At 40.9% G+C, this 144179-nt stretch overlaps 2 protein-coding genes across 3 annotated transcripts; one reads left to right on the plus strand and one right to left on the minus strand.

Annotated features, from left to right (window-relative positions):
• Positions 1-37699: 37699 nt before the first annotated feature.
• UXS1 (UDP-glucuronate decarboxylase 1) lies at positions 37700-93996 on the plus strand. 2 transcript variants are annotated; one of them, XM_082775248.1, is made up of 15 exons: positions 37700-37869; positions 49235-49262; positions 51863-51911; positions 53896-53939; positions 57409-57469; positions 62125-62305; positions 68584-68688; positions 70106-70165; positions 71932-72053; positions 81418-81537; positions 86229-86272; positions 87467-87527; positions 88953-89010; positions 91042-91145; positions 93161-93996. In XM_082775248.1, the coding sequence occupies exons 1-15, from the start codon at positions 37773-37775 to the stop codon at positions 93290-93292; spliced, it is 1266 nt and encodes a 421-aa protein (XP_082631374.1). In that variant the 5' UTR covers positions 37700-37772; the 3' UTR covers positions 93293-93996. The 2 variants fall into 2 exon arrangements, with proteins under 2 accessions (XP_082631374.1, XP_082631375.1); XM_082775249.1 differs by lacking the exons at positions 37700-37869; positions 49235-49262; positions 51863-51911; positions 53896-53939 and having other exon boundaries at positions 62066-62305.
• A 4741-nt stretch (positions 93997-98737) lies between these two features.
• On the minus strand, positions 98738-102804 carry ECRG4 (ECRG4 augurin precursor). Its single transcript, XM_082756993.1, has 4 exons — positions 102685-102804; positions 102195-102242; positions 101061-101218; positions 98738-99133 (listed from the first exon to the last, which is right to left on the minus strand). The coding sequence occupies exons 1-4, from the start codon at positions 102773-102775 to the stop codon at positions 98972-98974; spliced, it is 459 nt and encodes a 152-aa protein (XP_082613119.1). The 5' UTR covers positions 102776-102804; the 3' UTR covers positions 98738-98971.
• Positions 102805-144179: the final 41375 nt, after the last annotated feature.

The raw sequence follows: 144179 nt of genomic DNA on the forward strand, positions 1-144179 counted from the left end.
TACCAGCTACTAAATACAAATAGTCATTGGAGTCAAACAGGAAATCCCATATTCTGGTTGGTAGAAATCCAGGCATGTAGAGTTTACATACATATAATTTCTGTAAGATAGAATTTAACATATTCTCACTGCTCAACCTTGTATACATCAAACAGATAAGGTCTAAGATACCACCATCTCTGAGGAATGTACCCATCAGTCACCTTGTCCAGCAGGGCATTGTGCTGCTCCTCCATCCCCACCTCAGGTACAGTCATTTATTCCATAATGTATGTTGGTTTCCATGAGTTACAGTTACCCTTCTAAAAGTCTTAATGAGCAGATCAGTGTCTTACAACATATTTAGAAACAGTGGCAAGACTAGTCAATGGTCATCAGAAAGCTGTGCAGTCCTTCTGTGCTTGCCTTGATTTTTTTTGTTGTTTGCTTGCTTGTTTTCTTGTTTTACTTTCTACAGTACTTTTCCAATGTCTCAGCCCACCATATTTTGGTAGGCTGATTACCTTCAAAAGGCACCCTGAAAATTGGCTCTCAGCAGCAACTGCCCCCAGTCCTGGCAGTTATTTCACAGAATCACAGAATCACAGAACTGTAGGGGTTGGAAGGGACCTCGAAAGATCATCGGTTCAAACCCCCCTGCCAAAGAAGGTTCCTTAGAGCAGGCTGCCCAGGTAGGCATCCAGACAGGCCTTGAATATCTCCAGAGAAGGAAACTCCACAACCTCCCTGGGCAGCCTGTTCCAGTGCTCCGTCACCCTCACCGTGAAGAAGTTCTTTCTCATGTTAGTGCAGAACTTCCTGTGTTCTAACTTGCAGCCATTGCCCCTTGTCCTATCCCCACAAACCACTGAGAAGAGGTTGGCTACATCCTTCTGTCCCCCACTCCTCAGATATTTATATACACTGAGGAGATCCCCTCTCAGTCTTCTCTTTTCCAGGCTGAACAGACCCAGGTCTCTCAGCCTTTCCTCATAAGGAAGATGTTCCAGGCCCCGTACCACCTTTGTGGCCCTCCTCTGGACTCTTTCCAGGAGATCCCTGTCTTTCTTGTACCAGGGAGCCCAGAACTGGACATAGTACTCCAGGTGAGGCCTGACCAGGGCAGAGTAGAGGGGGAGGGGAGAGGATTTCAAGCCATCAGTCTTCAAAACTACACAAGAAAAAGTATCAGTCTTTTGTTGAGGGTGTGATGTGTATTCTTTGTATCTGCCTTTGGATGTGTACAGGATAGCATCCATACCTAAACAGGTTGTGTTTTTTTTTCTTGCAATCGCAAGAAAAAAGGGCTGTGGGAGTATGAGCTGTTTTAAGCAATTACTTGAGAATAAATTAAATTTGTTCCAAAAATGCCAACTTTTTATTTATTTAATTAATTATTTTATTTTAATGGGATGCTAGGAAGCAAGCTCAGAGTAGAAATCTAGCTGGTACATTTTGTCAGAGGAATTTCCTATTGCTTTCCTGTCTTCAATTTCTTTGTATTTCCTTTTCCTTTTTATTTTCTCTCTCTTCCCTGGGCACTTCTCTCTCCTCTCCTTTCCACAGCAAACTATGCATGTTCAAACCAAAGGTGACATATTTCTCTCTTCTTTCAATATCTTTATCTCCTGCCTTCACCACATTCATTTTCTGCATCATACATCATCTGTCCACCAGAACCTCCTCCCTATGCAGCAGAGGCTACCTTCCACAGGGCTCTCTCCCTTCAGTGTTACATTTCGTTACTGCTGCAAAAAAAAGAAATGACAAGAAAGGAAGAAATAAATGATACTATGAATAAGGTTGTTGTTTTGTTTTGTTTTGTTTTCTGTCCTCAGGAGTCCAGATTTTTCTCAGGAGCTTGGGAAACAGATCCTTACTGGCACAGGAATAGCATACTCAGTGTGCAAGGTCAATATGGTCAGGTATTTCAGTAAAATATTGTCTTCTAAGACAATGAAGAGGCACAATGGTTCTCTTCAGTTCGTTGAGTGAAATCCTGAATGACTTACAGCATTCAGGAGGTCAAGCCTCACTTTGCACATTAGATACCAGTTTGTAAAGACAAAATGAAAGCACAGGGGAAAAAATTAAGAGACCAGTTTCAGACATGGCACCAATAAGCACAAGACTACATTATGCAGAAGGAGCCAAGTCTGTTTCCAGAAAGGCAGAACCAATAGCTTTTCTTCCCTGAGGCAAGCAGGGAAAGTGAAGCCAAACAGAAAACTGACTAGGGTGTGACAGGAGTATCCTATACACAGAACTGAGATTACAAACAGTAGAGAAAAGTTGATTGTCTAAACTTCCTAAGCCATTAAGCAATTCTGTAAATGTACAATATCTTATGATAACAAAGATGTAGGGCTTGGGCATTTTCTTAGGAATAGTAATGGAGATGGATGTGATGAAATCTGATGGCAGGAAATTGGAAACTCACTTTATATTGCTTCACCTCAGTGAGAGGGTGTTGGTAGGAAAATTCAGGCCTCAGTCATATTCAAAGTATTATTCATTCACTGATAGACTAGTACACAGTTGTATCAGGGAAAGAGCAATCTGTGTGGAAACAGAAAGCACGTATGCAGGCACACATATATGGAGACAATGCCCAGAGACAATTCGTATTTACAAGGTTTAAAGCAAATTTCTATTAATTTTTGTATGCATCCACTGGGTTAACACCCATACCACTAAGTAATGCAGCACAATAGGAACTGATGAGCACATGGCAGGAATTTTGTCTGTCTCTCTGTGTGAGCCATAACCAGGGACACAATAGTGTCCTTGCACTCTCTGGGCAAACCCAACTGACAAATTATCATGTCCCTCTGAAGGTTTGTTTTTTTGTTGTTGTTGTTTGGTTGGTTGCTTCATTATTTTATATATATATATATATATTTTTTATTATTATTATTATTTATTATTTTTTTTCCCAGATAGTACATTTTCTATTACATGGTAAACCAGAGTATGGCAAAATGTGAAACTGTAAGGGATGTTCTTGTTTCTCCACTTATAAATGTACAACTCAGTACACAAGGCTGGAATGAGCCTGCCGTATTTCGTACACCTTGGCCTTGTTTCTTCGGGATTTGCTTACCACACAGCTCTTCATGTAATGTTATGTAGTCTTTTCTATATCACTCACTAGTAGGCTGTCAGGACAGTATATTATTGGATATGTTACCTCCAGAGAATGTAAGCAGGAGAAGGAAAGATCTCAGCAGGATCTCATTATTCAAAAAATGTAAGTCAAAGAAAGTCAGCAGAAATAAAAATAGACATAGCAGAAGGAATGCCCTACAAAATAAGGTTTTCCACTAGAAGTCCAGCATAACCTATACATGTAAGACTGAGGTTAGTGCAATGCTAGCTAAAGATGAGGCTTGTTATTGAGTGCTCCTAGGTAGCTTATGGAGAAAGAGATTGAAATAAATGTTTCCAAGGGAAAATGTGCATGTTTTCAGATGCATGTGTCCAGTTTTGGACTGCCAAGTATAAGAATAACATGGAAGTCCTGAAGCAAGTCCAGTGGAGGCAACCAGCTGCTCAAGGGATGGAGCACTGGACATATGAGGGGAGGCTGAGACAGCTGAGTCTTCCCAGAACACAGAAAAGATGGCTCAGGGGAGACCTTATTGATGTCTGCGACCACCTGATCAGAAGATAGAGAGAAGATGGAGTCAAGGTCATCCAGAAGTTCACAGCTATAGGATGAAAGGCAACAGACACAAGTTGGAACATGGGAAATTCTGATTTGATTAGATATTAAGAATTAAAAATGGAATTAAAAAAAAAAATCCATGAAGGTGGTCAAATACTGGAACAGGGGCTGTAAATGTTGGAACAGAGCTGTGGTTGCTCCATCTTTGGAGGTGTTCAAGACTATTCAGTCATGCCTGAAAAGGGTTGTAGAAGGAATGCAAGCATACTGTGTTCTGAATAGAAGAGAAATACAAGGCTTGTAATATTTCAGAGCTAATCTGAATAGAAATAAATGAAGAGCTGCTTTTAAGCTAAGAAAATATACAATATTGGTCAAGATTTTCTTCAGCTTCTGTTCTAGTACTGGGAAAACCAATATTTTGCATATTTTTAAAATAAAATTAAATACAATCATAGAGAATAATACATTGTGTATTCTACGAATATGAAACTATGAATACAAATGTTAATATACAAAGTGGAACAGAAACAAGATTCTAAGTGATTGAAAAGTGAAATAGAAGCCTAAGATAATAAAAATAAAAGAAAGGATGTTCAAAATCATAAATGAAAAAAAAAAAAACTTATAAAAAATGGTTGAAGATGTACACTTTTGAGATATAATTATTTAATCTATCTATCTACCTATCTATCGATCTATCTTTATATATATATATATAAATTAATTGAATTTATACACTGGAATTAATGACATAAGAGTTTTGTATAACTGTAAAGTTGAGTTCTGCAACTGTCATCTAGCAGAATGATTTTGGAAAAGCAAAAGCTGTAAAAAATGAGTTTAATAACATCTAAGTGTCACTTCCTTAAAAAGATGACATTTTAGTAAATAAAAAGGTAGACATACCAGTACTTATGAAGTGGTAGCAGCACAGATTTGACAGCCCTTTATTACTTTGTTGCTGGCAAAATCTATTTTGTCATATTGTTTTAAAATATATTGAATGAAGACATACTGTTTCCTTTCAGATTAATGATGAAATAATTTTGTTTTACATCTTTTTGTACCCTACAATGAAACAGGTCATAATTCTCCTGCACACCTCCGAAAAAGGATAAATATGTAATTTTATATGGGTAACATTTAAAAGTATGATATCTAATAAGGAAAGAGGCTCAGATGTGCTTTTGGGAAGAGCTGTGCTTTACTGCTTTCTAAGTCATGTGGAGAGTTTCCCACAATTGTTGCAGAAGCTTGCTGACCAGCTTCCACAATATTTCAGAGTATTCTGCATGTAAATCCCCTAGGAACTCTTGAAAATCTCAGCCTAGTTTTTAGAAGTTCTGCGTCTTTCTTGGAAAACTGACCCAGAGGCAGAGTTTGGGGTATCTGTCATAAAAGTGATGCAACTCCCAGTGAGCCTTCCTTGACTGCACAGCACACTATTCAGAGATGCTAGGAATAAAGAAAAAAAAAAAAAAGTAATTTCAAAGGAAAATTGTTCCAAATAATAGAAAGCATTCAAAGATTTTTAAATAGCAAGATTTAAAAAAAAAAAAAAAAAAAAAAAGTGTTTGTAATTTGAACTTTTTTTTTAATTAAAATTTGATTGTTTATTGATTATTATTTATTATTATTATTGATTATTGATTATCTATTGCTAGTTGTTCCTATATTTATGTCCAGCCATCACTGAAGTTAATCAACGCTGGCATATATAATATTTTTATATTTTACAGCCATGGCAGACTTGCATGTTCCAGGTGAAAAGAAGCTTGAAAAAATAACATTTACTTGGAGAACTAGTCTCCAGAAATAAACAATTTACTTGCAGATTGGCTTAACCTTCTTGTGTTGATCTCCGTGAGTGACAATAGTCATGCGTAGCCAGCAGTTTTTGTCAGTAGGATACTGTTTTCATACCTTAAGCCAGTCTAGAATCAGACATTTTCCCATCACCTTCCTGTCACATAACCATGAATTATCTTTTTGTCATGAGTAATGGTTTCTGAGGTACCCTGTTTTCTGTCAGATGTGAGAAATTTCTCTTTTCCTTTCTGAAGCTGGGAATGTAGTCACTAATCTTCATCAGGAGATGATCCAGCAATCTTCATCAGAAGATGAAGAGTGGTATCACATCGGAGAGAAGGCTGTTATGCAGCATAAATCTTCAAAAACTGCCCTTTTTGTGATAGCGTGAATAACACAATGGCTAATGCACGTAAGGATCTTGCAGACCTTTGCTGCTCATTCCTTGTGGTTTTCAAGAACAAGTGTGAGGATAACACTGACGGTAACACCAGGCATTTGTAGACATAGATAGGTTTAGGGGAATCTGAAGATGAGTTCACTGCTGGAAGAAGGTAGTGGAGGACTGAAACAAGGTGAAGCAGCTGAAGTAACTGAATATGAGATGACATAAGAAGCTGTTAGTGGATTATCACCTAACCTCCTTGTCTAAAAAATAGGTGTCCAGTCTGAACTAGCAGTCTAAACACTTTCTCTAGTCCAGAGAGAGAAACCAGCACCTTCAAAGGACAGCTCCTAGTTATTTTAGATATTTGGCATAAGATGATTAGAACTGTTGTTATAAACAAAATTAGCTGTCTAAGTCCAGCTGAGACGAATCCCCCCTTTTCTCATATGCTGAAACTTGGAAGGCAGCTTTGTGGTCACACCATGCCTTACCAGACAGCCTCTGTGTGAAGCTTGGAGCTGCCTGCTTGTTTAGCAAGATAACAGTTTGGTGCAGGCCTTGCAGTTTAAGGAAAGGAAATGACAGACAGCTTTCCCCCAATGTGTACTGTATTCTAAAAAATAAAAAAATAAAAAAATCACTGACAATTAACAGATAATAACCTGTTAAAAGGAAAACATCTTGACAAGGGGTGTTTTATGGTGGTGTTTCAACAAACTGCAAGAAGGGATGTAAGTGAATATGCAAAGCAAATTTTGGTCAGGCTGCCTGTCAACAATTCAGATGGGCCTAGCAAGGAGAAGAGAAAGACTGCCTTAGAGAGGAGAAAGATATTTAGGAAATGCTGCACAGAGAATGTGGAGCACCAGTCAGACAGTCAGCCCACAAAAAGAGTTAGTTAAAACTGTGATCTTTTTTTACTTTGGTTTTACGTTCAGCAGAGAGAGACAAACCCTGGCACAGTAGGGTAGACAACAGATTATATCCAGTAATACAGAAAACATGATGTCCAGCCAACCTAGCTGATGATAGACAGAACCCACCTATAGCACCCCCACCTGCTCCTGCCTGGGCACAATTCAGCAAATACTGAATTATGTCACTTCCAATATATTTGAATCTTGCTCTTCTTCTGAATAAGACTTGTTAAAGGTAAATAAAGTAATTAGCCATACACAGGCCTCCCTCACTATCTGGAAATACCTTTGGACAGTGACCCTTCAGTGAGCATATAATTAATTTTAAGCACATATAGTCCTAGCAACATATATACTTCAAGGTTTTATCCAGATTGTATCCAGTTTTTAAGTCGCAAAAGTCTCTATGCCTAGAGCTCCCAAAACAATGTTCTCTTTTTTGTGTGTCCAAAGTACACCTAGTGATGGAACTGAAAATGAAGATAGAAAATTAATATATATTTATTATATATATGTGGCTGCCCAGAGCTGTACCATTGCAGTTTACATCAACAAAATAAATGTTTCCGTTCAATCTCTGAATAAATGGTAATTAAGTTGTTGTCTTTTGAGGCAGTTCTGACGCATTAAACAGATTTGGTTGGAAGTGTTTTGTTAGTGCAATTACATTGCAAGTTTTTCAGGAGGTTCTGTAGAGATGCTAATATATAGAAATTTATAGAAAATTATCATTTTTACTGACATTTTGGTGTAGAAAAGAGTCATCATGAAAAGCATTTCCTCTTGGCACCTACAGAAGGAACATTCAGGGATGTGAAAAATGAACTAAGTTGCAGCTGATTGTAAATATGACTCCAGCAAGATGGTACTCTAACACTAAGGGTGAAGACAACAATGGAAACAAATGAAATTCGTCTGATATAGAACAAACGCTTTTATTAACTCTAGATTATTACAAATGCTTCTATGAACTCCAGATTAACTCTAGGTGTTGAGAGAACTGTAAAAGAACAGGCACAGCAATTAAAAAAAAAAAAAAAAAAAAGACTCAAACAGTACTGGATTCAGTTGCTGAAATGATGGGCATGCTTTTCTAAATAATAATAATAATAATAATAATTACTACTTCATTGATATTTATGAGGAGTACTAATAGCATGGTCCATATGCTGACCTGATATCAATGGAGTAAAGCTCCACTGACTGACCGAAACTACTTACACTTCAAGATATGAACTACTTGCTTTTTGTTATTTTCAAAATTTTCAAGTATTGGAACTCTTAATACAGTAAGTCTTTTTGTAACTACTATATATGCCAGCTGAACAACATTAAAATTAAGCTAGTCTGTGCTAGCTTAATTATGCAAAATACAGTGCTGGGTATTATGAGCTGAAAGTGAGGATCATGATCATGTAGGTCTTTATACAGGATGATGATGTTATGCACTGTGAGACAAGCTTTTCATAAATCTTGCTCCTCTCAGAGCGTTTTGCTTTGACTGTGAAAGCTTAACTGTTCACATTAACCATTTGTGTTAGTTCATTACTTAATGTTATTACCCTAACAGCCATTCAAGGCACTAATGGCACAGGTGCTTTATTCTGTATTATAATAACCTTACCATTCCAGATGTCTAAATCAATCATTCATTTGTACTCGGGCTGATTGCAACTGATTGACTAAGATGGGGATTTTGAAAATGCGCTCAAGATCTCAGGCAAAAATAGATTTTGATGACACGTTGCTGAATTATAAGTACTGTTCACAGCTTTCAGGATGCTGTGCAAGTACCTTAAAATAATACATGTTCAAATCAACCATAATAACTCAAGAGATATTTAAGTTTTACCCTTTAGATATGAAGCAGATTAATTTGAAAAAGAAAATAAATTTAAAAATATCATTAGGAGAAAACCAAAATCATTAGCCAGTGTTTAGTCTGGCATTGCTAATGAAGCAGAATTTTATAAGACTGATTTAAATAACTTCAGTGCAGTGTGAATTACTTTATGTAGCAGACATTTTGGTGACTGATGCTGAAGGCTGAACAATATTGTGGGAGAAGCTAGCACAGAGCTTCCATTCCCCATTCTCATTGGCACATGCTCCCTTAAAAGCATCCACTCTGCACTTTACTTTTCTATACATAATGCATATTCTGGTCCTAGTCTGACATAAAATTTCTACCTTCTCTTCAGCCAGTCTGATTCTTTCAGTGGGCAAAAAGGACTGGATAGGAAATGGACTGTACCATGATAATCCTCAGGCTTCCCTGAAAGATGAGTTTTGGGATTAAGTTTTGGAATGAAATAATACACACTTCCTCCCACAGTTCTCAAAACAATATTAGGATAATAGCATAAGCAGTGAAATTGCAAGAAGTAAGGAGTACAAAAGTGTCATATAATTAATGATTTTGTGAATTACAGCAAAATACCAGAGCATTAGCACTCCAGATTGTAAGTGAGGTGGAAGAAAAAATGTCATAAAGCATAACCACATTCTGACTAGAAAAAGAGAAACATTGCTCCCAATTTTAAAAAGGGTAGAAAAGAGGACCCAGGGAACTACAGACTGGTGAGCCTCACCTCTATGCCTGGAAAGATCATGGAACAGATCCTCCTGGAAATAGTGCTAAGGCACATGTAAGACCAGGAGGTGATCCAAGAGTTGATCTGGCTTCATCAAGGGCAAATTGTGCCTGACTGGTCTGGTGTCCTTCTGTGATGGTGTGACCACATCAGTTGACAAAGGAAGACCAAGTGATGCCATCTACCTGGACATCTATCCAACTTGATCTCTAAATTGGAGAGATTGATTTGAAGAGTGGACCATTCAGTGGATAAGGAATTGGCTTGAAGGCCAGACAGAGAGACTTGTGGACAATGGCTTTATGTCTAGATGGAGGCTGGCAATGAGTGGTGTCTCTCAGTGGTCTGTTCTGGGACTGGTGCTGTTCAATACCTTTATCAATGACATAGATAATGGGATCAAGTGCACTCAGCAAGTTTGTAGATGACACCAAGCTGAGCAGTGCAGTTGATACACTAGAAGGAAGGGATGCCATCCAAAGGGACCTGGACAAGCTTGAGAAGTGGGCCCATGTGAACTTAATGATGTTCAGCAAGTCCAATTCCTCTTTGGGAACTGAATGACTAAGGCTGCCTTTGGACCACATCCACATGCTTCTCCTCCTGAAGCTTTCTACACCTCCAAATCATCCTTAAGTAGCTATGTTCTACAAGCTGAGGTAAAGGAGTCACTACAGTGAAAGTCAAGCAAGACTAATCTTTGAAAGATGATCTCTGACACCTTAGGAAAACCATTTGTAATGTGCAATTTGGAGTCAAGTGGCTGTCTGTCCCCACAATCTGCCTGGAATGGTTTATGTCCTATAAAAGCTTAGGCTTCCTGTAAGGGAATTATTCAAATATCATGTTACATTTGTGTAGTCATCTTTTTGCGCAGCTTGTTTATTCAATACAGTTGGGTAGAGGCTGCTTTGATCTGTCCCCTCACATGCCACCATTCACCAGCCATGCTCCCTGCCTCCTGACTGACTCAGCAGTGTCCCCTGTTGGAGGAGAAGTCTGGAGACCTCCAAACAGACATTTGTAGACCATGAAGGTCTATGTAACTAGTATCCTAAAGTGAAGGACAAAGATTTTTTTTTTAAGATTACTCTAAAGTCATTCACATTGCTCTGCTTTACAAGCATTCTGCCTCCACTAAAACAAAATAAAAAATAAATAAATAAATAAATAAATAACAGCGTTACTGATGAAACAAACTCTTTGTAACACACTTAGAAATGCAGCTGCCTTCCTGTCAATGCCAGAAAAACTTGCCAGCGTCCAGGTGCACCACAGTTCTTAATATTTGCAAACCCCAAAGAACCCCCACTCATAAACATGGAAAATACCCAGTCCCTTTTCAGAGTACCATCCCCATGAAGTAATTCCCTGTCTGAAAGTACCAAGTACAGGAGGCACAGAAAGACAAAAGGGACAGTATCAATATGGGAAAAGTCATACCATCTATAAAGGAGCGACAAATAAGTCTCTCATCTTTATGGCAACTTTAACACAGTTCCTTTCCATTGCAGTGAAAGGAAACATCCTTTCACCACATTACCACTTAGGCCCATTTTCTGCCTTTTTCATTTGGGTGCCATTAGTTTTAGTAGATTTTCAGGGTGCCATTAGTTTTAGTAGATTTTCAGAGTCCCAGAAGGCACCCAAATCAATCTATTTCCACCTCCAAAGCGCTGTCTGGGCCTACACTGTTTCTCTGCTCCTCCCTAAGTTTAGTTGTTCCAACGTGAGTAGCACCAGGATGAAAAAGTCCACCTGCTGCCCTTTGTGCACCTCTCTGAGCAAAAATTTGTCTTCTTGTGAGGCAGGGGAAGGAAATCTTCCATGATCCATCTCTTGAGTGAATGGACCCCTACCCACCAGGAGATGCTGCAAGAGGCAGCAGCAGCCAGCTCAGCACCATGCCGCCTTCCCTCACTTTTCCTGGTGCCAAACCCCAGTGCTTCAGCCTGGCAGTCCTCTGACATAATTTTCCTGGGGTGTCACAAATGCATTTCTTCCTGCTGCCTCCACCCAGCCCAGTCTCACCACCCTTGGCTGGGACAAAGCTGCTGGGGCTCCCAACCACTGGCACTGACCAATGTCTCAGGGTGAGTAAAACTCACTGCAGTATGATGAATGTACAGCTTTCTTATTGACCGATTCTGCCAGTCTGAGAGACAGAAGCAATTAATTTTAAGTCACTGCTCCATTAATTCCTTGTTATCCTAGCTCTGTTAAATGAAATGTGGATGCTAATATTTGCAATTGAATGCACATTCAAAAATTACCCTCAACAGGATTTAGCAAGTCCCACAGCCACTGTTAAATTATAGTTATCAGATAACTACAGCATTTATTTGTTCATGATGTAGAATAAGGGGGAGGTGTATGTATGAGTATGTTGAAGTTTTTACATGCATATAAGCAAATAAAATATGCAAATAAATTATATTGTTTAATTTAGTCATTGAATTGAATTTATCTTTCTTAAAAAATAAAAAGAGAGTTGATAAGATTAGAGCACAAGAAACAATTAACAATTGTAACAGTTTCAAATAATAGCTAAGCTTTCTGCATATCTTGAAAACACTGATGCCAAAATGAGCATTTCATTGCTTTCAATCAGAACAGCTTCAACCCACCAGTCACTTACACTCCAAGGTGATTAGCATGCAGACGTATTTGAAAAAAAAAATCCTTTAAAAACAAGAAAAAAAAAAGGAAAGAAAAAAAGTTATGACTTAGATTAATCCAAAGAGCAAAGGTGCAAATCCAAGAAACAAATAGGAAAATTCAGAGGTGACATCGCAAAAATTAAATGCCAAATGTGGCAACGTTCTGCTTTTCAAAAAATGATACAAAAATGTTGTGCTAGCCAACTAATTACCATCTCATTTTTTTCCTGAATTGTTTTCCCACTCAGATTGTCCATTTGTTCTGTTTAAGCTACTATTTCAATTCAATTATATGATTGCATGTGTAACATATACAGTAATGCAGTTGGCATTAAAGGGAAAATAATGTTCAGAACAAAAGTTTTAATTTGATCTAAATATAGACTGATAGTGCACACTAGCTATTTGAAAGGGCTTTTGAATTATCAAAGGTTAACTGTCAACATATCACTGACATGATTAAAGGGAACACATATGCCACATTGTACTTGGCTCAACAATAACTCACTAAGTAAACCATAAATTGTTGCACTCACTCTCTATCAGTCTGGTTATTGAAAGCAGGTTCTTAAAACACTACCTATAATGAAATTATCTGCTTCTGTCACAGAGATTATGGCAATCTTATTCAAGATAACTGGAACACTAAATATCTCAACAAGGTGGCAAAGCAGGTGGTGCGCTGATTCAGCAAACAGCTTACTAGGTTAGGAAATCTTATGGGGTTTAAGTTCTTTCTGAAGCATTTTGCTCACACCACATGAGGATGAGTTACTCAATCTGTTGCAGCGTTGATCCTCAAAACTTTTGGCAGTATTTAATTTGGATGTGAATGTTGCATTACTAATCCCAACTATTTTTTCAAAGAAATCCTGGAATTGTCCATGATGTTGCTGAGATGACAGAAAATGCTGTTTCCCAATACTCACATTAGTAGCTGGTTCTCTTCCCACAAAGTCAGGGCCTGCCAGTGAAGGGATCTGACTGGGTCTATGCCTCTTGAACTGGCACCATGCTAGCTGCTGTGTCTAAATTGAGCACCTTAAATGAGGGAACGTGACAGCAGGTACACAGCTGCCATCCCAGTAACAAAAGGGTTCTGCTAGAGACTTCCATGCTAAAGTTCACATATTATTATCCCTCCATCTTTATGAGGGTGAGCATTTTTCCCATTAGTGGGAATTCCTTAAGCATCAAAGGTAGTCCTTCTGGTTCCCCTTACTGCAAACAGAGGGAAGGAGGCATTTGCAGAGGTTTGTGTGAGTGTGCAATACAACAGGAGGTCACTGTCTCATTCCTTGGACTACAGGGGGAACTTAAAAAAAAAAAAAATAAAGACATTTCAAAGTACCACATTGTGGGTCTAACTTCCACTGTGCAGTAATTTCTTTTCATGCAGAGCATAGGCCCTGAGCAACAGACCATCTGTATTGACCACTCGTGTGAATAGAGGCTCTACCAAATCAGTGTCCAAAGTTGGCACCTGTACTAGAGGATCTGAACAGAGCCCCGTTCCTCCACATTGCCATCATAATGTCATTCTTCTAACTCATATTATGGGAAGACTGCTGTCAGGTCAGTGTACTTGGCAGAGGCAGTGCAGTGCTCTCAGGGAGCTCCTGTTCCTTGTTGGTGTTCAGTGAGACAGCAGGCACTTAGTAAAACAACTGTTTACTGCTGCTGTCTCAGCATCTGCACTCGGGACTTGAGGGTTCCTATTTTCCCATAAGAAAAACCCCAAGGACCAAACAATAGAAAGACCATAAGCTCTCCATCAAAAGTTCTGCACATATGCACATATATATATGCACATATGATTTATGGATTTTTAGCCAGCATTTTTAGCTTGGATCTGCACTAAAAATAGTGCAGTGGGGCTTGTATATTGTTTGTTTAGTTGTTTGGCTAGTTTTGTTTGATCATTTGTTTACTGTGCATTCCAACACAACAGCGAGGAAGAAAGAGTTTTTTCTCTTTTCAGCACATTTCTAAAATCCTAGAACAGGGAGGTCCCAGCATACCTGGAAATACAAATATTGATATTGCTGCAAGATCAATCTAAGACCTGCAGAGCAAGTTTAACTATCAGGGACAACCTGTCTGACACGGGGCTGTTTCAGTGCCTGAATGTGCTGTGGCTGGTTATCACTATACAAACACTACATACAAAACTGGAACTTTTGCATATTTACAATATATGAAAGCTCCAGAGCATCTGATGGGAAAACGGTCACAAGAACTTAAAAATTAGCCACACAGCATATGTATAAATATATATATGTATATTTAAAGGGATTCGCTGCTAAATGAAGTCAACCTCATCCTATCCAAGGAACATCTCTTTCCTACAAGGATTTTATTTATCTGCTTCTGAAGATGTGGGGGGGGAAGGGTAGAAGGGCATCCTTAAAGATACTCTGAAAAAAAGGAAATGGAGTGAAAAAGTTGTTTGTGAGGAAGTGCAAACTTAGAGGGATGGAGCTTCAGCTGAGAGCTACTGGCAGAGCCCAGAACTGTCATGGGACCTCGGACATCCACAGGACAGCGAAGTTGGCTGAAATGGTCCTGGCTGATGAGAAACAGATGCCAGAGAGTGCATAAGAGCAGGCTGAGCAGGTGTTAATATCTCTCCCAGTTATCACACCCCATCCCATATTTTGCATTTGTCATCTGGTAATAAATCCAGCCCTCCCCTGAGCCCAAGTAAAAATCTAACACTTAATGACACTGATAATCTTAAAGGAATACTGTGGGAAAGAAACTAGAGCAGAAGTACAATAGGCATGAGAACAAACATCTTACCCAGACCATAACCATGCCAGAGTGACATATAAACAAAAACCAGCCAGGGGCACAGATGAAGGCTAGCTGCAGCTTCACTTCAAGCATATTAACATTGAATAACATTTACTGAATTATGTCTTTGTTATGCTTTTGCTTTACTGGAATATGCAATGTGTTAAGCTCCATGAGTAATCCACTGAGAGTCCTTGTAATAATGTTCCCAGAGAACTTCTGAACACTAGCTATTGAAAAATGTGTTGGAAATGTAAGTCAAGGGAAAAAAGCTAATTTATAAGCAAGCAGCTTCCCCATCTTCATGCCACCTCACTTAACAGGAGGATGGGCATTTCAAAGGCACAAAAGTATTAAGGAAAACCTTCCAGGAAGGATAAATAGAGAAAAAGGAAATTGATAAATTATGTTTAGACAGCACAAATAAAATTGAAACTGTAGGACTTGTTCAGACTACTGGTTTGTTTCCAAGAACAAAAATGAAAAAATATGTGTTATTATGGCAAGGGACTGGTTTATATAAGAAGAAAAGGGTAATAAAGTGGTGTGTAAGAGATGAAAATGAAAGGAGATTAAAATATGTCATCAAAAGTGGAGAATCATAAGCAATGCCAGCTTTAGCAAGTAGTTGTTGTAAGAGAAGCAGCTCAGCATGAAAGCAATCAATGCTTGTCTTATATAGCTATCTGGTGCAGGGCTCTTACTTCAGATCAGATTTTAGCTGCTCCCCTGGCTGTGGACCAAAGTTGTCCAAACGACCATCATTGGTTCAGGCCCTGAAGTCTTCTACGGGCTGAGGTGCACTTGATTCACAACAGGAGCACAGCTTCTGATTTAATATTCTTCAAAAAGAACCTATTTTGCACACAGCCAACAATTCCAAAGGTCAAACTGGTAAGTATACAGCTGAGTATAGTTGGAGAAATTCCCTACAAAGCCTCAATAATGTATGAAGGCAAAGTCCAATGTAGATGCAGCCGTAGATCCCCATAACACACTTTAGCAAATATCAAGTATTGTCTTGTATGATCTACTTGTCTTTAAATCAGGATAGTTAGTACAGAACCATTGAAAAACATAACTTTTTGTTGTGAATGCACTTTCCATATTTGACAGGAATTTAAAATATTCATATGAGAATGCAAAATTTTTGAGGGGAGGAGGAGACTCAGCTTGCCAGGAAATTTCTTTAAAATCAGAATGAACAGAATCTCTGAGGAACTGCATAATTTCTTTAGTCAGTGTTCTGTTGAAAAGATTTAGCTGTTATTTCCTGTGCATGTTAGTTACATCTGTCACATTAAAAAGTAAATAAATACCTTCTCATCCATAAGAACTTTCTGTCTTCACAAAACTTTCTCAGTTTGGAAACAAAATCCAAACTGTGGTCCACTCTTCCTTTTACTGATTCCACAAAAAAGATTTCTATTTTTCTTCTCCTGGGATACACCTGGAAAGCTGCATGAATGAATAAAATAAAAATTCTCAAATTCTAAGTAGAGCTTGCAGAATTACAATTTCTTTCTTCAAGACAGCAACTCAAAACCCAAATTTGCAAGCTCCCTTTTCTTTTGTATGAATCCAGGATCAGATTGTATTATTAGATCTGTAGAGTCATGTTTCCTTTCATATTCAATATATGACTTTTTTTTTTTTTTAGGTTATATAAAAAATACATTAATTTTGGTCTTAACCAGTCAATAATGCTAGTCTACAATTGAGACTAACACACATATACCTAGTTTCATAATTTCTGCTTTAATTTGGATAATCAGTCCCACATAACTACAGTTTGAAATACATATTCAAACTTGCTTCACCATTATCTGCAAAGCCCCAGGATAAAATTGCTTTGTGAGCAGAAGAAGCTGGGAAACTAGGCAAAATAGTTTCCTGCATCAGCAAGTGGACTTCGTTGTTTTCTGTTTCCTTTCTGATTCAGCATGGCCAAATGTGCTGAGAAACTGATGCCAAATCAAACAAGGCCAAGATGGAAAGTGGAAAGTAATGACTAAGCAGCAAGTCTTTTCTTCTATATTATTTTCTTCTTATCACCTACCTTATAAAAAGCGAGGTGTTATCATTGTGTCAAGCTTATACTTGGTCAATACATTCTCCAACTATCTATGAACATAAGATAAACTTTCAGTTTAACTAACAGACTACATAGAGGAACCCTTCTATGAAGAAATACAAGATAGTTCGCATAGAAGCTGGGAAGAAAATTCTAGGAAACATCAAAAAGTAAGTGCTACTAATCTTCACAGCTGCTTCCTGCTGACTGAAAAGAACTGTATGAAGAAGGGGGAGGAAGAAGTCCTGAAAAGCAAAATACATGTTTTATTTGTTTGTTTGGGTTATCTTTCAAGAAATTAAATATTTTAGCAATCAAGAAAACAGAATGTAAAGCCTCATGGAAAGTCACTGTGTTCTTATTTTTCTTGTGTCAGAATCCCAACCATGACTCTATTTTCCAATATGTATTTCATGTGGGTACACCCAGCATTTATTCAGATGGTTGATCAAGATAAGAGACCATAAAACACAGTTGGGGCTATATTGGAATCAAGGAGACTTAACTGTAGAGGAAAACATGCCATGAGGAAACAAACAACAGTTTCTGTGGGTACCATCTCTTTTATTATTGCAATAATAATAAAAGAATTGCCTTTTGCAATTCCAATACCAAACTCTTTAAAAAATTTTGTACATCACCTCATTCTGAAAAAGACAAGATTTAGTTAAGTGCTACTCAGCCACAAGAACTTCCAGAATCCAGTGTCTGGACAAAATAAATAAATAAGAAGTAATTGCCAAGCTGCAATTATATGTAATAGCTGCCTGTGCTCTGAGTGTCTTGAAGAGAGAGTTCAAGTGAAGGTACAGAGGAGAAAGGAGTCTTAGTGCACTAAAACATTTTTCTGTTGGTCCTGGAGATCTCTGTGTCCACCTTGCTGAGCTCCTCAGCAACTGGCTATTTCTCACCAGTTGGGTATTTCTAATTTGCCCATAAAACAGAGTAAGAGGAGAGGACCTGGCAACAGCTTTCAATTCTTTCTCTGCAACAGAACTCAAATAGGTTTGCAAGAGAACATTGTCTCCTCTCTGAAATTCTTGCCACTAGGGATTTACAGGGTTTGTTGTTTTCACTTCTTTCCCATAGCATAAATTATAAGAAACCACGAATTTAGCCATGCTGCTGCAGTGTGGGTCATTCTGTGCTGATGGAATTGCTCTCACTACTGGAGTTTCTGAATGCTCCCTCCACAGAAAGCAATCCTGGATGGAAAGCAGCTGGTTCAAGGGAAACAACAGTCATCCTGGGATAATCTGGATTAGGAATAACATTTGGAAATAATGCTGTCTTCCCACCTAGGGCTAGCAGAGTCTCCAACCAGTTAAATATGTCTATCTTTAGGAAAAGATCTTTAGGAATTTCTGTCAGAAAATAAATTTACACTGTAAATATGCTTTATGTACAGAGACACATAGCCTATAAAAAATAATAAACCTAAATATTTGTGGTGTACTGACCCCAATCAGCAGAAACAATAAAAAGATGCAAAGGAACTCACTCACCACTTCCCACCAATAGATCAATGCCCCAAAAGTCTCCAAAAAACAGCTACCTTAGAAAACAACCACCACCCCAAGTTTTATAGCTGAGCATGATGCTCAGTGATGATGATAGTAGGGAACTTCTCTTTGGTCTCTTTTGGTCTTTTCAGGTCAACTGTCCTGTCTGCATCCCCTCCCAACCTCTTGACCACCCCAAGCCAATACCATAGGGGTAGAGGGAGAGACAGACAAGGCTTCAATGGTGTGAAAGCCCTGTTCAGCAGTAGCTAAAACATTGGTGTGTTATCAACTTGGCTTTAGTCACAGATCCAAAACACAGCACCATACAGGCTGCTATGAAGAATTATTCCATCCTAGCCAAACCAAGTACAATAATAAAAAATCCTTCCCTGTAAGACAGAAGTTTCATAGACTCTAAAACATCTTCCAAGTTTGAAATAGAGTCTGTGCACATGGAATATATTTAGATATGCCTATGATGTGGCAATATGAACCCCCTAGATAAAAAAAATGATTTCTGTCTGTCATTTTGGGTCCTCTTTGCATGAAATCATGCAAACTTCATGGGTTAAGGAACAGGAAGGGAAGACAATAAGAACCATATATTTAGAATACAAGACTTATGGGGGGAAAAAAAAAAAAAAAAAAAGACTGAAAAAAAAAATTGTTATCTGCAGCAGAGAAAATTGAAGGCATAATTGTCCACACATAATATGAAAGACTGTTGGGGAAAAAAAATAAAAATAAAATCCTCTTTCCACATCTCTACTGAATGAGGTAATAAGTAATGGGATTAAGTTGTAACCAGAGGAAGATTCATTGAGACAGCAGGAAACAATGTCTCATACTAAGACTAGTAAAGCACTTCAGTAAATTGCCTAATAGCTCAAAGATCCATCAGATCCATCAGAATTTAGGTAAATAATCACCAGGAATGACAGGTAGGAGAACCAGGTAGGCAAATCCTTGAGGCTTCTTCCAACCCCGTTTACTGTGTTAATACAATGTCAATCCAACTCTCTATACTGGCGAGCAGGCTTGAAGGTTTTCGTCACTTTCAGCGAACTGTTCTCTGGTTGACTAGAACTGTCAGTGCCATCATTAACATTACTTCAAATATTGCTGCTAGCCCAGAATTTTCATCTGTCTGCAGAGGTGTCTTTATCAAACCAGCAACATCACGGTTGCAAGAGGAATCAGATTGCTCAGTATTAAAGTCCTGCATTTGTGTTCCTAACTTAATAGCCTTTCAGCATTTCCTGCAACAGTTGTGAGCTGCAGTAAGGTCATCAATGAATGGTAGAGGTAACTGGCAATAGGCAGAGGCTACTCGGAAGGCGTAGCTCCCTGAGCATCATTCAGTACTTAAGACAGACAACATTGCTTTCCTACAGAGTCATCCTGTCCTTTGGTGGGATTGGAACTGGGTTGGTAAACAACAATTCATCAAACTACTTGTAACTCCAAAGTTGAGTTTCATTCAGTGAAGGAAAAAAAAATATAAATAAAAATTTAAAAAATAATAATTAAATGAAAGCTGTCTGCTAATTCTCAGATATTATAACACACTATTTAAAAGTGCTTTTTCAACCAAGTCATTTCCCAGTCTAGTTCACTGCAGCTGCATGAAAGGCAGGATTATTTCTTTCAGCAAATGCTACCCAAGAGCATACAACAAAAGTAAAAGAGCTCAGCTCTCCAAAGCTATAGCCTTTTTTCTCCTTCCTGTTTCAGTCCCCTAGTTGTAAAATTGGAATAAGAGCACCTTCATACTCTGCGGGGGTTACTGTAAATTAGTGGTGTCTGTGAGGCTGTCAGGCCTATTGGCCTGATAAAAGGAAGTACAGAGGACAAACCTGAACAGAGGTTTGGATATTGTTTTAAGAGAAACTCTTTCACACCAGAATTAATACAAAAGCATCCACTAATAATATTCCTGTGCATTCTTGATCTTGGTAGAGATCTGGACATGGTCCTGGGCAGCATACTCTGGGTGGCCCTGCCTGAGCAGGGCATTGGACAGGGTGACCTCTGGCCTCAGCCATCCTGTGGTTCTGTAATTCTGTGATCTTTACAGATAGTAACTGCTTGGGAAATGAATAAATAAATAAATAAATACATAAATAAAAGACAGATTTTGTGCTTGTTTAAAAGCATCTTCAGGCAGGACAAGTCATATTCTGACATATATCTTGAGCTGGAGAAATGGAGAAATGGAAGGCCTATGATATGACGAAAAACAAGAAATAGGTTGAAGTAAAGCAAATGAGATAGTTCCTTGTACTGCTTGAAACACTTCAGTTGTGCAATTTGTTGTTGTTTAATTAGAGTTAGTTTACATTTATTTAATTAAATTATCCCTCAGAAATACAATCCATGTGAATCATTCAACACATCTGCTCTTTCAACTAAATGTTGAATCAATATTTCAGCACGGCTATAAGAGACAAGATTTCAATTCCTGATATTTCAAGCATTAGAAAGTGAAGCAGGAAGAAAATATGGGAAGTGTTTCTCATTCTCCAGGCCTTTTATGGTTCTGCACTTTGTTCTACTGTGATTTATTTATTTATTTTTGTAGGTTAGTTGTTTGTGGTTTTGTTTGTTTGTTTGTTTTCTTTTAATGAGAACTGATAAACATTATTCTCTTTTGTAGAACACCTGTAGTGGACTAGCAGATACATGCTGACTTGCTGGCTCAAAATCAGATGAATCTAGATCAAGAGCAGAGCACTACATTGTTTTCTCTTTATATATATGGCCACATGGCATGGTATTCTGCATGCCAAGACTGGGTACCACAAAACAATGCTATTTTGTTGATTAACCTTTCCAAAGTAATTGTTACACCAATTTCTTCCATCCATTTGATGGAAATGTTTTACTGTGTCCAGGGTTTTAAAAATTACTTAATTCCCTTAATCTTAAGCATATTTCATTTCTGTGACAGGGAATAAGTGTGAATAAAGCAAATAACAGGAGATCATGCTTATAGGTTATTTTTTCCGCACATGTTAATATATGCAAAAGTACCTGTGCCACTGATGACCTCGTTGTTTGCAAACAGGAAGAAACTTATTTTTGCTGTTGTAAAGTGCATGACATGGCTATAAGTCACTTCTACTCACTTCAGAGTAGTTCAGAAGAACAGCTAATTTTAAGAGAATCTCTAATGGGGGAATCATAATTAATAATCTCTCAACGAAAATCAAGCACATTTCTATGTCAGATGTTCCTGGGCAAGGAAGCAAGATCTCTCTTTTCAACATTGTTCTGAAAGAAAGAGAGTTTACTTAGATTCTCCATGTAAATGATATGTAGCAAATTGAGTCAAAATGTACAGAGGCATCTTCCAAAGCCTCCACTTTCTGGTTTTATGCAGCAGCTTCAGCAAGACAGGGGATGGGAGATAAAAGAACTAAGTCAGAACTGTGCCAGTTCAGCCCACACAGAAAAGCTTCTTAGCCCATTCAGATGAGTGTTATAAAACATGTTGGAGAGAACAGGCTTGGAAAAGTTGGACCTTCTTGCTGATTCTAGCAATCCATTTACATTCAATAAACGTGGGGAAACTAAATTCTGGTACTGCTAGTCCTCCAGTTCAAACACATTTATTACCAGGCTTGTAATTATTTGTTGAATTTCTTCTGTACTACGGATTTTTCACATATTTCTGTTCCGTCTCTGTGACTCCCACAGAAAACACATTTCCAGGAACTGACATCAATCTTCTGGTAAGCTGTGGTATGGTACCCGTAAAGCATATCAAGAGGGCAAATATACTTACAATGACATTTTTATGTTTAGCAGCCAAAAAAGAGGCAGGGAAATCAGCTCACTGTACTACAAAGCACTTGCTGGTTGGCAGACTCTGTTCCTTAATGGCATCCTTATTGTATTCTTGCTGCCAAATATTGTTTGCTTTTGCTGTCAGAACTGTCTGCATTAATAATGATAAACTGTGTGGAAGCTACTAACATCAAGCATTGTTTTCTCATCACTGCCATAGACAGCATCCCTGGGCAGATGAGAGAACACCTTGTGAATGTGTTCATTGAACAATCTTTCTTAAAACACTTAGGCTGGGACAACATTTCTATGGGCACAATCCCATCGGGCTGACCTGCAGCATCTCTAGGCCTAATGCACTCTTTATCTGAATTGTCTGATATCATACTTTCATGCTGTCTGCAATTGAGTTAGCTGTGAATACAGGCTATTAGCAGTAGTTATGAGAGCAGTGAGCTGAGATAGTCAGGGGAGAACCCTCCAGACAAACGTGGGCACAACTCACTGAGCTAGCCAATACCCTCATGTGATATGGTCCCAGAGCCTCTTGGAAGACAGGGAAGGCTTGCAACACATAGATGAGGTTTCTGGGTAGCCTTGTAAAATCTTCCAAAAATTACAGTTACCAGAACAAATAAAACAAAGGAAAATGACTCTTTTTTTTTTTTTTTTTTTTTTTCCTTTTTTTTTTTCCACTCACTGCAGTTTCTTTCTGCTTTTGTCTCAAATGTATTGCTGCTTTTATTTCCTCCTGCTCCATATCAGCTCTGTACACAGAACATATAAAGAATACATAATTCAGAGAGAGTGTCAGACAGGGAAATTTCTGCCATGGTACTGATTTTCTTGCAGTTTGTTACAGTGATGATTTGGTCTGTGTGAGTTCTGGCTATTTCTGGAAAGCTGCTATCATCAAAACTCTCTCTATGTGAATGATCTTCTGTGGAAGCATAATCCAGTAACTGTTGACGGATCACTAATGTGCCTTTTCCAGATAAGGTCAGAAACATATTTAGCCCTAGGCAGCTAAATTGGTTTTGAAAATGGCAATCTTGTCCTTTAAGCGTGAACACTGCACAGAAGATATTAAAGTCCTTCTCAGCTGTAACAAGATATTACCGAGATACACGTTTTAAAAAAGTGGAAGAACCATGTAGTGGTAATGAGAATTTAAAAGGGAGAAAAGCTCCATGTGAAACCTACAAACCTCTAAAAGGAGAAAATGTCAGTCCCAACAGGCTGGTCAAGGTCATACAGAATTGTGCAAAAGGGTAGAAAAGAGCCATGCTGGCTGCAGTAAAACCACTAGTCCTGAATTATCCCCATCTGTGTAACCTACTTTTGGGCCCCTCCGGCACATTGTCTTCAGTGTCATTGTACCACCTGCATGTCACGTATTCCTGCAGCATAAAGACAGGCATGGCTGAAAACTGCTTAGAGAAAGACACAGACAAAAAGAGAGATCCTGCATATACCTGCAAACATCTTTATATACTTTATTGGCAAGCTTTCACACTTCTCAGGATATGAATAATACAATAATATAGTTCTGGTAACTAAAATTGCAGCAAAACTACATCAAAATTACAAATTGGAGCCTAGAAAAATAATTTTTTTTTCAATTTTAATCATGGTGGTGAGAGGTTGGATGACTTTTTATTTATTTATTTATTTATTGCTATGTTAATTATAGGTGCCACGCATTTCATACAGCCCAGAACACATCCAGAACACAGCTTTTCAAAATAAGCCCAAGAGTATGCATCACCAGGGAAGATAATAATTACAAGAATAAAAGTTGTCAGCTATATAGTGTGACTGTACCTCATCCCACAAGATGACCCTATTCACCTCTTTTCTTTCTTCAAGCTTTTCAAGCAATTCAACTTCAAGCAATTCAACTGCTTTTCTTTCTTCAAGCAGTCATTGCACAGTGCAATACCAAGGCTACTACTAATGAATCTCCCTGTCAGGGAGAAGCAATGTCCAGCTGATCCATAAGGAAAAGGCAGTGGGGAGCCAAGCATAATGAAACAGTTGGCAGATACAGGACAGCAAGGACTGAGTCCCACAGTAACTGAGTGAGGCAACGAGAGGAAGTCCAGTGATGGCATCAGCTTAGGCTGAGAGTCCATATAACCACATAAGGCCATAGAGATAAAGCAGGACTGGGACCAAATCTTGGAGTCAAGCCAACGAGTCATGATCAAGATTTGGGTCAGCAATGCCCATGGCCAGGGATGGGCAAAACTGCAAGGTAGCTTGAGGGTGAGACAAAGGCAATACCCTCAGCTTAAAAGTAGCTCCGAATAGAAGCAGTGAGAACCCCTAGCCAAGGCATCTTCCAGCTCTTTCCTCAGAAGAGCTCTGCTCAGTGAGCCCACCTTGAATGCTCTTGGCCCTAAGCCCAGGCCAGCAAAATCCTAGCAGGAGAGGGGGGATGCACTGACACACTCTGGACTTCCAACATCAGCATTCAACATGGATTCTCCTTCTAAAGGCTGACAAACTCTTAGAAGAAATGAGAATAGAGCTGTACTTACAAGTGGAATCACACCTCTTCAGGAAGGCTGTATTGTACTTTAAGAGCAATGTTGATTCTGGGTATTTCCTTTGCTCTATAATTTAAAAAAAAAATAAAAAGCTCTAAGGAGTCTTGTAAACCACACAGGATATTCCATCTAAGAAAAACAGGAAAACAAACTGCCATATGGTTGTCTTTAAAAGTGGATAGAGATCGTTACTGTTTAGTTGATACCCATCCTATTTATCAGTGGCAGATGGAAACAATATTCATTCACACCATCTAAAACAGACAAGTCTCTATTTTTGGTGTTGAAACTAAACTGATCCCTTGTCAATTAAAAACTTTGGATTGGGATGTGATGTATAGTTAGCTAGCTAGCTAGCTTTACTTTCTAGAAATGGAGAATAAAAGTTAAGCCACCAAATTAATTCATATACAAAATTAGTGAAAGACCAAGATAATAGCCTTGTTATGAAGTTCATTATAAAATCTCCATGAACGTATAAATTAGTCATTCCTCCTGATTTACAGAAGCCACCTTTTGTATTTCAGTCTTGTAACACTGATTTTGCTAGCCATTGTGCAACCACTTCAACCTGCAACACCAGGGTACTTTAGGTTGCCCCATTGTTTTCTTCTTTTTCATGAAACAAGGGTGAAGATAGTTTTGATCTAGTCGTATAACAATAATTGGTGCCAGAGAGGGAAGGCACAGGTAGAAGTAAGGATGTCCAGGAAGGAACCAATTCCTCTGGGAACCTGATAGGTATTTTGAGCTACAGCTGATAACAGACTTAATCACTTAAAAGCTGAACCCTAGAGAGTCTAATACTTAGATGTCTGACCCTAGCATTGAACCTACAGTCCTGTGCCTTCAGTTCTTTATATAATATATGAGATAATCAGCTAACTCTGAGTAAAATCCATTTGTACAGTAAACTATAAGTTGTCTTCTGTGGTCTTAGAATCGGGTAAGTCATTTTCCCACTATATTCAGGACTTTCTAGAGGTGCCCCTATACCACACTCATTTGATGTAATGCTGTAAAGTGGATGAAGATTCCACTCACATTTTTCAATTTACTAGATTCCAATCAATGCTGCAACACAAATGGTTATAGCTGAAGTTGTGCCACAAAATATAAAACAGTCTCAAGACTTGCTTAGATATGAATTGCAGCTATAGCTGTTAGCAAATGGGATACAACTAGCATTCAGGAACTCCATTTTTCAGTAGAAAGTACAGGGGACTAGGACTTTCTGGAACTAGTGTTTGGGTTTTCTAATGCGTATTTTAAACAACAGGAAGAAGTCTGAACAGAAGTGGTGCAGTTTCCCTCAGGACAGCCAGAAAAGACTCCTCTTCAATATCCATGGACCCTTTGGTCTTAATGTCCAATTCAGAGTACAGTTTGGGACCTACACCAGCTCATCTGATCATTAAAGATGTGGTTTAATGCTGCCTTTTTAACCATCACTCTTAGTGGGTGGATCTTTTGCAATTTACTTTCCTCTTTTTCCTTGCTTTTAACTTGCACCTCAAGGAATTCGCTTCATTTCTTGTACGAGGCTCTTCACTAACTTGGCACTCATCCATACTCATAAAAGGAGTGTTTTGTATGTGCAGATCCCATTAAATTCACAGGGAGTAGCAAGACTGTTAAGAAGTGTATTCTGGAGGAGGGGAAACATTAAATATTGATGTGTCTGACTGAATAGCAGCCCCTTAGCTACTGTCTTCCCTCTCCCTGAGTTACCCTGCTCTTGCAGGATTGGAGGGAGACGGTACTATCATAAATAAAAAATGATTTCTGTATCCAGAGCAGGCAGTGAATAAGCAGATTATAAATAGACCTTTCCTAATTCTATCAGATTGAAATAGAATTATATAAACTATATGATCCCTTCTGCTGATGGAAGAGTTTTTAAATAACATTTCTCCCACTTTTACTTGGAAAACTGGATGGCCAGAAGATAATTACCCTATTTCCATCTCTAAGTTATTACAAGAGGAGGCTCAGCTATTGCAATCTAGTACAGATCAACACCTCATCAAGCTCAAGAGGCAATTAAACTACTGAAGTCTAAAAAGATCTCAGGCAAGAACACTTTTTCAGTGACTTGTATTAATTGTTCTGAAGGTTTTACTCACCTTCTTGAAATTGTCTGATCTGTACACTGGGAAGATCTTTCATGTGGTGGTAATGGGAGCACCATACACATTAAAAGGATGAAAAAAAATTCCCTAACTGCCTCTCTTCTAGTGAATGATTTCAAATAATATACCCGAGACGGTTCAAGGCAAAGTGTTTCAATGGCCAAATCAAAGATCAGAGCTGTAGATTGAGTGTTTGCTCTGGCTTTGCTGGAGGGATGCTTAAATTCTGCTCTGGTTGCTTCACTATATTCAGGGCTCTACCTTTCCCTGCTGTCTAGGGTTATAAAAAGGAAAGGTGTTTGAGGAAGAAAGCATCTGTGCCTTTGGGGGAAAAGTAACTCTTGAAAAACTGAAGAATAAAGTAAAAGCTGATAAAAAATAAAAATCATCTCAAGCAGAAGCAACACTCACAGACAGGCTCAGTGCTGCCAGTAGAAATTTGCAAACAAAGCTATTGAAAACACAAGTTGGACAGTATAATGGTCCCTAGCACACTCTACCTCTCCGCTCTGCCTTCTTTTTTTCCTATTTAACTAATGAATATCTATGGCCTTGTGAGCTTTCAAGCCAAGTGGACAAATAGATGGCAAAGAAGCACTTATAAGAGCAATGAGCCATTTCACACAGGTGTGCAGAAAGCCCGACCAGACCCCCAGCTCTAGCCAGGCATTGCATCCACGTCCCTGTTGCATGTAAGCCTGTAAATGCGAGCTGAAAGGTCATGCATGTTTTTACAGCTCCTTCCTCTGGGTGTTCTCATCATACCCACATACAGTCTGGAATGTTCTGGGCTACGATGCCTATGCTACAAACCCAAACCATATCCCACACCTTTCCAGCACCCTCCTGCCCTCATTTGTGTGCACATGTCAGCTCCTCGTCTTGCTTTTACTTAAAGAGCCCTGCTTTTCTCCCCATATTTGCCCAAAACCTTAACCTAGCTATATGTGGGAAAGAAGAAAATTTCTCTCAGGTGCAAACACAAATCCCTGGACTATTTGCATTCCCTGCTGTTTGACTATGGCATCCCCAGGACTTGCATTTAGCAACCCTGAGCTGGAGCTGTGAGTGCTCGAACCCCTTACCAGTCATCAAGACTGTCAGGGGGATGTACTAATGGCTAGTAAAAGCTGGGAAATACAAAGATTTTTGAGTTGTTGTATTAGTTATTGCACTCTGTCAATGATTTTATGTGTGGTCTGAGACCAAAACAGTGAAAACAGTCAGTAATTTGGTATTAGGGAGTCCTTCAGCTGCCAGTGAAGGACAATGGTCCCATAGATAGCATCTTACCTAATTGCAGGATGCAAGATAGACTGCAACTACTGTTAAAAAAGAGAGATTTCTTTGTCCCTGGTAGTAAACTGTAATTACTTCCCAAAGTGCATGACCATGTTGAAGGGCATCATTTAAAAGTCCTTAATAGCTAGGTTTTTAATATGGTTTTTGTTCAGCCGTAGTTATTTCCATTCAGAGACCACAAAGATTTCCATGGCCCATAACTGTACAAGTACAGCCTTTACTGAAGCTAGATGAATGTGAAGGGTGCCACCTGTAAGAGTATTGCAAGTTTTAGAGTCACACAGGATTAATTTTGATGCTATGAACACTAAGTCTACTTGGCTCTAAAGACTGAAATAAATAATACAGACAATCAGGAATTTCTTGATGGAATCTCTAGAACAACACCCTAATATTTAATCTCTCTACAGAGCTTGCTGATATCACCTTTCAGTTTGGTCATTTTCTTTAAAAAAATATATATATAAAATGGGAAACTATGTATTTCAAATGCATTTTCTTTTGAAATGTCCAATGACGTGACAAAACCACACAGAAGACAAAGAATGGCCTGACAGATGGAGTATAAAACAGGTTTTACTTGTACTTGCTCTCCAGTTGGCTGGATTTAGCGAATGAAGGCTTCATGACATGCATGAGTAATTTGAGCCTACAGCCAAGTTCATTTTGGGTGAGAGTGGGTGGGCCTAGCCAGTGTACACTACCAGAGTGCCATTTGTGTGGATGACACCCTTCCTTCCTTCTCTCCTCATACAAACAACCTCTTCCTTTTGTAAATGCCATGGAGTACCAGGTGTTGGGATAAAAAGGGTTCAGAACTGTACTGTAGATATATTGCCTGATATTGTCCTCAATCTTTTGGGGAGAAACATAGGTAGTTCAAGATATTTGGATAGATAGATTCTTAATTTCAAGAGTGTTTTCTTTTCCCTTTCCCTTCCCACGTTACTCTCCTCCTTCTCCTGTAGATTGCTCTGCTTCTGGGGCCACATTAAATTTTTTTTTTTCCCCAGGAAGCTGATATTGTGGGCTTTACTCTTAAGTTTTGCAACAACTAATAGCTCCAGGAACAGAAGAGCTAGTGAAGTCTAGTTGCCAAAGAATCTGTGTCTTGTGATTGGATTGTTTCATACCTAATAAATGACGAGCTATGATTAAAGCTCTCAGGCACAGTGTTTCTAGGTCTGGCATGGATTCTTTAATAAGACTTGAGCATAACCTATATCTTTTCTATCCAGCTACCACCAATAAATGTGTAGTAACCTTAATATCTTTGAGAAATATGCTATCTCAGATGAAACAAACTAGTGATTAAAAAATTACTGAGGGACCAGAGAGACAAGGGAGCACGGAGAGAGACATCAAGAGACATGGATATGCATGCACACAGGGTAAAAAATTCACAGCCATCACCAGCACAGATTAAGGCAAAATGTCTATTAACAGCTCATCATACTGAGCTATGCCAGCTATCCTGGCAAGAGATGTCTTTTTCCAATATAATCTCTGTGGGCACATTTGTGCTGTCTGGAAGTGAATCCAGTACAGCTTGGCTGAGAAATCCTTCTGTATGTACAGTAGGCAAGCTCCTGAGCCATGCATTTGCTGAAATTATTAATAATTTGAATAGGCATAATGATTTTCATTTTAACAGGTGCTGGAGTTCGAGATTCTGTTCCTACCTGGTCAGCCTATCTCTTTTGTGTAGAAGAAAAGTTTCCAATACTTTTTGATCTAGAGATCCCCAGACGTCAGATACAAGTCTCCTGATAAAAGGCTTACTTTTCTCAGAACCTTTTGCAGAATCCTTCAAAACAGCCCTCAGGATGCTGAAACCTCAGGATCTAGGAGTACTTCCAAGAAGTAGTTCAGGTGTATGTTTTGGCTTTGTCTTCATCACATTCCTTCCTCAACTCACCATTCACCTCACTGTATTGTTTTCACAGGAAAAAAAGATGGTTGCATGAGCCAGTAAGGTCATATGCTATTGTCCAGGACTGGCCTAATCAACTTAGCTTGACTGCCAAGTTGGAAGCCCATGATAAATGTAAACTCACTCATTTATAAAACCTTCCCATGGAAGCACTGGCATAACAGGAAAAGATAAATTTCTGGTAATTATTTTTGATCTAATGAGGCAAACACTGTATGCCTTAGACCTTTTGTCTTTTGTTGGTTGCTTTTAATAAGCACTGTAGCAATAAATCTTCAGTTCCAATGACAGGCACAAGGTAAAAATATGCACACGAGAATTACCACATTTTTTCTATGAATCAGTTTCGTGCCCAAAAGCTCACACTGCTTGTACATGACTTGGAAATCTATGGACATATTGCTTTTACCAGGAATGAATTTATACTGTGTATAGCAAGACAATACAAGGGTTCATTTGTTAGGTTTGTTTGTTTGTATGTTTGTTGGGATGAAACGCAATTTGCAAATTCATTTAACAGGTATTCACGGAAGGAATGTATTACTTATGTAAGACCATAATTTAACTTTGGAAGGCAGCAATGAAAGTTTATTTGGTTAAATCTCATTAGCTACTGGAAAACTTATCTGGAAATTACTAATCCTCCTTACTTCAAAAAAGAAATTTGATACTAAAATTACCTTGACCATAGGCTATATTTCTAAACGTGGAAATTGCAAAAGAGAATAAGGTTACATATAAGGCTGTTCATTAGTGTCTTTACTCACATGAATATTTCTATTGAGATGACTAATGCCAGTTCATACAAAGGTACTTTCACTTGCATGGTTTTGTATCTATTCAGCGGTATCCAGGAGCAGAATAAGAGTAACACAGTGACACAAAACAAAGCAACATATTTGGAACACTGCTTTTGCTTGCTTTGTAAACACAGAATCAAAAAATGGTTAAGGTTGGAAGGGACTTCTGGAGGTCATTTGATCCAACCCTGACTCTAGTAGGGACACCTTCTCTGATCCCGTTTGTGCCCATTGTCCCTTGTCCTGGCACTAGGCACCATTGGCTCTGTCTCCGCTGCACCCTCCCTTCAGGCACCCTCCCCTGAACCTTTTCTTCTCTAGGCTAAGCAGTCCCAGCTCTCTCAGCCTTTCCTCATGTGAGAGACACTCCTGTCCCTTCATCATTTTTCTAGTCTGTTGTTGAGCTCTCTCTAGTATGTCCAGGTCTCTCTTGTACCAGGGATCCCAGAACTGGACACTTAATTTGGGCAAGGGCACATTGCTGTCTCATGTTCAACCTGATGTCCACCAGGACCCCCAAATCCTTTCCTGCCAAGCTGTTTTCCAGCTAGGTGGTCCCCAGCCTGTCCTGGTGCCTGGGGTTGTTCCTCCCCATGTGCAGGAGTCTGCACTTCCCTTCCTGTTTGTGAATCCATTCTGACTACTTCTGATCCCCTTGTTCTTCATGTGCTTGGAAATGGTTTGCAGGATTAGTTGTTCCATTTCTTTCCCACAGACTGAGGTGAACCAAGCCTGATGGAGTTCAAGAAGCTTTTGGACATTGTTCTCAGACATATGGTTTGATTTTGGGGCAATCTTGATCAGATCCAGGAGTCACTCAATGATCCCTCCCTCTCAGGGCATCCTGTGGCTCTATTCTATGAGGCTGACTGGTCTGAATTTCCCTTGGTCTTCTGTCTAGCCCTTTTTGAAAACAAGAGTGGCATTTGCCATCCTCCAATTTTCAGGCACCTCTCTCAGACATCATGATCATTCAAAGATAATTGAAAATGGCCTCACAATGACATCTCATGAAGGCTCATCGACTTATGTATGTCCAGTTTGCTTAGATATTCCCTATTCTGATTCTCTTCCACCAAGGGTAATAATACACAAATGCTTCTAATTAATTTGATATTAGAAGTTAAGCTCTTCTAATCTCTTTCTTTCTTTCTTTCTTTCTTTCTTTCTTTCTTTCTTTCTTTCTTTCTTTCTTTCTTTCTTTCTTTCCTTCCTTCCTTCCTTCCTTCCTTCCTTCCTTCCTTCCTTCCTTCCTTCCTTCCTTCCTTCCTTCCTTCCTTCCTTCCTTCCTTCCTTCCTTTCTTTCCTTCTTTCTTTCTCTCTCTTTCTCTTTCTCTTTCTCTTTCTCTTTCTCTTTCTCTTTCTCTTTCTCTTTCTCTTTCTCTTTCTCTTTCTCTTTCTCTTTCTCTTTCTCTTTCTCTTTCTCTTTCTCTTTCTCTTTCTCTTTCTCTTTCTCTTTCTCTTTCTCTTTCTCTTTCTCTTTCTCTTTCTCTTTCTCTTTCTCTCTTTCTCTCTTAGTTTCCCAGAAAAGCACTCCTCACGAATGATATTACAATTATGTCATTACAGAGAACAAAGCAGTCAAGCTTGCACAATGAGAGACAGACAGACATCTGGCACTTGGGTTAAATCTTATACACACACATATGAAAACACACACATACACATGTATATATACATAGTCATGGCAAATTTAATGTCAGCAATGTGCAGCAATGCCTTATGTGTTTGAACATAAACGATGAACCTAGATGGTGCACTCCAATAGCATGTTTGCTCTGTTTCCCATGCTTAAATCAGCTTGTTCAGACTTAGCCTAGTTTCTTCCCATGGCAATGAATGAGGCTGGTCCTAATGAATCATTTGGTCCCGATGAAATCCCAGTACTGAAGCACACAGGCACATCTGTGCACAGGGCCTGTGCTTCCCCGGCTCACATGGCCCTCTGCTGATGGGACCTTGATGAGCCTGCAACAGGAGGCTCCTTTGTTTGCAGCTGTCAGAGATCTTACTTCGTAAGTCCATGGGCTTTCATAGCTGTGGACTACAGAAACTTAACAATGCTTTTACATTACATTTCCAGAATGGGTGAGTGTGTGTGCTCTCTCTGTCAGTCATCCTACCTGTCTGACACTAGGGCTGGGGAAATTTGTGGAAGAGGAGTAACATCAAAAAGGAGTGTGAATTTGTGCACTCCCAATACATTTCAACTGGGCTGTGACACAGACTCTTCTGACTAGTGCCTTTCCATCAACCTTACAAGTTCTCTAACACCTTTAATGACCTTGTTTACTTCCTGCTTTATTGACAGCTTTAGAGTAGTTGAACACCACTAAGATTTTCTTCCTCAGAGGGAAAAAAAAAAAAAAAAAAAAAAGATACTAGTAGATAAATCTAGCCTGCAAATCAGATGTGCTCTCCAACATCTTTCAGTCTTCCTTCTCCAGTTACTCAATGTCAGCCCCTTACTGGCACTTCAGCTGATAATCCTCACATTCGTGTAACGCAGAATCACTATCACTGAGGTGACCTGTAAATCTTTTGCCTGGGGCTTGTGTGAGGAAAGGAGAAGCAGGCCTTTTATATAGCATGCAGCTAAAATGGTTAAAGTCACATCCAACTAGCATCATTGCAAGTAAAGCAGCAGAAGAAAACCAGCTTTCCTCTCCCTAGTATTGCAGTGGCTAGCACAGCCTCCCAGTATAAATCCCACGGGGGTTACCTTAAGAAAAAGCAGTCCTCAGCGACTACATCAAGTGCATTTCACATGCACATACATCCTCGTCCGACCCCAAAACAGGTTAGGTTTTGTTCACTTTCTGGGCCAGTGATACACTGGGGAATAAAGGCACAGAGTTGTGACTACTCCATACCCTCATGCAAAGATGCCATGGGCCAGGTACTAATTCCAGCACGATCTGAACTGAATCCAGCCTGAAATAAAGCCATTCAAAGTCACTACTTCCCAAATGCTGTAGGGTAGAACTATGCCAATTAAAAATCTCCAAAGGACTTGGGTAAATTATGAAATGTGAAAGAGTGGTGAATTATTAACATACTTGCTGACCTAGCCTAATGAAGTAGCCTCTTTGACGGGTGATAAAAGGCCTTTCAGGAGCAGCAGCTTCAACTGCTCACAAGTTTCTACAATTTAGCCACTCTCTGCTATTTCATTCTTACCCAATTGCCAGAGAACTTTGCACATGACCTTCTGCACTTTCAGAAGAGGTAGCAGTACCTCAAAATCTGTTTCCAACTTTGAAAATGTTCAGGACTGTCTTTGGTTACCTCAGAGGAAAAATGTGTCATAGAGAACAAGTCTATTATGTAAGTAATGCATCCAGTCATGGCTACTTGACTTATTTTTCTGTCTAGTCACCAAACCAATTTCAAAACTGAATCTGGAGGCAACATTTCTGGGTGTCCGTGAGAGTTTGGTTTCTATGTTCTGGATGTGAAAAGGAATCTCAGCTTTTACAGAATGAAATCTTGAGACTAACATGATACATAAGGAAACTGATTAACAAAATAGGTGGATCACTAAGATTTTTGACGTATGATTATTTGCTTTTATTTTATAATTCATTCTTTATAAATAACTGATTAAATCATGAAATGATTCATCTAATTTCAGCAAATCTGTATTTAAATAGTCATTTCCATACTCTGCTTTGACACCTGCTTGCTTGTTTGTTCATATTTGAAGTATGATCAGCCTCCTACTTTGTATGTTTTCAAGGCCTGGGACTGACTCAATTCTGTATTCATGCTAAATACTAAAGGAGTTGTGATCCAGTCATATTTTAATTTGTTTATTGCCATCACTACCCAAATATTAAATAATAACTCACTGAAGGTTTTTTTTGTTTTGTTTTGTTTTGTTTTTTTCTCTATTGAGATGTTAATGTTAAAAGAATTGACACCATTCCCAGAACCATATTCTTTTTTCATTAGTCTTTTTACTATCTGTACATGGATTAATGCCTTTTTTTTCCACATTTATCTAGGAGTTTGTATAACTGGACTGTTGTGCCTGTGCAGTACAATAGTGTCACTCCATAGAATAATGCGTAGATTTCCTGGAGGATAAAAGTACCAGAATAATTCCTTCCAGGTATGCACCACTAGCTGTGGGATGCAGCCAGACTGGGAGGCACGTCATAATGTGCAACTCAGTCTTACTTTCTTGGCTACATTCCGCCTTAATTAGAGTACAAATTTACCAGAGATGATAGCAGTGTAGTCGGAATGGGTCGTTTTTTTTTTATTTTTGCAGTGCTTTACAATTCATTTCCTGCTCTCACACACAGTAGGTCTTTCTGCTTGGATCTCACTGCCCAGGGTTCATTTCTGTTTGCCAGGTCATATTGTCAAATGCTATCTCTTGCAGAATCATGACTGGGACAGAAACACATGATCTTCATTATATTACACATGGCAGAACAGTTTCCCTCATGTAGCATCATGTTGAAATTGTACATATGATGGCAGTCCTTTTTTCCCTGATTGTGAAACAGCAGCTGGGAAATCGAACAGTTCTGGTTGTGTCAGGCATGAAAGTATGTTGCAGGGGTGCTGTTAATTTTAAGTTTTCACCAGTTGTTGACATCGATTTAACTGTTCCTTCACATTTTTAATTATTAAGAAAGACTTTTTTTTTTTTTTCTTTTTAAAGACCATCTTCTTATAGACTGCGGTTTAGTGCAAAATCAAAATGCTCTCATAAAGCATTTTAAGAACTAAAGATGAAAGCTGCAGTGTAGGAGACAGGGTTTATTGCTTGCACACTAGCCAAGAGAGGATTGCCATTAGCTGAGGTCATGCTGTCAGCCTGGCAAAGATAATGACTTAAGGCAGAAGGATGCCTGCTTCATGATGCACAGCACACTCAGCACCTAAAAGAGTATCGTCCCTCAGTTTTTCTCTTGGCACAGTTAGCAGCTGCTATATACCAAGACCTCTGCTATTGGTGCCAGTTTTTGCCACAAGGTTGTGACTGTGACCAGCTGTATCCTGAAATAAGCATCTCTGCTGCTGTCTATTGTGTGGATGGAGAACTTTATAGCTTTAATAATACATGTGCCTATAGTTATAGTTGAGGTAAGAGGGATTTAAGCACACTCTCCTGCAGCCTATGTTAAGTTAGACATGCTCTGTCTCACTTGGGGAATGACAAGGACACAGCTGGCCCTGGTGCATTGCATGACAAAAAGCTTGTCCTTTAGAGAGCACGGTCAGGTTGCCTCCCATGGGGTTCAAGTCTCCTCCATCATGAGCTTCCACAGAGCACATTCTGTTCCCTTACTCTCCTTTTCCCATCTTCACGGACTGCAGCCAGTCTCAACACGCTTCTGCAGCAGAATTAGCCTGAACGCTGCACACGGTGCCAAACAAGGTGCCTTACGCAGGCAGCCTGATAGAGTCATGGATTGTGCAGCTGAGCTTCAGGCAAGGCACTTAAAAACGTCTCGCCTATCCCTAAAGGTACGTGGAATAGGAGCTGTGCATGTGGATGCCATTATTCAAAATTCTGTCTGAAAACAAAGTGAGTCTGAGCTGCCGGGCTCACCTCATAAAATGGATGCAGTCATACTCCTGTAATATTCTCTAGCTTTCATGCAGCACTGTTCAGCTACAGCTTTTTGATGGCCAAATTTACTCCTGGTATAAAGCTGCGTTATTATCTGAGTGATTGCTCTACGGATAAATTCAGCCCTAGATTGTGTTTTAGATGATTTTTATTTTTACACCCTTTTCTCCACATAGATATAAGCAGTGGAATAAGCATGCAAGTAAAGTATTTCAAATAGAAATCAGAGGAGACAAAAGCCAAGAGGAAAGGAGTGGCTTTATACTAACAGCAACCAGGGTTAGGAGTTAGGAAATTTTGATTCTTGAGGCTTCCTGAATAAAGTCACTGCCTCGCTGTGGTACAGGGTGATATTCTTTGTCACCTTGAACAGCATCTTACCGCGCTTATCCTTCAAAGTCTTAAACATCTGCTCAACTTCTCAGACTTTTTACCCTTCGTAACAAGGAGGGGTTAAACTCTAATTCAGTGGCTGGGTGGGTTTTTGCTTGACAGAGGTCATAGTTCCTTTGGTGCAAACAGCTGCATTTCTACATGGACAGTAAATGATTGAAACTAATCACTGAATTCAAGAACGCTCATTCTCGTAGTCTTCTCCTGTGGGTGATGAATGTGAGAAAGAATATCCCTTAGTAACTGCTTGAAGGTCATATCACTGAGTGGGGAGGCTGTTTTTTGTTAGATTTTTTTTTTCAGATTAAGTGTATTTTATTGAGAGAATGTATTTTGACGTGCGAGAAAGGTGCCTGCCATTACAGACAAAGACAACTCAGCACTTTGCAACAGGCTGCAAGGTGGAAGTTGAGGGGGACATGTAGGCTGTTTTAGGGTAGTTTAAATCTCATTATCCTGAACAAACGCAACTCAGTATTAACTGTTTGTTCGGGGAAAGCAAATGCAGAGTGCTCTACATGTACCGCAGACGAGAGATTTGTGGAGATAGGAAAAGAACATGATGAGGAGACATGAAACAGCTTTCAGAATGCACTGCAGGAAACAGAGTGCCACACAGCTGGGCCATGCTTGAGCACATCCAGGCCCGTCAGCGACCACCAGGTCACCCACAGGGCCGCGAAGCCACCCACACGGGGCCACCATGAGGCACCCGGGGGCTCCCCCACCCCTTCCTTCCCCTCAGCTCCGCGGCGCATGCGCCATGACAGCCGTTGGCCGGCAGAGCGGGGGAAGGGGAAGGCGGGCGCGGGGGGCGCCGCTGCGCCTGCGCGGGCGGTTCCCGGGCAGCGGAGCCGAGCCCGGCCGAGCAGGCTGCGCGCCGCCGGGCATGGTGAGCAAGGGGCCGCTGCTGCGCCTGCTGACCGCCATCAACCGCAGGAGGATGAAGCTGCTCACGGGGCTCGCCTTCGTCGCGTACGTCGCCTGTGAGTGAGCGGGAGGGCGAGCGGGCGGCCGGCCGTTGGGGGCGACCGTTGCGGGCGGCCGTTACTGGGGGGAGCCGTTACTGAGGGGAGCCGTTACTGAGGGGAGTGCGGCCGGGGGGGGGGGGGGGTCGCCCTTTGTCCGCCGCGGGGCTGAGGGGAGGCGGCGGGGTCGTGCCTCGCGTCCTGTCCCCCACACACACCCCGAGGGGCTTGGCCGCTGGCTGCCTGGCTGCGGAGACCGAGGGGAGGCGCAGAAAGTGCTGGGGAAGGGGCTGTGGGCAGCGCTGACAGGGCTGTTGGCGGCGGGGGCTGCGAGGCGGGAGTCAGGCTTCGGGCTCTCTCGCCTTCCACCCCGGTTCGTGGCGTTTGGGGCTGGCCCCAAACACGGGTGTTTTCAGGCGGTTGGGGTAGGCAGCGCCTTGTGGGGAGGGAGCTGGGGAGCCTTGGCAGCGTGGCTGGAGCCAAGCAGCCTGCCCGATGCTCTCAAACACGTGCATTGGAACGGGGGTGGGTGCCTGCGGGGTGTTTTTAGGACCCTCTCTGCACGTTTGGGAGCATGGAGAGCTACAACTTACAGCATTTCGGAAAAAAAGGTGCTGTTTCTACCCCACAAACACAAGACAGGAATTCCCTTTGCTGCCATATGTTGCCGTTGTTTGCCAGACCTCGTTATTTACCTACGGCTGTAATTGTTGCAATTATACGCCAGACCTGAGTGTTAGGACAGTTTGTCCGAGTGACTTCAGGTTCCCTGCATGCTAAAGCCGGAACGGCTCAGTGTCTGTTCTTATTTTGAAAAGGTTTGATATCTTGCCAGAAATGAAACTTAATATGAAAACAAAGTCAGTAGGCTGCTCTGAAAATACCGGGGATCAGTGGCAATTGGCATGGCCACTGGGACCTGGCTGTTGATTAGATCTGTGGACAGTAACAACGTTTGCTTTCTGGGGAAAAGCTAGCCTTGAGGAAGGGAAACACTGCCATTTGATTTTTGCTGTACGTCATAGAAGTCTTCTCAGTGCACATTTCTGGTGATTCTTTGGGGTTAAAAATCAGGAGAGGGACTGCAGATCAGTGTGGCAAAGAGTAGCTTAAAAAGGGAGTAGATTGGTGTCTGGCTGGAATCTGCTTTTGCAAATCTACCGTGTAGTTGCTGTGCTTTTCCATCTTTTCACTCGCAGTGTAGTAAAATCATTAGTTATGGCTCTGGTGCCTTCAGCATAGTATGTTATGCTGGCAGAGATGCCACTGATCTAATAGATTGTAGAGAGACTATTTTCTGTTATCTTTTCTGTGGGAATGAGTGGGATCCCAGCCCCCTATCCTGACAGTGTACTCCTGGCAATCTTACTGAATCATCACTGTTCTCTGCATGCTGTCAGATAACGCGAGGCTAAAATAGCATAGAATTTGAGAAAACTGAGCTTGTGGTGTAGGTGTATGTGCTGGCACTTCATACATTCCTTCTTTTCTCAAGTGCTCTCCAAATGACTAAGTGTTTTCAGGCTGTGCACATCCTTCCAATGATTTTCCATTCAGTGTTAGCGCATGGGGAATCAGATTTGGAGCACATTATGTTTCAGGGAATTAAATACTTGGAAGTACCTTAATTTTTTATGAACTAGGAGGTAGTTCTCTGATAGTGCCATTTGGTTAGTTTGTGTGTGAAAACCTGGGAGAGTGTTTGGAGAGTGTATTTTGGAAGAGCGCCTTATTTCATATAAAGCTTCTGCTTTGAATGCAAATTTGTTAAAAATGTGCTTGAAGAACTTCTTCATGGGAGCTAGCAAATTATGGCAAGAGCTTATTACAGGTGGTTGAAAGGCTCTTAGCTCTCTCGCTGTCAAGAGTCGGGTGGCTCTCTTGGTGGGTTCACAGCTCGTGGTGTTGGATGCCTGGGCTGGTTTAGGTGTCCCTGCTCTAGTCTCCTCCACCCTGCTGCCAGTCTCACTTCCCACCAGTCTCCTCCATGTACAAGAGCTTAAAACTCCTGTCCTGTGCATCAAGTAAAGGAACCGGTCTGGGTAAGGTCACCTGGCAGCATTGCCTTTCCTTTTATGTTATAACCAGCTCCCAGTGGACTTTCAGACAGATGTTTTAGCTGAGAGGTGGTGCAGTGGGGAGCTGGGAGCAGTGATAGACAGTGTTGCCATCACACACCTTGCAGGTTCTACAACTAGTGTCTTATCGAAGGAGTCTGGTTGAATTTGGTTAAAGTACTACCTTGATGTGAGGTGCACAGTCAGGCCAATGTTACCTTGGATTCTTACAGACTGCAGTGATTTCCCTAATGCCACTTAAGCAAGAACAGTCTTTGCCTTCCATCTGGGTTTGAATTAGTCATGTTTGATGTCTCATTTTTATAAGTCTAATTTCTTTTAATTTAAAAAAATCATTGTTCATTTGAAACAGCCTGCTGTACACAGTTTTTGTGTATAAATAAAAACAGAACCCAAATGGAGCATTCCTAAGCAGCAGGCATTAAAAACCTGTAGCTTAAGCAAGTGTTCTCTGGCAAAACTGAAGTGAACAGAGTTTAACTAACACTGCTGTTACTTTATCTCATCTGTAGGTCCTTAGTGAAATAAGTGATTTTTGTTCCCTATCACACAAGTGATAAATCTGGAGATCCTATAGTTACTGAGCTGTCTGAATCACTCTGGAATCTGGTAGAATGTTGCTTTATTTATTTATTTATTTCAGAATTAGCTTATTTGAATCACTTGCACTGCTGTCTCCTTCTGTGAACAGTGTTGCTATACTGTGCTAAATATAATGGGAAGCCTTGCCTGAAGGTTGAATTGTCTTTGCCCTTTTAAAGGAACAAAATTTTATTGCTACATCTTTGCTCCTATTTGATCCCCTGTAAGGTACTGGAGGAGTGCTAGTGCCAGCCAGGAGAGAGGAGGGGGGGGAATGTGGGGGTGGCCCCAGAATGAATCCTTTCAGTCACAGGCTGCACTTGCATCATCTTGAAGCCATTGTGAAACCACAGCTTAAGAACAAGAGGTAATTATAAATGCAAGTGAAATGGATTTAATTGATTTTTATTGTCCATAGCAAGAGAAACGTACACATCATAAAACAGCAAGCAATTAAAAAGGTACTGGAAAAATATCCAGTGTAACCACTGAGCAATTTATTTACGTGCAGACTGAATTTAAAAATAAAATAAAAAGGCCCATAAAATAAAAAGGCCCACCTTTTTGTGGGTTGGTATGTCAATGCATAGATACCTTAAATTCATTTCCTTTGAAGTTTTAAATGGTCATTCAGCTTTATACAGGCATGCTGAGGTGCTTCAGTGAGGCTGTCTTCATAGAATCAGACCCTTATTTAACTGGTGGATGTAGACTTTAAAATCTTGTAGCCAGGATTTAAAGACCAGAGTTTGTCAATCTATGTGGTTTGCTTTAATCTTGATGCTACTGTAAATAGTCCACTGATGTCTTGGTATAACAAGGGAGTTGCATGTTCTTGCTGAAAATAAAGGAAGAGCTCTGTTAAAGTAGAGCAGGTTTTCTTTGCATGTTCACAGATCAAATAGTTCTTTGGAAGTATGTCAGTAGCCTTGCTCATTTTTCAAGGGAAAAAAATGAATAGTAGGGTGCTGTCATGAGATCTGAGATTAAGACCTTGCTACTTTTATAAAATAAATCAAAGAACAGCTACTAAAACAACTTAAAATCAAAATGTCAAAATATTGTAAAGTGCATCTTGTGGTGTAGTAGCTTGACTTCTTCCATCATTGTGTTCTTCCACGATTGTTACGCTTTGTTTTATAAGGTTAGCCATTTGTTTTTGTCAGATATCCATCAGTTAGGAAGAGCGTAATGTCCCCTTCTCAGAATATCAAGGGGTGGGGGAGCTTCTAGGTTTAAATCTTACTGGGCTCTTGTGTGCTGTGTGTATAGCATTTGTTCAAAATGAAGTTGAAATGCCACTTAATGTTCTATTCTGATAAGCTGTTACTTTCACTTCTCATGATAGAAGAATAGCTGTGAATTTGGTCCTGTTTTACTGCTTCTGGCTAGCTGTCTGAAAGTTATTTAGCACTGCTTTTGAGAATAGCAGGAGCCATTCTTCTTCCTCCAGCTGTTTTACAAGGCAGCAGGATTGACAGGCCGAGGATGATTCAGGAGTGGTCTGATGTGACATCAGGCTCGCCTGCTTTTTGTGTCAGCATGCCACGGATTCTTCAGCAAATGAAAACAAACCATAAACATTTGCTTTCTGGCTTTATGTCCGGCAGAGCGGCCTTTCATCTATGGGTTTATGCAAATCAGTTTACTGTCTTCAGCAGCTTCCAGTTCCCTGCTCATTAGGCTTCCAGCAAGCTGTAGCTGTGTACCTTACAAAAATGTATTTGTGGTCCAGTAGCAATTGTGAATTTAAGTCAGGAATAGATGGATTTCTATTCTGCTTTGCTAGCCGTGATGGTTTTAGCGTGTTGTGGTTTTTTTTTGTTTGTTTGTTTTTTTTGTTTGTTTGTTTGTTTGTTTTGGTATCTCAGAGAAACTTACCCGTACAGTTCCCCACATATCTCCATTTAGTATTTGTCTTTACATGGCACGTGCAGGAGTGATGCTGTCGTTGTTCTACACCAGGACAAACACTCTTAGGAATTTCATCTTCTTTTCTCTCTGTGTTTTTCAAAGGGAAAGTGTTTCCCTGTCATTTATGTTGCTTATCTCTTTTCTTGAAGGTTGGTTGACCAAAGCAGAATTTGGTTTGTAAGTTAAGGTAAGCTGACACAGTGACCCCCACCTCTTCTTCCATAGGGGAGACCAGAAGTTGAAAACCACCAATTTAAGCTAAACTATGCTTTGGTCAATCAGCCTTTAAGAAGGAAAATGAGCAATGTTAAAAAGAAGCAAGCATTTCTCCTTCACAGAAATTCAGGGGGGAAAGCAGATGGAAGGCAGTTTCAAATAACTGGAACAACTTGCTAAAATGCACTGAATACATGTGCACACATTTATATTAGATGTGCTGTAATTTCATTTATTTAAGCATATTTCAGGTGTATAAAACAGTTATTCCTAGATCTGCCAAGCTTTACCAAGGAAGACAATGATCCTACTCAGGTACAGTTCATAAAAACTGTTGCCACAATTTAGGAAGCATTTCATCAAATTCGAAAGTGTATCAGGTAGAGTGTTGTGGGAACAGAAAGCTAGCCTTTATCCTTTCTGGTGATTTTGGTGGTGTTTTGTTTTGCTTTTAACCTGCAGTTAAGACATGTTGCTTTAAAGCAAAGGGAGAAACTGTTTTTATCCAAAAAAAAAAAAAATATGCCTTTGAATTGTGTAGATCAGATTTATCTAGAGGTAAATGTCATTTCATAGGGATTTTTTTTTTTTTTGAGCTGCAGCTGCTGTTTGAGGAAAGACGGGTTTTCATTTCTTTCTCTAGTATTAGATGAAAAGGGGGCACAGGAGCACTAGCAGTTTAGATCACTGAAATTTCATATTGTCAAAACAATCCTGACCTTACTTGGAATGTAATTACTGCACCCAGTTAGGTATAGGTGAAAGTCCTTCTGTTGGCTCCCTGGGGAATTCCTACCTTCTGGAGGCAACCAATGTATCTGTAAACCACTTTTTATTTATTTATTTTTTTTAACAACTTCAGATCTGGAAAAGTTTGTAGTGTCCAGGTACACTCAAATATATGTAGTGATTGAAATGGAAGATCCTTATGGAAACTTAGTAACTGTGATGAGTTCTTTTGCTGGGGGATGAATAGCTGAGGAATGCCATAGAACGATGTTTGTTACCCAAGTGAAGGTAAAGTCCTTGAAGAGCCGTATGCTCTATCCTGTTGTCTTGGGAACTTCCCATGTAGGGAAAGCTAAGTTCCTAACCGCCCTCTTTGATATGGGGCAGGGACTTTGATGTTGGACAAGACCTTGGTTCAGGGAATCAAACGCGAAAAATTACTTGCTGTACAGAAATCTGTATAGACATACTAGAGTTGTAGATTTTTAAAATAGTTTGAATTTAAAAAAATAAAATAAAATACATCATACGTTCCCCAAAAGCATAATCCTAAATTTCATCCAGGTGACGTTTCCTAATACAAAGCTGTGACTAGTAATTGTGTGGTGTTATATCTACTAATATTGCAACATATTCTCATCAATATGATACTTTCCTACAGCAAATTAAAAACTACTGGAGTTACAGTTAGGATATGACTGCAATTTTTTATTGTTACAGAATATTGACTCTAAAATGCAGTTCAAAATACATTAGCCAAATAATTGTATCCATTATATCATTCCACATGTAACTGAGATCTGCAGAATAATTAAGATTTTTTTTCAAAGCATCTGCAACAATCAACATTTCATGAGCTCTGTGCATACTTTTCCATTCTGTCTAGTATTCCTATATAAAGAAAAAGCTTGTTTCTACCAGGAGACTGAAGCTGCTGAGTAACTATGGAGAATGATTTAAGAAAAAAATCCTGTTTTTAACGTCATTGCATCTCTCTGAAATAAATTTGGCTGAAGCAATTCACTCTGGACATTCAAAGGTTGAGATTTTGCTCTAGAAATTCAAGTAACAACTGAGTATCAGTTCATAGTATTCCCACATGTTGATTCTGTTGATCGCAGAATCCCTTTGTAACCAACATCCTCTTTTATTCCTATTCTGAAGAACAGAGGATGTAAGGAGGGTAATACGGGGAAAATTCTCATGTTTTCAGCTAAATCTACTTGGGCTAAAGCTCATATAAAAGTTTTTTTAGAGAAGTGTCTTGAAAATGCAAACAGTGTGAAGAAAGTGGTTTTAAAAGGGTTGCATGTGTTGTTTCCTGTAGTGCAAATGGATCTTCACAGGCATTATGGCCCCTGCTTTTAAATACATTTATTTTAAAATGCACATGATGCTGAAATAAAGCTGTCACTAATAATTTAAGATTATGAGTGTTAATTACTGTTGGTGCCTTGTGATAGACTATGACTTGATTTTAATGTCACTTAAAGAGACCCAGGGAAGAAAGATCATCCTGGGGTGAAGGCACAAATTTCCTTTGAGATTTTTTTCCTGCCTTCAGATAGTGTTAGTGCTGCTCTTCTGGCTCTTCAGCCTGTTGTCCATGAGTTAATTAAGGCATGCAAAGTTCTCAGGGTAGTAATCTGTGTTTTATTAGAACGTATACAGTAAGTATTACTGCAATTGACAGACTCAAAGGACAATCAAATCATAATGTGCATCCTGTTCCCATATTCTCAGGATCTAAAAGAATGACTTCTGCCAGCTGTGGGAAACAACTGGTTAGAGCTATGATAGGCAGGGAAGCGTCCATTTAGTGTTGGATGCTGTACATAAAATGCTTGGCATTTGTTGTACTTTTTTTTGTGCCTGATTTACTAGGTTTTTGTTTTTTCAATTCCAGCTAACCCTGCCTGCATAATGTGTCTGAAGAATGGCTCTTGAAATGTTCCTTTGGTGAAAGCAGCCCAATCATTGCACTGCTCTACATCCAGTGTAGGTTCAGAAATGGTCTTCTTCAGGAAAACTAAACAAATTGTTAAATTTCCAGCAATACACTTGTACACAGTAGGAAGAAAGCCGTTCTTTATTCATCTGTAACTGGCTGCCTTTTGTTTAAGGTAGTTTCAAGAAGCCTTGGAGATATTCAACAGTTTTTACCATAAGGCTAAGCTTGCCAAATAGTTGCAGCTTTATCTCTCAGCGGCAGGATGAGAAAAAAGGGGAGGTGCTGGAGGGGGGGGACCACAAGTGATTAATGTTTAATATTTAAATCTAGCTGACCTCTTTAGTAACAATACGGTGATTAAGGCTTTAAAACACAAATCCCATTTTTCTAAAACTATAACTCTTTATCACATCCAAGTCATGACATTCTTCTCTGGAAGCTGTGTCTTAAAAGTGTAATATCTGTGGGGGTGATTAATGCCTCCAACGTATTTCTAATTTTCATGGTACGTGTAATTAATCCTTGCAAAACCCCTACAATAAGAGTGATTGTCGTTGTTTTATGGAAGGGAAGTGGCGGGGGGGGAAATGTTGCAGATCAGATGGAATCAAGATAGGACTGCACCTTTCTCCTACAGACCATTAAACCTAGCTTTCATGCGTCTCTGAGCAATACAAATACTCAGATCTCTTGCCTAATGGCTGCTTATTATTGCCTCAATCAGTTGTTGGGTGAGGTTTAAAAATGGACTTTTGAGAAAATAAGCGGAACTTTTTTCTTCTCTCTTGTAACCAAGCAATTAAGACACTGATTACAAGTCATGCACCTGTCTGTCTAGTCCAGTGAATCCTGAATTTGTCTCTGTCAGAGTTTCAGAGGGTGGCAGGAAGACTATGAATGCTCTCTGGCTGGATGAATGGGAAGTTCTTCACAGAGTGCATGGCTGTTGCGGGAGAGGATATTAAATCTCTACGGCTCGAGAATTGGCATCTGTTATCCTGGATAAGTACATCCTGAATTAAGAGATCTAGCTTTAGATTTTTCTTGTGGTGTGGTGGCATTGGTTCATTTTTGTTTTGTTTTAGGCTGGCTTTTACATTGAAGTGCTCAGTTACATTAGATTTTGCTCAGATTATGTCCCTTAGGAGTCTGATGCTTCTGAAAGCTAGGTTTGTGCATATTGTCTGATTCATGACCTGGTATGGAAGCGTTTTTAATGATCCACATCTGCAGCTTTTGGTGCCTAAACCTGGTTGGCATGGGTTTTATGATGACTTTGATTTTTGTTTCAGATTTAGGCTTGTAATTCTGCATCATGGATTTGGGTCCCATAGCCTTATTATATTTTCCTCATTCAGAATACGTTCCTTGCTGAATGTCAGACCTGCCTTGGAGTAACCTTTAGGGCAAGGAAGTGACAAGTCCAGGAAATCCTCTGGAAGCCATAACCATACTGCTGGTTCTGCAGCCGTAAAAGACTGATGTATAAACATCTGTGATGTGCATTTAAAAAATAAATAAATCCATGCTGCAAAACCATACCTGTGTTCTCTTCAAACTTGACATAAGCTAGATGTGAATGCCCAGCAGCAAAAGAAAATCTCTGTAGAGCCGTACATTCAGAACCCTTTGTGAGGATGGTAGGTCCACACAAACTTCTGTGGCAGCTCTGTGCATGAGAGATGCTTCAGTGTTATTCAGATCCCTCTGCGTGGAATTTCCTTTATGTAGTTCATTTTGTATTTTTTATTTTTGTTTCAGTGTTAAAACTTCCAGGAAGTTTGATTATTTTTGTAAGAAGGTCACTTAGTCCTACGGAGTTGTGATATCAAGCGTAGTATTTTTGGAAGTAGGTGGATGCTTTTCTGAGTTCCCATTCCCTGCTGTGGAAACCGAGCATGCACAGTTAACGTGGTTTCTTTATGAAGCCAGTTTCTTGTATGCAGTGTAGCTGCACTGTTTTTGCTGCAACAAAACCAGCAGGATGGTATTTGTGGTGCAGTTGGTGACTTTTTTTGTTGTCAATTCCTGCCTCACCAACTAAGCCCAGGTGTTTCCTGCCATTGCACAAACAATACCTTATATTACTTGTATGGGTTTCAGTAGCCCAGAAAAATAACCAACTATAAGTATATCTGAGTGATGTGTAGCTTGAGAATTCTGTACCTATAGTTATTAGAGTTATCATCATTCACTATAAATAATAAATAAAAAAAAAGCTTTGCCTTTAATATTATCAGGAATAATTGTAAAATCCTAGCCACACAGTAAATAACTTGAATTTAACATTAGTGCCCAAAACTGTCTCTTTTCCCACTGAGAATTTACTCTATCTAATCAATGTAAAATCCACAGTGCTTTTTATTTGTATTGATCACCTGTTCCAATATGAAGCTTCCTTCTCTCTTCCCCCAAAGAAGACAGGAGGGATATGATACCACCACTGATATAATAGTGCCCTCCTATAGTTTGATGGTCAAAAATTCATTTGAAATTCTCTTTGAATTACTCGGCAGCTCTCAGTAGTTTAACACAGTCCAGTAGCTTTGCCATCCCATGAAGGGTGGAACAGTAACTGCATTATTGAATTCTCACTTGTGTCCTCCCCTGTGCCTCTTTCCCAAGTATATTTTGTTCCTTCTGTTGCCCAGAAAGTGCCTCTGACTGTAGCTGTATTTTTGTTCTCATCTCTGTAACACGTCTTTGCTTAAGATCGCTAAATAATAAGCATGAAAGTGTATCTGCAAGGCCACAATCTAGGCAAAGTACTTCACTGAGCTGCTACTTGAGGCCTGAAGCAGAGCTTGCGAAAACTGAGGTCAGTTCAGAAGCTTTCCATATGTATGTTAATACCATAACTGCATGTAGGCTGCAACAATTGTGAAATGAATTTCTGAAGATATTTGGGGTGTATTTTCTGTGTTGTTTATTGTTGCAGAGTCCCTTATGTAACTGTCCCACGTTAACCTTATTTGTCTTGACATTCTGAAGTTGGCAGCTCTGTAGCCTGCTTTATAGCTTTTTTTTTTTTTCCTCCCACTTTAAGCTACATTCTGTGTCCTAGTTGGAAGTGAAAAGGAAAGTCTGTGTTTTGATAGTGGTCATGTAATCGCTTAAACCCTGAATAGTTTCAGAAGATGTTTTCTAGTAGGGAATAGATTCAGCAAATGAATCTTTTCATGAACACGGAGAAACAGCTGATACTTGTTTGTTGCATCATTTTATACTGTGATTTGTCTGTCTTAAAACATTTCCATACAAAAAATGTAATAAAAGCATTGCTGCATAGTGAGGCATTTGGTTATGTCCCTTTTGAGTTTGCATGATTATTAGATGTTTTTTGAAAGTGAATGAGCATACAAAATTAGCACTTGCAACTACTTTTAGTGCAGGACTGTTGTGCTACTTCTTTGAACTGGTTCAGCTATTGCCTGTAGTGGCCAGTCCTTTTATCCTTGTCATTCTGCAGTTTCCAGTTCTCGTGGTTCAGGTTTATGGGACTTCTTTCTTGCTGTTGCCATTCTTTCAATATATGTAATAAACATATTTCTCATTTGCAGTGACAAATTAGAGAATTCTTGTATATTTTGTCTACTTAATACAGTATGGGGAAAACTATCAGATAAGTGTATCTGCTGATTTGTAGGCCAGACAGTTCCAGGTGTGCACTGGAATAGACAAGTCCTCTTAAATTATATTCTATTTTCCTTCTTTGTAGTCTCATGAAATCATCAGAATTCTTCCCATACTCCTAAACTGTGTTCTGGTCACTTGGTTTGCATATGTATGTAACTTACTTAGATGATGCGGTGAACACACTTAATATTGTTTTAAATTCCTTCTGATGATGATAGGAAAAAACTACCTTATACTGTTACATGACACTAATATTCTCCCTCTTTTTATTTTCCAGCTGTGTGGGGAAACTTTGTCAATATGAGGTAATGTCTATTATTTTTGTATTTAATATACCTAACTGAAATAAAATGGGTACCATTCCCATCAAAATGTGTCACTTAATGTCAAGCAGGGAGAAAACAGAAGAGCAGCTCAGGCTGTTGTTGGATGGTTGCTAAGCAACTGATACCATTTCTTAAATACAGGGTGTTCAGTCTCAGAAAGGGGTGCAGTGCATGTCTGCTGAAAACCTCACCGAGGGTCTTCTCACATTTCAACATCTTCCTTTGCATGAGATCATTTTCTGAACTGGGAGATGTTTTCAGGCAAGTTGATGAGTGTAGCTAGGCACATAGGCTGCGATTCTGCTTTCCTTCATCATAGACCTGATATCTTAGTGACAATACAGGCTTAAGCATGGAAAAGTAGCAGGTCATCCACTGTTTACCATAATTCGGTGCCTAGAATTGGAAATTAAGTTTTGAGGATTTTCTCCCCTCCATAATTACTGGGGAGAGAAGCTGGTGGTTTAACTGCTGAAAAACAAAAAGTCCTGTTCTATGTCCCTCAGAATTTATGCCCTTAGAAATAGGAAGGCATAACATACAAATGCAAATCATGCAGATTTCACGGTACTGCTGCTTGAATGCAGGCGTCCTCTTGGAAGATGCAAAAGGAAAAGGTGAAGAGGATATGAGGACACTGCATTCCCTACAGCAAAGTTTTGCGCACAGGGGACAGAATATTTCAATGCGCTTTTCTGCTATTAAAAGGCTTAGTTATTCAGTTACTGTGCTTCGTGGCAGAGAATAAAGGAAGTTTGAGGTGAATTAAGAAAATCAGTGAGTTTTCTGTGGACTCTGCTTTACCCAGGAAAACTTGCTGTGGGATTTGTTCTTGTCCCAGGCTGTCAACTTTACTTTTCTTGCAGTTTCCCACCCTTGCTACAAGAAGTGTTCAGCTGTTAGTCAAACAGCTGCTGAGCTGCTGTGGCTTGCAGATGGAGATATCATTTAGATTACCATGTTAACTCATGGTCACCCAACTATGGCAGCTTAGCAGCTGTTAGGTGAGCAGCTGAGCATTTCTGAAGGAAGGACAAAACCTCTGCGGTTTGAGGAGGACAGGCTGCCATAGGATCCAGTGTGTTGATTCCCTGACAAGCTGTCCTCAGAAATCCTGCAGTTATCTGCATCTGCCTTCTTATTTGAGGAGTCCCTTATAGAAAAATTTCTATAAGATCTAATGTTGGGACTCAGTCAATAACATTGCCTTTGTTACGGGGGGAAAAGCTTATTAAAAACTAAACTGGAGTGCCAATCCTTAAGCTACAGGATTTCTGAATAAAAAATACTGGGTACCTTTTTTTCGTTGGGAAAACATTTGAAGCATTCACATGAATTTATAAAAACACTCCAGGTAACACAGTATGAATATATTATTTGCTGCTATTGAAAAGAAACATCTTGAAAATATGATTCAGGGACTGTCTCAGCCTGCTAATGCACTCTACTGATATGACATCTATTCAGTGAGGTTTTTGCCTTAGTAATAGCCTGAACTGACTTTAGTAACAGAGTTTTAACGAAGGTTATGAAGGGAATCATTGCTCCGACTTCTAATGGTGTGGCATATATATATATCTGCCTAACAAAGGGCCTTCTGTTTCCTTAGGTGTTATGACTGCAGGTCCCAAGTAAAGGAGCTCTGTTTTATTTGAAAGAACTCCATTTTATGTTGGATGCCCATGAATCCTCTAGTATGCAAAAAATTGCTACTGTAAGGCTTGATAAATAATTCCCCTTTCAGAAAGTTTAGTTTGGGGGAGGAAAAAAAAAGGAATTATGCAAACTTAAGGAAAATTATATAGATTAGATGCAAGAAGTAAAATATTCTACAGTTGTTGAAGTTTACCTGAAGAATGGATATACTAATTAAGATATTTTACACAATTATGTGCTAAATAAGACCACATAATTTTATGCAAGACATCAACTTCTTAGGCAATGCTCTGTTTTCACAACTTACACTGAAGGATGTCAAAGTATAAGCTTGGATTCATTTCAGATGAGTGGCATGTGCAAAAAGTTAGTATTGCCCATCAAAGGTAAGTTTCAGTATAGGTTTTTTCCTATAGGAAAAACCTAAACAATAGGTTTTTTTTTGTTTTGTGAAGATTCAGTCAAAGCTAGGCACATGTCCCCTTCTCTCTTTTAGATTGAAATTGCAGTTGTGGCATTGAGAGGAAATGTTCTGTTAGCATACAGTAAACTTGGACCCTCAAGAAAACATCTTAGGCATTCAGATTGTAAAACTACACGAAAACATTTCTGCTGAGGCTACCTTGATGCAATGATTAGACACTTTTCTAGTTTAATTTTTTCTGTAAAATGAATGTCATCTTTATTTTTATTACCTTTTCCTGCGGGCTTGGTTCTGTTTCTGCCAAATTTTGTGACAAGACTGTAGCTGTTTTCAGTGGGAATTGGACCAAGCACTTCCATTTACTCCGAGTATGCCTATAAAATAATACTAACTTAGGATGCTCTGAAGATACTGTTTTAACAGGAAAAGCTTGATGTTGGTGCAGTGGAGCTAACTTTGCTTTGGTATGAATTATGTTTTCTTGTTTTCTTGCTAACAGGTCTCTCCAAGAAAATGGGGATCAGAAAGTGGAAAGTAAGATAGAGGAGGTTAGTTTTCTAATATTTTTTTGTTCTCTTTTGAAGACTCAATTTCTCATGTCATATTGAAAGAGACTATTTCTGTCATTACTTTCCATTCCATTAAAACCAATCAAAGCATTAGATTTATGCATAACAGCTTTTGAACTCTTACAGATTCATGTAGATATGACTTCCTGGAAATAAAAAGGGTCCTTCTAAATCTTTCTGGAAGTTATAGCTCTAGAGGTAGTCTTGTGTGCTGCAGAGACTTCGTAGAGACCTCCTGAGAACTGAATTTCTTGAGTATAGGACATGCAGAGATTCTTTCCTCTATCACCCTTCCAAAATATTAACTATATGTAAGTTTAAGTCAAAATTTGAAACCTTACAAACATACGTTGCTTTGTTGTCAACTCATGAACAAATGTGGCTGTATTTGTGTTTGGGACTAGTTTACACTGACAATGCTTTAAGGACAAGTACTGGCAATACAAGTACTAAAATAGGCATGGGTATTGAGCATGGTGGTGGTTCTGAACTTCTTCATCAGCATCTCTGAAGTTCTATTTCAACCTCAGATTGCTGTGAAATACTATGAAAGTTCACAAACAGATCTTTCTCCAGGTGAGTTTAGGCTTCCAATATAATAACAAAACAAAGTATTACACAGATAGTTATATGTGTTATATATATCTTAGTGATACTCACCTTGAGATTAGTACTTGCCACCCCTTTTGCGTGTGTGGGTGTGACCATGCTTGTCTGGTCTGTGTAGTGTCTTGTATTCCTACAGCTTTATATAGCAATTGTTCCTCTGAATACAGAAAGAAGCCTAATGAAATTGCTTAAAATTTGGGGAAGGACTGTTTTCTTAGGTCATGTCTGTTGCATTCCTTTTTTTTGTTTTGTTTTTAATTCTGGTAAATATTACAATAAACATTCTGAAAATCTCAGTTGTTTGAGAATGGTGAAATGCTTGAAATTTAGTGGGTGACATTTTTGGGGATCAGAGTTACTTCTCTGAGAAGTCAGGCTTGTCTGGATCTTGTTTTTAAAGCTGTAGTTGTACACAGTACTTTAAACTGTCAAAATAAGTATGGCTGTTTCAGGAGCTGTTTGCTGCTCCACAGAGCCAGATGCTTGAGGAGCTTAAATCACCATGCAGTATTTCCTCTTAACGTGAATATGCAGATTATTTCAGTTCATGAATTTCCTGAGTTGCCTAGCTCTAACCGTCAGTATCTGTGGAAAACTAATGGGATGATACGTTTCTATTTAATACCTTTTTGAATGATAACCCTCTGATAGTTATCAATTTACATATGTCCCTGCATAGTAAATTTTGTGACAAACTTTCAGTAAGCTTAATAATGGGAGTACAGGGGCTTGCTGATATTTGGCAGGAATGTTAGAAATTCAGGTCCTGTAATAAAGAACCTGAAACTGATGCTGACTTAAAGATTCCCTCTTTCAAAGCGATGAAAATACAAACAGAAGTATTGGTAGGTGAATTTTATTTTTTCTAATGAATTTCCATTTATTAACATTTTTAAATGACTAATAAACTAAAAACATTTCCTCAAGTTGTAATGTAAAACGTGATATTTCTTTAAATTCGCATGCTCTGAGAGAATTGTAACCTTTGGAATGGTGCTAATGTCTCTGCTTCTGTGTTTACATCCACTTAAATAGGAATCATAATGTTGGATGTTCATATCACAAGGCTATGGTACTCATAGCTCTAGATGTTCTTTTGAGCAGCTGCATTAGCTTTGAAGATGCTTTGCTTTTAGTGGTAAGCTAAGGGTATTAGGTGATTTGATTTTTGGTGAAAACTGTCTAAGGATTTTTTGACATAAAGAATGCTTTAAGATTCAAGTTCATTGGATTATCTTCTGTGAAGCTCTCTGTAAAAGACTGCCATGGTTTTTGCTCTAAAGTCTATATTAATGTTTTGTGATATAAATCTTACCTTTTCTTTGAAGTTTAAATACCATTCCTTTATTTTTAGGCTGTTGCACCTCTAAGGGAGAAAATCCGAGATCTAGAAAAAAGGTATGTGGTCTTTTCTTGGTTTGGGAATCAGTTTAAAAGCATAATTTCTGCTTTGTACAATTGAATTTGGTACCTTGTAGGTTTGAGATATATATTTTGCATATGCCCTCAATACTTTTGGATTTTTGTCATATCTACGTTAGGATGGGCCCTTGAATGCCAAAGGACATTAATGCTTTGGGTAGTCAGGGCTGAATAATCCCATCAAAGCAGCTGTGAGTACTAATTCTTGTCCAGGTCAAATCCTGTGAAGGAATTTGCAGGTTTTAGTGCTACCGGTGAACAGTTTACCATGGTTTAGTAAGTCTTGTACAGGTATGTGCTGAAATACATTGGTTTCAACTACAAGAACTGGAGATGCTTTACCTTACATTTCTCTTGCTTGTGATCACTTACCATGGTTCAGCTAACGTAAAATGATTTGCTTTTGAATCTTGTTCTGTGCATGTGTTTTGGATGAGTCTAACAGACTGACTTCTTTTAGGATTTGTAAAGGAATGTGATATCTTGAATTAAATTAGATAATACAATTGAGAAATGCAGACAAGCTTTTTGGTGAACCACAGATGGTAAATGTGGTAGATTTCTATGCTCTAGTTCCACCACTTCTTGTGCTGTTTGTGTCCACTCTGCAATACCATTTCCTCCCTCTTGTGGCACCAGAGCCATTTGAATGCTGTTAGTAAACTGGATGGGGAAACTAGGCATTTCAGCGTCTCTTCACAAGTAGGTCCCTCACACTCCAACCTGTTTGCCTTTCAGCCAGGTGAGTTCTCCAGTCTGGGAAAACTGGCAGTTGTTGGCAGCAGGACACCGGTGTTTTTGACAGTGATACTGTTTCTAGGGTGGCACCCTCCATATCCTAAACAACCAGCTGGCTGAAAATGCTGCATTGCAAAGAGCCAGGTCTGGCCTTATCTAAACCAGTGGCAGTAAGCCTGGATGGTTACATATGGCATACTGGTGGTTATCTGCTGTTTCATTTCAGTAAGAACACCTGATCATTGATCTCTTTATATAAGCATAGATTTTATGGGTCAAACAAAACAATTCATGCAGTGAGTGGTGAAATTAGAGAGAAATGATTTTGTGTTCAGATTAAATTTTTGATGCACTGTCTCTGTTCAGTTGACTTGGTTAATCTTTACTGACAGCCCAGTATATCTTCAATTTCTGTTGTTAGTAATTCAGGTATTTCCTGCTGCCATTGTGGTAGGGGTATCCTGGTTGGCTTTTTTTTTGATTTTGTAATTGTTGCATTTTTCAAAGTGAGCAATGGGTAAAACCATTAAGTTCAAGCTTTTGTCAGGAGCCATCTTAATGCTCTTTTCACTTTGAGTAGCGTGTGCAGTGCATTAATGATTCTTATTTCAAATGTCTAGCAAGTCACTAGCAATGAACAGAAAGAATGAAAATGTTTTTTACCTCTGCAGGAACTATCTGGGAATTATAATAATAAACAATTAGTTTTATATAATTATATTATCTGCTGGTTCAACTGCATGTAAGATGTTGCTGGTACTAATTTTCAAATTTTGTATCTACATAAAGAGGTGGTATGCAACTATTCACTAATAGATGCCCGAAGGCTGATCCTGCTTGCAGAACTTATTCTCTAGTGTCAATGTTTTTTTTACCTCATAAGCTGATTAGAATCTGAAAGCAAGCCATCTTCATGCATTTGGGAAGCAGGAAAGTCAAGAATTCCTTAATGCTAGTCTCATGACAAAAGGTTGTTTAACAAGCTAAAGTTGGAAAGCTTTTAGTAATAACTTGCACAGCAAAAAGCATTGCTAGGCCTAGTGTATTCATCAGAGCAAATCTTACACTTAAGCTGTTGCCAAAAGATGAGCATTCTGCTGGATCAGTTCCAGACTCCTGCATGCTGCCCCTGAGCCATTCCTGGTGTAACAGAAGGTGCAAGAGTGGTTGGGACATTCCTTTGGCAGCAGTGTGACTTCACATCAGGCTAATGTAACCTTGGCCTTAAAAATGGAGGGGACCGACTTGTACCTCACATCCAGTTAACTTGACACTTAACTTTTTAAAAAAACTGGTAAATTTTCAAGGTGTTTTCAACTCTCATTACTGGTGGATTTGCCCTTCTCTCACTGGGAGGCTGTTTTACATGTCTGAGAAACAGCGGTGCATAAGCATAATACGTTGTTTCACCTTAAATAAAGGAAATAAGGTTGCTGTTATTGACCTCCATAGTGATACAGTACAAAGCAAGTGTAGGTAGCTTCTTCTTTCAGTTTTCCTGTATGGGTAATGTTGGAAGATTCTGCTACATGTCACCTATTCACGAAACTGAAAATGGCTTTAACTCTGGGATGAAAAGTTGTCACAAATACCGAAGCATCTGTGCTCTCACTGAAGAATTTCCATTGGGCCAATGCTGCAAGCTAGAACCAGAGGAGATGCTTCAGAATCAGAAAGGGTAGAGTCAGTTCAATCAGAGTCTTTGTGAGGGCATGCAAATATAATCTCAGTGTGAACTTCTGATGTAAGTGGCTCCTGCTTGCTACATCTGATTGTATCTCTAGCACGTGGGCTTCCTGGAGAAGAGTAACCACAGTTTGATTTCTATCAGGTGTCACACTGGTATTTAGTAAGAATAACATGAGCTATTGAAATATTGCTGGGACTAAAATGCTACTTAACTTTAATTAATTTACTTAACTTTTTTTAATGCCGGTGCGTGGGAGAACATAATTCTGTTACTGTGTCCGTAAAATCATTTAAGGTTCTGAGCATTCATTTTGAAATTAAAAGATCACCTGTGATTCATAGGTCGCATAATTTTATTTTAGAATATTTTAGTTTTGATTGAATTATTCTAAAGATTGTGGGGGGGGGAAAAAAAGTGAAAATAGCTTGTAGACCATTAAAACAACATCAGTCTAGTAATTTTTGAGAAGAAAATTAAGATTAGCTTTCAGACTCATTTGGAAACAAAAGTTGAAGTATTTTAAAGAGTTCTATCAGTGTTCTGCTTGTAAACATTACATTGATTTAACTCTTCTTAAAGTTTCTGTGTAATCAATGTGGTAAATTAATAGAATTTACTTTCTTTTCCAGATTTTTTTTTAGACAGTTACTTGCTTTTTAAAACTTCAAAAAATAAAAATTAATTGCTCACGTTTTATGGTTGTATTCTCTTGTGATGTCATGCTTGGCTCTAGTCCTGTTTGCAACAGATAGAAGAAGCCAAGTGATTCATACTCGAAAATCACTTAAGCGTAAGTTTAAAGGCACTTCTTGCAGATCAGTTTTTATATCTTTTCATGGTGCTTTAACAAAACATAGGTAACTTCTCATGTTGGTCTAGATTCTTCCTTAAATAAAAGGAGTAAGCATCACCTTACCTTGAGCATTGGGGGTTGTCAGAATAATGTTTCATAATTCAAAGAAGCAACGCTGAAACTTACATAATTTTTCTTCTTTGTTTTGAATTGTTTTTTTTTAGTTTCACCCAGAAATACCCACCGGTGAAATTTTTATCAGAAAAAGATCGTAAAAGAATCCTGGTAAGTTTGAACTTTTTCAAGGGTTGTGCTTGGGAAATAAGCATTTGGTGGTATTTACATACAGTCTTACAGAATTAATTAAAACCATGAGCAGGGTTAAAGTAAATTACTTCAGGTGTTGTATGTGCTGCACAGGGTATAGGCTAGTGCTTTGCTTACCCTGTGCTGATGTTCTCAAACACAGCATATAGATTTTAGACTTGGGCTGTGGTTTAGGGGTTTGACTTGCTGATTAAGCTACTGTTCTCTGCTTCTAGCAACTTAGACCTGCATTGCTATTGTTCCCAGGTTGCTTAAACTTGCAGACTAGGAAACTTCAGGCCCATCTTGGCAGAAAGTTTGTGTGGTTGAATTGAACAAGTCATAAGGCTAGAAGAGTAGCTGCTCTGCAGTACTGTTAAGAAGAAGCAGTTAGACTGAGGGAGTGTGTATCTCTTATCTTCCCTATTTCTGATATTTTGAATCATCACAGACATTTTAGGAGGTTGGAGAGGAGGACAGGTTTAGTCAGGACAAGGAATCTTTAAGGCATCCTTTAAGTCAGGACAAGGCATCTTTAAATTCAGTAAACTGCTGTGACATCAGCTTTGCAGTTTTGTCTACAAACACTTTTGAAGTTAGCAGCATCCTAAAATTTCTCTTGTTTTTGTCTGTCCTGGGCAAAAAAAAGAATGTCCTCATTTCTGAGAGGTAGTGGAAGTATAGCTACCTAAGATATGTATTAAGAGCTTCTGCCTCTGTAGTAGAGAGCAGAATCTACGACAAATCCCCACAAAAGTGCTTAAGTTTTGTGATGTTCTCTTTTGCCTTTATTCTTCAAAAATTTGACAGAATACTGACAAGATACGTAAATAATAAGTAAAAACAAATGACTTCATTGCTATTGAAAAACTTTGTAAAGAAGGTGTTACTATGTTTTATTAGTTTAGTTTAATTTCATTTGCTTGTGGCTGCCTGAAGGGGATAGATTTTTAGGCTCCCCGATTCCTTGTTGAAATTGGAACGTGCAATGAGGAAAGTAACAGTGTTAATTCTGAAAAGTCCTAAATAGTGTGCTTATGCATACAACTGTAACAATGTTACCTCAACGTACTGTTTTTGGTATGATAAGGTGTTTACAAGAAAATTATCAGTGCAAGCTGTTATGGATTGTGGAGCTCTTTACTATTTTTTAACTTTGCCACTTGAAGATATTGGATATTTTGCTGAAGTTCGTTGATTCAACAGAGATGGCAAGTAGTTGGAACAGGAGTGTTTTCTGCAGACCTGGAGGTGAACAGCTTTTTGATGTCTGCATTCTGTAGAGATTAAATTATTAAAGAGAGAGCTGGCCAAAAGGATGAGTGAGTTGCATAGTCATTTCTTATGTATTGCAGTTGGGAATTAGTTCAATGCGCACTCATTGGCATTCACAAACCTGCTCAAGTTGGCAGCTTCATTCATTTATAATGTTCGTGTCATGTAGGAAAAATTTTAAATTCAGCATATGGAAGACTTGTGTAGACCTTGCATGGCACTTCAAACTTTGTCAGGAGTAAACAGAAAGAACTGGTGAGCCAAGTGACGTTTGGTAGATGACTTGTTTCATATTTTGTTGATGCTATGTTTTTATCTCCTAAACTATCCTAAATTTGTATTTTCCCTGAATGCAGTCTCCAGCTGCAAACCTGCAGATACCCACAACACTGATGTGAGCAGTTCTAGGAGTTCTTTGCTTATTCTGAATCTATTTGCAGATGATTGCTAGTAGCAGTGGTATCTCAGCTAAGACTGGATATTCCAGCACTTTCTTTCAAAAGAGCTTAAGTTTATTGAACTTTGTCCTGGGGTGTGTGATTATTCTGCTTGCTCACTTCTCTGAAGTGACTAGGCAACAGGCTTTCCTATGCAAGAGAAGGATTTCTGGTAATATCATGGATGAAAGTGTGGGCGCAGGCTCAGTGTGTTTTTTTTTTTTTTTTTTTTCCTGAATTGAATATGGTAGACCAGTAGAAACACAAAACAACAACAAAATTAATGCAATTTCCATATGGGACACTACATGTTTTAAATCTGATTGCGGAGAGCAAAAATAAACCTGTATAGGAAATAGACAAGTATTTAAACACGTCTACTGCAGGAAATCATTAGTAATGTTTGTGCCCTTCCACAGATGCTGAAGTTAAAAAGCATATTGGCACTATTGAATAATTATATTTTTGTATAAAGTTTTGTTAAAGAATGTTCATTTATGCCCTAGGTGCTGCTATTTCAATTCTGATATGGAAATGATTCATGTACAGTATATGATTTTGCAGATTAATGTCATTGTAATTTGCAGGAAGTCATATTTAGAAATGAAGTACATTGACCTTGCTTTTATAAGCAATTACAGGAAGGTTATGTTGAGAACTTCAGTGAAAAGTCATCTTTTTAACATAGCCTCAAGTAACAATAAAAATTAATCTGTGCAGTTGTTTACTTTTCCAGGGGAAATTCAGCTCCTTTTCCAGGTAGTTCATTACCAATACCTATGGAATTGGCATGTTAATAAAACTAATACAGATTTATAATAAAAACGACTTACAGATTTAAAATAATTGTAAACTTCTTTCCGAACAAAATTGGTTTGTGCTTTTTTTCTTTTTTCTTTTTTTTTTTTTTTTTTTGCTTGCATATAACAGAAGAGTGCTGCTACATGCAGTGTTTGGTTGGGTTAGGAGACGGGGAAGAAGACACCTTCAGTGTAGCAAAACATGCTGAAGGTATATAGCAAACATTAAATTTGTCCTCTCTGGAATGCTGGAAATAAAAGTGCAGCAGGGAATTTTGTTTGGTCTCAGTTGAAGGAATAGGTTCATAAACTCTACAAGAAACTTTGGTCCTGGTCACGACAAAAAGCCAAACCCCTTGAAATGTTCAACAACCTTATGGCAGTAGGTTTTCTGTGCATTTTTTTTCCCCTTAGTAAGTGGTAGTACCTGGCAAAGGGCTGTTCTCGGTCAGTTACAGCCCTTTCTGTGCTCATAGCATTCTGCCACAAACCTGTTCCTCCCTCCTGTCTGTTATGGGATTGTGGGAGCTCTGAGATCGTTGCCTTGTTTTAAGGAGGGTTTCTCCTGAATCTGCTTTCTCCTTCAGGTTTGTTAAGGAACTGAATCGCATACTGAATCTGGAAGCACTGACAAACCCAAAAGAATACCAAATAGGCCAATTAAGTGGTTCTTTTATTAATGGGTACTTAAAATGTCTTTAAAAACTCAGGGCTATTGGTGTAAATATGAAAAAACAAGTGTGGGAAAATAAGAAGTAGAAGGCTGAGTTTTTGAGAAGAAAACAGATGTCAATCTCTTTTTTTCCTTTTCAAATTTTGTTACTTTTCTATCTGCCTTTTTTTTCTTTCCTGATTATAAAATTAAAAAAATTTTGCTCATCTGGCTTTCAGCAGTGGACAGGGGCAGTGGGCAGGATAAACATTTTCACTTTGCAATATTCAAAGCTTAAGAACTTAAGGCATTTATATAATCATGTGCACAGGGCTTGATTGTTGTAGCACACCATTTGTGCGTTAGATACCTGTTTGACAGTTTCACCGTGTCCTTTTGTTTGGCTAGTTGTCACTGCAACTGAAGAGTGGAAATGAACAGCTGAATCACCTTTTCAAAATGTAAATTTGATCATGTAGTCATATAATATAGCTGATAGTACATTGAGCTTTTACCTTCATTCTTTGAAAGTGTTTGTTATCTCTGTGTATTCTTAAAAACAGTTTATGAAGTGCAGAGAAAGTGATTGCTTCTATGTCTGTTGGGATGTGTCATGCAACACGGAGGCCTACTGTTTGCAATGTTGACTGCTTGATTACTCTGTTAGTGATTTTGTTGCTGTTTATTCTTAATAAAGAAAGGGGGGGAAAAATAAAGAACTTGCATACTTTAGCTCTGGTATGGAACAAGACCACTATATTTAAAATATTTTATTTCTGCTTATTTCTTTACAGTAAAATATCATAAAGTTCCAAGACAGGCAAGTGCTGTGTGTTGGACTAAGTGGTATGAGAGGCTGCAAATAGAATGATAGGATGTGCATACACATTCTGTCATAATAGGGTTGTGGATGCCTTAAAACAGAAAAGGAATAGTTTTGTGTTTTTGTTTTTTTTTACGCCTCTCAGAGGTGAAAGAATTTGTAGTACTTAAAACACCCAACATGCCTTCCATTTAAAGCAGACAGAAGCTGGATTTGATGTTTCTAACATTACAGATCTTTCACAAAAAATAGCATGGACTTTTTTTTTTTCTCAGAAATGGGAATAGTAAAGAATTCTCTTACCTTTTGGTGTCTTTTTAGATTTCTTTCTCATAAAAAGGGCACAATCCATTTTGAAGGAAAAAAAAAGGAAAAGGTTCTAATCTGACAAAAAGTGATTTTGTTGATATGAATAGTTAGCTGAACTTGTAGGCTGACAGTGATGAAGCATGTCAAGCATTTCTTGAAATTCTAGATGCCCTATTGGGTTAAAAAAAAAAAAAAAAAAAAAGAACATGGAAATGGAGTTGTTTCCCCTGGAGTAAGCAAGGATCTGAAAGCTACTGTTCTTTTGTTTTCATGCTGTAGACTTTGTCTGGTGTTTCTGTAAAAAGAAAAAGAAATTTATACCAACTGTCCTAACGCAGATAACTGGAGGAGCAGGGTTTGTGGGTTCTCATCTTACTGACAAACTAATGATGGATGGCCATGAGGTTACAGTTGTGGACAACTTCTTTACGGGCAGGAAAAGAAATGTGGAGCACTGGATTGGTCATGAGAACTTCGAACTGATAAATCACGATGTCGTTGAGCCCCTGTACATTGAAGGTGAGTAGTTTCTGCCTTGGTATTTGCTCTTGGCTGTGCTTTATGATGATAAGCATGCCTGTAAAGAAATTAATTTTGGGCACTGACTTTTGGATTCTCTGTTACCTGTATACTTTATTATTAGCCTGATTTTTGTGGCCGGTGTGGGGTGAGAGGTTAAGAACACTTGTCTGTGAAATCAATCCTTCCTTTCTAATTGATTTGGAGGAGGAAGTTTTTAATATCTCCTTTGTATGACTGATTTTGTGAGAAGACAAGATGCCAATAGGTCAGTCTGTCTCTCCTATCCGTTGCCCCATGTCCCTGTGTGCATGCACACGCTTACACGGAACCTGGCGTCTCTGTCTCATGAGCTGAGAAGCTTAATTCAGGAGCGTAGTTACTGTAGACTGCATATATCTGCAACTGTGAATGGTCAGTTAAGAGGAACATGAGCTCTTTCACAGAGCAAGTCAACTTGTTTTTATTAGTTGCCTTATGTTTCTTCTATGGAAAATAGTGCTCCTAGTATAGGTATGAGCATTCCACAGCTTGTGGAATAGGAAAATGACAGCACTGAATTTCTGCAGTTCTCAACAAAAAATGCAAAAATGTGGTGCTTCAAAGATGTAGAAGTAACTCAACACCTAAACTTACTATAAGCCGCAAACTATTATGCCAAACTGTAAGATGACACTAACACAGCAGTATTTAAAAGATATGTGTTAGTAGTCTTCTTTGGGAATATATCAATGTATAGCAAGTTAACGAGAAAGTTACTGTAATTCTGCTGGAGATATGTTGATTTTTTTCCCTTCCTTTAGACTTCTGTAGCAATGTAATTGTTTCATTTGTTAAAACAATGGATCTGAGGCTGTTTTTTTTCCCCACTTATTACTCATGCTGTAGTCTAATGGGTCAAATTTCACAGGAAAAACCTCTAGTAATTGCATCTCTTGTACTACTGCTAGTGATGAATTCTTGACAACACTACTGAAACAGTTCTGCAAACGTGTTCCTTCTCTGTTCTGATAACACATTGGTTCAGTTACTGTCTGTTACTTTATTTCAAAGTTTTGTTTCCACTGGTGGGATAATGGGACTAGGATATTATTGGCTCCAGGCACTGTGGTTTATACCTCAGCCAGATGGCTTTCCTAATTCCCCTATGTTACCTTCTTTATAACTGATTACACTCAAGAACTTTTCAGAAAACTCAGTTATCAGATGCTCAATCACTGGGCACTGAGTGTGAGTTCTGTGATCCTTTTGCTACATGTCCCATTCTTTGTGTAATAAAGAAGTATTAATTCTTCCTGTTACAGTGATAACAAGTTATAACATTATTCAGTAGGCAGTTTATTGAATTTCTTCTTATCCTCCAACAACATAAATTAAACCTGGTGTGGCTAAATATTAAAATAAAATTGGCTAAAAAATAAGATAAAATTAACATCAGTATATCAGTATAGCAACTTGATAATTTTTTGTTCAAGTTTAAAAACAGTTTGGGGTTTGGTGTCCAGCATAGGAAAGGAGGGGAAAAAACAAGTTGAGGCAATGAGGAATAGTTATTGTCACAGATTAAAAAGTCGTCTCTTTTTATTCTAACATATGGATAAATACCTTTTATTTTAGTCCTTGGTAGTCCTTTTCACTTGGAAATAGAAATTGGAATGAGTGAGAAGTCTTGAAGGTTTTCAGCTAAAGAACTCCTATTTATATGCTGTCCTGTTTGAACAAGTTTATATAAGGATGTTTAACGCTTGAATTCCAGAAAAAGTAATCGGTACTTTATTTTGGAAAGAGACCTCATTTCTGATCTAGAAAGAACAATGTCTGTGCTGTTGACATGGAAAGTGAATTTAGTTTCAAGATGTGTAGCTTTCATTAAATATCTTGATGAATTATTTAGCTTCATAGTGATGCTTACGTAGTACCTGTAAGTCATTATCTTTGATCCATGACACATGAGGTGGCACTTAGTGTTCTTGGATCTTGATCTGGGCTGGCCAAAGTGGTAAACCACCAAGATACATGTTTCATTTCGTAGCCCTGTGATAACTATTGTTAACTGTAGTGCTGAATGACTTTGTATTCCTCCAGTAGAATTTTTGTTGCTGTAGTGTTTGGGAAAGGTGTCAGCAGAGAACTCACAAGGACCACGTAGCTTTCACTTGACCTTTTCAAGCAGAAAAGCAAAGGTGCTGAATTTCATAATGAAGGTAGTTTAAGAATCTTGAAAGGCAAGAAATAATCAAAAACAAAATCTGAAAAGAAAATTTGTAAAGCTTTGCATAATAATTGCGTGAACACTTTTTATTGTACTTGAGTTGTGTGCTCATGAAGTACCTGGGAATTATAAAGAGACTTTTTTTTCAGCCGAACTGTTATAACAAGGTTTAATCCACTAGTAAATGTGGTTTTTTTAGTCAAAGATGACAACTGCCTTTTCTAAAGGGTTATGTATAAAGAAAGGAATCTTCTCTGTTCTATGAAAAAAAATATATAGAAATTCATCTTTGTTTAATTTTTTTGCCTCTTACGCTTTACATTCATTAATATTACAGGCTCTGTAAGATGTTTACTTGAGAGCACTGTGGATCATCTTCCTGTAAACTTTAGTGTAAAGAGACATAACTGTTAGTTGGAGAACAAAAGAGAATGAATGCATGAGCTGGTATTACTGCGACCTATCCCACTTCCTGGTAACAGAATTACATTAAAAACCACTAAATCAAATTTTAGATTAATTGTGTATAGGACAGAAATAATGTACTTAATTAGTTTACACAGGGATTTGAGGATTAGTGCTGTCTTGTTGATACTCATCTTTGCATTAGGGTTGACTGCGTGTCTGCAGGGGAAAAAATATTGTAATTTTAAAATGATTTCACTCATTCTCTGAAGTATGTATTTCTGCTGTGAAATGTCATTTTACTTGTGTAAATGGGGCAGAGGCAGCTGATTTCAACGTGAAGTTAAAAGATGGTAGTACCACCACAGACTGGGCACCTAAAAGCAATTGGTATTTCCATCCTCATGATTGAGGTCTGATTATCAGCTGCCTTTAGGTACACACACATTGTAGACAGTAACTATAGGAGTTTAATAAGAAAACATCGGACAGGAATGCATAACCTGTATCCTTCTCCCACTGGCTTTTCTTCTTCCTGTTTCCTCAGCAGCCTTTGGAAGCCTTAAAACAAGCATACAAACAACTTCCTACAGCTAACTATAAATGGCTAGAAATTCCAACTCATTTTCTTAATGTTGACAATGAATCAGACAGGTCTGGTTAGAGCCATGTATTTACTGTACAAGCATCAGATGCAAAATGATTTTGTGGGGCTCTGATCTTAGCCCACATTATTAAACCAGTGCCACCAACGTATTTTTGCTGCAGAATATTTTGTGCTGGCTGGGGTTGTCATTCCTGCACTGTCTCCAACACTGTCCTCTGTTCAGTGACCACCAACATATTCTGCTTCGCCCTGAAGAGGCAAGGCAAAAAAAATGACACTTTGAGGCTAAATCCAACACTGTCTCCCCAAATCTGTGTTATATAAATATTAAAATCAATGAGAATTAAAAATTGACACAAATTCAAGCATATAGTTGAACTGAAAGAGCTTAAGTTTCTAGATACTTTAATTGGAGTAGGTGCAGTTCCTGTTCACAACAGATTTCTGTTTTGTGAAGCTTTTATTCAGTTGGCACACTTGTAACTAAGGTATTTCTATTTTTCAATATCTTGCTTTGCTTGAAAAGAATCTGGTCTTTAGAAATTCAAAACTTGCCCTTTAGAATTCATGTGTCACAAAGTAACTCAAACTAACCTTGTAAACATACTTTCTCCGGTTTAAGCCTTTCCTGGTCAATGTTTCTTTATCACTGGTCGGGTAAAGTGCTTGCCAAAATACTTCTTGCTGCTGTGCTCACAGTTGCTGACAGAGTTCTAACGCCTGATGTGAGTTACAAAAAACTTGCAGAACTTAACTTTTTTTGTTGTTCCTTTTTTTTTTTTTTTTTGGTCCATACCCATTTATGTAAAACTTTGCATATTCTTTCACCCAGTCATTTTCAATTAAATGCACTGAATTAATTGCCAAGTCATCTCGAGGCTTTGTAGCCACACAGTTGGATGTTGTAAAGCATTTACCGATATGGAGGTAGGGAGGCAGGAAAGTATTTACTACTTGTTTGACAAAATAGGACTGGGCAGTAAGTTATGGGACTTCCATGCTTTTGAAATGATGTTTTCCCTCCACAACAGTATCACCAAACCTGTCGAAAAGATTTAGAAAGGGTTGTGAAGGAATAAGGTGGAGAGAAATGGCATCAAACTGAGGTGAGAGGTCAAGTCTCGTGGTGACTTTAGTTGTCACTTGGTTTCATTTCTCCAAGCCACCTCGTTGGAAGCAATGTGCATGCTGCTGAGAGCAGCAGTGAATGGCTTCTCTGGGTGTTTCTTTCATAAGCTTTCAGTCTACACTTATTTGGTATTGCAGTGGTACTGCACTGCATGGAGGGGATGCTTATGTTCTGAGACATTCATGGATTTTGTTTGTATTCAGGGAGTAATGCACGTGGCAGGCAGCATCCGAAAAACATCAGTAGCATTAGCAGCACAAGTAGGGCTTTGAATCAAGCCTGAAGTGGGAGCTCGCTGTCTCCCAGCACTTGCTGTGTCAGGCCATCTTTGGTTGTTATCCTTGTTGCTGCTGGAGGCTGCATGCTGTGGAAAGTTCTCTTTTGGTACTGCACCGGATTTGCTAGTGAATGGAAACACTTATTGACAGGAGAGCAAATAGCTCTGCTACATGAAGTTGTATTTTTCTCCACTTCTTAATGTGAGAATAAGTCCTCACAATTGTGACTACATCTGCCAAAATACCATCCTTCTAGTTCTCTGGTCTGTTTTGCCATCTTGTAGGCAGCTGATCACCTGTAAATATTACAGTCTGTAGCCAAAAAAAAAAAAAAAAAAAAAAAACATGGCAACATAACCATATTTGGGGGTTGGAGTTAGATGATCTTTAAGGTCCCTTCTAACCCAAACCACTCTACAATTCTATAAGAAATGATTATATGTTGTGGTACCTGCTTGAAAAAAATGAGTGCTTTACTGCTGGCTCCTCTTTAAACAAACAAACCTACCTTTCCTTTTGTAACACAAAAGGGATTATTTACCTTTTTTTCCATCCTCCGTTCTAATTCTTACTTCATTTCTTGACTACTTGGATGAGCTTGGTGTAGGGGACTTACTTTTCTTTCTTAAGCATCACTATCTCTCACTTGATCATAATATTGTTGGCATTTGCTTATCCATGTTCTCTCTTTTAAGTAGCACTAACTAACTGTGATTCATGTTACACAGACGACAGAAAGACACTTTTTATTTACATTAGCTGTGTTGTGAAAAGCTTGCTGACTGAGGTTTATTGACTATGGGGTATGAATGAGTATTTGTATGAATGAGTCCAGTTTTTATTTCTCTGTTTTTATTATAATTGACCTCTCACCCCTGTAATATCTCCAACCTTGTGTTCTTATTTTCAGCAGTGAAATTTGCAGCCTGGTGTGGTGAAGCTGGTCTCAGGTTTAGGAGATTTGGCTAAGACTTCATCATTATCTATGTTAATCACATACTAATGTAATCTAAATGTAATGTAATCTAAAATCCTGTGTTATCCATAGTACAGCATAGAATACTTGTGGAACAAACGCAGTGGATAGTGGAAAATGGAAAAAATAAATGCCCATATCTAGGCATGTCCCTCACTGTGTAACTATTAAAATACAAATGTGATACTAATTCCGATAATATTTCACTGACAAGTGGCTTACAAAAAATATTTTTTCCCCAGAATTTCCTCATAGCATTAAAAAATGTTTCTGCCATCTTTGTTTGGGATTTCACATGAAAAAAAAAAAATCCGAAGTTGGTAGTCACTTAAAAACTTGAGAATAAGAAAATAATGCATTCACTTCTGCAGCTGTTAAATGTTACTAAGTACTCATTGCTAAAATTGTGAAGTGAAAAATCTCAAGATATCTGTTTTTTGTGTCAACAATGTTGGTATGAATTATATGTTATTGTTTTACTAAAAATTAAGTCTTGATGTGGTACAACAGGTTTGCAAACACATCATCTGTAGGTAGCAACATATGAAATGGTGAGTTCCAATGTAAGGAAATGCAGAAAGAAGTATTTGTATTTCAACTCTAATGCTTTCTCATTTAATATATCACACGGAAAAATAATAATATTTTCTCCCCTCTCTGACTTTCTGTAGTGGACCAGATCTATCATCTAGCGTCTCCTGCTTCTCCTCCCAATTACATGTATAATCCTATAAAGACATTAAAGACCAACACTATTGGGACATTAAACATGCTGGGTAAGTGGAAATCTTTTTTCTTCCTACTTAAGATTATTGCATTAATATAACCTGTACATCGGTATTAGGGGGAGGATGAAACACTTGAGTCAAACATGACTTTTGTGCTTTTCCTTTAAATGCATCTGCAAATGAATTCATGGTCTGAATTTTTGGGTAGACCTATGTGTGCCAGGAGTTGGACTTGATGATCCTTATGGGTCTTTTCTAACTCGGGATTTTCTATGATTCTATGAACCCTGACAACAAGCAAGCTCAGCTGGCAGAGCAACAGAACTTCATGCCTGTAACTTGGCTATGGAGTAATACCTGTGCCATAATTACAAAAAGTGCAGTTAAGAGCGTGGGATTTTTGTAGTGAAGTTGTGCCAGTGACTGCAGTTCTCACCTTGGTGACTGCAGAACAGTGCCACGTTGGCCACAAGTGACTGGACCTTTCCACCACAGCAGAGGTTGAAGTAGGTGGAACTGCGCTTGCTCTGTAAGCCCCAGATTTCAAGAGAGCTGCATCCTCTTCTGCACATCTTGGCTAGCAAATACTGAAAGGACATTTAATGTCTAGCTTCATACTAGATAATTGCAAGGCAACATTTTCAGCTTTCTCTGTTGGTTTTGATGCTGGGGATGGGCCTGTAAAAAGAAGGCATCAAGCCTTTGCTACTTTTTCCTCCCATCTTTCATCCATTTGGCATGTGCTGCAACTTGAACTGGCTGTCAGTGATCCTGAGAGTGAGACAAAAAAGACTGCTGGGCCCTAGCCCATCTCACATTTGATATGCTAGTGGGTACAATTAAGATAATTAAATGATTTAGATGCTATGTGGTATTGGACTGTTGTACAGCATGGATGAAAGATATCTTTGGCCACGCCAAGTTGAAGGCCATAAGGCCATTGAAATGGAATGCAGAGTAATCTGAATAGCTGGGTAAGGTCACCCAGGCTGTTTAATGGAGCAGTAATTATATATATGTATATATATTTTTTTTTAAATGGAAGAGGGAAACTGATAGTTTTTGTTCTATAACGTTATTCTGTATAAGATTCTTTATGTAGCCTAACTTTCAATTTCATTAATCGTGTTATATTTCTAGATTCTGATTTCATATTTGGAATGGTTTATGCTTCCTTGGCCTTCATTTAGGTGTGATATACTAAGTTCTTGGATCTTAGCTTGGTGTAACCTTTAGTTAACCAGAATTGAACCCATCACATGTGGATGCTTTGCTATTTCTCAAGTCTCCTAGCTTGAGATCGGGAGCTGTAAATGTGTTTTACAGCTAGACTTATCTAGTGAGAGAAATCGAATTCTCTTTAAAAACAATGCAAATTGGGATCACAATAAAGCAGTTAACATGACTGAAAGATTCCTGTGCTTGCTCAAATTGCATTCTTCTTTATCTGTTTCCCAAAATCTAGGATTAGCCAAACGTGTTGGAGCACGGCTGCTACTGGCCTCTACATCAGAGGTGTATGGAGGTAAGGAAGTAAAAAAAAAATCAGAGCTCTTGAGATGCAAATACTGAAGAGTATTTACAGATCTTTTGATGAATGATAAATATTTATCACTGTCTTAGCTTGAATTCTTCATCAGATGTACTTATCAGTTTAAAATGTGGGCATTAGTACCTGCTTTAAATATCTCTAGTAAGAGCAGTGGAGGAAGGCTTGGACTGCTGTTTGCAATTTTCCTATGTCTTTGTTTATGGCTCTTTTTCAAGGGGGCTTGTAGGAGAATTTTGAGTGTTGAACCCTAATTAAGATCCAGATGCCATAGTGAAAACTTGTGAAGAAAGATCATTTCAGTAGCAAACCTGCATTTCTTTTCCCAGTGTACTTACAAATTATATTCTTAGTATTCAGCAACAGCCCTAGTGCAAAAGACAAGGGTATAAACTCCAATTTGAGAAAACAATGATTGTGCACATGCTCTTGCAGTGTTTCCTAAAATATTCAGCAGTGGTATCATATCTCTTCTTCCTTTTGCTGTCACTAAGAAGTAAAGTAGTGAGAGAATTACCAATAGAACTGCTAGTTGGATACAACAAAAATCTTTAATTTCTTACACTGTACAATAGACTGTATGCCTAACAGAGAAACTTCCTGCTGTTGTGAACTCCTGCTTCATGGCTAATAGCAGTGTTGCAAGGGTAATGGAGATACCAAGCACAGGCACCTGCTGAACATTAGCAGTTGTGACTTTAAAAAATAGCCAAGCAAACAAAAAGTACTCATCTCTGTAACAAGATGCAACGATGAAGTGCAGATTTTGGGGGGAAAAACAGCAGGACAAAGAACATACCTCAAGGTGTACGCTTTGGGTGGAATAACTTCAGTCAAGAAGAATCAAAGCATATACCTAAGCAAGAGATCAGAACTGAAGAGAATCAGAACTGACCATCATTGTTTGAGTTTTCTTTTTGGCAAAATGGCCTACGACACTTGAAAGTTCAGTAGTAATGCATGCAAACTTCAAACCCAGTCAGAAGGGTAAGTCAGTAATAGATAGCAAAGTGGGGAAATGGAACAAAGTGATTGGATTGTTTCAAATATATAGAGCCTACAGGCAGACACACGCTGGGAGCCTCCTAGGGCACTCCGGTTGTTTTTTTTTGTAATTGACTCCTACACTGGATCTAACCAGAGGATTGTCTAGCCTGATTGTGACCATTGATGGCTAGTAAAAAATAAAAAAAGTGCTTAGGATAAATTAGAAGAAACATAGCATGTACCCTGTGATATATCACTCTACTCATTCTTTAGAAAATGTAATATTTCTCCATCTTGCCAATTTTTTGTTTCTTGTGTTTTCTCTTATTTTATAAAACTTGAAGTTGCTTTGCTTTATTTATTTGCAAATACAGTAAAAAAATTCTCTCTGTATAACCTATAAAGTTTTAATGGAATTCTCTATGGTCTTATTTGTGCCTTTGAGGTGGGTAATCTTTGCACAGAAAAGTTAAATTTAACCCTCTGTTCTCATTCTTCTATCGAAAAGCACAGGGCTGTTGTTTGCTTATGCTTGGTTATCTTACTAGAGTCTTGCATGTTCTGTAATTGTCATCTTTCATGGTTCTAGTGAATACACTTTTAATGAGTGTATTTTAATTGAAGCTTAATATTTTTTAATGCATAGTTCAGAGAGAATCTGTTAAACTGTCTAACATCAGTGATCTACCAGAAGTTTTGTTATATATAATCACCTTTTTGGTAGAAGATAATTTAAGGTGTTTCTTCCTCCGTAGATCCTGAAGTTCACCCTCAAAATGAGGATTACTGGGGCCACGTGAATCCAATAGGTCCAAGAGCCTGCTACGATGAAGGAAAGCGTGTTGCAGAGACCATGTGCTATGCGTACATGAAGCAGGTATTAAATTTGTATCAGATTTGGTGGACTTTCTATAATAATGAAGACCAAATGTATGGCAAAACTCCAGTATGTGTATTTAGGTGTAGGAGCGCAAAAGAAAATGTCTTGAGCAGGAATGTTCATCGTGTGGCTACAAAATCTGTTTTTTCTTTAACGCAGAAGCTTTATTGTTTCCATATTCTATTATTTCAGATGAGCAGTGTTCTTCAAGAAAATGTGCTTTAGTCTTTTTGATAGACTTATTATGTCTCTCAGTATAATAGTTTTTAGACAGATTAAACTAAGATGACCTTACTAATTTGGGAGCCAGATAAGAGTGGCTCTAAGTTGGTCTTGTGCTGAAATGCTTTGCTGAATAGGGCAATTACTGATAAACGTGGGACGTTTAGTGAGCATAATTGAAATCAGAATATATGGGTAAAAATTAGGAAGTTCTTTAATGGGTACACATAGAAGAGCGGTATATTCTAAATTGCTTTAGAAATGCCTTAAAAATAGGTAGGTATTAATATAGCCCTTAATGAAAGATATGAATACTCAGTTATGTAAGACCTTATTTCAGCCAAATACAGTAACATGAGGATTAAAATGGAGTTTAAAATATATTTTTGAAATGACATGTGGCAATTTTCCTAGGTTTCATACTCAATGAGTAGAAACTCCTAACTAACCAACCCAGCATTGACTCTTTACGTGCATGTGAATCTTATTTAATTGCTATTCTACTGCTCTCTGGGAGATTATTCAATTAGAAAATGTGGCACATTAAAGAAAACTGTACCCCGGTTTCATGGTGTTTGCAGCTTCAATATACAAAGGTAAAAATAATCAATCAGAGTATATTCTTTAGAGTCCTAAACCTTTAATTAAGAAAATTCTAAGTGCTGTTTAAAAAAAAAAAAAAACAAACACACACCTTGAAAACAGGATTAAACTTAAAAGCTAAGAATTTAAAGGTGATATTTTAGTACAGAGGATATAGCAATTTTCACTTAACTCTTAATCCAGACAAAAGGAAATTCTTAAGGTTCACGTCTACTTTGCTCTCTTTTAAATCATTAAACATTTTAAAATATTAAATCAAAGTACAGTGTGGTTGTACTGCTTGTGTTCAGAATCTATATTTCACTGTAGAAAAATGTTCCTCATGGGCTTGGAAATGATGAATATTACAGTTTTTAACGAGAAATTCTTGTTCTGTAAGGTACTGAATTTTCTGTGAGTTTGTGGTATGAACTGCAGTATTCTTTTTCGAAGGGCAAGACTGTCGGTCATTTATAAAACCATGGGTCTTGCATCTTAAAGCCACAGGATAAGTAATAATACTATCCCAAAAGTTCTTTGCAGGATTTATAAAGAGTTATGAAGGTTTGTAAAGTGGAACTGCAGTGTGCACAGACACGAATTGAAAACTCATGACCTAAGTTCTCTACCCCGTGGCTAGCTCTGTGAGATATAGCTTGTACTCTATTATAGATTAGCACTCTGCCCAAGCATGTCACACCTGCTGAATATTCTGAAGTATTTTTGATTTTTTTTTTTGGATAATACACTGTTACTAGTTTTGGAAATATCCTTCGCTAGTGGAAAGGTCTGACTTCTACTATGAAAAATGAGCATTCTGCTTTTTGTGGGGAAGAGTGTCAGGTAGGAGTGTCCTAGCGTAAAACAATCATATTTACAGGATTTCATGATGAAATATGGATGGGGAAGAGGCCAGGGGGAAGTTTAAGCACATAATATTGCAGTGTAAATTTTGTGCTTTGTTCAGGAGTTGTCATTCAGTGTGCATTTAACTTTTTTTTATAAAAATATGGTTAGAATTATGGATCTGCCTACAAGTCCTAAATTTGTGAAAGCTCCAACTCTGTGACTTAAATACTAGTCAGAATCTGACACTATCTACATGGCAGGAATCTGGTACATTTGCTTAAACATGTTGTAAATACAAACACGCACCATTTTAAATGCTTAATATATTAAGGGTGTTTTGTGAACTAAATTTAATACCTCCTCTTATATTACTCATATGGTAGGAAATTCTCCAGATCTGAAGCTCTACTTCAGCTCACTGTAGAGTGGTGCAGGAAAATTTTAATCATCTTCCATTTGTTTCATTCCTTTTTTTTTTTTTTTTTTTTTTTTTTTTTTTTGCATATTGACTGCAACTTTACAAGCTTCAGTGGTAGCAGATGGACTTAGCTTACAAGATATGATGATAGTTTCCAAATTGCCTTAGAATAACTTAGAATTCCAATTAAGAATTCCGTCAAACGCCCTCCTCAGAGTATAGAGTGAACTGAATTATGGCAACCAAATATTAAGTATTACCTTCTTTAAGTGGTTGAGGGCTATGGTCTACTTGATATAATACTCTAGTCAGGACTGTGAAGATTCAAGAAGAAAAAGGCAAACTAGAGGTAAAGTTTGTTTTAGTAATGTGAGAGAATAATGCACACAAACGGATGTTGAAATCAATTATAGAAGTGCATTGCAATTGCAACTCTAGGGTGATTTCCTGTTGTATATTGAGTTGCACTTTTTTCTCTAATCTTTAATTCACAAAATGAGTTGGTTTTAGTAATCATAAAAAGCCTTGATGTGAAATGTAGGGGTAATGAAAACTGTTGATTGAATTGCAATTGAAAAGGCAATCAATAGTGAATAACCATGTAGTTATTGAGTAATTAGATAGAAAACACGTAGCTATGTTAGAATAAAGAAGTTCTCTTCTAAATGTATTCTGGGAGTTTATCCTACATTTTCTAATTATTGCTGGCTGTTTTCTTTCCTTGATACTCATTATAGTGTGTTTTTTTTTTTTTTTAAAGCATTCAGCATTCTTTTTTTTTATGTTGCCATATGAAGTTTGCTAGCAGTTTGCTTAAGAAACAATGCAGAATTGATGCTTTCTGTGGATTGATGGAGTTGGATTTACAGGAAATTGTGGTTCTGCCAGCATGAGGGGAAGAGAGAACCGTAGGGATATAGAATCATTAAGGTTGGAAAAGACCTTCAAGATCCTCTGGTCGAACCATCACCCCACTACCAATGTCACCCACTAAACCACGTCCATAAGCACCACATCCAACCTTTCCTTGAACAGAGGAGGAATGCCACATGTCACCCTGGGAAAGAAGCACACTCATAACCCCTGAGAATTGGCAAGAGTTGTTTATTGCCGGGACATCCTGCAGGTGAGCCTGTGGGATGTCTGTGGTGTTTGACGGCTCCACGCTAGTGCTTGTGATGGAGCCTGCGCAACGAGTAGGGAGCTGCCCGGGCTCTGCCGCAACGCTGCTGGTGCCCTCAGGTGGTAGGGAGCAAAGACGTGCCGGGGTAGCTCCAGGTCTGCTCTGGCCGCGGTGGATCCACTTCCGTTGGTTTGTCCACATCTGCTGGTGGATCCATCTCTGTGGGCTCCACGGTGTCTGGCAGAAGGACAAGCCAGTCTTTGCCCGGGACTGCCCACACGGGATGCCTTCCATCTGGGATGTTTTCCGGCCAGGGTGCCAAGCCAGGGGGTCATCCAGTTCCCCACCGAGGTCCCATGCCACTTTCCGGTTGATTTCCATCCATGGGTTCCACGTTGCCATCTGTTGCCCTCATGTGGTAAAAGCAGGAGGGTTGGGGGGTCTAAGGGCCCCTTTTCTGGGGCTGTCTTCCTCAGGACTTATGGCTTGCCAAAGAGAAAGGCTTCCCCTCGGCCACAGGAAGAGAAGAGAAATTGTTGGATATCATCAGGTCAACAGTTAAAAGCCCAGAGAATCGTCCTTTAATACCACAGATGATGGTTACTGGTGGTTGTATGCTAGGCCAATACTGAACTGTATTGATAAATAATATCATGGATCTCTTTACGTTTTTAGAAGCCATGCAGAAGGGTTTCACATGCAGGAACACTAGTGAGGCAAAGGCTGGTGCAGCAGTCTATAAGGTGATACAGGCAATCAGCCACCTCAGGCACTGCCTCTAGGAAAGAAGGAAATGTAGGAAAGAAGAGGTGAAATGCTACAGCTATTCTCACTGCTGATAGACCCCCCAAAGTGCAGGTGTCATCACTACAGCTACCTTCCTATATTCTACCAAGTCAATGAAATTCATAAAGGAAAAAAATCCTCAATTCCTTTCCTTTGCAAAGTTTGAGAGGTCACACACTCATGGTTGTATTAATATTCTCAATAAGCGCAGCAGTTCCTTTGAAAATTTTCAAGTTGGTTGCTTCTGTCTTCTTTATTAACCAACTACATGGTGAAAGAGGAAACTGCTGCTTTCAACCATTGTAACTGAGTGATTCACAAATAGGCTTTTCTACTTTGCAAAAGAGAAACCACAAATAATCATAACTTTCCTATGCTCCAATAAAGACAAGTCCTGGGAAGTAATACTTTAGAGATTAAATAATGCTAAGAGTTTGTTGTTTGTTTGTTAATGTCACCGTCTTACATTCCTTCCTGAATATGTTTCTAAATCATAGTAGTCCATCTGAGTTGTCAGAACTTTGTTATACAGGCAGCATGTATACAGTAGGAGTTTTTTTTCTGTCAGTGCAACAACACCATTTTTCCAGATTACATGAAAATAAAGCAGGAAAAAACTGTCTGGTCTTCTTGCTCCTGTTCACATAAAATGGCTTCGATAGTGCTGTGGTATCCTTATTGTTTGTATGCGCTCTTTGCTGGTAAAAATTACAAAATAACTTTGTGCCATAGACAAGGTCAAAGCCATGGACTAAACAAATACAAAGCAGTTTCCTAAGAAAAGTCTGAATGCTTTTTGTGGTCTCTGTGCTCAAAGTTTGTGTTTTTTTTTCTTTCCTTTCCCTTCCCTGCTGTGCTGTAAGAAGTCCCATTTTCTGATTTCCTTCAGGTAATTGGAGAACTTAGTCCTTTGTTCCTGCTATTGTTGCACTGTTGTGCAAACTGAACTTTGAAGTCAGGAAAACCTTAAGCTTTTTCTTATTATTTATTTTTATAGATCTATTCACATCAATAGGTTTAGTGAATGTTTGAATAAGAATAAATCCGTGGCAACATTCATCTTTTGATGCAAACTGTGTTGTTTCTGACGTGTTTTTTTTCAATTTGGTACACCTCTTTTTCTTTTTTTTCAATAAGATGCATCTTCCTCTTTCAGTCACCATTGTTCTGAAACCACGGACAAGCCTTTTACCTGTTAACTGTCCTTGTTGTACTAATTCATGAACATAGCTCTGCAAAACTCTCCATCAAGCAGAAAACTAAAATTAAGTTGTTTGGAATATGTAGTGTTACTTGTTTGCAGGTATTTCTGACCCTTATTGGCAGCTGTGTTCAAGCTCTCATTCACTGGATTTTACTTCAGTGTTTGTTAACTGTTTCCTTACATTCCAAAGCCACGCTGTTCAGCAAAATATTAAAGTTAAAATCCTTGTCTGAAGGGAATATGCTAAATAAATAAATGCACTTCAGTGGGTACACATCTCTTCTCAGTGGCAATCTCTCCCATCCAAATGTTAGAACAGACCTGTGTCTACATTGGCCATGTACACTACATACAAAAGGTATGCAAGCTGAGGCTAAAGCTAAAATGTATCAGGGAAATAAAAAAAATAATGGTATGAAGAGACCTTGAAGTGATGCAGTAGCTTCTCTAGTATGGGAAGTGATCTATAAACATGATAATATTCAACCGTACCGAAGGTGTGTCCTGGTTGTGTTCAAGTCAGATGATTGTGATTGCCCTTCCTAGCTCATCTAGGAGCTTACCTTTTATTAAATTCAGATGGCAGAATCAGTATATGTTTGCAAAACAGTTAAAAATCTTGCTGTTACCCAGGAACAATCCTCATTTTGTTCATGCAGTAGGCAATACATATAAATACGTACATGTAAGGTAGCTTAGAAGTTAAAAACCACATCCTGGATGAACTGTGGTGAGCTCTCTTACTGTGCTGTGATTACAGTTCAGGTCTTGGGGAAAAAAATCAGAGTTGTTTAATGATCTCTGAAACACATGAGAGAGAAAAAGAATCGCTAAAAAAGCGACTAATAAAACAAGGGATGCAGGCAGCAATTTTAGTAATTTTAACTGAAATATTGGTAAAGACTTCTGTCAGGTCACAGTGGTATTTGTGCAACTGTACAGGCTTCCCTGGGAGATTTTTTTTGTCAGTGAATCTCATTGTCTGATGGAGAGAAGACAATTTCAGCTTTCCTTCCCCTGGTTTAATACGCAGGGAGTTCTAATTAATGCTTGCTGTTCAGATACATCCACAGACTTCACAAAGAAGAAAGTGTTTGACATTTTTAGTGGGAAAAGTTTGCCTGTTATGAACTTGGGCACAGCATTTGTTTCAGTTAACAGAACCTCTTGGCATTTCAGTTACATTTTGTATTGATCTGTTTTCTGAGACAGTCAATGCAGGGAGATAACTTTTCTTAAAAGGCTTGTAAAACTAAAATAGGCCTCTTTAAATTGTTATCATAGCATCCTTGATACCTTGAAACTTTCTGGGGCAATGTTCTCCAGAACTAACTGGCAAAGACTCATGTTGAAGACTATGGAAAAGTTTGTTCGTGTCTGGGGGGAACTGCATAACTAATGCTGCTTTTTGACTGACAGCTGTAAAACAGTCTGAGGTTTGGTTTGGGGTGGGTCCTTCAGTATGATTAGCTTGTACCCACCTGGTTTTCTGTATTCCACTGCTTTTACATCAATTCAGTGGAGAAATTTCTGTCAGCCAAAACAGTCTTTACTGCATTTTTTCTGTCTTCTCTTGCCTTTGTTAGAGGCGTGGTCTCTGTGATTGCATCTGTGATGGTAAATAATACAGTGAACTGAAGTGTCTTGATAGTCCCCAATGCTACATTTGATAAGTTTGCTCCCAGGCTCTTTTCAGATTGCTCAGGGAACTTGCTCTCTGAATAATCTGCTGGCAGAAGACGTGGTCTTAAGCAGTGAGGACAGAAGCCAATTGACCACATTTGATCTCGGTGTCAGGGATTAGTCTCAAGCTCTCTTTTGTTGAGCAGTATAAACACGGGACAACGAAGTTTCCTCCTTTCTCTAGGCTGTAATAAAAAATTATACCTGACTTACTGCCAGAACTCCAAGGAAGTGATTGACTTCGGTGGTGGGAATACTGTGGGAGGTAGTCAGTTGAAATTACTATGTTGTTGCTATTCGAAGTAACAGCACATAGGTAAGAGAGTACCACAAGTATTTGTAGGCAATTAATACAAAAAGGGGTTAAAAAGTACTCAACATGAATAAAGGATCATGTCAAAGGAGAAAAGAAAATTTAGGACAATTATTAAGGTATTGACTCCAAAATTTATTTGTGGAAGAGTTTCTTTTGAGAAGACATATCAGTTTTACAGGCACAAATGAATGTTCTGCCGCATAGAAAAGAGATTTTCAGAGCCGTATGCTGCTGAGAAAAGCTTTATGAGATGACACTATAAATAAAAAGTTACTCACTTTAAAAGACATTACAGCTTTTTATGGAGAAAAAAATAAATAGAAGGGAGAGGAAGTACTGGATTTGCTTTGACTATGAGTAAGTGCCTATATGGCATGTGTTGTTTTCATTTTCTAGATCCCTCACTAGCTACCAGCCAATACTGGAAAACAAGGCTGCTTCTGTAGCTTGTGCTGTACAAGAGAGGCTTTTTGGGCAGCATTGTTTAATGAGTTATTTTTATCTTGAGTACTAGCTTCCAAGTGTCTCATTTTCAGTACTTGGTAGTAATGGCAATATCTGGAAAACCTACGTGAAATACAATCCCTCCCTGGAGGAGTCGGTCTCCTTTTAATACTGAGCGCTGGGGAAAGCAGAAGAACAAGAAACTCCATCAGAGTATATTTTTAGGTACAGTGGAGGCAATGGCTTTGTAACATGCTGCTGAAGGTATATTTTTGACATTTTTTTTTTTTTTATTTGTTAATTGCAAATGAAGAACATGTTCCCAGCAGACGTATTTTGTGTGGAAAGGGACTCTGCTCTTCCCAGGGTATCTCAGCAGGGTGAAGTGGGTGTCGTGAGGCTATTTTTTTTGGCTCTGTTGTGGATGCAAGCTTGACATGTAACAAGACCCAAGACTGCAGCCTTTCGTATGGCACAAGTTACCTGCTTGGTTAGTGTTAGATTACAATATGCCTGCAAATATAAATAACATTTGTTCATGAAACCTTATTTGCAGGTAAGCAGAGCTTGATGTTGCTTGGTGTTCTCCATACCAGGGATGCTGGGCTTTACCTTTACTACTTGGTGTTTCCCATTTGTCAACACCAAGTAATATCTAAAGCACTGAACGTGCCTTTGCCCCTCTGACTCTCCCATTTGTAAAATGTTAATGCTACTGCTTTCACAGAATTGTTTTGAGTGTTAATTTGGTTATGAATCACTTGGAACTCCAAAAGATAATACAAAATGTTGTGTGTATCATCCGAAGGAAAAACTGAGTGTTTGTAACTCAGAAGTTTGTGCTTTTGAGTGCAACTGGCTTGGTTGAATCAGCAGCAGAAAGTTTGCTTTAGCTCACAAAGGCCAAGCATCCTTCCTGTAGGCTTTATCATGAACTGTGTCTTGTCCAAGTGAGTAAGTGTCAATAAACAGAAAATACTTGGAGAGAGATTACTTCTCACCTGCAGTCTCCCGTTGTTAAAACACTTTGTCCAGACGGTTTCCAATTTCATGTTTATTGCATTTTGCTTTGAAGCTTTGCGAAATATCCTCCAATATCCTCCAGAAAGGTGGGAAATAGAAATGTGTTTTGGAGGAGGGAAAAAAAAAACAAAAAAAAACCAACGAAGGTATCGAAGAGACCTGGATTATAATGCATGTATTTACACAGCTTAATAAGTAGCAGGGAGTTAAGCAACATTATGGTTGTGGTTACAAAGCCACTGTATAGTATTGGTAAGGATACTTAAGCTGAGGCACACAATTTTTCTAATCTTTGGAAATGCTACCCTGGTATTATAATCTGATGATTGTGAGATTTCACTTACCTGAGAAAAAAAAAAACAACAACTACATAAGACCCAGGTGGAATAATTTGTTGGACGGGTACTAATGAAAATCATAAAGTTCTTGTTAGAAGAAAATGCTTGTGCTGAAATCATCAGCTGTTCTAACACTGATTTAAAATTTGCATTACAAATACCGAGAACTAGCATAAATTGTCTTGTTGTATGCACTGCAGTTTCCAGTAGACTTGATGAGATGTTAGAAGTCTTTCATTGTGAGAAAACAATGGGTTTTAAAACTGTAGGAAGGATTCTAGGAAATCTTTTGGATAGGGGAGAGTAAATTTGCATTTTAGGAAGAAAGAGACTCTTATGAAGGTAGTTAACTTTCTTTTTTCTTTGCCCACAGGAAGGAGTTGAAGTCAGGGTTGCCAGAATATTCAATACCTTTGGCCCTCGAATGCATATGAATGATGGTAGAGTCGTCAGTAATTTTATCCTACAGGCCCTCCAAGGAGAAGCACTAACAGTAAGTAATGACCTGTCAGTGATGTGAAGAGTTCTGTGTCTGTGTATCGTAAGCTGGTGTGCTGTGAGGGAGTCTGGATTTTAGAAAACATGGAGGTTACCCCACCCCCAAATATACAAATTTTCAATATATCAAGCTCGAGCGTATAGAACTGTACGTGTAAGGGTGTGCTCCGTATTGATATTGCTTTCCCAGGAAAAAACAAGGCTACCAGATACAATCTGAGAAAATATTTTATTCATCCTGAACTTGAATCTCTTATCTGTCACAACTCTTCCATGTGGTCAGGTTTAAAGAGTCATGGTTTTATATTTTTTCCTTTTGAAGAACTGTATCTGAACCATTTCTGGAAGTTAGGCGTCAAAATGTCTTTTTTGGAAGCTCGGATATCAGCCTAAATTTTCTATGAGTAACATAACATTGAACGCCTTCAAGCTACATCATCACGAAAGCAGGCCAGAACTGGGTTTTGTTACCATTGACAACTGGTGTAGTATAGATGGCCTGCATCTATAGAGCTGAATTTTCATGCCTTCAAAACAAGTTGCCACATTCAGACTGTTTACAATGAATGGTTCTTGGCTCTTAATAATATTTAAACTATGTCATAGCGTTGTTTGGGAGAGTAAGAGCTGGCATGGGCCAGAACTCTGCCAAAGATGTTGCTGGTAGTTTAGCAATACGGACAGTGCCTGACCTCTGTCAGGACATGGTTCAGTGGTAGACTTATCAGTGCTAGGTTAACAGTTGGACTTGATGATTTTAGAACACTTTTCCCACCTAAATGATTCTTTGTCCTAATCCTGTTTAGTTTATTATTATAAAGTATTAAATATGTGTAAAATAAATGTGAGGAGACGTCCTGAAATAGGGAGAAGTAATTTGGAATCTGAGATAGGCTGTGAACTCAGGGAAACATTTGCAGTGTGTGAGACATACAACAGAATTTCACACTCATTTCTTGCTACTGCCTAGATTAGAAGAGTGAAGTGCCAGGACACCACTCAAAGGCTTCTGAACTCTTGTTCTGATTAATCACTGAAAATACCTGCTAACTGATAAATGTCTGATAAATAACTAAAAAGTTATACACACACACACACACACACCAGACAACTGTCTTGAGATTGAGATAGCATTCCTTCTGTTGGAGTCTATAAAATCCACAGTTCAACCAGGACTTCCTCTAGGAAGTTGAAAACAATCAAGGAGGGAAAGGATGAAAATTCTGTGGCAACTCCCGCTACTTTGGTTCTTGTAGAGCAAAACCTGAAACCATCGTATAAGCCAGCACTGAGACTGCGGATGCCAGGGCTCAGTCTGGGGTAGGTGACAAACCTGTGAGTCAGCGTGCCTAGCCTGTACTGACAGGAGTCTTTTCAGCACTGAATAGGCTGATTGCACAACCACGTTTAGTATGGGTGCTGGGGAAATGAGTCTGCCACATAAATTTATGCCCTACCTATTTGGAAATAAGCATTTCCAACATAATTTCTGCTGTTTATGTGCTGGGACAGTGATCTTAAGCAATCAGAGAAGGAGATGTTATTTGCTAATAATCATCAAAAATAAGTAGTCAACTCTTACATATTTTTTTTGTTTGGCTGGAATTTTACATGTTGTACTACTGAAAGCTCATGTCAAGAGAGCAACCCCATGGGCTCTTTTTGTGGCAAAACTGCACTATAATATGATCTGAAATATGTGAGTGTTGTACAGCAACAATAAATTCTGATCCCCCTCACACACCTCAGATCATGGCAAGAATTAAGTGAATTATGATATAGTGAGACTCCATTTCCTCTCTGTACATTAGCACAGCTGCTGTAATTTATTTGGGAATAAATGTTTTTCCAGGCAGTAAATTTGCTTAGACTGAGGGTGTGTATTAATTAGTAAGCTTTGGGATTGGAGGATCCGTTAGCAAGGCTGTCTGTCTGGAAGAAATTAAAGGGATGCTTCCTTTTTGTTTTTGCTTGCAGCATTCAAAATTTCATTCCTTGTGTCTCAGGAACAACTAGTTATTGATGAAAAATGCAAGGCTTTGACAGAAATACATTTTTCAAACATGAATGTTGTGCCAGCCACCATACCACCAGGGTAATTAGTTGCCTGAAAACTGCTTTGTTCTTTCCATCTGTTTGATGGTGCCCTAGATTTGGGACTGATTTGTAATGCTTTGTGGGATAGGAGAAATGTATGTAAAAAGCAAGTCCCTGAACCAGTCCTTTCTTGATGTGATCCTTCTGACGTTACAGTGCAGCAGGCAGTCCATCAGACTTCATATCAAACTGCCCACATCTATCACAGTAACTTAAACCAAAGCAAGTGCACAGTACAAAAATCCACATGGGATTATTTTCCCTCTCAAAAAATTCCCTCATCCAAAAAATTCCTGTAGAGAGTTTAATTTTCTTACCCACTCAGGCATCTCCAAAAAGCTGCAGGTTGAGGGTGGTTCTGTTTGTTGCAAGACAATAATGAAATGGAAGCAGACAAGAAGATGGAGCTTTGTGCTTTGAGACTTTTGATCGTTGAGGGACTTAGAGTCATAGACTCATAAAATATCCCGAATTGGAAGGGACCCGTAAGGATCATCAAGTCCAACTCCTGACTTGGTTGTATCAAAATATGTGTGTGTAACCATATACTTATTTGCCAGTACTGTATGCTTCCAGGATAACGTCCTGGGGCATAAAGTTTGAGCTACTAAATGATATTTAGAAAGCTTATCTAGCCTGTAAAGGATCAGAAGGTACTTCCATCTGTTATGTTTGCTCCCGTAGTGCATGTATGTAGTGAGCTGTTGCTGTATTTGGCCTCTAAAACATTTTTTTATTCAAACTGCTCAGCTTTTATTGAAAGTAAGCCTGTAATCTTTTGTAACCAGAACTGAGTGAAAACACTACCTGGAAGGGGTTTTTTTTGTTTGTTTGTTTTTTTAGAAATTTACTCCATTACTAAATATAGAGCAGTTATCATGTTTTAAAACATGCAATCTTTGGGATGAGTGTACATGAGAAGAGAGCTAAGGGAAGAGTTGTTTAGCTAACCAGGTCAAATAAAATGAATTATTATCCAGGAGCAGTATTTGAGACCAAAAAATATGTATACCCTTGTATTATCACAGAATTTGGCTGACAGGAATATCTAGTATTGACCTTTTCAGAAACCACATGTACTCAATCTCTTGGTTCAAAGCAGTTGTTCAAGTGGAGTAAATTGATGTCACAAAGTGAGAGTCTTTTTAACTGCGTCTTTTTAACTACCTGCCTTTAAGAAATTACAGCCTATGCAGACATGCCCATCATTGCATTTTATTGTTGTGAAGGAAGGATTTATTAAGAGAAACTAAAAAGGGAAAACTGCATCGTATTTTCCAGGCGCTTCCTGCATGTAGGAGAGGTAGCCACATTGGGTGACTTTGCACAAATCATGCACAAATGACTTAGTTGTATAAAACTTACCCCATGAGCCAAAACAAGGCAAACAGGAAGCTTTATATGTACACAAAACGTAACTCCTGTTTGCTTTGAGAGGCTACCAAGCTGTTGGTGTGTTCTCTTGCTATATTTCTCTCAATGGATTATTAAGTAAATGCTTAAACCCCCAAGTCCTCCGGATCTTACCCAGTGCCTACCGAAATGTGAATTCTTTGGACTTTGAATCTGCCTCAGACAGTGGGCTTAACAAGCAACAAATGATGGCTTATATACCAATTGTACTGTCTTTCCCGTCCCCTAAGAAAACAAACATGCTTTCAATTCTGTCCTTCCAAAAAGCTTTTCTGTTGTAGCAGTTTGGTGGTGAGATGTATGTGTCCTCACTTAAAATTAAGTGTTTTCGCCATTTGTGTATGCCTGCACATAGCTTTCAGAATTTAAGTATGTTTGTTATTTATGTTTAGTACAGCACACAATTAAGCTGTAAACAAAAAAAAGTCTGATACTATTATGCGCATTTTAAGTATGCTTTAATGTCTGTTTCGAACTTAAACAACCTTCTTGCTCCAAAGTGTTAACACATAACCAGAGAACAAACACACACATACACACATACCATGGTTTGGGGGGAAAAAAAATCGGTACAGATGATTTTGGGAGTCATATTCACTAGAAATTATTCCACCTCCAGATAGTAATATTTAGAGAGCTGCGTGATTTTTTTTTTGGTGGTGCCCTGATTCCTTGAAACACTTACTGCTATTTTTTTCTTTACTATTTTTTTTTTTAAGACCACAAATGTTTTGGTGGTCTCTTTGAAGTTGGCCGTTGTTAAAGAGCAAATAAATTGCTTGTCATAACCACATCTTAGTATTCTGAGGTTTGCTTTAAATATTTGGTGCTCTTTTCTGGTTGAGTGCATGCTACAGCCTCTTTCAGCGTTCCAGCAGAGGACAAAGCATCACTCTGTCCTCAGCTGCTAAGAATGTTTCCTACATGCCGAAGTCTGCATTAATGAGATGCAGAAGGGTATATTTACCGGAGACTCTTCCAAGAACAAAAAGACCTTCAAAGAATTGATGCTTTGCCAAAACTCTGCAAACACATCTTTTTCCATTTCTGAAACACAAAGCTTGTGTTTCAGGTGCTTTTCCTTTGGACTTCTTACTAGGATAGTCAGGAAAAGATAATTGTGCTAGAGAGGACTTTTATACTTCTGTAACTTCTCTAATTTTCATCTGGCTTTAGGTCTATGGACCTGGAACTCAGACAAGGGCTTTCCAGTACGTCAGGTAAGCCTTGTTTATGCTGCTGGTATTTATTTGCTTCACTTGATGATTCTTTGAGCTTGGCTGCATAGTTTGTACTTCATTTAAATCGACAAAAGAAATTATTTTCAGTTTTAGGCAAGCTTTACTTTTTAGAAGGGAGACACTGAAGTTTTTTAAACTATAAGGAAATAACACATCAGTTGGTTCAGAGCTTTGAGTTAAAATATTAATGTGTTTTCCCATAGAGGGAGAGCAAGTACTTGGTAGGTAGGTTTTTGATGCTACTTAAAGTCTGAGCAGTTTGCAAGTCCTTGGGTTTTAATGCAATACTGCCACCTTGTGTTTTTCTGCGTGCTATATGTGTGTTACATATGCTTTATTATTCCCTTCTGAGGGAAGGAACAGGCTGAGGAGATATTGCTGTAGATAACATTTGTAGCATAAGCAAGGCCAGAATGTACTTGAACTAATGAAAAGTGAATCTAGGCCTTAGAATCTTCTGTCTCGCTAGCTAAATTTCAGGACCAGGCTTCTGGGTTGCTTTCATCATGCTGCACTCGGTGGAAATGTTGTTCTTTCCCTCTGCTGAAAGTAGTAACAGTGTTGATAGAAGCTATGGAAACCCGTATCAGTTCAAAGCGTCCACTCCTTTCATGATTATAAGCTGTAAGGAACAAGCTGATAAATAGCTGATAATCCAAAATAACTTTGGGTTATTTTTCTGGGGGAAAGTAACACCAAAATACTCTTCTTAATAAAATTGTCTTAAAATTTGTGAGAAGACAATTCAAAAAACAAACTGCAAAGCAAGTAGTGGTGCTGTCATGTGCCACTGTCTAACAACTTACTCTGTTTGAAATAGGCTTCTAAGAAGTTTGGGTACTGGAGCAAAGAGAAGGTATTAATTGTTTCTGAGTAACGTAGTTTTTCTTGATTTTTCTTTCGTGTGCTCAGAGGAATTGTAGCCATTATATCAGAGACATAATCACCCTTTGAAAATAACCTGTAATTCAGCATATTTTACAACAGGGGCTGTGGAATAAATAACTAAGGAAACATGCACCCCTTGAAATATATGCTGTAAATCTGATTTCAGCATTTCTCAGCTGACTGATCTGCTTTACTGGAGCTCTGTGGAGGCAGCTCTCTTTTTAGACAAGAATATTATTTATAGGGAAGTGGAAATTGCCTCAATCTGTTCTTCCCTTTTTATAGTGATCTTGTGAATGGGTTGGTGGCCTTGATGAACAGCAATGTCAGCAGTCCTGTCAACTTGGTGAGTATGAGATCTCCACTCTTCTGTGTTTACTGTACAGGAGCCAACATCCTCTGTTTTCCTCCTTGTTACTGATGCTGATTTCTAGAAGAAATAAACAAAGCAAAAAATCTCTTTCCATTATGAATAAACCCTGTGTTCGCTTTATAAATATGAAGAATGAGCACCTAGGTGTTGAGATGTGATAGTTTCAGGAAGATGAGAAATTTGCTATATTGTTTTTTGGTTTAGCAAGAAAATTCACATAATTAGAATATGAAAGAAAAAAATAGAGCAGGATGCCAAATCCAACCAAGAAAATAATTGAACTCTAAAAACACTGAAGCTCTTATCTCTGAACAAATGGAAATCACTTCATACTAGCTTTGATTGGAGGAAAATGGGATAGTATTTGATTGTGTAATTTTCTAATATTGTTAAGGTCGCTTAGAAATTAATTTTTTTAAATAGGAAATTTGCTTTGTGCCATTTGTTATCACCTTATCCTCAGCAGTGGATGTAACAGTAGAAAAAGGATGCATATACCAGATCACTTCTACGTATGTCAATTTTTGCCAGATCAAGTACTCAACTCTGCAGGGCAGTTTTTCACTTGATTTTTTTTTTCTTTTTTCTTTTAATTGTGGCTTTAGGTTCATTTGTGTGTTTCTATCCAAATTTTTATATTCCTTAGCCCCATCACAAATTTTGTCTCCAAAAAAATCAACATTTAGATCTCTGTGTAGCTACTTGTTCAGCTGTCAATCAAACAATATGTAGTAAAGGAGTGGTAAAGCAAGGAATGCTAGAAATGGAAGGAGTTGAGTCTGATGAAGATGAGCTAATGCTAGCAGGAAGCTTTCAGTGTTTTATTCTGAAATGTTGAGATGTTTCTTATGTGCAGGTTTGTTGAAAAAAAATGTGAGAGTTAAGAAGGGCAGCATTGTATAGGAAAGCAGGTAGATCATATAATTATTTTTATGCAAGATGCAGTGAATTAAGAAGCAATTGTTTGCAGTGAAACTGGTTGTTTTTCCAATTTGGGTGAACTGAGAACTTGGTATTCTTCTTTAAATGAAGTCTTCATTATATTGTCTGTCCTCAACTCAGCAAAGTTCTTGAGTCCATACTTTGAGACAATGATGTGGTTCTTTGGGTTCCAGAATTGGGGCACATGGCTTTACTCTGATTAAGAGGTGCATTTGCCCTTTCATTACATATTGATTTTTGGGTACCTCCATTCACACATTGAATTACCAAGGTAAATGTGATGGAGGGCAGCTTTTCTAATGAATATTCAGCTGGTCAAGGTTAGAATAGAAATGAGTTATAATGTTGAGCTTTTCCATTTTAACACGACCTGTTTTAGAAATGTGTAATATCAGAAAGCTAACGTGTCTTAAGGTGTTCACTTGCGGTTTTAATGAATATTCCTTCCCTTTCTAGGGAAACCCAGAAGAGCACACTATCCTAGAGTTTGCCCAGTTAATTAAAAAACTTGTTGGTGAGTATGAGTAATTCTTCAATGAAGCTCATGAAGCACTCATTGTTAAGATTATTATTTCTTGATTAGTATATGTAATATATGGATAATTTAATTGGGCTCTGGATTTCTTAATAACTTTATCAAAGTCAATCGTATCCTGACCATATAATTAAATACTAACTAGATAATCCAAATCCTCTCAACTGAATGTAAAAGACTGCATGAATAGTTGAATGAATACATTCTTTGTGTATCTGTATGATCTATACCAGTAATTTTACATAATGTTTATGCAAGTTACTAGATAATTACCCAAAAGTGAAGTCTTCCTCACTGCATGCTGTGAAAACATCTTACATCCTAGCTGAAATATGGATACTTCAGCAAGGTGGTTCTTCACAATCATGCAGGCTGTTCTCCTTCAATTACTATTAAAAAGCTTCATGCTGTGGTGACAGTCTTTCTCTACTTTTCTTTGATCTACCAGTGGCTTGTGCAAGCACTGCCAGCTCCTCCCTTGTTTGTGGCTTGGAAGAAAATACTGTGGCTTTCTCTTCAGACTTGCTCTGATATCTGTAGCGAATCAGAGCTCTCAAGAATGGAAGCAAATGGCTGTGTGCAGTCCTCTAATGTGGCTTCCTCGTGAGATGAAGCATGCTGGTGCCATTAGCCAAGGGGTTTTTATCTGTAGACTCTACCAGCCCTTCTGAGGGATCTATTAAAGGTGCCTGAAAAAAACAGGTTCAAACATGCAGTACAGAAGCTGATGCATGTGATGTTTCTAATAGAGGACTATCCCCACTGGAAAATGCTTGAGTTTACAGATCAGGGAGGGAAATTGAAAATCACAGCACCAAACCCACCTGGCAGATGAAATAATCTTTACCTTGTCTGTTCACAAACAGCTTGACTTGTTTCAATCTGCCTGGAGAGGCAATTTAATTCTACATCCGTAAAACCTCACAGTAAAGTGGCATGTAAACTGTTTGCTAGATTTCATTATATAAATTGTCCTATATGTGTTGTCATGAGGTAAGACAAGTACTGTGGGTGTTTAACAATCAGACTGAGAAGTATGGGCAAAGAACAAGTGAAGTCTTTTCACAAGGCAAAAGCGCTCACAGCATCACAGAACAGTTGAGGTGTGGGAGGGGACCTCTGGAGGCCATCTGGTCCAACCCCCCTCCTCAAGCAGAGCCACCTAGAGCAGGCTGCTCAGGACTGTGTCCAGGTGGTTTTGAAGTCTTCCAAGGAGTGAGACTCCACAGCCTCTTGGGGAAAGCTGTTTCATTCATCAGTTACCCTCACAGTAAAAGTGTTTCCTTATTCTCAGAAGGAACCGCCAGTGTTTTCAGTTTGTGCCCGCTGCCTCTTGTCCTCTCTCTCAGCACGGCTGAGAAGGGTCTGGCCCCATCCTCTTGACACCCTCCATTCAGATACTTAACCACATTGATCAGATCCTCCCCCATACGGGAGTCTACACATCCCTTTGATGAGCTTTGTGAGGTTTCTGTCAGCCTGTTTCTAGTGTGTCAAGAATGCTGGACGACAGCACAGTCCCGGTATTGGTGTACCAGCCACTCGGTATTGACCCCTGGGATACACCAGTAGTTACGGGCCTCCAGCTAGACTTTGTGTCACTCACCAGCACCCTCTGGATCTGGCCACTTAGCTGTACGTCAAGAGCCTGTCTAGAAGGATCTTACAGGATACAACAGCAAAAGCCTCACAGGTCAAAGTGGATGCTCTCCCCTTAACTACAGAGGCAGTTATTTCATCAAAGAAGGTTATTCAAGTGATCGAGCATGACTTCCCTTTTGTGAAACCATGCTGAAATCTTTGTGAAATGTTTTTGTGAATCCGTGCTGTTGTAGGGCAGCTGGCTTACCCAGCTGTTGCATACAATGCAGCTGTGTCTGTGGAAGGTGTTTCAGTGGTACAATTATGAAGCAGAAAACAGCAGAAAGACCTAATGCTTCAGTAGGTAGAAAAGATAAATGCAAAGCATCATGAATTGCAGATGATAATACACAGTCTCTTGTTTGATAGGCAGTGAGAGTGAAATCCAGTTTCTCTCAGAAGCACAGGATGACCCTCAGAAACGAAAACCTGACATCAGAAAAGCAAAGTTATTGCTTGGCTGGGAACCTGTGGTATGTACAGCTGCATTACTGTCTTTGTGTGCGAAAACACAAGGAGGCGTACCATGTGATAAGGATATCTTTCAGTTTTCAGAATATTTGCTTAATGCAATCTCCAGGACAGTTCTTAAAAGGCTGTACAGTGCCTACAGTCTGTCATAAGTTGCCCTTCATCATGATTGATGAACTGCTGGGTAAGATTGCATGCCCTTTGCCATGCAGAAGAGCATATTAGTACTGGCATTTTTAACAAACTTAAGTAGGAACAAAATATCATAGGCATTTTAGCTTTTTAATATGTATATTCTAAAGTGGTTGCCTCCTGTAAGCCTGACATATTCTTTGAAATATATTGTACATAGTTATGAGAGCCTAATGAGTTTGCTGTTGCTGCCTTCATTCCTGTTTTCCTGGAGTAATGTGCATTATGGAAGGAAAAGATTGCTTTTAGCTTCATTAGAATATTTTTAGAAAATCTACAGAGTAAGACTCTTTTTAAGAAGATTGATAACAACATTGCAACCAAAACATTTGTTTGGATTAGTGGGGAGAAATATGAGAATTGGATGTTCTGTTTAGTTTTGAGTTCATTTAAAGGGAACTATGTGGAACTCGGGCAAAGCAAAATATGAACCTAATCAGAGAGAGCTGATGCTCTTTTTTTCTTCCTTATTGTTTGAAGTTCTGGTGGACAGAACTTAAACCAGAATAAGAAGCTCTCATTTTGGGCTACAGGTATCATATGTAGAGATGTTCAGGGCTTGCTCTCAGTGTAGATAAGCTTGGAACATGCTCGGGGCTAGTTGAACTTGTCTTACCATCCATAATAAAGTTTGTCTGTCCATCTCTGAAACTTGATTATTAGTTATCTGAGGTGGCCATGATAGTGATTATTCTGCACAGCTGGTATGTAAGAACTGCAAAATTCCCATGATCACTGTTACTTTCCTTCTCAACCTTTCTGGTGAAGTTAATTGTGCAAATCTATAGCAAAGCAGAGTTGATGATAAGAGCTGTTTTGGTGGTGAGGTAAGGCCTATTCAATCCATAGAAAGAGCATGACTTTCTTAGCCAGCTCCCCATTCTAGCTAGCATAATGATTTGTAAGCTTTTTTGGATTTTTTTCAGACAAAAATCTTTACAGGAAACCTGTGAACCCATTTAGTAAGTACAAGGCTATTAATAGAAAAAGCTCTGGACCCTTCTGAAATTATTCAGAGACACCAGATATTAACAGACCGTGCCTCAAAGCACAAGGAGGGTGAAAGGTGTTATGATCATAAAAGGCTTAAAGCAGTGGACTTTTATACCTCTGACCTGTTTTTGGTGCCGTCAGCACCAACATTGACTCTGAAGTAGCAGCACAGTATGGGTACATTGAGTTTCAGGCACATAGTTTTTGTGCTGCTTTTCTATCCTCCTGTATCAAAGATGGTATCAGCAAGCATGTCAGAGCATATGACTCCTGAGAAAAGTGGATAATATTTCTGTTGTTCTGCTCTACAGATCACAGTGTTTAAATACAGGCATAGAATATGAAAAAATATAATTATTTTAATAGGATTTAAGGATATCAAATGACACTGGATGCTAATTTGTATCCCTTCTTTCTTTATATCGATGCAAACAACAAATCCTTCCACCTTTATACCTCTCTAGGGTATATACCATTCTGTGAGATTCTCAAAAGGTGGTCCTTAATTATTAAAAACAGAAAGGACTTAGATTTCTGTATACTTCTCTTTTTTTAATGTATAATGCTCAAATTCTGTAAATCTGTCAAAACATAACTGTCTGATACGATTTAAGTTTGTTAGTTTTTTTGCCTTATAACATTAGAAAATACATCTAATGTTTGAAAGCTAACAGATGCATTAGCAGTGCAGAGATGTAACCAGTATGTGGTGCTGTTAATACTTATATTGGCAAAGATTTAAAGGACTCTCTAGCGGTCTTGAATAGCTGTATTAAAGAAGGTGCTGTTGTGAACTCAGAGTAATAATGATTCTCTCATTTTTTGGGAACAGGTCCCATTGGAAGAAGGTTTGAATAAAGCAATTCATTACTTCCGTAAAGAACTTGAATATCAGGCGAACAATCAGTATATTCCCAAACCAAAACCTGCAAGGATGAAAAAAGGAAGAACAAGACATAATTGAAGACTGTTGGTTGAACAGGAAATGCCCTGCTTGACATTTGACGGATGTAATTTTCTTTTCTTTTTTTTTTTTTTTTTTTTTTTGAAAGAGACTTTGAAACAGGTATCATGAAGAACAAACTGGAATTTCATTCTGAAGCTTGCTTTAAAGAAGTGGATGTGCCTAAAAATAACAAACAAATATTCCCCTTCCCCTGCAAATCTTGCCTTGCACTTTTTAAATCTGTCTTTTTATGTAAAATAGAGTAGAAACATCTTTTAGTATCTTCAAGTTTTATATCTTGCTGTGAGATCATTTTGTTGTGACTGTCCTTGACAGTTTTATTTACTGGTTTCTTTGTGAAGCTGAAGATAAACACAAACGGGATGGAAAATACCAATTTATTTATAAAATGGGTACTATAAAATATGAGATGTTACTATGCATAAGAAAAAAGCTAGTGGTATTGTCAGATGAGAGACACTGACGCCTAGTATAGAGGAGTTTAAGAGAATTCTGTATGAGAGCTTTATGTATTCTTTAAATGAGAGATTTTTTCAAAGGTTTAGTTTTAGTTGTACACTTGAATTTGAGATATTTTCATTGATTACCATGGATAAGGATATTTTGAATCACTACTGTGTTGTGCGTACTCTGGGAATAAAGTTAATGTATTATTGGTTACAGTGGTTGAATATGCTATTTTAATAAAATATTGAAACTTCTATTTACTAGTTTGTGTTTCACTGTGGCCACATCTCTGGCATACACAATATATACGCAGATGTGTAATTAATTAGGAAGTAACATAAATAATTGTAAATAATTGGCTCAAGGTTAATAGCTTTTTGTCTTGCATTGCTCATCTCTTAATAGCTACACAGGAGGGGATGTGGGATGCTGAAACGGATAGGAAAAAAACATCCTGATTTATTTCAATTCAGGCAGTTGATAGTGATGCAGTAGTATAAGATTTTCTTTAAGCCATGGCTGCTAACTTCACCCTCCCTAATTGAGGAAATGTTTCTATTTTAAGCATTTATTGAATTGCCAGTAAATGCTTACAACTTCAATAACTATGCCTGTCATCCTAAAGAAATAAACTATAATTAAATTGTCCAGTTCCGCAGCGCAACACACCAAAGGCTGAATACCTAGAAGGAAGAATTGGCAGAGGGCTTTTAAAAGGTATTTTGGCTTAGCGCCACTCAAAATCGAAAATCCTAAATCTCATCAAGCAAAGTGACTTGACTTTATCTCGTTAAAGCTTGATGTTTCGTTAGCTTTTGAGGAACAGCTCCTTTACGTTTTTGAGGTCTGCAGACTGATGGTCAAGGTGGGAGTTACCTGCTGGGCTGACCTGGCACCCAAACCCAGGGAGGGCTCTGGGGGCAGTGTGGTATTTAGGTCCCCCTGTCAGAGCATGCCATCCACCAAAGCTGTCTGAACCTCCTGGTGCTTGCAAGGCTTGGAGGGTCATCCAGGCTGTCTGACAAAGCTCCCCAGGACTCCAGAAACAATTTGGGGCAAAGGTATTCTTTCTCCTCATATTTACTTCTCATTCAAATTGCACTGTTGGACACCAAAGCATCTATGAAGAGGTGGTGCACAAGAATTGCTGGATGCAGGGTTGCATTTAGAGCAGCCACTGAGCAAGAAACAGGAACTGTTGGGTACCAGCTGCTGTTTCCAGGACTGCTTTTCATTTTGTTCAATTACTTTAGTGTGAAATACGTAAACTGCACTGGAACAAACGTGCATCTGGAGACTGGCAGAAAATGTGCATTTTCAAAAAAAATCCCTCAGGAATTCTGAATGTTTGGATGCTACAGATCTGAATTTAAAAGCTTTTTACTTCACAGCCTGACCTCCCTCACAGAAGGGGCAAATTGGTCAGAGGGCAAATGCCTGGTGCTGATACAACCCATTTGTCAGTATGTGGTACGCCTCCCGCTGGGACTGAGTGACAGACTGCATTGATCTGTCACTTTTCTTGTGCCATTTCTAGCTTTTGTTGCAGTGGTTCCTGGTTCAGTTCCCATATCCTTTCTGTATGCTGTCTTCTAGAAACAGCAGCTGAGGTGGTGTTGCCCTTTGTGTTTGAAGCCAGTGGCTGGCTTTCTAGACAGTTTGAAAAGCATGAGTCGTGGGTGTTAAAACAGAGTCCGCTGGTGCTGAACACTGAAAATCTAAGATAATTTCAAGTTTTGTTTGGTCTGAGACTTCAAGAAAGCCATGTAGGTTTGTGTGTTGGTGCTCTCTGTCCCCACCTGGTGCTACACATCCGAGGAGGAGGAAGGCATCAGGTGTGCAAGGAACCACAGGTACGAAACAGCTGCTGCCACTTGAGCAGAGCCACTTTTGACAGAGGACGGTGGAGTACAGCGGTAAGCCAAGCCATGTTCTCATCTCAATGCCCAAGCACAACGTGTTGCTTTTTTTTTTTTTAATAGGAAATTTGGGAGTTGGGATTTCCTGTTGGCACCCAGGCAAGCAGGCAGGTTTAAACTAACGTGACCTATGTTACGTGGTCCCTATTTAGTCACAGTGGCAGTGACACAGTGGCACAAGAGGGCAGTTCGCTGGCATTAGGTGCGAGTCCTCCTGGCTCAGTACGGAACATGCAGTGCTAGCAGAGGTGTGTGGTGAACTGGATAGCTCAGTGCTGGCAAGTGAGGTCAGTTTTACAGAAGGAGAGGTGTGTAAGGCATCCAGGGTCATGGGCTCCTTGAATCTCACCAGGAGGACCACCCTTGCTGCCTGGAAGTTATCACAGTGTGAGGTCCACAGTAGGACTTTTTTTCCCCGCATGGACTACACGTATTTCTACACACAGTGCTGCTCAGAAGCTCCGTAAACCACATTATTGGTCCACAAACAGCTACAGAGAGCCTAGCAGACGGTTGTTTTAAGTAAGTAGTTCTGTGAACATACAGTCTAGAGAAGCTTCACGTCTTTAGGTTAGATTTTCTGCTCAGGGGAGAGTCATCTAACCCCCTTTTCTTGTGTCTGAGGTGTTTGCAGCTCCTCTAAGATTCTGGTTTAGCAACCATTGATCTCACCTCTGGGCATCTAAGTATGTCTTTGTTACCCGTTTATTTTTTCCCAGAAATTTTTAGAAACACATATATATTTTTTTAAAGTTCACTTTTGTTGAATATGTTTGGGATTGTCTTTCAGAGTTTAAGCAGGGGAGGAGGGAAGACACAAATGCAATTGCATACATTTTTTTACCCTTAGAGAACAGGCTAAAGAGGGCAAAACAGGGCTTTGATTAGTCTGATGGATTGAGCTGCTCCCCAGGCCTTCATTAGTATTGAGTTTAATGCTACTCGAGGCCAAGAAGTCCCTGTAGGTTGTCAGAGGCTGATCAGAGAAGACTTGTCCACAGAAAAAGGATGCTTTGTTACCAGTAAGGGAAGCGTGTACTCAGCACTGCTGGTTCCTAACATCCATACATCCTGCCCCTGAAATCAGTGGAAATGCAGCCAGCACAAATCCATAGTGGCTTTGTTCTAAATATTTCCCAGTGCTGGGATCACAAGTGGTGGGAGAAGAGTATGGCATGGAAAAGATCGGGACTGCGATAGGACTTGGCATGCAGACACTATTCATGTGCGCCAGGGTGACCAAGATTTCCCTGTCTCCACCTGAATCCCTTTAGTGGCCTCGAGACCCCGTTTTTATGCCATGTTCGTGAAAAAATCTCACATGTCAAAGTTCTTATTGGCAGCTCTGACTCCCTAGAGCTACAACGAACGGCAGCAAAAGCTCTGGACCTAAGCAGAGCTCCTTCTGTATGGCAGGGGGCTCCCAAATGTGATGCTGCATCAACACGGAGGTTTTTCTGAAATAACAATTCATATTTCTTGCAAAAATCAAACTCTGGTTCCCTGCTCCTCTTCACAGTCCCTTTCCTTCTCTTACTTACCTACCCATAATAGCAAATTTCATATTTTTTTTCCCACTTTTTTTTTTCTCTTCTGTCCCAGTGAAGTGATGCATACCCTGCACTGTCTGTGCAGTGGAATAGGAAATCTGGGACAGGGTGGAGACTTTTGTCTGGGTTTGGGGAGAGAAATATTCAAAGGAAACAATTGACTTTACTAATGTACTTAACTGTGAAGCACTCCATGCATTGTTGACAAATTGTTATTAATATTTTTCCTCCTTTTTCCTAAACTTGTGATGGCTCACGCCTGCTTGCTTGCTTTGCTGCTTATTTTATTGCATGCACTTTTGCAACATTGGAACTTCATGTCAGGTGGGTCCTCTGCAAGAAGGACAGTGTCCTCCCCTCAGAGCTGTTGCTTGGGGAAAAAAAAAAAAAAATGTAAAGCAAAGACCGTGCACCGTTTCCAAGAAATCAACTGAAGCCCAGCTACTCTGGAAGACTAAAAAACCCACTCCTGCTTCTTCCAGGAAGGTGGTGGAGTCCCCGTCCTTAGGGGTGTTCAAGGAAAGATTGGATGTGGCGCTTAGGAACATGATTTAGACTGCTCCAGCCTGCCCAGTATGGGCACAATGTAATGGAAAAGATTATTTTATTTTTTGTCTAGAGAATGCAGATCTTGCTGACTCTACTGGGAGCATTCAAGACACGGAAAGCTGCTGGAATGAGTCAGCCTGCAGGAATGGACACGGCTTGCAAAGGCCTAGGGAGGGATGGTATTTATTTACAGCACTTTCTTTAATTCTTCTTACTCGGCAGGTCTGAATTCCCAGTTGTTTTAAATTCTGGGAAATGATGGAAATCATCAGCAGGGTTCAAACTTTGCCAACTCCTTTGCACTTTTTTGATAGGACACAAAGTGGAAGCGTTCTTCCAGGAATAGGTGTTTTCCAACTGGGCGAAGGAGTGCTTGGCTCAGAACAGGATTGTTCCTGATTGGGAGTAAAGGGTCTTCTGCCCTAGGAAACAAACCAGTTCAAACCGATTAAACTGGCCAGGAGTCTGCTAAGTCTTCCAAGATCTAGGGGAATGTGGAGTTTCTGGAGCATGTTAGGCTAGGGCTGAAGCCGGGTTCCTCCTTGGAGCCCTTGTCCTGGAGAATCCTTTCCTTGCACAAGCTTTGGAGGCAAGCAAGCTTCTCTATGCTGTAATTAGCTTTTGTGAACCTCTTTCTCCTTGCCCCAACAGGAACTGTAAGGGTGCTGTACCACACAAGTTTGTAAGGCTGTGCACAGTAGGTATGGAAATATCAGAGGAGGCAACATGGCAGCTTTCATTTGAGAGGATTTCTTTTTTCTTTTCCCCTAGGAATAATTGGATGTATTTGTTCACACAAATGTGAATCAGCAAGCACATCTGATACGTATTGGCATATATTATATTCTCTATATGCCAAGCTAGATGACATAATGTAATTTTACAATTAGGTGTAGGAAAGCAAATGAAAAAGCCTTTTTAAAAATTAATCTCTAGTAATACAGCTCAATGAAACTCACTCTACTCAGCTCTACTAAATAATGAAAAATTGTTTATTTTATCAAAAAAAAAAACAACTTTATTTCTATAACACTTTATATATAGTGTACTACTAAGTAACAATAGTTTTAAAAAGTCATATTTCTCTTTTCAAAATCTGGCAGCTCCTTTACACTTGCTGTTCTACACAAACAGCAGGGGAAGCAGGGCCACTTAGACCCAACTTGCCCATCACAGCCCTATAGATACCAGCTGAGGGAGGCGAAATGACATCAGTAATCATCGTAGTTGACGCCTGCCCCATGCCTGAAGGTGTGGGGGTTCCGCGGGCCAATTGGTGAATCCTCATCGTAGTGGTGCTGGTAGTATCCACCGTAGTACTCGTTGCCACCGCGCCCTAAGCTCGTCCAGTAGGACATGTCATCTTCAAATTTCTGCCAGAAAAATAAATAATAAAGAAATAAATATAAATACTTGTTGTCCAAGAATAAAACTTTACAATGAAGAGAATAAAAGGAAACAAAAAGGTGACAGATTCCTTTTTTCTTTTGTTCCTCCAGAAATTCAGATCCATCACGTATCTGACAAAACTAAATCCCAGTGTCCAAGAGGTTTTATGACTGCACCAACTTTCTCTATGGGACATATCCAGACCCTGATGTGGTCCTGATGTCCTGACCAGCCCCGCCTGGGACCCACCACCCCACAGCCCTGCCCTCTATGCAGTGCTTAAACTGAGAGCATCTTCCAGTGGAACACACGCTGAGCACCATTAATATTTCTGCTACCCTTTCAACAGCAGACTATAGAAACATTTCAATGTTTTGCACTTAAAAATATGAAAATTTGTCTTTCTGTTCCCCTATGTCCTTAGTTACAAGGCCTCCAATTGCAAAATGAGTGAGAGAACCCTTCACTTTTTGGCTCTGATGTCTCACTTATTTTATTTTTCATGTTCCATTTTTAATCAAACATACAGCTATAGGCAGTAGGCAGTTCGATTCTGTACACGACAGCAGTGGAAAAACAGTATGCAAGGATATCAAATACTTGCCAAGCCAAAGCCTTTCCATATGAATGACTCTTTGGAAATATTTTTGGCCCAGATTTGAAAAAAAAAGTTTTGCAAAATACACAATGGGTAAGTATGGCCTAAGTCCTTGCTAAAGCACGGCTGGAACAAACAGTTATTTCATTGTTAAAACTGTGTCTTAATACTCCAGAAAAGCTCCTAAGTGGATTCATTGTGTCCCACAACAGGCCTCGTTTCATTTTCATCAATGCACGCAGCAACGTGCAGCGAGGAATACATCTTATCTGCGTGGCTTGTCCTTGCTACTTAACCTCTTGGGATTTGCACCCAGTCTCCAGTTGGGGATCCACAATGCCGCGCTTGTTATTTTTCCTATTGTGTCAGGGGTATGGCCATGCTGTTAAAAAGTAACTTGTATCTGCATAATGTCCAGGAGCAACAAAGAAACGTAGCCTTCATTACTGCAGTCCAAGCAAAGGATTGTTTTTAATTGTTCCAGCTTTGAAAATGAGTGCATTCATCTTCTAAGCAATCCACGTAACACAAAGGTCTAAAATGTACTCCAGCTTGCCTGTGCCCATGCAGTCTCATTAAACACATTCATGCAGCTGACAGAAGCCAGGAATTCAAAGTCTATATCTATTTTTACCTCTTATTTATGTACAAATTACTCCACACATGGGACTGCAAGTAAATGCACGTTTTCCACTCTCTTTCAGTGTCTGTTGAGCGGGGCTTTGTGCAGCGTGCATATCAGCTGGGAACTCTTGCTTCCACTCCAGTGTTTATACAAATTAACTGTTGTAGGGAAATACATCCTTATCATTTGAAGGGAGCACATTGCCAGGCAGGTTTCCTTTCGCATTTAGAGTCAAGGCACAGCTGCCAGTTCTGGCAGGGGCCGGGAGCCATGCGAGGTAGGTGACGGTGGTGCAATTTCATTGAAGAACACCACCCAGGACCAGCCTGGTGTGGCTTTCTCAGCGTGTTTAGAAGCAAATTGATTGAGTCGAGCCTGCCAAACTCATTTCCTGAGACGCAATTGATTACCCCGTCTGGCCGACTATTTCTCGAGGCAAGCTTTGTCTGTAACCTGTTAAGCTTAAGTTCGGTAGAAGGCAAGAATTCCTGCCAGGATTTTAACACTGTTTTGTCTGTTAATATAACTACGTGGAAGTCTCTAACAAATACCAAGCTTATATTTCTGTGCAACGTTTGCTATTTAAACCAGATGAACAAAATCTCAGCATCCAACTCGTGACCAGGAGCAGGGCAGCCCCTGGAACAGCTCACCCTGAGCCCTGACGTTCCTGGGGTGCCTCACTCACCGCCTCGTCGAAGCCCAGGTAGAGGAACTGCTGGTACCACTGCTGCACGTCGGGCTGGCTGCGGTCCCACAGCTGCCGCTTGTGGCGTCTCAGGCTGCTCAGGAACTCCTTGGCCGCCTTCTCTTTCACCGACACCTCGGGCTTCACGGCGGCGGGGGCTGGAATTAATTCCCCCCCAAAAGACACGCCAGGAAAATTTTTAATCAGCCTGAAATGTACCCCACTGTAAACATTTCGTTGTGCTCATTACCTCTGTCCTTGGCAGTGCAGAGTATGTAGCGGTAATAAAAACAGGGACTGGCGATACAGTACAGTTTCACAGCTATTCCTATTCTCTTGGACTTTGTAACAGCTATTCTGAGCCCGAAGACATGTTAAGGGTGGAATTTAACTCAATAACCCACACAGAGAACAGGAGACTGGCCTCTGTGTGCTGCAGCCACAGGAGAGGGAAGGAAGACAGGAGGTGAAGTTACAGAGCCAGAAGCAGCTGGAGAAACGCATAGCTCAGGGGACGTGGGGGAATGCTCTCAGCATGCCAGGCTCACAAATAAGGGGTTTGCTGCTGCTGGAGGAGCGCAAGTATATCCAAAACGTGCATTGGTGAGGGCTGGACAGCCCCTCCCCTGCTAAGCACAGTGATGATCCTCTCATCAAAGTGGCACAGTGCCATGTGATGGCAGGGTGGGCTTCTTGAGAAACCAGGAGCGTGCATAGAGGTAGGAGGAACATCTTGCCTGCAAGGAGCTTCCCCCTGGGCTGTTCCTCTCACTGGGAGACAGAAGAAAAGCCAAAAGATGCCGGAGTGCAGGAATGGCTGCTGCTACAAGCAGTCACCTATTCACGGGTAACACACAAGGACCTACACCTAGGGAAGGTGTCCCAAGGGGACAGCAGCAGGACCCACAGGGACCTGTGGGCACAGACACCACAGAGCTGGCGCTGTGCTCTCAGGAGTCACATCACACATACTTGTGCACAGCCAGCTTTGGGCTAGGTGCTCATACAGCGCTCCTCTGGCTGCTCTCTTAGAGCAGTGAGGACACTTTTAGAGCTGTGATTGATGACAGCTGAATCAGAGGGGAAAAAAAAATAAATAAATAAAAGAGGGAAAGCAATTTGCTGTCTCTTTACCTTCTCGTTTTTGAAGCATCAGTTTAAGCTTATTTCCTCTCGAAACGTCTGGAGAAGCAAAAATAAAACACATTTCAGCTACCCACTCTATTTAGCAATGAAATAACAACAACAAAACAGTCGTATCTCAACGGGCACACAGAGAGATGCCGTAACTCCCCTCCACCAAGGGAAAGGCTGGAGAAAGTTTCCACCAGTGCTCCCGTTTACGTGCCTTGGTGCACCGCAAGCTACAGGGAAGCCTCCAACCCTCTGACACCCTTTCCCCAGCAGTTTTGGGGAGGGAGCCCCAATACCTCATCTGCCTGACACAAAGTTTGCCTTTTCCAGCAGAAGGTCTCCAGCAGTGACAACACCTGGGCTGGGACGATCAGCCTGGGGAATTGTCATGGAGCGTGTCCTCGTGGCCAGTCCCCAAAACCCTCAATGAGCCCCAAAAGCAAGGTGCTGGTGGGAGATGCTCGTCCCGCACAAAGCTGCGCTCACTCACCGGGGGCCGCGCAGAGCAGCGGGAGGAGGAGGAGGAGGAGGAAGAGGAGGAAGGCCCCGGGCAGGGCCCCGCGGGGACACGGTGGAGGCATAGCGGAGAGCGGAGTCCCCGCCGGGCCGGGACGAGAAGGAGCAGAGCGAGGGGAGAGCGGGGAGAGGGGGAGAGGCAGCGAGGGGAGGCAGCGCCCGGCACACGCCGCGCCCACGCCCACGCCCCAGCACGGGGCCCCGCCGCCGGCTGAGAAGGAAAAGAAAAAGGGGAAAAAAATAATAAAAGAGAGAAAGAGAGAAAGAGAGAAAGAGAGAAAGAGAGAAAGAGAGAAAGAGAGAAAGAGAGAAAGAAAGAAAGAAAGAAAGAAAGAAAGAAAGAAAGAAAGAAAGAAAGAAAGAAAGAAAGAAAGAAAGAAAGAAAGAAAGAAAGAAAGAAAGAAAGAAAGAAAGAAAGAAAGAAAGAAAGAAAGAAAGAAAGAAAAAGAAAGAAAAAGAAAAAGAAAAGGAAGAAAAGAGAAGAGAGGAGAAGAGAAGAGAAGAGAAGAGAAGAGAAGAGAAGAGAAGAGAAGAGAAGAGAAGAGAAGAGAAGAGAAGAGAAGAGAAGAGAAGAGAAGAGAAGAGAAGAGAAGAGAAGAGAAGAGAAGAGAAGAGAAGAGAAGAGAAGAGAAGAGAAGAGAAGAGAAGAGAAGAGAAGAGAAGAGAAGAGAAGAGAAGAGAAGAGAGAAGAAGAGGGAAAAAGGAAAGAGGAAAAGAGAGAAAGAGAGAGAAGGAGAGAGAGAAATAAAGAGAAAGAGCAAGAGAAAGAGAGAAAGAGAGGGAAGAAAGAGGGGAAGGGAAGGGAAGGGAAGGGAAGGGAAGGGAAGGGAAGGGAAGGGAAGGGAAGGGAAGGGAAGGGAAGGGAAGGGAAGGGAAGGGAAGGGAAGGGAAGGGAAGGGAAGGGAAGGGAAGGGAAGGGAAGGGAAGGGAAGGGAAGGGAAGGGAAGGGAAGGTTAATTTAAAAACAATGAATTGTTAACCAAAGCTACTCTCACTGCAACACTTAGGACATCCTCCCCTAGCCATACTCCAAGTCCCCCCTCACCCATACCGAGCTGCCTGCTCTGTGTGCAGCAGGCTCTGTTCCAGCCTGTGCGAGCAGCTGCTAGCCGTAATTGAGGGCTTACGTGATTTTGTGTCTTTTGTGCTTGAACGTGTAGTTAACTGTGTTTCAGTAGCACAAGGCATGCACTCTTCTGTTTAGCTTTGTACAGCTTGCCAGTTTCCAGCCGCATTTATTTTTGTGGTTACATGTAATCCAGTATTAGCAGACAAAGACTTCTCAGCTATTCATACAGGTTTTTTGTTACAGCGGAAATGAAAAAAAAAATGGCCGTAACATGTCATTTAATATTTCTCTACGTATTAAGTCAGTTTGTCATTTGCCTGTAATACTGGATGAAACTGAGAGCTTGTCTTGGTGGGAAAATAAATCAGAATTAACCAAAGGTTAAGTTTTTTTCTGCTTTCTGTCCTCTCCTGTCCTCCTTCCCTTCCTCCTCCCAGGTCCATGGAAGACTGCAGTTCAGTTAAACTGAGCTGCTTTAAAAACCATTAGGATTTATTTTTCTTCAGATAGACAGGTTTAGCGTGTAATAAGAACTGGGGGTCCAAAATCCAAACTCACTAACCAGAAGTCCCCACTCAGCAGGACCAGATCTGTAATGGCTCCTAAGCTTACTGTGCATTTTCCCATTTCAGGCTTAAGTTCCCCTCAGTGAATTCAGCTTCTCTCAGCATCTTCCTCTACAAATGTCCAAAACACGTCAGATTAACCGCGGTGAAATCCTTGTCTGCCCCGGACAGAAACCTCTCTCTTGACTTGCAGCAGAGACCCACAGCTCTCAGGAGATGGTCACGGTCTTCTCACTGCCTGCTGAAGCCGTGCCAGGGTACAGGGAGGAATACAGGAGGTTTTAAAGGAGAGGGCAAGCAAGAAGAGCAGGGCTAAAGCTTTTCCTCCGAGCAGCGATCCCAGTGACCGAGGTGCTGACACAGGAGCCAGGTCCCCTGGGCCAACTCCTGTGCAGCTGAGAATCAAAATTATTGTCCATTTTATCACTGCCTTTGAGTGTTTCTTCCCTATTGCTCCATGTTTTGAGCCTCAGTGCTCTCAACGTGTAAGGCCGTGTTGCAGCAAGCGCCTGTTCTTCAGCATCAATGTGCTCTTTCAGTAGCTTAACTTTGATGGTCTCTTTACTAAAACCGTTTGGCTTTTCTTGGAAAGCTGGCTGCAGAAAATAGCTAGGAGCACAACAAGCAGAGTACATATGCAGGGCTGCATGAAATACACATGAAGTAGATAATTTATAAAAACTGGGCAATAACTCGCAATCATTTACATCCCGCTGCTATATTTAATAATGGCAAACCACTATTTTGTCCAGCTTGTCAGTTCACAGCAAGTCTTGCATGTGAGCTGATTCTCTGCAGAATTTCAGGTACTTGGTGCATCTGGAGCAAGGGAATACAACGCAGTGAATCTCATCAGTGCACTGGATATATCACCATGGCTCAAGAAACTGCCCATATGAAATGCTATCTTGTGAAACTCAGAGAATGCATTGACTTGAGTACAAGGTTATTGTAGAAAATCATTGCTCCATTGGTGGAAAAAATGATTGACAGAAGAATATAATGCTCAAGGTTAAACTGAATGCTGCATCTTTCCAGAAAAAGTCACTTTCTCAGTTCAGGGGATAGAAGTTTTCAACATTAAAAAAAAAAAAAAAAAAAAAAAAAAAGTTGTTAAAAATATAACACAGTTTCTTTTCAAAGCCAGTGCTGAAAGGTGACCACTATTTTTTCCAGCAGCAATCTTTATTTCTCTCCCAGGTTGTTTTAAGGACTAACACATTGTTGTCTTGGCGTTGCAGTAAGACACACTTTTCTGCTGAGCTTGTGACTACTGCAACATTACTGGAATTGTGTACCTTCAGATGAGTACTCAAGTTTATTGATGCACCTGCGGTGCCCCTTTCTGGTATTTGCCATTTAAAAACACAATCACCCTGCATGCTGCCTTGACAGTGCAGTGTTCTTCAGGGTTCTCTTCATTAACAACAGCACTGCTCTCTTTAAATTGCCCTTTTCTTCAGCCCAGCTTATGGTTTGGAGTCTGAGGAACTCCTGCCAATTGCCTCCTGCCAGCTTGCCTTCTCTTCAGAGCCTGTGGCACACCGTGTACCTTTTCAGGAGGTAAGCAAATAAGATCCCATCTGATTTTTTTCTGTTTATTTTTATAATGGTTCTGCAGCTCACTACAAGTCTGCTACCAGTCTGAGTGACCTTGTTTCATCTGTGTGACCTCTACATTTATGCTTAATGTTTTTATACCCAGTGGCTTCTACCTAAAGTGACATGGACATATCTCTGTCATGAAGCATCATTGGGTTTTAAAGCATCTACATTCCTTTATTATTATTGTACATTTGTACTAAAATTAAGTATAGACAGATTCATGAATAACAGAGAGACACCCCTGCTTTTGTATCTCATCACAGCAGCTGTTGATAGAACTCGTTATGTTCATTAAAATGTAAGAGAGATCATCAGTATCGCCATTCAAGGATATCCAGAAATACAATGCACAAAAAAAAATGTGAAAAGGTTGATCTTGGTTTCCTTCCTTTTTCCTTTATTAGGCTCCATGTTTTCTAGATTTTCAACACAGTTATGTTTTTAAATATAGTGTATTATTTTATAATCAAAGGACTCCTGAGGCTGAATTTTCAAGGAGGAAAACCAATAAATATAATGAGACATGATAAAATGGAGAGACCTGGCTTCAGCATAACTAAGTAGGTAAATAGACAGGGTGGACGCTGGCCAAGGACTGCAGGAGGCAACACTTCTTCTCATGCAGAGAAGCACCATGAAAATTTTGATGGTCCACTGACAAGACCTGTTGGATTGAGAACATGGCAGAGCCAAAGTTTTCCAACACTGAGAAAATTGTTGTTTCCTGTTAATGAGTTTTTTACAAAACATCCCAACCATCTTGCCCCAGTAGCTAGCCTTAGGATGGAGGCACTTGGCACTCCAAATTGTTTCTGGAGCCTGTTCCAAGAAAACCACAGGAGTCGTGTTTTTCTGCCAAACAGAAGGAAGAACATTTAAGTCATCATCCAGTTACTCCCAAAATATTTTGAGGTTCACACTAAATCGTTTCCTGCTCCAGGGTCTTCCCAACAGTGACAGAACCAGCCCCAAGTCCCAGGACAAACCCTTTTGCTTCAGGGAAATTTTATTTTTCACTGGCTACGAGTTTTGTTGGCCTTGATAAGTGGTCTGTGACTGATAGGAACAAGAGCATTTGATCTATTGCAACTTGCTTGGTAGCAGCAGTACTTTGATCAATGTTATTAATAAACATTAACCTTTATATTTTCTATAGAAAATAGATTAAAATAAAGTATTTCATTCCTCTCCCCCATCCCCCCGACCTTGGTTACTGCTGGTACTTTCTGCACCTTCCGGCTGACTCTGTCAGATATGAGGTTGTGTCTGTCAATCTGTTTGTCTTTCCCCCTTTACTGACAGTAATTTGCTTCCCTCACTATAAAATTAACCTTATTGCTCTCATGATGAGCACAGTGAGAAACAGGTTAGTTCAGCAATGTTATCTGGCCACAACTGCCTCCTTTCGTTAGGTGACACACAATAGAGAGATACAAAAAATGTTCTCCCTAAGAAATCATTCTCCTTTTTCTCGTCCACTGCCTCCAGTACATATTTGCAAGCATATAGCAAGTCTGCAAGTTGGGTCTAACAGGAAAGGAGAGAGACTGTAGTACATTTAAATGTGTCTTTTTACCACAGACTGATCTCTTTCAAATCATTCTTTCTTTTACTGCTGTCTCCAAAGGCTCTTCTCTTAATGCTTTAGAACTTTTTTTTTTTTTTCTGAACTCATATTTCTGAGCTATTTTTGACTTATATTCATTCCCTTCTTTTATTATACCCATCCAGAATGCATGTACACTGTTAAAAGAAGAGACACTGCAAATCCTCAAAGATTAGTAAATGCGAAGTATTAGATGTCTTAATTTTAGCAGTTTGCCTTTAGCATCCCCTTCCCACACTATAATGCTGTCTTAATGGTTTGTACACCCTTCCGCTCTTTCCCCAAAACTCTGGACTTACTCATGGGGTGGGTGGTACTCATATAATAATAATAATATATATATATAATAAAACAGCTATTTGATGCTGCCAGTTAACTGTTCATGGTGACCAAACCATTCCCCACATAGCTGCTCATTCCCACCTGCCATGGTCTTCCTGTCCTCCGAGGCCCCCAACCAAATTCTCATCATGAGATCATTATTTCCTCCTTTGTGCTTCACCAGAAAGCTGGTCCGGGGGCACAGCACCATCACATCAGCAACAGCTAGATCAGGGGAAGCAACAGAACATGCTCCTGGCACCTTCAGGCTCCTGGGGCAGTTTTCTCATGCTGAAGGATCCTCCCTCCACTTGCCACTGGCCCCCCTACAACTCTTTGCAGAGCAGCACACGTGTCCTTCCCCCTCCAAAAAACAGAATATGAGGAGTCAGCCTTTCCAGCACACAGTTAAGCATGTTATGATGAATCTGGCACAATCTGGAGGATATATGGAGGCTGGGTTGTGTTCTCCAGGCAGCTGTCCTATCCTTAAGAGCTGAACTCCATGTGGTGGCTTGCTACCACCAAGATATTTTTACCCCTTTCTCCTCCCATGTTATTTGGCTCTCCCCTCTCTTACTAGCACTGTCTCTGCTACTTGTCGGATCCACTTTGGTGTTTGCTAAACCAGCAGGGCTGTGCTCAGGTTTACTTTTGCTTGGCCTGTCCTCAGGCTGTCCAGAAGTCAGTATACTCTCCTCGGTATGTCCAGAAGAGAGAATGGGATGAAACTGGTCAAACCGAACTTCTCCATTTTGCTGGGGAAGTGTATGATGTCCACCCCACCCCGAGGAGCAGTCGAGGGTCAGGCCTCCTCCATAGGCAGACAGCAGCCAGACAGTGTGGAGAGGCCTGACTGAGACAGGAGGCTGGCATGGAAAATTTCTGCACAAAGAGTAGAAATAAGGCAAAGTCACCTGACACTGAGAACAGGTGGTTTCTGTCCCCTGGGTTTGAGCACGAGGCTTTGGGAGCCTTAACAGCAGCAGGAGCATCTCAGCTCTGAGTACAACTCCGAGGTTATCGGAGTGGAAGCTGCTCTTGTCTTTCTGATGTTATCAGGTGTGACCCAATGCCCCCCTTGATTTGCTGTGCAGCCACTTTCACCAGCTCTGCTTTGTGTCCGTGCTTTCCAGTTCCACCAGCACCCTGCCCAAGCCCTCCCTGTGATGGAGACTGTGCCTCTGCCCGTTTGAAGCTGGATTACATTTCTGATTTACAGTTCAGTTTGTTTCCAGGAGAGTGCACCTTTTGTACTCCTTGCGTGCTGCTGCTGAGTAAGAGATCATGGCATCTTTAATCTTCCAGCATGAAATCCCGCTGCAGCAAGCCACGCTTGGATGCCAGCGGCTTCAAAGGCAATCTTAACCAAGCTGGCAGCGCAATGCTGCACCGCCACCGACTATGAGCATTTGAGGGGGCATTTTTGCCTGTTGCGATCATTTAAGTGCTTGTCCTGCAAATAGCCACACAGATATTCAATTTGAATCATAAGAGCAGTGTGGCATCCCATTCATCTCAGAGCGATTAAATTCCAGTCTGCTGCTGCTATGCCTGCGTCTTGCGAAATGCTGTTGTACAGAAATGTAGTTGCCATGTGAAGGCACGCATTTCATCCCCGGCTCTTTGTTCTCCTGAGGTTGCACTGGGTGCATGAATGTGTGCTAATAGGGCCGCACACCTTCTGGACTAAAGCTGGCTCTCATTCACCCAGGCAGAAGAACCTGCCCACATTTGTTCATGTAGACAAGCCTATAAAGTCTCTGCTAGCTCCTCTAAGCACGGACATAATTGCTCTTATGTGCTGGAGCTATTGCCCTCGGGGATGGTTGCTGCACTGAAGAGCTACCATCTATCATCAACATGATGTTCCTTCTTGACCAAAAATGCCCCCTTGGGAAACAAACCAATTTGGGGCTTGATCATTCAACTTTGGGCCAGATCAAATACAGTTTAACCAGAAAGCTAATCTGCTTCAGAAATGGGAATTCTGGGGTGAGTAATTCAATAGCTTACAGCTACCAAAACCAAGACCAAAATATTTTGCTTCCTCCTTTCTTCAGATCTGCTACTATAAACCTTTGTGTTCCCTTTCACTTCCTTATTCCCCCTCAATAAAAACCGCCTTTTCCATGAAACTGCAATAATAGTTTCTTAGAAAACATCTGCCTCCTTAAACATATCTTTTTGTTGCACATCCTGCACTGCATATCCGTAACACCCTTCCTAGGCAAATGAGAGTGGCTTCATTTTTCAGCAATACCCAGCCTCTAATGCCCCATACCTTCCTCTGATTACAAATACTGTCTTTCTATTAGATAATGTTACCATCTAATGGTGGCAACAGAAAGGTACTTGCACCTGGTAATTACTACTTTGGAGGCTTTGAAAGCTCTAACACACATTGGAATTTCCTGGAAGCTAGGGAGGACTTGAGCAGGATATTTGTACAGTGGTGCAGGAGAGGCTGTGCAGTAGGATGAGATTCATGGCATCATAGAAAGGCTTGGGATGGAGGGAACATTGAAGGTCATCTAGTCCCAGATTATTTTTGTTCATGTTGTAGCTGGGATGGGAACATCTTCTCAAAGATGGTCAGTTAAAATTTTATTTTTGCTACTGATTAATGCAGAAGCAGTGACAGCAAGTTAGATGCAATGCAACTTGTTGCTGGTAATCACATGTTTATAGGAGACAGGAAGATAGGATGCTCAATGCCTTTTCTCAGTGACAAGAAAAACAGGGGTACACAGGCGGTTCATCCTTTGAGGTGAGAAGCACCCAATATGGGAGCACAGTTTTCCCTGCCTGACACTCTGCTGAGAAAATTCTAGGCACCTGGAAAAGAATCCAGGTCCTTCTGATTTAAATGCCCTTAGTTTTAATAAGGTCAACATTTTATCCTTGACAATTTTACATGAAATTTTTATTGTGTGGTTTGGGTTAGACCTTTCATGAGAAATTCTTCTACACTTTAGAAAATAAAAAAGAAAACCACAACACAATATAAACAAATCACTGAATCATTACAAAGCCACTAAATAAAAAAAATATGGAAAATTTTTCCATAGCAGTAATCTTTCTTGCCTTATTATTTGTGCTTAAGACAAATCATACTGAAACTTTTGGAGAGGAAGGAAAGAAATACATAACAGGGAGATGTCTTTTCTTTTTACCTGAAAAAAAAAGAAAAAAAAAAAAAAGTGTTTGTTGTAAGGTATACATTTTAGTAAAGAAGACAAAATCCACAAATCTCCACTACTGTCAGCTTTGCTGTGCAGTTCCCATCAAACCCACAGTCTCAATATCTGAGACAATCAATCAGCCTCCTCTAGTCATGGAAAGTCCTTGCTGCCCAAGGCACAGATTAATTTACCTGTAAGAGCACAGACAGCTCTAGACTAGGCTAAAAGAGAAAAAAGTAAAGGCCAACAGAACACTTACATTTTGGATTCGTTATGGACAAATTTAATCCCCTCATGTTTCGTCAGAGGTTTTTTCTCCCATATTTATCTCTGGTTTCCATTGAAATGTCATGTATTTTCATTTAAAAGTAGGCTGTCACATACAGAGGACTAAACTCTCATATATATATATATATATATATATATATATATATATATATATATATAAATACAAAATAGAAATGTTATTCAAAGGTCTAGCATATTCTCTTCATAGTATTATATGGGAAAATATATCTGTCTTTTCCCTTCCCAGAATATGTGAACAGCTTTAGGAATAAATTATCTAAAATTATCTAAGGATTAGTTTGTGACAAGAACAATGACAGTTATGAAATGTGTCAGATTTTTTTTTTTTCACTGATATTAGAATTCTGTGCACTGGTGAGGTATGTGCAGATGGAGAAGAAGATACAATTTAAGTGGCTGTTTAATAGCTTCAGAGTCTAACTTCAGTTTAAAAAATATCAGATGAGGGTTAACAAACATGTGGAAAGTATAAGGCATTTTTCTTGGACAACACAGGAAGAATTTAAGAGGGATAGTGTTGGAGTAGGTAGGTCTTTCTTAATCAACGGGAGATTATTTTTCTTTCTAAAAGACAATCTCTGTCAGAAGTACTCTTCATGATCCTGAAAGATGTGTTTATACAGGGATGTCAGAGGATCTGAATTATGCAGGTGGTCAGACCAGATATATGTCTTCCAGTCTTAAAATCAATGCACCTCTCTCTGATGTGAAAGGAAGGAAAAGCCAGGTGGTAGCCAAGACTCTGTACATTTACAAATCACCTATAGAAACTCTTTGTTTCAAATTTACACAGAAATGTCAGCTGAAACCAACTTTTCTTCCACCTAGCTGTTACCATTTTCCCATCGATTGCACAGCAGTGGCTTCAGGCATTATCTGGAAAAGGACAAATGGCTGATTACAGGGCTACACGGAACTGAGGGCCTGCAGGTAAGCAGCAGAGCAAGGAAAAGGGCATAGCAGATCATGAAGACCGAGAGGCGGGAGTAAGACACAATTGCATAAGGTCTTGACAAAGCACATTTATTCCCAGAAGTAAAACACTTGTGCTTGTGCCGCCTGCTGAGGATGAACTCTGCATGGCAAGTGGTTAGAACAGCCTCTACAAGAACAGCCTTTAATAAGAAGAGAAAAATGGAGGTGAGTTTTCCCATTGTTACATTGAGATTCAAGCATCACTCTGGCTGTCTGACATGGAGATGCACTGACATGAGGGCTGTTCCTTCCTGTAACTGAAAATCCACGCTCTGTTAACTGATCATTTCCACAGGCAGTTCCACACTGTGTGATCAATGCTTTCAGAGGCTATTGACACAGCTAAAGGAATCCCATCTGTGTCTGTCACAGGAGAGGTCCTCATCTCTATCTATCATCATTAGGAAGAGGTCGGTCAAGAAGACTGGCATTAGCATTCACAAGGCATGAAGCTGTATTAAAATAAAAAAGCATCGAGTATGAGATCTCTAAATAGGACCAGAATGGATTTATTACAGAGTGCCAGTGGTCTGCAACATCTGAATGAACATTTAGGAACAGACAATAGGGAGAAGCCCCAGAAAACATCAGATCCCACACAGTTTCTTTCAGACAACCCTTCTGTACATCATTACGTCTTGCCTGCAGTAAGTGAAGCCAAACACAGCATGAAAACATTTCTGCATTTCAGCCTGTGCTAAATAAATGTTTCTTCCTAATGTTTTTTTAACGACAGATGTTTCCCTTTGGATCTTCATGCACTAACATAGATTGTTCTGCTGGTGGATAAAAGTTCTGCCTGTGTGTTTGTGAGTGCATGTGGATAAATCGCAATGTTTAAATATGCATACCAGTGAATAAGTACGTGCATTGCACATTTTTTTTAATGGTGTCTGTCCACCACCATCCCCACTGACTGGGGATGGTTCTTATAAGGAAGTCAAGTTGGAGAGCTGAACAAGTGCCGCACAAAACAGATATTTGCAGTGACAGGCTCCTGAAGAGGGAATTAGGAATAACACCTGCCCCATATGCAAAGCTTTCCTGCCAGACTGCAGGGACGTGCTCTCACTTATATTCTTGCACCTCATCTTCCCTTCAGCTAAGTCATGGCTAAAGTACAAGATGTTAGAGGCCAGCCATAGAGCTGTGTATATGTGGGTATTCCCCCACCAGAAACTGCTACAAAAAGACTTCCAATTTTTTCAAATGTGTTGAAATTTTAAATACCTTGTTATCTATGTTTCAGTGACTACAGCTAGCAGAGCTGCCAAAGGATACCAGGATCGTCCTCTTTCTCAGAATCACTTTCCGATGGGTTTCACATTTCTCTCAGAGAGATAGAGCTCTGAAAGTCGTGTAAGGGCAGGGTGGAAGAGCAGGCTCTGTCCCTTAGCAAGCACAGAGCTAAAAGGCTGGTGAGCACTGGGCATGAAGAAGTTGTGGAGAGCCAAGACCATGCCCACTACAGCATTCCCCCATACAGCTGTGTCAGGAATAGTGTGGCCAGCAGGACTAGGGAAGTGATTGTCCCTCTGTACTCAGATCTGGTGAGACTACATCTTAAATACTGTGCTCAGTTTTGGGCCCCTCAATACAAAAGGGACATCGAGGTGCTGGAGCATGTCCAGAGAAGGGATGCAAAGCTGGTGAAAGGTCTAGAGAACAAGTCTTACGAGGGGCGGTTGGGGGAGCTGGAGTTGTTTAGACTGGAAAAAAGGAGGCTCAGGGGAGACCTTATTGCCCTCTACAACTACCTGAAGGGAGGTTGTAGGGAGGTGGGGATCGGCCTATTCTCCCAAGTGATAAGATGAGGGGAAATGGCCTTAAGAAGCACCAGGGGAGTTCTGGGTTGGGTATTAGGAAATATTTCTTCACTGATAGGGTTGTGGTGCATTGGAACAGGCTGCCAGGGAAGTGGTTGAGTCACCATCCCTGGAAGACTTCAAGGAATGTGCAGATGTAGTGCCTAGTGACATGGTTTAATGGAGGACCAGGCAATGCTAGGTAAAAGGTTGGACCAGCTGATCTTAGAGGTCTTTTCCAACCTAAATGGTTCTATGATTCTATCATTCTAAAGCTGAGCTACTCAATAGTTGAGCTTTCTTTTGTTAGAAATACCTTCCCTTTATTCCCTAGGCATGACATTCTTAATTGCACTTATAAATTACTTTTTTTTTTTTTGGTCCTTTTGTGTAGCAGCATGCAAGGCAAACTTTCAAATCTAATCTGACAGATCTATAGAAGTACCTAAACCATGGTGCATCTGTGCTACAGCCTGGAGTGGGATGGAATATGGAGCTTTCATTACAGTAGGGAATCCGAGTTGTTTCCTCGTTGGTCAGCTGAAATGGAGAAAATATTAAGAAATAAACAGTAGCATCCCCAGAGACTCTGATGGTATTCCTCTGTGTCTACTCACTGCCCTTTACTTGCATTATTTTTAGCCATTTCCTTGGCTACAGAGCGTGCATTCACACACTCATGCACACACACACACGTGCATGCGCACACTGACAAAGAGCCTTCTTACGGCAAGGAAAACACCCTGTATGAGTTTGCAGGAAACTGAAGGCTAAAACATTTCTTCACGACACCCCACAGCTGTTGTCAGGGCAGAATTATACAGTCCTCAAATAACTTTTTGTATGGTAATACCTAAAGATATGTTTTTGACATTCGTCCCATTCCTTCAGCAAACAAATATTTTATCATTTTACCTTTAAAATAATATTCTTCCTGTCTCCATCCCAAGTGCCTGGCCAGAAAAACAGACCTTTTATTTTTTTCTGCCACAGAACAAGTTTCTCTTTATTTAATCATTTCTCAACTCCTGAAAGTAGGGCAAGAGGCGCCCAGGACTGTGAGCGGCAGGGTGGGCAGGCTGCTGGGGAAGCCGCGGGTGAAAGGCAGGCTTATTCTGCTCCTCCCAAATCCCAACCTCTCGGCTGCAAACATCAACCGAAGTGTGGAGAATCACATTTCTGCTTCAGCAGGCCGGCTGGCTGGAGAAGGATGATCGCAAGCAGATGTACCCGTGTTCTCATGCAAAAGGAATTTGGTCTTTTGTGGAGGCTGTGCAATGCGCCATGGGCTCCCAGGAGTATTTTGGCCTCCCTTAATTCCTTGCAGGTGTTGGAGGCTGGTGTATCACAGGGCTGCAGAGCTGAACCTTGCCATCCAGGGTCTGTGTGGAGGAGCTGCATGGTGAGGGCTAGCAGGAGGGCAGAGGGAGAAGGAATGGCCTGCAGGGCTAGGCAGGCTTGGTTATGGAGGGCTCTGTCTTATAAAGACGTGAGGACGTGGCACTAAGGGATGTGGCTTAGTGGTGGGACGCTGTTGGTCAGGTTGGTGGTTGGACTTGGTGATCTTGAAGGTTTTTCCAGCCCCACTGATTCTGTGGCTCTGTGGCTTATGCTCTTGGTTTATGCCAGATGGACTCCAAACATCACAAGGCTGCAGCAGCAGAACTGTGTTTTATCTTATGCACAGAGTTTCTTATTTCTTGATATGGAAATCCAGGAGGAATAAACAGGATTGAAATAGTAGTTTCAATATAATTTCTCTGAATCCATTACAAATCAGGGACAGACAATGAGCATGGCTCATAACATCTACATGTTAAAAAATTCTGGCTTATAATGGGACATCCCAGTGGCACTGCAAACAGCCCAAGGAAATCACAGTCAGTTTAAAGAAGCTCTTGATGCAGTTACAGCTGTGCTTTGGAGGTTAGCAATGCAGAACAGCTAGGACAAGACATGCCCTGGGGTTTGATGGAAATGGATGTAGCCCCTTGGATCACACCTCAGGATGCCTGGCCACATGAGGCTGTATGTTTGCAGCCATGGCCCGTATCTGTACATACTGTGTCTGTTTGCAGTCCGTAAGAGCCTGGGTACCCTGCACATGGCTCACCTGTAGGCAGCCCGTGGCATCCATGTTCATGCAGGAGTGCTGAGATGTGGGGCTGTACTTACTGCAGTCACTAGCAAGTAACACAATCGTGCAGACCTCAGCAATGTCACTGCTGCAGCTCGTGTACTGTGCAAAGCCCAGTCCACCTAGGGCAGGCTTCTAAAACTAAAGGAATGGGACCTGGAAGCCTCCAAAGGATTTGGTGGTGGTGGTGGTGGTGGTTCTTTGCTGACTCCACAATAAACATCAGCACACATTTTAAGAGATCTACTCTCTCATATAACTAAAATTGGGATTCAAGTGAGGCTCTGATTGAGTGAATACCTTTCAACAGTGTGATGAGATAAGCAGACCCTGCCCAGCTTTTTCCCCTCGTGTTGTGTCTGCCCACACAGCTCCCCGTAGAGCCACACAGCAACCTGTACCCAGAAAGGGGCTTTAGCTCAAAGTGCCCCAAGGGATAAAAGGCAAACAACCCCACCAGCACTTCACCTGGATCTACCTCCTGATCCACTCCATCAGCAGAGGGGACCAGAGGGCACCGAGCAGGAATGGGGATGCAGTTAGATGAGACCCTGATGGTTCACCACCACCACAGACACCTCCCTCGGCCCTTCTGGGAGCTGCTGTCACCATGCACTAGCTTTGTGAGGTGAACTCAGTGGTGCACCCAACATGCAAAAGACACGGGACAAGGGAGGACATGGAAAAGAGGAGCTGAACTTGAGCAATGGGGCTATTCTAGATTGTGTCAACTGCCTGGTAGGACATTGTCCTGAGCAGGAGAGGCAACTTGAGAAGTGTTGCCACCCCGTGTAGCCATGTAGCCACAGCAGCAGCAGCTAATGACAGTGTAGTCAGCAGGCTGCTCCCATCCTTGAGCTAATTGCAGGGTGGCAGCAGCCAGACACTTTATGATAAGGGCTGTACAAAACACAAGGAGACATGACTCTTCTGGCTTGTAGGTATTAAGAGGCTCTCATGACTCTTCTGCTTTGCTAGCAGGAAAAATGAAGAAGCCTCTGCAGAGACACCTACTCAAAAGCCACTTGATTTCATCCCCTTCAGCATTTTGTCCTGCAAGGACTTGGAAATCTTTTTCTTGCCCAAAGGTCTTGTCCATGGCAAGCCAGTCATTTCCCTGCAGCAAGACAAGAGCTGTCAGCCAGAGCTGTCCCAGGAGAGTTGATCCAGTCCTCATGAGGCTCTGGGGCTGACAGGAGGAGAGGCAAACCTGCTGCTGCTGTCAGCCTTTCAGCAAAGTGGACAAAAAGGCACTCTAGTGGCTCAGTTGCTTTTTATCACCGTGCTAACTCAGATAAGAAGATGGTACGTGTCCCTTTGTGTCCCCAAGCACTAATCTTCGTGCAGGTTTGCATCTGGTCTGCACTGCACACAGCTTGCTGCACTGCACTGTGCAGCTGGTGAGTGCAAGCAGTCCTGGCACATCCTCCCAGTCGGTCTCCTCCTGTGGGATGGGTCTCCCTGCCTGGTGCCTGAACTTTTGGCATGTGGGTCATAGGACAAGTTGCACCTCAGACAGAAACCTCATCCCTCCCCTGAAGGATAAAACACAGACAGTATCTTCTGTAATACAGAAACTGAAATTTCAGCTAAATAAAATTGTGTATGAAAGGATTTATGATTTTGTACTCGTCAGTCTTTCTTACAGTCTGTGACCAGGTTCTTTGTTTTCACAAGCAAAGTTTCCTGTGCAGAACAACAGGTCTTAAGCATTGTTCCAGCTCAGAGGCACACATTTTTGAGCACTAAAACCAGTTCCTCAGATTTATTTATTTATTTATTTTTGTAATAACTAATAAAATAAGGATTATGAACACAGCCATGAGACAAATCGAGTAAGACTGGGTGAGAATTTTGCCTCGGTGTATAGCATTGTGTTATTAAACCAGTAACTGGAGCAGAAACCTCCTTCTAGACAGATTCAGAAGGAAGGAAAAAAGGAGGCTGACGAGTCATTAGTCTGAATTACTGGAAAACAGGCAGAAAACTGACAGGTAGCTTCCAGCAAATTTCCACGGAAAGGCTTAGCAGATCCTTTCCAAACAAAGCTTTGAGATGAGTTTCATTCCTGATCGCTAGGATGGGCCTAGACATTAGCCCGAGGAAGTGCTGATATTTAGAAATCTGACGAGGCAACTGCAATGGGGAAAACTCAGACGAACGTGTCTGCTTCTGGCACCATGGGAGATGGGCAAGAAGGGAAAGGACTCGAATCCTGTTCATTGAGATATTTTATTTCATATTTCCTGACCCATATTATTTAAATAACGTGTCACCCTGAATCAGAAAGAGAGACATTTTATTTCTCACAGTTGTGATTTGGATTTGTGTTGCCCCTAATAGCTGGGCACAGATCCTACGTTTACAGAGCTATCCAGTAACTGAACTGGCTATTTTGGGGAAATTCTTCCTGTTTGCCTGCAGCCACTGCCTCTTTTGGCTGCCCCCCTTGTCTCCTCACATTCCAGTTGCAGATCTGTTTCTACCTCTGCCTTTCACAGCCTGTGTACCAGGAACTCAGGCTGGAGCCCCTTTACACACCTCTCTCCCCTGCACTGACACACCATACTGTGAATGCCCCTTCTGTGGGCAAGTATTTTTTTGGGAAGAGATCAGCACACAGGTACACTGCTGCCAGCTTTATTCCCTAAGTAACTACATCAGATCTATTTATTTTTTTATTTATTTATTTGGGGGGAGCTGCTACCCCCCTGCCTCAATTAAATGCCTGAATTCCATCAAAACCTTCCTCCCCTTCAGACTTCAATCTTTGTCTAAAACAGATGGCCCCATAAATAATACATCCCAGGCAACCCGATCAGCCATCCCCGGGATGCACTTGAGCTCCTGTCTCTCATAATATCATCACTAGATTAGCTCTGGGAATTCCTTTAATTTAATACTTTTAACAGGTCATGTGCACATGAAGCGGGGACTGAGAAATTAGACACGTTCAGCTGGGCTCAGTCGTCCCTCACCTGGCCCTGGCAGGTCCCTGCTTGCTGCTTTTGGGGGCTCCGCGGGAGAAACCCGCTGCCCTCTTCTAGAGCCATGTCCTGGAGGAAAAATCATCCTCGATGTCTGATCCTGGGGTCTAACTGCCTCTGAAATGGGGAGAAGCAAGGGAGCTGGGCTGGAGAGTTGAGGGTGGAGAGATGGAGAGGGGCCAGGGCACAGAGCATCTGAGCAGCGCCGTCCCACCTGGCCTGAGGGCTAGCAGGGAAAAGTGGGGCATCTGCTGGACGCCTCTGGGGTCTGAAAGCATCACGTTTCTTTCAGGACAGAAGACAGAAGTCCATAAATTCTAAAATTAATTAATTCTTAATTCGTAAATGTCTCTAGAGCCCTCTGCTTTTCCAAATCACTGGCTTCTAGCAGGTGCTCAGTGATGCCTGTGGGGGTTATTCTCAACCCACCCAATCTCACTCTGGGGACCAGGGCAGAAATACCAAACACAGGTGATGAGGTTGGTCCTTCTCACGGCTACCTCAGTGGTAACACTGGTCTCAAATCTTCCTGTCTTCCTGTCCCTGTCCAACTACAGCCTGAACTCCAGACAAATTGGCAAAATGAGCATATGGGCAGCCCTGGTGGCCTTTGCAAGCTGCATTTCATCTCCCCAGCCTCCACTGCATCACTGGGGAAGGTGTTTAGAGCATTGTTCTGTGAACAGCTTCACCCACATGACTCCAACAATAACATAAAAAAAAAGAAAAAAAGAAAATAGAAAAAAAAAGAAGGAAAAGAAGCTTTCCTCAAACAAAGCCAGAAAAACAAAACAAACAAACAAAAAAAAAAACAAACAACAACAAAAAAAAACCTCCGTTTTCTATTGCAATGATGGAGAGTCTCAAGGTCTTGGTGCACAGGCCCACTTTTTTATCCCCACTGTGCAGGCAGCAGCAGCTGTGATTCAGGACACGATAACAGTGAGCAAGACATGAAAGATGGACCAATGGGTCTGTTTTGAATGTTTTTTTTTGCCAAGAAAATTGCATCGCAGACCTACATCCTCACGCTGCACTGCAGGTGTGCAGCTTATGCTCTTAGTGTGGGACAAGTAAAAGGGTCTGGATTAAAAACAAGCAGAAAGGCCAGCAATCTTTTTCAGTCCTAGGTCATTTTCCCTGACCGATGGGAAATGTCCTCTGGCATTGACCTCCTTGGAGTGCACATCATGGCGTGGGGCCACAGCCTGTGCTGCGCTGTCCCATGGGCTGCAGCAGGCAAAGAGCCATTTTCCAAGGGTTGCAAACCTCTCTGTTTCTTTAAAAAATGGGACTGGAAAGGAGAAGATGGGTTCGCGTCCTTATCTGGAAATGCCTCCAGGGTGCAAATATTTTAAAGTAGCACTGCTAAAATGAAATGGCTTTTAAATCATAACAAATCATCCCTTGCATTTCTGTCATGCCTTTCATCCTATTTTCTCTTTGCAAACATAAACACATTAAGTTCAACAACACATCTGGCAAAGCGGTGTGCCATGAGGGAGCTTTCCCGTCCCAGCTTGGTGGATGAGCAAGCACGTGGGGACAGTAAGGACTTGAGATGGGCTCTCTTTGGCAGCACTTGGACCATGACCAAGATCTCCTGACCACCAGCCTTCTGCTGGAGTGGGAAGGTGTCTTTCCTTAAGGCCCAGCTGATCTGTTTGTGAGGAGGGTGGATCATGGATCTGCTCTCATCAAAGATAAAATGCTGAGGGGGGAAAAGACTGCAGGGGACGAAATAAACACCACTTTCCCAGCTGTCTTCGTTAAGCTCCTCAGCGTCTACCCCATGCATTTGCAATGCTGAGATGTCATCCTGCTCGGATTCCTGTTCCATGCATACCCACTTGGTATTGTACTGGAAACTGATCATCAGGAGACACATTTACTGTGTGGTGAATCAGAATTTGTTATTATCACCACCCCATTAATTTCCACACACATCTGCTGGAGTACTTGTTTCTGCCTGCGTCTCACATTTATCTTCATCTAATCCACTTTTTACTGCCCTTGTCCTAGTGCCAGCAACTATCATCAGGAACTGTAAACACTCGTTAGTTAACCATTTATGATCGCCAGCCCTTCAGATCCCGCATCGTTGGGCTTTGAGGGGGTTTCTGCGACGCCACAACTATTTAACCGTGCTAGGAAATAATTCACGAGCAGGTAGCCAGAGCCAGTCCCCACTCCCCAGCTACAGGAGGGGTGAGGAGGCTCGGGATTGCCAAGGATGCCCAAGGAACTGAGGAGCTGGGAAGAGGTTGGTCTGAGCCCTAGGCCTGACCAGCCTTTCATCTGTCCTTCGGCCACTGCCCAACGTGTCCCCAGTGGGGAGGAAATGTTCTTGAGGAGACAACACATCCCAGACGCGGCGGCTTCCCATCGGCCTGCAGGACACCTCCAGTTAAAATGTTTTCTGCCGAATCAAAAAGCATTCCTCCCATGCTACTTGACAGCCTCTTTTCCTCCGTCAAGCGTAATTAGCCTACTCTAATTAAAGGGCTGCAACCAGGCTCAGCAGGAAGCCTGAGGAGCTCTGTCCTTAACCAGCAGCTTTTCATTTCGGTTCAGCTTTCAGGCAGCTGAAGGCACCAGGCCTGGTGCGACCCTTCAGGGCACTGAATTGCCTCTCCCACCCCGTTTTGAGCCGTGAACAAAGCCCAGGCCCCCTGGGGTGGGCAGCAGGAGGCAGGTGGGGTGCAGAAGCTGCCCAAACGTTTATCCTGGTTTAATTCATGAGATGGATCAGATGAACTGCCGCTGGTGCAAAAGCTGTTCTTCGTACCACCTCCTGGCTTTGGTGTGCTGTCGTCCTTCCTTGAGCCCACTTACAGTTATATTTCTTCTTTCTGCCTTCACGTGAACTCTATATCTCGTAGTCACATGTTGGCAGGAAAAATAATATCCCTCCAGAGCCCCTCAGGCAACTGTGTGAAGCCAGGAGGCAGGGGAGTTCCTGGTGCTGATGGCTTGAGGAGAATGGGAGCTCACCCCAGCCCCTCTGTGGAGCAAGAGGGAGAGAGAAAAGAGGGGAAATGTCACAGTTTGGTGGCTGCAGCCACCCGCAGCAGTGCAGATCATATGCCTGTGTCAGTGCCAGGACCTCCTCTGTCCCAATTCCTAATCTGCACCTGATTCCCTGCAGCTTGCTCCCTCTCGCCTCTTTTGCCCCTCAATGACATTTTTGCAGATTAACTGGTGCTGATTTCAGAAGGGCAACATTTTGGAGGGGGCACGTGTTATCCTAAACATACTAAACTCCCTCCTCCCCTCCTCAGGTCCTCTGACATCCCATTAATTTTAGCAGTAGGAAATTACATCTTGTGTCAAGGTTGAATTAATCTGACTTCAACTTCTACTCACCAGCTCCTCTTATGCCCTTGTCTGCAAGTTTAGACTTAGACTTTATATAGAGTGTATGAAAGAATATGTATGGATATACTTTATATGTATTATTAGGAACATAAGTCACCTCTCAGCTGCCTCCTCAATAGAAAAGACAGTCCATGTACCTGAAGTCACACCTGTAAAGGCTCGGTGTCTCACTCTGGCTGCCCTCCTGCAGACCCTGCCTGGTGTTTCCTCATTCTCCATGCAGTGTGGGCCCCCAGACTGGGTGTCTGACTCCTGAAGGGTTTTGCCAGTGCTGAACAGAGGCAGGGTGATGTGGCTGTGGCTGTGTGATGCACCCCTTCCATGCAGTGGGGGCTTTCCACAGCCTCGCCTCGGGAAGTCGTGTCAAGAAGGTTATTCATAACGATGCTGGCAGCCTTTCTCCTCTCTTACTTGTATTCCTTATGTTTTATCAGTCTGCATTTTGCCTCTGTTTTAGAAATATTTAAACATGTTTTGGATGGTGATTATTTAACCAGACATTATTCTTTCTCCCTAACCTGTCATTATCATCACAGTTTCGTCCACTAACTTTCCCACAGCACATTTCATTTTGCAGCATGGTTGATTGTAACACTCTATGATTTGAATCTTAGATGAAATTTTGCTGATTAAACTTCTTGATTTTTATTTCACAGGCCTTCTTGACTGTAGTTAATATGAGCCTTGTCTCCTTAAAATCTGTTTTTGGTGATGGCTTGGTTTATAATGCTGGCTGTCATAATGATGCTCCAGGCTCTTGTAGTGTAGAAGATGAGAAGACTGTTGATCTCCCTGCCAAAGGTAAATCCCAGTAGCTTATTTAGAAGCAATTTAGCTTCTAAAGTTAAAGTTTAATTACCGAAGTACCTGAACATTTACCAGGTTAATTAGACAGGATCAGCAAAATCTCATTCAGAAGTAGTGGTTTCCTTATTTCCATTTAGATATAGATCTATTTAGGCTTCAATGGATTCCACCGTGAACTTTCATATCCAAGTCAGCAAAAGTGCCTGCAGCCTTTTTTTCTTTTCTATTCTTGCTTGCCTTTTTTTTTTCCTTTTCAATTTTTGTCAGTGTTGATTACACAGTGGCACTCTGCCTCACTCTAAATGCAGAGCCATATTTGAAACTCACTGAAGCTGATGAAAGGCCTTCCACTGGTCTCAGAAGGCCTAACTTGAGGCTCATAATCTATGCATTACCTCGGCTGCAAGCATCTGAGATATGTAAAGAATATAATCTCTTTCTATCATGTCTTCTTTTTTGTTCCTATTTTTTAAACATGCCATACAAGCTGTTAATGGAACAAATGACACGGAAACATAATCTGTATTCTTGCAGGTTTTGTGGCTGTGCTTGCTGCTTATTCTTTATCACCCAAACTGATAAAGGCTCGTTGGTGATACTGTAATTGAGTTTAGTGGGAGTGATTTATCAGGTTGCTAACAGAGAAAGAAAACTTTGGGGAGGGGGGAACAACAGCAAGAGAATATGAACTTTTCAGAAACAAGAGTCTTGTTTTTTATGCAAATGGCTCTGTTGACGAAAACCAAGGGGGAAAAACAATCACAACAGTTTTGCTTACAGAGCAGATAGTTTATCTAAGGAAATGGGATTTCAAAGTTCTTCCTGAAATGTCACCTGGGTTTCATTCTCTCTCTGATAATATCTAGTGAATAGAATCTCTGCTTTACTCTTTGCTGTTAACTCATTAGGAATGTCTGTAATTCTTCATTATGCAGAGAAAACATGGGGTAGTCCCATAGTCTGACCACAAAAACAACAAAAAATATACTTACAGTTTTTCTCTCATGCGAAAGTATAATTTTTCTAAAGAGCCAGACTGAAGTCCTACTGGGTTCAACAGAAAGGCCCTACTGATGTCAAGAGTTTGAACCAAGCTTTTGTTTAGCTCATTTTCCTATTCTTACTTTTAGGAATTATTATTCTGAGTTTGAGCTGTAGTAACACTCAGAAGCCTCCAGATCAGGATCCCACCATGCTTAACTCAGTACAAGCGTGCACGAAGACATCAGGTTTTGTCAGCAAACACTCACCTACTGGTTGCAGGAGTCTGCAAAATGTTGGGTGTGATGCTCCAGCCACATGTGAGTGGCCTCGGACCTGGTGGCTCCCACTCCACTGGGGCAAGGAGGAAAGCCACAGGGGCTGCTACAGGGACTGGGACCATCAGGACATCCTGTGGGGAATGCCAACCTGCAGAGGGAGTGGATGGTCACATTTCCAGTACGTGTGGCCACAAGTTCTGTGCAGATGCACCTCGTTGGTTAATCAGGGAGTCAATACGTTTAGAAGTGAGCAGGTGCTTCAAAGTGCTGCTGGATGGCTTGAGATGAAATGCTGAGACATGGCATCAGCCGTGTAATACCAGCGTAGCCTAAGACTTTCTAGGCACTGGTGTTTATGTATGGTGCTTTACTTCTGAGCTCACCAGCTTCCTTACCAATGCCAAGATAAATTCACTATTATGATGGGTTCAATCTTACTTGGCTGGGGAGACATCTTTAAAAAAAAAAAAAAATCTTTTTTTTTTTGTTAAATTCATTGTTTTATTTTTCTCTCTACAGGTAGAGGAAATGTGAAACAGCCCTATCAAGAACTTCTAATTTTGATAAATTAATCATCTCCCTATAGAGCGGTCAATTATAAGAGATGCTGTGAAGCATGCTTTCACATTTCAGAATGCCTCAAATTCATTAGCTATTCCTGTTGAGTTGGGTTAGTGAGCCACACGAAGAAAATGTGTTTGGAAAATCTCTTTGCAGCTCTTGTGTTTTTAAATAGGCAGCTAACAATATACCACTCGCTCCTATTCAGTTGTTTGTTTTATTTCTCACATGTAAGAAAAGGTAATCAGCTTTCTATTAAATAAAAAGATGAGGATAAAGTTCCCATTGTTAAATCATGTCTGCTGGCATCTCCTTATCTCTTCATAACAGTGGTTATTTTCTAAATCTTCTATTTCCCCTTATCCTGTGTGTATTTATTTACTGCTTTTTCTATCAAGATTTCTGTAAGGCAGACCCCTAAAACTGCTGTGACAACATTTTACCTTGTATTTTCTTCTCTTGTTTGGTAGGCAGGGATGGCTTCCTTGCTTATAAATCATTCAAGAAGCCAAGTAAGGCTGTTCACCGTGGGACCAGAGTGGGTCTTTCTGTCTCCCTTAGGCCCTCTATGGAAACTCTCTTCTGTGAGAAGTCTGCATCAAGGTCCCCTGTGCTTTTGGTATCAGAAAAGGCACTAAGCCCAGGTGACCAAGTGTGAATTTTCTGATAGCTTGGTCAGGAGAGTGATGCAGCCATGCAGGTTCATTAAAAGCCTGTTGGATGAGGACGTAAGCATCTTGCTTCTCACACAGCTCCTGCACGTCCACTGCCTGAGAGACCGCAAGATCCTACTCGGTGGAACAGATGAGACAAGCTCAAGGTGGAGTTGAGACATGAACTCTGTGCAGGCCTCCAAAACCCCAGAAGGAAAACAGGCATGACAGAGTTGTCCTACAACAATTTCAGCCAAACTCTGCAGCAAGCAGGTACACCAAATGAGGAGAGGACCTGGTCTGCAGGGTTGTGGTGGCTGCCAAGAGCCTTTCCTGTTGGATCTTGAACTATTGCTTGATCATTAAAGCATCCAAAGGCCTCAGGCAAGTTTAGGACTGTGATATGCAAAAGGACTCCATTGCTGCATGGAGAATGATAAAGGTTTTCTCCAAAAAAAAAGCAAATTCAGAAGAACACCAGATTTAAAGTAAAGAGTCTTCAAATAAACTAAGGCTGCCAACTTCAGACAGTAGAATTCTCTCCTCAGATACTTTACCTGGGCCAACTCTCAACTTTCAGAGCTCATTACAAGAGCCCTACTGAACCCAGACCTAAATGCAAGTAAAACATTGTCAAGGCAATTGTCCAAAGTATTTTACAGGCTCGGCCTGAACCACTAGTATCAGTAATGCAACTGGAAGAAACCAATAAATCCAGTCTTTGTCAGTCACAAGCAACCATATAATGAAAGGATCCACACCCCTTTTGTGCTTTGCCACAAAACATTTCATGAATCCACGAAAAACTTAGGATCTTTGGTGCAAAAATAAAACATATGACAGCCAATTTGAACTACCACCAAGAGGGAGGAGGAGAGAAAAAAGGGTCTTAATGTTCTAGGACCATCCCAGACGAAGTCTGTCAGGGGGACAAACAAAACAAAACAAAACAAAACCAGATGATCATCCAAGGCGGACTGTATTTTATATTACCTTTGTAAGCAAATGCCCCACTGTTTTTCCATTTGATTTCTGTTACTTACTTTGTGATCATTTCAGTTCTGAGTCTGAGGACCAGAGAGGTGACCCAGCCACTCAAGAGACTGCTTGGTCCTGCATGGAGAAGTTTGCCTTCCACCCCCACCATCCCCTCCTGCTGTAGCCAGTCTCTGACCTCCAGAATGAGGAGAAACATTGAATATGGCCTTTTGTCCAAACTTTTTTTATTCCCCCCAGATAAATCGAGCGTCAAGGGAAGCCACGATGTACCCTGGGTCCCACAAAGGACCATAAGAAGCAGGAAGTAAATTCATCTTTATTCCAACTTGGCAGGAGTCATAATCAAAGGAACATTTTTTTTTTTTTTTTTTTTTTTTTTTAACCAGGGAATCTGTTGCTGAGGATCTAGTTGCATTTTTGTAATTAACCCTGATTTGGAAGTTTAAGTCTTAAGCCATTTATGATCATCTAAAGTTTTAACCATGAAAGCTTTAAGAGGTCATACACGTTAGCAAGAGACAGAGTAGGTAGGAGGCCTATTGCCCACCAAATTAATTTATTGAGAGGAAAACAGTTTACATCAGATTTTAAAATTAGGGCACCTTTAAAAATTTTTCAGTTCCTGTTGTTATTTTCGTGAATGATGTCATGTTCTTCTATTTTTGAGATGATAAACACTTCCAAAGCAATGATTTTGATGTCACAAAGAGAAAATAATGATTCCAGGAGAAAGAGAAAGATGAAGCAGGATCAGATTCTCTCTTTAAAAGAATAATTAATAATTCATAATAATAATGATAAAATCTCCTTTCCTAAAAATACCTCTGCTAACAAAAAGCTAGAAGAGAAATAGAGAAATGAAACAATATACAAGTCCCAGAACTGTCACTGAACACTTGGTTTGTTTTAAAGCCTCCAAAGAAGACATAAGTGGGTCTTTTACCCTGCAGCTATCACTGCCTCAACCTCTTCCAAAAAAAATAACAGCAACAACAACAAAAACAAAACACCACCAGCAACAACAAAAACACACCAAAACAATTAATATTCTGCTCTCTACTGTGGAATTCTGAGCAGCCCATGGACTTAAACACCACATCAGTACAGTTCCCACAGAAGACAAGGTCAGAGTCTGACCCTTCACTTTATTTTTAAACACCCTTTTTTGCATTTGAACATGTAAGTCGTAATAGTTTAAAGAAAAGAGAAAAAAAAAAAAAAGCAAGGAATCCATTGATTCTGATTCATGTTGATGCATTTAATGATTTAATGTCCTTACTGTAGCAGAAAGACCACTGTAGTTTTGTAGTTTGCTTTCAGAGCAATGATTACACCCAAGTATTTCATTAGTGTGAAACATATGTCTCAGAAAATGGAAGAACTGTGGAAAAAAAAAAAAAAAAAAAAAAAGAAGAACACAAGCTATGAAATGAGGACAAATTTATGATTTGCCTCTAGTCAAGAGAATACATAAGATAAATCAGGGAGGATAGAAAGATCCTGTGTGGAGTTCTGAAGGTGGGCAAAAGAAGACTTTCATTGAAGTGCCTTGAAAGAAAAGGAGACTTTGGGAAGAAAAGCTTCTTAAACATCAAAAGATAAAGGGCACAAATCAGGCTTAGTGAGCAAGTCTTTGAAAAAAATGGTACCAATTTCCAAGTCAGCAAAACATGTATAGATTTAAATATAACTGCACAATCTTCTCTCATACTTCTGAAAAGTTACTTTCACAAATGAGACCGCAAGCCACTATTAGCAAAATTCCCTTTTCTGCAGTGTGCATTTCTAAAAATAAACCAGTAAAGCAGAAAATCCTGATGTCGAGAGAAAGCCAGAGGACTTTGCCTCAACTGCCTATTAAAAATCTTTTCCGAGGTTGGATGCATCCGCTTGCTTACACATGCTCCTGCACACCTAATTGCTGCAGAGGACAACCCGATTCCAGCACGTAATTTGGATACACATGCAGTTTAGGTGATTTGTTCTCAAAAGTGGGCACTGTACGAAACTCCACTGAGCTTGTCAGCCTTGGATGAAATGCACGAGGCTGAATGAACAGCCCCTTCCCATCAATCCCCCAACAGGAGGGTATTTTAGGGCCAAATGTCAGAGCCTGGTTAGAAGGGCAGGAACAGGACAGCCACGGTGCTGGTTGTCTTGCTCAGCTTCTTCAGAAGCAATGCATTTTACACCACCACACCCATCCAGCACATACGCATCTGCATTATTGGCTTCCACAAGATAAACGGAGAGATAGAAAGCACAGTTTCACATCCAGCTAGCAAGGGATGATTGCAGGCAACTTTGAGAAGAGATAGGCTCGCTGGAGTGATGAAGCACGCTTCCCAAAGTGATGAAGCATGTTTGCCAAAGGTGCTGCAACACAGCCAGCAGAAACCACACTGAACTTTGCACGAGCTGGACACAGTGCAATGATATATATTGTGGCATAAGTATGTTATTTCTTAAATGTAATTTCTGAGGGACTTACCCCACACTCAGGAATGATGTAGGACAAAAGTGAGCTGAGGAAAGAGGGGGAAAAATAGCATGCAGGCCTGCTGTTCTCCTTGCTTATGCCAAAGGAGTAGGGCACCATACCATGGTTGGCAGCTTCAGCTTGCTTCTCCTGGACTCCCCTGACCCCTCACCACTTCTGATTTCCTCCACACCAGGGCAGCCAGGAGCAGCTTCCTCCAGCAGCACCCGGGGATGGGAAGAGCACGGCCGCCTTCCCTCTCTGGGGAGATGTTCGTGGAAACCATCCACACATCTGCAGGGGGCAGGGAGGGAGGTTCGCTGTCTTTCCTGCTTCAGAAAGAAAATTGTATTATCGTTTTGTTCTGCTCCCTCTGAGGAAGCGTGAGTTAGGGAGAGGCAGAAGGAAGATATTTGCCTATTAAAAATAAATGATTCAGACATGAATTTTTGAGACTTGAAACATATGGCTGGAAAAATTCTTGGGAAAAAAAAATCCTCCTGAGACTGAATTTCCCTTTGATCGGAATTTGAGCAAGGGTGTGCTCACTGGGGGCCTTTAAGAGTCCCTGTCAAAGCAGATGTGCTACTGCTCACTGGTGGCGAGGACACCTGGCTTTTCCTTTCATCTGTGATTTGGTTTAGGTCTCCAGGATCAGGGAGAGCCTCTGCCTTCCACCGGCATGCTAGGGATCACGAAGTACACTCACTGCAGAGGGTGAGAGGAGTGGGCTCCTGGGAGAGGAGAAGTGGGTCTGGCCACCTGGCACTTGTAAGGAATGGATTTACAGCCTGCGATGGACAGGGTCGTGTGTGGTTTCTAACTGATGTGCCATTTTTGCTTCCATCCCAAAGCATCAGGATCCTGCTCAGGCAAAGGGACGGCACGAGGGAAAAGCATCTCTGGGGGGAGGTGGCAGCAGGACCCACCTGGGAACAGTGAGGGGGACGAGGACACAGCCCCTGCATTTCAGTGGTGCAGGAGGGGACATGGGGTGCCCCAGCAGCTGTAGCGAGTTAATGATTTTCCAAATAGCAAAGCACAGGGGAAAGGAGGGCAGCGTAAAGCCCTCCGGCTGCATGAGCTGGTTAGGCGACGAATCTTTAAAAAGCAAAGATAGATGAGAGGTCGTATCCTGGGTCAAACTAGCCTGACACGCTCTCTGGGGAATGACAATTAATCTGTAATTGGTGCACACGCACTGAAAAAAAAAAAGGAAAAAAGCCCCGGGGAGGAGGAGGATGGGAGGGCATCAGCCCTGAGTCATGCTTCCTGTCCCCAGCTGTGTGACATCCAGCAGCACCGGCTGACAAGCAGCCCTCACATGGCTGCTTTTTTTGGGAGGGCAGTTTTGGGGCCAAGCATCTCTGCCCCAAGAGCCTGGGGACAGAGGTGGCTTTGGGGATGGCAAGTCCTCATGTCCTGGGGCACAGGCACAGCCTCAGGTGACATGGACACACGGGAGGAGAGGGGCACGGGTGCTTTGCTCGTGTGAAGCCTTTTTCCACAAGAAGCCCTCCTGGCAGCAGCCTCATCCCCTTGTGCAGCACTCAGCTTTCTCCTGCTACCCCAAAATCTCCGTCTTGCTGTTCCTCCCAGCAGCAGGGAAGGCAGCTGCTGGCTGTGAAGCCACCTCTGCCCCGGGTGGCTTTGTTCAGCAGGCGGTGGCAGTCGTGGGGCTGTCACCACCTGCTCCCTGCAGCAGAAGATGGAGATGTCGATACCCCAGCTCCTCCAGGGCCTGCCCTGCCCATGCCTGAGCATCCCGCAGGTGCCGCTTCCCATTTCCTTGTGCTGCCGTCAGCAGAAACATTCGTGCTGCTCTTGCTGTTCCTTTCCCTCACTCAGCTCTGCCTTTCTTGCCGATTCCTGTTTGCTGCACAGAGCTCTCCCCCTCCCCGAAATGGCAAACTACATTTTAGTGTAAACTCGATTGCTGCAAAATCCGTCACAAGGACTTTTGCACTCTCCCCCACTATTGCAGGGATTAACCAGGTACCCAGAGGTGCTGGGCTGGGCAGAAGGATCAACGCTTCGTTTTGCACTTGTTCTCTCTCCCGTGCGAATTTCATGTGGCAGCAGCCCAATGCCGAACTCCCACCCGTGTCCTTGGGCGCTTGGCTTTTCAGCAGGGGTGTCCAGCAAGCCAGAAGCCAAATTGGAAATCCTCCTTCGCTGCGGCATCTGGTAAACATTATCAGCTAGAGGTCTCCGGGCTTTGATTCAGGTCAGCTGGCATCAAAGGGGAATCAGGAGTGTTTGCTTTCAATTCCAGCAGTGAACAAAATAATCTATTTTGAAGCTCCGGCCTTCACCTGCCCTTGATCGGAGGTCGTTTCTCACAGGAGGAAACACCAGAGGGAAGAAATGTTGTGCTGGGCGAAAGCCTCTGCTTTGTTCTCGTGTGTTATGGCTGGCACCAGCAGGCCTCCGAGAGAGGGAGGTAACCACCCTGCCACTTGTTCAAATATTTGGAATGATAGAGATGTTATTTTAATAAATCTCCAGGGACAAGAGTCGCCTGAGTTCAGCGTTTTCCCCTTTGAACATCGAGCAGCCAAGATCGATGGTTAGCGATCTCGGAGCGAGGGCAGGGGGAGAGCAGGACCAGGATTCGGCTTCTGTAAGAGGTTTCTTTTGGTTTTGCTTTTGGCTGTAAGAGCCACTGCTGCCAATGTTCCCCATCTGCTCCCTCCTCAAATCCAGGGTGGTGGTGTGCGAAGCTGGAAAAACATTCACTCCCAGTGCTGTCTCAGCTCAGCGTCCATCTTAGCCCAACCATTTACCTTCCAGGAAACTTCTGTGCCTGAAAAAACGGATCATTTCCAGCACCTTTCCATATTATTCCCTTCTTCTCATTTCCCTGCATTTGAAATTTGTGTCGGAGTCCCCATCCCTGGAGGTATTTAAGAGACATGTGGACATAGCACTAAGGGACATGTCTTAGAGTTGGCACTAACTTGGTCGGAGTGATGGTTGGGCTGGGTGATCCCAGAGGTTTTTTCCAACCTCGCTGATGCTGTGATTCTGTGAGCACCAGCTTTGCTCTCTCCCAGGCAGGGCTGGACAGGCTCTCCCCATTTATTTCTATTTATGATGGAGAGGAAGAAGAAGGGAGTTGGGGGACCCATCGCTGTTGGACTGTCAAATCTCCTGCTCCCTCAGAGAAAAAAAAAAAAAAAAAAAAACACATCAGAAAAGCAGTCAGATGACAGCGTGACCCCTGCAGCTGTCGGTGTTTGCAAACCCAATGGTTACCACATTTTCAACTTGTACTATCAGTGGTGGTCATCAGTCCTTCATGCCTCCCTCTGGAAGTGCAATTTATAAGCTTCCTAATAATTAAAACAATACAGCAGGATCTCTGGACATACACCTGACCTCTGCACTGACAACAGGCGTGTTGCTTGCTGTGGGTTTATCAGCCACTCCCCTCAGCCTTTCTGCTCTTCTAGACAAAATGTTCCTCAGCTGATTTGGTCCGATGAGTAGGCTGTGATCTTTTGTGAGCATTTGCAAATGCTGACAACTGAAATCTGTCGTGCCAACTATTAGCAAAATGTTATTCCTGCTGCGGCCTCATCTATTTCCCTTCCCTTCCCTTCCCTTCCCTTCCCTTCCCTTCCCTTCCCTTCCCTTCCCTTCCCTTCCCTTCCCTTCCCTTCCCTTCCCTTCCCTTCCCTTCCCTTCCCTTCCCTTCCCTTCCCTTCCCTTCCCTTCCCTTCCCTTCCCTTCCCTTCCCTTCCCTTCCCTCTCTGACCGTCAAAGCACAGCCCCATCCCTAGCAGTGGGGTCAGCACAACAGAGATGGTGTCGAGCTGCCCTGGGACAGGAGAACCTCGTCCCTGGATGAAATCTCTGCTTCACCAGATCACAGCCTGCTTGTTAATTCACTTCCATCATACAAAAAAGTGTTCTGGCTGCGGTGAAAGGACTGGGAGTAAATAATGCATCTTGCTCCAAAGTCTTATTTCTATTAAAACGCAGCACATTTCAGGATGCAACCGCCTGATGAATAAGCCTTTCACCATCGACCTAGTGAGCAAATGAAACAGTCAGACACGTGCCGGGGCTGAAGATTTACTGCTTTCCAATACCCTGCCAGCTGTTTACCTGCACGCCTGCTCCATCACACATCACTCCCCTCCCTGCCTTTCCCATCGCTGCCTCTTACAGCCAGCCCTACGGCACCTCCGGTCTCTTCCAACCCTGCCTTGCACCCTACCCTTCTCCCACGGCATGTGTGGATCCATGCATCAGTCTGGCTCTTGGCTCCGAGGAGCTGAAAAGATAAAAAAATGCAGCAAAACAAGGATTGCTTTTTTCTTTTTTTTTTTTTTTTTTTTTTTTTTTTTTTCAAACCGTGATACATGGGTTGTTTGTGTTTCCTTTGTTGTTTGAACAGTTTTACTACCTTTGGGTAGGGAGCAGTGATTTACTGCCGGTGTCACCGCCGCAGTACGAGCCTTCGTGCGGGCTGTAGCTGGATCAGCTGGGAGCTGTTCGTGTCCGTGTAGCTTTCTCTGCTAGGCACATGGGAACTGGGTGCTGCCAGTGTGACTGCACACATGCCAGAGGGCTGTCCTGCTTCACTTATCACAGATGTATGTAAGGCGCCACCGAAACCACTCAGGCAAGCCCTTGTGTGCCTAGTGAAAGTGCAGCAGGGCTCTCCCTGCTGAATGAGGGTGCTTCGTGTAGTCTATTAATTTCCATCCCACCACAGCCCGTGAGTGAGGCGTGGGCAGTTACCGTTCATCACTACTTGACTTGGTATTTGCCTACAGGAACCCTTGATGAAGCACTTTTCTTTCATGACAATGAATTTTTCCATTTTTCCTCCAACTTCCAGATTCATTTTCCCTTCCTAGCCTCACACCCTCAAGCTTTCTGAAAAAGCAGTTGCATTTTCTGCAGGCTTATGCTGATTTCCATTGTGTTGGTCTAGGTTCAGTCCTCAAGCCTTGCGTCATGGCTCAGATTTAGGGACTCAGAGCTTTAAATACAGCTGGGTGGATCTGGAGAACCAGGTTTCCTTGTTTTGATAAGGATCTGAGAAGCCACAGGAGATAACCTTTACTTGGAGAAACATGAAACAATAATCTCCACCAGGCACACCAACAGGGCAAGGGTTTGTTAACATTTACTGTTCCACTTTCTACATGTGATGCATTCATTTTCCTGCTGGAAACTACTTCTCTTAATGCTTACTTTTGCCTTGTGGCTGCCCAACACCATCTCCTGGGTTCCCTTTTTTTCAGAATAACAGGTAACTCATGGCCCTACAAGTTTCATCCTGGGAACGGATGACTTTGCTTGCAGAAGTACGTAGGATTTGGTGATTTGCTTGCACAGGAGAGAAGACCTCTGTGGTTGTGGAGGAAAGCAGCCCTCTCATCTGGTGATAGGGATCACAGCTCACAAGTAGACCTCAAAAAGGCCCAAACTTCTCCACAGCCCTGTTCCTGACGGGCAGGGGGGAGATTAGGGTGTTTGTTCATGGATGACTCACTGGTGTCACCTCCTGCTAGCCTTCTCGTGTGGCTACCACCTGGGGCAGACGGGTGCTGAGGCTTCAGTACATCACACTGGGATGGATGCCCTGGCTTTCCCAGCACTAAAACACAGCAGAGGAAATAGTGAGCTCAATCTAGAGGCCCCCTGTTGAACTCCTGTGCCTTCAGCCTGTTGGAACATGTTGTACCAGGAGCTGCAGAGAATAATTATTCTCTCCAAATATGGGAAGCCTTCTCTTTTATTATTATTATTTTTAAGTTACTTTCCAACACGGGCACATAGAGCCCAAGAGGGAGAAAGGGAAATTGCTCTCAGGATTCAGATGGCAGGGATCCGTGGCTTGCTCCAGCTGATGGGTGGGAGACACCATGTGTAAATAAACAGGCTGTTCCTCTCGGCTCTAACAGTAGGAAAAACGAGAGATGGATAAAAAAGGACACGGAGCTGGTTAGATCCTTCTGTTCTGCCCAGTTGAATGCCAGGAGAGGGTCTTCAAGAGGCGTGAGTGGTGCTTGCCCCACACCCGAACAGGCAGGATGATCCTTGCTACCCAGTCTCCCATCCTCCCTACAATTAATCACAGACACAACAGTGCTACCTGGCAGATGGCTTTCTTTTTTCTTTTTTTTTTTTTTTTTTTAATTAGAGAGAATGAACCATAAACAGCAGTCACAAAAGCACTGCCAACACCCAGCTCTGTTAATAACCTATAACTTTTATAGCATAGCTGTGGTACTAAAACAGAGTCAAAAGGAAGACAGGCCTTAAAACGTAAAAGGGTGTCACCTCATAACTAGTATGAAGGCTAGAAATTGTCAATATCTCAGCACCAGAATAGGATTAAAGTCAAAATTTGGGTTACTGTAACACTAACGATTTGGAGAGGGACAAAGCCTACAGATGCAGCTGGCATTGGACTGTTGAAGCAGTGTGTAGGTTGAAAAAAATGTATCTGTTGACAACTTTCTCATCTGGGCCATGGATGCAGGCCTTTGGTTGTAGATAAGCTCAGGTAAGAGCATGGGGCTGGAGTAGGTTTGGGAGGGGAGCTCCAGTAGGCACGGGGCTGCCATGGGTCTTCTAAAGTAAGGAGCAGGCAACAAAAATATTTCTGTTCTGAATTTTTGTTCCTTTAAATGATGGCTGAGGGTCTTGGCCCAGGGCTCATTCCATGTCTGGTGTTAGGGTTAAGGTATAAGTTAGACTTCTAAAAGACTGTGCATCTGACATCTTCATCATGACCACGGCTGGTTGTCCTAGCTACAGTTAAATCACAGTCAGGCTTTTGCTTTAGGAGAGGGAAACCCTAAAACTTCAGTTGATGTTGGGTTTCTCACAGGCTGCCAAAGAAGTGGTGTTCTTCCAAAAGGTTCTTCCATTCCTTTGACAGCTTCTTGGTTTGGGTCCTTGGTAAAGGGCTCATCCCCACAGCATTAGATTTGGGATAAAGGTAGGGAAAGGGGCAAAGTTTAAAGCTCCACTGAGCTCAGAAAGGCTAAAAGGCTGTTGAAAGCAAGAGCAAAAAGACATCCTCTGATTGCTTTTTCATCTGGAACTTTGCCCCGGGGTGCCTGGCTATGGATCAGCCTTGCTCAGGCTTTAGGGCTAGAATGGGGCTAGGGATGGAGGAGGGATGAAGTCTAGAGGTCCACCTGGCATGGGTCTGCAAACGGTTTGGAAAAAGGCTGGATTAAACAGTGAGGAATTTACTCGCTTGGTAAATTTTTGTCTGTTATGGCTGAGTATTCACATCTACAGGGCAGCCTGCACCGCAGCTTAAGTTTAGAGTTGGGACACCTACAAGATCTACAGCTCCAGCTGGCATGGGATTGTCAATTCACTTCAGAAGTAAGGGGGAGGCTGCAAAGAGCTTTCTCTCCTGACTACATCTTTATCCTGGCAATGGCTTGTTCTCCTAGGCAAATGCTCAGATTTGGGGTTAATTTTGGGACCAGGTGAAAGCCTAAAGCTCCATGTGGTGTGGGGTGCCAAGGCACTCCCTCAGGGGGAGGGACTGGTTTCATTAGGATTTTGCCACTTGCAACTCTGTCATCTCTGCTGTGGCTTGTCTTCCTCGATGACATTCAAGGCAAGGCCAGCATTTAGGGTTAGGAGAGGGACAAATCCTGGAAGTCCAGTTGGGGCTGAAGAGCGAGGCTGCAAAAATACTTCCCCCTGATAGCTTCTTGATCTGGGTTATAGCTCAGAGCACTCCAGGGCAGTCATACGTGCAAGACATTCAAGAAAACAGGCCACAGCACATGTACTCGAGCAGGTCATGAGAAGCCTTCCACTTTTTTCTTTCATTGGGAGGGTTCAATAGCCCTGAAACCTAAACAATATTTGCTGCGTGTTCAAGCAGGGAGTGGAAGGAAGTAAAAAAAATAATAGCGTGCTCTTACAGTCTGGCACTACTGCAAAGGTGGTGAGGAGGGGCATGGCTTACTTCAAGGAGCTGTAATTTGAGTACGGCAAGAGATCCAAAAAGCTCTTGAAGCTGAATAAATTTTCCCTGGCAGAAAATTTTGGAATAAGGAGAAATGAGGGAATAATACGGAGGGTGAAATTATTAGGAAAGGAATCAGTATGGGAAACAAGAAGGCCAAGGGCTCATGTTTAAGGAAAGGGATAGTAATTAGCTATCTCTAAGGTGCCTTCCAACCCAAACCTTTCTATGATGCTATGATTAGAGAGGGTGTGAGACAGAGGAGACCCCTCAGAACCACTGCTGCTCCTCACCTGCATCTGCAGTAGGAAAGGGGCCAAAGAACGAGGCTCCCAAGCTAATAGCAAATGGGTCAGAAGTGTGAGTGACAAGATTAGGATGCTCATGTCTGGCACTTACCTGAGGCAGGCTGGAGGCAAAAATAGATTTTGTCTCTCCTATGGGTTCGAAGATATCTAAACCATTGGGGAACAACTTGCCAGGTTTTCATGGCAGATAAAATGGCGGATGACTTCTTTATCAGAAACTGCATACTCAAAACATTTAGAAGGCTGAGCACAAGCAATGTTAAAATTCACTCAGAAACACATAGCATCCTTTATCTTCACCATACTGCTGCAGTATCTCACGCACACACCTACATAAGGTCAGCAACTACCTACATGATCCTAGGTAACAGGAAAAAAAAATGTGATTAATAGGAAACCCTGTGAAAAAAAATGCTCACCCTCATCTAGCTTTTCATGGATGGCAATCTCCAAGTCACCACCACCTGTGCCTGCTGCTGACAACCTCCACAATGCGGATCACCGATGGTGCAAGCATCGCAGGTGGCCTTGCATGACCAGCCCAACTGTGCTTGGACAGCCGTGCTCATGGCACAATGAGGCCCAGGAACAGGTCTTCCTCCTCTAGCACCTGGTAAAGCCGTCCTCATGGAGAAAGCCAAAGTGATTCCCAACAGCCATAACCACCTTCAGATGTCAGAGGTAGCACTCTAGGGACTTGTACCTTAAATTAGTATTTCCTTGTTTGCCTCTTTGAGCATGGTGCTTTGGGAAGATGTTCACAGCTCAGCACTAAAAAAGGACGGGGATGGCAGGGGCAGGTGGGCACAGGGGTTGTTTTGTAGGTTGTTCTTCATTGGAAAGACAGTTTATTACACAGTAAGATGTGCTAGTAATCCTGTCTTGTACTTGCACCTGTGTGCACTTAAACGGTTTGTTGGATTGAGGCCACAAGGAAAGCATTCACTGGGATGGGAGAGGAGAAGGAGGAAAAGCAGGTGATCAAAGCGAGGCATTTGGCACTTGCAGGGTTAGCACCGAGCATGTTTTGCAGCCACACAACCTCAGCTTTTCCCCAAAGCACGCAGAATGGGTGCATCCCACGCAGGGAGCAACCTGTCTCAGGGTGTGCTGCAGTCATCGGGGCTGCCCTGCAGGTACCAAACCAAGAGGAGTTTCTTAGAAGCTCGGGTGCAAAGCCAACATGAGCCGCAGGTCCGTCGGTTATGCCCTTGCTCAAAAACACAGCGTCGGGATCCTATTCGGAATTAGCCCCACAGAATCAAGCAAACTTAATAGCTCATATCAGAGTTGGCCTCGCTTCAGGAAAATTTCTTTCGCCTTTGTAAACACAGCTGAGTCTCCACTTTTCTCCTTCCTATTGGCAACGTCCTCCACTTGCTAAATAAAGATATCTAAACAGTCTCTCTTTGTACAATAACTTTTATGCTTTCCCCATCGGTTTACTTCAGTCAGCTACCCCTACTCCGTGCAGCATACTGCAGAGCAGTGTGCAGAGCATGCCTTAAAAATGTTTGGGTTTTCGGTCAAGATACTTGCTGGGGGGAAAAAAAAAAATCTGGATGTAAATCCAGGGTGAGAGAAAGCCCCTCCTTCATCACGGTCTCTAAGAGACAATGTCCTGCTATTGGTTCCTTCACAAAAATCTCATTTTCTGAACAAAACAGATGGTACAAATTTATTCTAGCATAAAGTCTCGCACTCAGAATCTATCAAAAATCTTTTCATTCCATAAAACAGTTCATTCTTCCAGTTTATATCCTAAAAGCACAGTTGCTTGAAACATGTTAGTTACTTCTGCAACACAAACGTTTATTTCACAATGAAATTGCTTTTATTTTTGCCTCCCCTTGGAACCCCCTATACCTCATTTCCATTCGCCCTCTTTCCATTCCAGCCTGCAGCATCTGCCAGATATTGATCCTAAAAAGCAGCAGCAGCACTAGCATTGATGGCTAGATGGGCTAGGCCAGACCCTCCTCTAGTAGTTTCTCCTCTGTCAATCCAACCCCAATTTTTTTCTAAATGTCTTCATCAGATAAGTGGAAACCTCTGTGAAACAAATTATCATGCTGCTGGCGTAACCTAGTCCCTATTAAACCAAAATGGAGGTGACGATGACAGGGAGCACACATCACTAGGTAAAGAGGGATGAAACCCTTATGCTTACCGTGGTGCCATCTGAACAGCAGCTCTGTGACTGATCCAGGACATTTTAGGCACGCACGAGGCACTACATGCTTCAGGGAAACAGCAGCTCCTCTGAGACTGGGGAAAAAGGATTTCCTTGCCTCCCTGCGCCTCAGCTTACAAGTGCACTCCATTAATTCGGTTTTAAATGACTCTGAAGACAGCGCACGGTTCCTGCCTAATCTGATGGAACACATGCTTTTTTTTTTTTTTAAACCCCAAAGTTGTTATTTCTGCTTGTGACCCAGCATGTTTCCAGTGGGTGGCATAAGGGTGCTGCCAGCGACCCAGCAAGGAGGCAGGGGGACCCCATGCAGCAAGCCTGCCTGGTGGCTAGCCAGCCTCAGGATGGGGAGCAGAGGTATCTTCTAGCTCCAGGTTTCCTTAAAGGAGGAATTTTTTTTCTCTCCTCTGGTCTAGATCAAGATTTATGCACGTGACCCGGTGCCAGCCGGTACCCAGGGATGGCAGGACTTGAGGCCCTGCATGCAGAAACCTTGGTTCGCATGCTGGATGTGTGCCACTGTCCCCATGTTCTGACATAGATGATGGCCAGCGTCAGGACAGAAAGAAGACAAAAGGTCTGCCTGATTTTTCCATCATACTCAGCTTCAAATGGACTCTGGAAAGATTTTCTTTTCCCTCATGGGAAGATAGAAAGAGCCTAGAAATGAATACTGATTATTGGCCCTATTTGCACTCTTCTTGCTAGAAATAATTTTGCATTATAAGTGTACTTAAAGCAGAACGTGCTTGAACGGAAGCAGCACAACCCATGGAATGGTTCAAAAGGAAAAGGTTTGGTTTAGCCCCCAAGTTACACTCACAGCTTAAACCTTTCTGTTAGGATCCAAGATGACGATGATGATGATGATGATGATTATTTTCTTCTTCTCCTTCTCCTCCTTCTCCTCCTTCTTCTCTTCTTTTTTTTCCTTGCCCTCTCTTTTTTAACGCCAAAACCAAAAAAATGCTTAAAATGCATGAGCCTTAAGAATTAGGCAACACAAAATTTTCACATTTTCATGTGTTACTGAAGCCAGATTGAGAAAGTTAGAAAACTGCTATGAAGAGGGGTAAGAAGCAGGTTTTTATGACCAGCAAGTGATGGAAGGAGAGCAATGCTACCAGTTAGTTCGCTTCAGTCAGCTGCACAACTTCTGCTTCATAAAAGTTCATGCTCACGCTGAAAGCACAATTGCTAACATCCTCTGCTGACATGAAGGTTTCTTTGGATCAGGGGAGAGATGCTCAAGTGAAATTAAACTGGCAGCTCAATTCTGCTACTGTACAGCGCCTGTGTTACAAACAGACAGCATCTAAATCGGGAACTGTCAATCTGAAACCTTTAATTTACTTCAGAACTGAAAGCAAAAAATTTTATAAGAGGAAAAAAAAAAAAGGTGTAGAATGCCTCACATTACAGACACGTATCTGCAAAATTACAATAAGAATGCCTCAATCACACAATTTTACACAATAGCAGACTAGCTCCAGAAATGAAACAGAAATGAAAGACACCTTTTTTGATCTTTTCTTTCTGCCTGCTTTAGTTGCATTAGACATGCAAACTACCTGCAAAACACGTTTGCTTTTTCAAATGGACACAGAGAAGACGATGAAGTAATCCTGCCTGTGGCAGATGCTGGGTGCCCACTTGACTCCTTTGTATCGAGGCAGGAAGGAAAAAGCCCTCAGATTTCCCAGAGCATTTCAGTTTCAAGACTAATGAAAGAAGAAACAGCCCCAGAAAGGGAATCAATACAAGCACATCAGCAATTTTTGCCTTAAACGGTTTGTTTCAAATGCTCTCTGTGTAATAAAAAAAAAAAGCTGTTTTTAGAAACCCTTCCCAAGGGGGTGGTTAATACCTCAGCAAGAAGCGCTCTGCTTGTGAGCCTACCCCATGGGTGTATGGAGCGGATCCATCCACAGCTTTCAGCAAATGTGCTCTCAAAGGGGGCATTCTCTCCTTCCTCTCCAAAAGCCTCTCCAGCAGCACTCAGTCATGGCATACAGGCCTGTTAAGAGACGCCGAACCAATTACACGTGTTCATACTTCAAAACTGTGCTCGCAGAATGACTTAATTCCCGTTATTGGCACTTGACACAACAGGCGGTTTCTCTTGACGTGACCGCGGTTCCTCTCAATGCTCCCAGACCACTCCAGGGGCCACGATCCTGAGCTGCTTCAGGAGCCCACTCACATGGGGGCAAGGTGGCTCTCACCTCCAGTAGGATCAGTGCTGGTTCCTGAACGATGCAGGGCGTGCGGCACCACGCAGCATCCCCAAGGCTAGTCGGCTCCAGAAGCCATCGCTGCTGCTCTGATCGCCCATCGCTCGCATTAGCTGCCTTGCTGCTGGCATGGTCCAACCCTAAAAGGCTTCCCTACTGTGCTGTGCATCTTAAATTATACAAACAGAGCTCTGCGACAGGAGAAGAGCCATCAAAATGATTTATTTCTGGGTGAGCAGAAAGCGTCCCCCTTGTCTCAAAACAGTAATTACCGCGGGCCACATTCCACGACTGTCCTTAGTCATGTCAGAAATGCCTGGAATAGAGATCATTTAGGGAGCGAGGTATTTCTTAACAGGTACCAGGATGTAGGTTTTCAGCCCTGAAGCATCTAAGTTAAATACCACGTCTTTAAGTATTTCAATTTATCTTTAATCAAAATGCGTAACTGTAGTGCTTTCCTTTCTCTTTGCTGATAGCTGTTCCCTTAGATACACAGAAAAGCAATTAATTAGTGCAAATTTTAGAACAGAAATAGCTATGCAGATATCTGGGAAGATGCTAAAAATGTCAGGAGAGAAGGAAGATAAATGTCGATGTTATTAAAAATAAATGTCTACTTAATGCAACATTTACCTAAATGTTTGCCAGGAAAACAGCAAATACAGGGTTGAAATCCTGCTGTAGCACCATTACACACACAGGCTCAAAGGATAAACTCCACCCCTGCACTGAGAGGCAGCCTAAGACGAAAATCTCATTCAAAGCCGAGATGTTATCTGCGCTAGTCCCCTGCACAAAAGTGGATTTTATCCAACGTGCAGTGGCTCTGTAAACAATCTACTTCCTTTTACCAAGACTGTGCTGAGCTTTCTAATGGTTCCCTCCACATCTGCAACCGTGCCTTATCAAACGCTACGTGTTGGTGAAGCATCAGGATTTATATCCCCTTTTCTATGTCAGGATCCCCCAGTTACTCATCTCCAGGACCAAAGCCCCGGGGCCCACAAGACCTGCTGCCCCGATCGCTAAATATGAGCCCCTTCACTGGGCAAACCATCAATGAGCCCTTCCTGCATTCTCCCAGCTTATTGAATAATCCAGATGGCTCCTCAGCGAGCTGAGTTATTCGTTACCTCAGCAGTCTCCAGCCTGCGTGCACATCTGCAAGCATTATCGGTAATGGCTTTGTTTTCCAGCGAGCTATCGACGCAAGTGTTAAATAGTGAAACGCCAACAAATGACCCCTGGGGACCCATGCTAAACACACACCAGCTCGGAGATGATTCCCTCCATCCATCTCCGCGCGGAGGCCTGTCGGTGTCGAAACCACTTTCTGTTGGATGTTGTTCGTTTTGTCTCTTGATCAAGATGCAAAGGAGTCGTGCTCCAACTCTACCGCGCCTTTTATCAGGAAAGCTTGCAATCTCAGTAAAATGCACCAAGCTGTTTTGACGAAATCTGTTTTCCTGAAGCTCAGGTAGATAGGTCGACATTAACCAAGTGGTCCTCCTTTAGCTCTTTATTCAGTCTTATTTCAGTCGTTCCATTATTTTGCTTTGGATCAATGTCAAGACTTGTATCGACCGCCATCACTCCATTTTCATAAAATGTTAACAAAAAGCTTTTTTCCACTCAGTAACTAAAATGCAGGGTTCAGAGCTCCAAAGAGCTCTTCTCTCCAGCTCCTTAATACAAATTCCTTGCATTTGATGATTGTAAAACGTTAGGCAGCAGCTGTCCTGTGTAACCTTGCTGTCTCGATGGAAAAATACTTGACTTTCGTCTTCTGTGTTACAGGTCTGTCTCCTGTTTTCTAGAGCATACAAAGCCCTGGACTTGAAGCATTGGCTTCAATATGAGTCTCAAGAGCAATCCCTAAGGGTTTGTTCAACATTTCCACCTGAAAGGTTCCTGAGAGGTGGGTTTTGGTGCTGCCCAAACTCATCTTCTCGGCTCCACAGGAATAACTGCTGGTTGAGAACAGCTGAAAGCTTTTCTGGCTGAGCTATAGAAATTTCTTTGACACCTGCATGACGGACTAGGAGGGAGCTTAGAGGGCTTAA

This window comes from Aythya marila (genome assembly GCF_965140915.1).
Source record: "Aythya marila genome assembly, chromosome: 1".
NCBI classification, from domain to species: domain Eukaryota; kingdom Metazoa; phylum Chordata; class Aves; order Anseriformes; family Anatidae; genus Aythya; species Aythya marila.

Coding starts and splice junctions, on each gene's coding strand:
- UXS1 (XM_082775248.1), top strand. CDS start 37,773: ATGGTGAGCAAGGGGCCGCTGCTGCGCCTGCTGACCGCCATCAACCGC. Junction 68,689..70,105: donor TGGGACATTAAACATGCTGG/GTAAGTGGAAAT, acceptor CCCAAAATCTAG/GATTAGCCAAACGTGTTGGA. Junction 89,011..91,041: donor GTTAATTAAAAAACTTGTTG/GTGAGTATGAGT, acceptor CTTGTTTGATAG/GCAGTGAGAGTGAAATCCAG.
- ECRG4 (XM_082756993.1), bottom strand. CDS start 102,775: ATGCCTCCACCGTGTCCCCGCGGGGCCCTGCCCGGGGCCTTCCTCCTC. Junction 102,243..102,684: donor GCTGCTCTGCGCGGCCCCCG/GTGAGTGAGCGC, acceptor TTGCTTCTCCAG/ACGTTTCGAGAGGAAATAAG. Junction 99,134..101,060: donor ACCTGGGCTTCGACGAGGCG/GTGAGTGAGGCA, acceptor TTTTTCTGGCAG/AAATTTGAAGATGACATGTC.